The sequence below is a fragment of the Chenopodium album genome, chromosome 20, assembly GCF_948465745.1.
Source record: "Chenopodium album chromosome 20, dcCheAlbu1.1, whole genome shotgun sequence".
Classification (NCBI taxonomy): domain Eukaryota; kingdom Viridiplantae; phylum Streptophyta; class Magnoliopsida; order Caryophyllales; family Amaranthaceae; genus Chenopodium; species Chenopodium album.
Window position 1 is genome coordinate 3,594,148 of NC_137853.1, and position 111,567 is coordinate 3,705,714.

A 111,567-nucleotide genomic window follows, 5' to 3' on the forward strand; every position below is an offset into this window, starting at 1 on the left:
TGGAAGCACCATAGAACATATCTTCAAAAGCTTTCATATATTCAAATCAAAGATGGAAGCTAGTACGAACATTTTCTTTATGATAATGATTTGACAGAATAACAGCTTTCAGTAAAAAAAAGACACAAGATAAGGTTCACACATATTCTAGTTCCTAGTACCATTGGATTAGAAGAGTTATACTGAACTATCCTAACAAGCAGAATCAATGAGGAATAACGAAGAATTCTCAACTACCATGATAAACAGTTAATTTATGACTATCGCATTCCCATCTGAATAAAAAGAATCAATTCGAAAATCTTCATACCTCTGGTTGGTCAAAGCAGCCTTTCTGAGCAGGTTGGGTTAAGCCGTACAACCAGAGATACTTATCCATCTTTTCCTTCCTCCAGATTCACTTTCAACCAGTGAGTTTTGAAAGAAGAAAGACATTAGGCCTGAAACAGAATATGCTGTAAGAATGGAGGATTACGATCAGCTCTTTACGCATCTGTGCCATATCTAAAACTTTCATTGGACAGTCAGCTTACTACTGGGGAGAGAGAATATAGCCCGCCATTTAGCTATGGAGTTCACCAAATCAATGAAAAGAGTTACATAGAGAGAAGAAAGGGGGAAGAGGAAGAACAGACTGTATGTCCAGAAAACTGAAATGAAATAGTAACATGACTACATGAGCCCCATCAAAATCAAATTTGTCTCATAATTATAGGCCAACATAACATATGTGGCAAGAGAAGAATGAATATGACCAAACAGTTGGCAGGTATGGTATGATGGGATTTAGCAAATTAAACTCCAGTCAACTTCATCCACCCTGAACTTCAGAAAGAGAGACCAACAGCATACATACAGAAGACGTGTATATTCTTCCATCAAAAATACAGGAAATCCAACAATCAGCTTTCTTACCCAAGACAACACAAGTGTATAAAGAACCTTCTTTCCTTGTCTCACCCATCTCCAGCCTGTTCTCTGATAATCAACCCAATGAAGCTTTTCTTTGATTGGTAATAAGAATAATATAAATAAGACAACAAGGGCGCATCAGTGTGCCAAGCCACCAGTAACATACACTGGGAGGGCTAGAGCAATATTTATCATGCCCTCAAAGACCTCTGAGGCTCTGACAATGATGAAGCTTCAGATACCTCTCAGAGTCACAGACCATCACCAAGAATAACTATTATTTGATCTTAGATTATTTTGGAAACAACAATCCTTCCTTTTTTATCAAAGCAATAACAAGAATGAAACCACAAAAAAAAATCTTTATTATGCATCAGATCCTTGGTAATTGTACACAGACTTGACCATGACATAACACATGGACTTTCACATCAATGCGAAAAATCCACGAGCATGTTTTTTCATCACATCACCAAAACAACATTACAGAGGATTCCTGTTTACATCTTTGTATATCAGATAACGTGTCCTGGATTTCCCAAGGGCAGCATACCTGAAAGGATTGAGATATTTCAGTTTTTTAAACTGATTGATATCAGAACATCTGCTGAAATGATAAGATTTTAAACTCACCATTGAGGCACAAATGGTGCCATCCATATAGCATCGCCTGCTTGAACAGGGTGCCTATTACAAGATAACCAATATAATGTCACACACTTTTCAAGAAGAGGAAGAAGTTGAGAAAATAATAAATTCATCAAGGGCTATGTGGGGTCAATGCTCAAAGTTTACAAGATAAATAAGTTTATCATGTGTTGGAATTTATAAATATGGTGCAGGAAGTTTTAAATAAGCTGTGTGCCAAGCCGCCAAGTCCATCTTTTATTTTTTGGGGTGATTGTTCTTAAAAAGTCTTACCAGGGTTATGAAAGCAACATTTTCCCTTTATCATATGATTTCCAAGATTAAAGCTTTAGCTTTATCGTGCAAAACATACTAAATTTAGCTTAGTAGGAATATGTTGATTTTCCAGGAAATGTTTATCATGGAAATGATTGTATAAGAGAAATTATATGTATCAGAATTAGTACCCTAACATTAAAAGCTTATAGGATCCATAAGTAATTTAAGCAATTTCGAATATACTTCCTTGCCTGATGATGCAAGTAGAGGTATACATTATACAGATATTGAAACTAGAATGAAGAGTGGAAGCCTTAAACCTAAAGGATGGGCCCGAATGCATATATATCATATATGGAATAGCAATATGCTTACCAACTGTCACCCAATCTGTAAATGCCCTGACCTTCGAGAAGTATTAAGCCATGTTGGTTGTAATGAACCTCCTGTGGAAGGGGTTAAATCAAAAGTCCAAATACTTGTAGAACACCATGCTACCATAATATAAACCCACTGTGACTAGAAATATTGGAACAGATAGTAACCTATTATGATGATAACACAAAGCTGTGAACAAAGATAAACAAAGCAGCACAAGGGAAGCAAAAACAAAGAAACCAATAGTAGCTCATTTTACTAGGGAAATTAACGCTGCTTAACTGGTCCAGAATGATGTTAAAGCCATGTCACCCATCACAATACTCAAGTGAGAGAAGCTTTCATTAAAATCTTTCTTTTTTTTTACAAAGAAAGCTTATATTAGAGAGACAAAACAATACATAAGTATAATAGAATAAAAGGCAAAAAAGAGCAACAGGTTACCTTCACATTGAGATATTCACCAGGCTGAAAATCCATGATCTGCATACATACATAATAACAAACTAACGTCAATTTAAAAGCTGTCTTTAAACTATATATGGGTGTTAGGCCATTAAAACATTGAACACTTATAGACGATAAATAAAAAGCCTTTACTTGAGTAGTATATCTAGTCCAATTTCACAAAGGAGCAAAAAAGAGCAAGCTTGTTTTACTCTATTTGTCCATCCAATTTATAATCCCACAAACATTTATAATATTGATTGAGGATTGCATAAATTATTGTGCATACTCTGTGTGATTAGTTAGCCTAAGTGTATAGAGACTTCAAAAATACACATTCAATGTATAATAGTATGAAGTGAGAAGTATAGTTTCTGGATCCAAGAAAGCAGTCAATATATGTTATATTAGTCCCTACCACTGCAGAAAGTGAATTATATAAGACACAAACAAATGTAAAATGAATTATTACACTAAGTTCATAAACAATAGGGACAACGGACAACAGGATAAAGATAAGACAAACCCAAACTTTAAAAAATTAAACTTTGTACAAAACAAGTATAACAGCGATCATTAAACAAAACAAAAGGGATGAAGGGATGAAAGGATGCAGATAAGACAAACAACTAATTAACCCAAATACTTTAACGAATAAACGAGTTTAACTGCTTTAAATGCTTGTATTACTGGAACGTCTTGGCTTACATGGATATTGAAATCATAGGCCATTGAAGTCGGAAGAAGTTTTCTGAGCTGGAAAATCTGGCCACAAGAAAAACATATATTCAACAAAAAAGAAATTTAGGAAGGATTTGCCAAAGCATCTTACCTTGTCTTTGTCTAATCTCCATACAAGTTTCCCACCTTTGAATACATTACACAATGAAAAGAAATAATGATTGATGTAAGGCCCAAGCAACAGACTGAACTTCAAGCAGTCCTAACGTGTGGGGACTAGGGAGCCTATGGTTCCACAAGGTCCTTTCCACTCCCTCAAAAATGTAAACTTTTAAAAAGAGCTTGAAGGCAATAATCCATATTTAACAACGAAAGAGGCTAAACGGCAGGAAAGCATTAATTTCACTCGATCATATACTCCCACCGCTCCATAAAGTTGTCCCAGTTTCCATCTAATTCCATTCCATGAAGTTCTTCCCTCTTATACATATTATTTTGCCCCAATCTAGCTTTATGTGGGATTAAATATCTTATTGCATACGACACTATATCTCTCCTGAGTCCTGACTCCTGACTCCTAAAAAAGTAACCACAAGGATTCACTTACATTACTTTACACATATTTTTCATGGTATATGGATCTAGTATAGCAAGCAGGGACCACAATTGAAATCGTTTTAAGGTATCTAACTAAAAATTTTGATAAATATTCTATAAAAATATTTGGAATAAAAATCTAAAATTAAACATTGTTACCTATACTTTAGATGATCCTTTACTGTTCAAATGCCAAAACAAAAAAAAATAATAATAATAATAAAACACTAAAAGAAACATGTGTAAATTGATCAGTGACAAACGAAGACTATACACCACAGAAGTAAAGCATACCTCTCCAGGAGTTTCAAGCAGTGGCTGCTTATCTGTTGAGCCAATTGTAAGCTCAGGAACATGATTGCCCAGATAAGAATGCCTTCAAAGATAACAAATTTAACTCTTTTAATTCTTTCAAAAGGAACATCATGATCACAAGAGGATGGCAACTACTTATTAATTGTATCATCAATTTGATAACAGATTCACAGAAATGAACTACTTTTTAATCACTTATTAGATCATCTCTGGGTATGATGTAGGAGGGGCTATACAAAATCGTACTATTCCACTATTTGAAAACATGCTACAAACATAAAGCTTATCCATATACTTGAGATAAGCCACATTTCATCTCAGAAACAAAAATTCAACAAAAAGATCAATTCAATACCACAAATAGGTACTCAATCAAACAAAGTGAATTCAGCTTTCACACCACTTTCTCACATTTATCAATAAAATTAATTACAATCTTCTACTTTGTATTGATTAATAATCTATCATGATAATTGTTGATAATGTAATAATTGAAAAGATTCAAGACCACTAATACTACTGCATTAATATGAAGTTTTCTAGTTAAACTTGGCAGTAGTAATAATTTAAGGGATAACAAACATAACACCAGTAGAAAAAATAAAAAAATAAATAAAAGTAACAATCATGATAAACTACGGAGTAAATATGTATTAATCCTAATCAAAAATCAATTCAGCTTAACAAAGACAAGTCCACTTCAACAAAATTATTGAAAAGAACACATCCACGATGTAATATATTACTTTAATTTACTGAGCTAGAAATTGTCTATTAGCAAACACAGCTGTGTCAAGAAAACTACAAATGAGGTAACAATGCCATAAAAATAAAAGAAAGAAAATAGGATAAACCTTCGTTCAAAAACAACAAGACTAGCAGGCGTATCACTAGCAATTAAATGCTGAAAATTTGGAGGAAGATAAGCAAATGAATCCACCTACATCACAGAAATTATACATATCAATAAAAATAAATAAATAAAATAAAATAAAAACAAAAAAAAGGTTTGCGTCATATTTAAGAAGTCAATTATATGAAAATTAAAGAACCCCCCTGGGCTGCCAAAAACACCAACAGAAATGCAAAGGTATGCAAGGTACACTACTTTATCACACATTCACACAGCTTCTCTCATGTATTTAAAGGCATGTAACTTCACACTTTACCACTAAACAGAAAAATTAGCCAGTCGGTTGGTTAATAAGATGAGAAGCAAGACATGCATATACCACAATGCCAACGAGAGAGGAGCCAAGCTAATCCACTTCATCGTATATATAAAGTGAAAAGGCTTCTTGAGTTAAAATTTTCACTATCCTCAAATCACCCCTCTCAAGTTGCAAAATTACATTTCCTATTCACAATTACAATTACAAATAAAAATTAAGAATATTATTTTTTTAAAAAAAAAAACAAGTCCTATCATAAGTTCATAACCACCCTATAATAACTGCTCCCTTTCTTCAACATAAATCTACATATTCAATTATTCGCACTCCACATAAAAATTGAAACTGCTTTCTTTTTTTTTTTTTTTTTTTTTTTTTTTTTTGGAAAAACTCCCCCTAATTTGCTCATTAATAGTTATTTTGTTCTTCTTTCTTTCTCATGCTTTTAGTAAATATTGCATCCATATTCTCATTTTCACAACTCCTAATTTTTTTTTTTTTTTGAAACACAACTACTAATATACATGGCTGGTGATTCTAGGATGATGGCAAACGTTGGTTAATTTCTTTCTTCTTTTTTTTCTAATTTCTTATATTGTACACGCGTAGCGTGCCTCTTAGCTTGTACCTATAATACCAATCAAGATGTTGAGGTTCCAAAAATATCCAGAAACCTAGTAATGTAATAAAAAATGAGCTCTCGTTACAAAGCTACAGAGTAAAGATAGTAGAGGCATAACCAACAAGGCAGCATAAGGCTATAACCTGAAAGAAGACCTCAAATTTCCAGAAATCGACGCCAAAAGTGTAAGCAGAAGCATGGAGAGATTTAAGTAAGCAATTGTAAACATATAGGCAAGTTAAAGAGCCACCAGACTCCCTTGTGGGCCATGGCTACACCCCTCCTATAATGGATTCGAGAAGAGGGCCAGGGAAAACATATAAGCCCAACACATCCCATAAACTAAACCCTTCAAGTGTTTAAAAACTTTCCATACTTGAGAATTTCTCCTAAATTTCGGGGGGGGGGGGGGGGGGGGAGCATGAAAGTGAAAGGATAAAACCTCTTACCACTAAGCTATAACTGCTGTCAGAGCCATTAGTCAAAGTGACAGCTCCATCAACCACAAAAATAAACCTATCACCACAGACAAAGATAGTTGAAATTTAAATTTTTAAACCAAAGAAGTCCTACAATGGTAACAGAGAATCAGTAAAAACACAAAATAGACGAAAGGAACCAAATGCAGAGGTGAATTCTCATTCCTTTCAAATTCTGCAGGAAAGGCAACATTATCATTACCTCTCAACATCAACAGGAGGGGGTGCTGATCTTGAATTGTCTGCACACAATGAGATGACGGGAGAATTATATAAAACAAAAACCAAATATCTCCACCTAATACACCAGAGTAGCCCTTTACACAAAGCTACTGAATTTCCAAGATTTAGAAAGCATGTCTCAAGTCCATACAAAAGCTCCTTCCGCATCAAAGAGTTTTTATCAGTATATAAATTTGTCCATACTACGTACAAGAGAAGATAAGGACCCTTTCCATTACCTTGCATCTTGGCAATGTACATGACAAAGTGTGAGCCCATTGCTGGTGTGATCAAATGTATTCCCAGAGTATTTTTCCTTTAGCAGCAGTAAACAAATAAAATCACCATGATTTACAACACTAAGAGTTGAAGGTGACCAAATTGTACAAAAGAAAAATAGAATTTATACTAACCACTCAGGTAGAGGGCTCAACACATGGCTTTCAGGCGTTATCAACGCATAATCTCTTTTGTATACACTTCGAGTAAACCCAGGTAAATCTGCATGCAAGACATATGAGGCACAAGAATTAAATAGGGATACACCTAGAGATATATCTAATGATATCATACTATCATTTAAAGACATTAATGAACTGTGGAACGTTATAACCTTGACGGCAAAACACAGACTGCAAAGTGCAAACTTTATGAGCCCAAGTAGCCAAATTATCCTAACAATTACCTTTAAACCATTTGCAATCATAAAAAAATTAAAAAAAGAAAAACTAAAAAATGGATTGGGCTAAAGAGGACACAATTCACAAGGAAGGGCGGAAGGCCTTAAAGTTGGCATATTTCAAAACATGCACACCATTGGCATTACACCATGATTACTCAAGCAAAGAAGCCACAGCAAGCAAAATAACCGAATTAAGGTACAAAAATACAGCTCTAAAAATCTACAATTATCAAATTCAAACATATTTCTGTATTATATGTTACCTCAGTTCTTCACAAACACATACTTGTTCTATCCAAATAATCCAATAAATATCTGCCTTACGACAAACGATTATTTGACTCGCTCTAAAGTTTAAACCATAAACACCCTCATCCAACATCTCATCAATTCATCAAACACATGTATTTACCAAATCATCATATTAAAAACAACATCAGCAACAAATAATAGCAGCTTTCGCCAACAAATGACGAACGCGATATCCAAATAACTATTCACTGCCATAATCGCTATTCACCAAACCAATGATCATGAGCATGACTAATTAACTAAACGGTACTCATTTATACAATTTTCATTTCAAATAATTCATCTCCGCAAACAAAACAACAAGTCTAGAATAAATCAAATCAGCAAAGTCAGAAACAAATAAATAATCGATACACAAAACCCTAATTCGTAACCAAACAATTCTTACAAAATTAAAAACCAAATAACTAACCTTCGAGATGAACCGGTGCGAGCGTAGGGTTAGTAACTTTCCAATACAAAGCTTTGGAATTTTCGCCATTAATGGCGGAAGTTGGAGCAGAGCAAAACCCTTGTTCGGAAACAACTACTTCGAAAAAACCTGCTCAAAATTACCATAAAATGTTTCAGTTTCAATCAAAAAAAACTTAATAAAACCAGAGAAAATAAGGAAATATTGATCAATGTCACCAACTTGAAGAAATGGAGAGGAGGAAGAAGACGAAGAAGAGGTTTGTTAATGGCGGAAAACGCTGCATTATTGAAGAAAATTGATTAATGGCGGTTCGAATTTTTTTGCTTTTTCTGTAAGATGATGAAATGAGGGGAGACTGATATAGTGAAGTTCTTAGTAAGAAGATTTTGTCTGTTATGCGTTACGGGTATTATATGTATTTAATTATTTATACAATTGCATTATTTTTTGTGCTATAGTTTTTAAATATATTTGCTTTAACGCTAATCACTTGCCACTTGCTCCTTTATCAGAGAGTGGATAGAAGGTATTGTAAAAAACAAGATTAGGAAAAAATTAATTAGAAAAATCTTATCTTTTTGAGTTAATGATGTTGTATAAAATTGTCTAGGTACAAGAACTTGTTGATTTGTAAGATCAAAAAAAAAATTAATACTTGCTTTTTATTTTGCCTGTATTCTTGTTTTGTTTGAACTTTGATGGTATAACTTAAAATTATGGATTACACTTTATCAACCAATTACTTACTCGTATTACTTAAAGCATATCAGCCATAACAACCTTAAAAACAGAGGGAGGAAAATCCTCAAACCCAATAGATTGCCCACTAACCCAGGGTTGCAGGTGAGCAAGGTCATGTGCCCCCCCCCCCCCCCCTCTTTCTGATGCATTCCAATGAAATAGAAGAAAAACAACTAGCAAGGTGGTTGATGTCTTATTATCGGTTAAAATAAACATCTAGGTACTTGTGTCAGCAATATTTATATATAAGTAATGACTGGTGAGAGATACTGAGATACTTATTTATTTGCTATTAAGAATTGACCCACACAAATCTAGTATATCAAGTTACAAAAGTACTCAAATCAGGTACGTATTAGGATATGCAACCAGTTGCATGAAGCTCTACATGTGTTTTACATGTAATCAAGAGTACTCAAATAAGTTTTTCGAAATATTAATAATATTAACTAAGGTCGTGTTCAAATAATTTCAATTTAGTGAAAATAAGTAATTATAATGAAAAAAATATAATTAGCTAATTAATTTAAGTTTAGCAAAAAAAAAATTATTTTAGTATAAATTAATTTTATTTCAACAAAAATAAGGTGGAGTGAAAACCTAAATGAATTTCGAGAATCATCCATTAAACCTAATATATATTGAGCTATCATGAGGGAAAAAAAGTTGTCAATAGATGTGAAAATATGCCAGGTTGAAAACTGACGTAAGTTAAGAATACGATAATACTTTAACTATATATATGCATCGAATTATAAATTATTTCTCACAATACCGTCCACACAAACTCGATTTTAAGGTTTAGTATTTGCCGATATAAAACCGCTAACATTGTTGACAATTCTAGCTGACATAGAACCGCTAATGGCATCATAGGTACTATATAAAACGCTAATATTATTAGAGGTTCTATGCATAAAACTCATGATACCATTAGCAGTTCCATATATACGGGCATAGTTGAAAGCTAATGTAAACAAGGTGGCTTAGACTTGTTAATGGTGTTAGAGGTTATATGCATAAACTGATAAACCCGTTATTTCTATATATAAAACCGCCAACTAGTGGCAGATTTTGGCTGAAAATATTAGAGAGGTCGTGATTTGAATCTTTTCCCCTCGCTCAAAACAAACAACTATGCCCCAATAGTTTACAAGCTAAGTAAGGTAATTTAAACTCATTAACTAATTAGTTACAATAATTTATCGGGGGTCGGACTCTAAATGACCGCGATGGAAGATCCCTCTGCCACGAACATTGCTAGCGATTTTATATTGGCAAATATCAAACCTTGGAAGTTGGAACCGATCGACTTCATTGCATAAATAATCTTTAAAAATGATTGATACGAAGAATTAGTTTGGATTCTAGCACTATTTAGGGAGATCGCTCCCAAAATGAGATTTTCTTTTTTTTTAAAAAAAAAAAAAAAAAATTCCCAAGAGAGAGTAAAGAAAAGAGAGGGAAAGTTAAGATAAAAGGCATAGGCGCGCCTTAGAGTTGGGGTTTAGCAGGGGTTTTGTAGAACCCTAGATATCACTTTCAGCAGATTAACTGTTACACTGTGCGATTGTTCACGCTGATTTCAGCGATTGAACTCTGAATTCGGCGATTTAACTTGCAATCTCCTCAAAAATGGCGGATTTGCTCACTTCTTCGTTGTCGCAGAGTTTCCGCACTGTTCCTCCGGCAGCAGTTCCAGCAATGTTAGACTGTATTTCAACTTCTACTGGTGTTTCACATTCAAACCTATTTGATTCGCTTCTTCCAGATTTCTCCAATCTCATTAAGGTTTGATTTTCTTGTTCATTTTGCAATTTTCAGTTTTTGGTGTTGTAATTTTAAATTTCTAATTCACTTGGTTTTGCTATTTTCTGTGTGTTTTTGTTGTGATTAGGTGATTATTGAGGATAATAAGAAGTTAGATTCTGAGGAATGTGCATTTATTGTATCCTACTTGCGTGGGCTCTCTCATCTTATGAAGAAAATGGGTAAGTGCTGAATTTTAAAATTTTTTCTACTGGGAATTACCTTTTTTTTTTTTTTTTTTTTTTTGAGTTTTGCTTCGGTAGTGATTTCGCTTAAGTACGGTCACATTTTGAGATTTCTGGGATGCTCAAGTATGTTTACTTTTGTGATGCTATTGAGAAGTATAGATGTATTTTAACACGTGCTCGAGTTTACTAAATTACTAGAATAATGTCCCCTTTAGCTACCAATGGGGCTATAATTAGAATTTAGTAATTAATTAATTACAAGGGGTGTATCTTGTTGTGGAATTTTTTCAGTCCGAAGAAAATCTTTGTAGGCGGCATACATTTTAAAGTGTAGGATGTGGTTTACTTAGGGTTTGGTGTACTGTATGTGTCTGGTCTATGTTGTGTATTATCTGCTAAGCATTAAGGATAAGGGTCATGATTAATATGTTGCTCATTTCGAACTGCAGTGTTTAAATATTGTTTGCTAAATCTTTAAATAAGGTCATAAGTTTGTGACAATTTGGAAGAGGTGGTACCTTTGTCATTATATTGCCGGGGAAAGGGGAGGTATGCATTCTGAAAGGTGATCGATGAGTATTCGTCATCTTTAACTACAACTGTCCAGTTTTATGTTTAAAGCCTTGATGAAAAGAGAACTCAGGCTTATGGCCAATTTTATGTTCCAACAAATAGACCACAAATAACAAGGGGAAGAGAAGCTGGAATGTTCCCTTGTCTCATGCCTTCCCCAAACCCTCTCCTCAGCTAGAAAAACCCATGTAATGATCATTCAAAGAAATAGAACACATTTTAGAAGTGACTATAGTCATGATCCAAGAAATATCCTTCCAGAAAGTTCAAATACTTTAAAGCAAATGGCATCTCTTCTACATAATACCATATAATAGAATATAAAATAATTTTTATCATATTCTTAGGAGAGCCTGTTTCATCTAGGTGATTTTAGAAGATGTCAAGGGAGGCCAAAGATGACTTAGGTGGGAGGAGTTGAGAATGATTTGAGAAAATTGGGTTTACAAGAGCATATAGCACTTGATTGAAGGGAAAGGAGTAAGAAGATATTTGTTGATGACCACTAGAGATACAATCATGGCTCATGCAACAGGCCCCATTTGATTGGATTAAGGCTTTTGTTGTGAGTACAACCCTTATATACAACAATCAATACAACAACAACAATAATCAAATCCTTAATCCCAAAGGCGGGGTCGGCTACATGAACCAACAATTTATTTACATGAGCCAACAATCAATGTAACTGAATAATTTAATTCTATATATTTAAATCAATATTGCGTTGCAGATTTTTTTTTTTTTTTTGAAAACCTCGTTGCAGATTTATTTAATAACAAATAAGTTATGTTGGAATTGGTCTTTTTTTTTTCATGGATAAGGTATGAATGGCTGATAACAACTACGCTAAATCGTTGTGGCAGGAGTGAATGCTGTTGCTCTGCATTGTTTTATGTGGGATGGTTTCATCCCAATGATGAAGATGTTTCAGCTGTATGAGAAAGAAATGCTACATGAGGTAAGCTTGTGCAAGGAAATTTGCAAATTTCCTTTATGGAGTATCATGGCTGTCAATTAATTAATGTGCGGCATATTTCTATTTGGTTTTAGATTGTAGATTTTGTGCTTGAAGTTGTGAGTGAAACCAATAACTGGGAACTAATTGAGGCCTCACTGGTTCCAATTCTCCTGCGATCAGTTGGGTTTTCCATGGACATGTGTCAAAACGAAGATAAATCTGTCATTGTATGGAGCAGGTGTTCCATCTTTCAGAACTCAAGAGACTTGGAGAAACCGGTTAGCATATGTGATAATGCTCCAGTTCTTCCTTTGACTCTGTCATGCTACATTTTGAGCCGTCTACTGGATGCTGCAGCAGAGAATTACCAGGCTGTGAAAGGCTCCTCCATATCAGGGAACATCCCATCAGAAACATTTTGTGGTAATCTGTTATGGGATCTATGCAATTTGACTATCCAAATGCTTTCACAGAGTCTTGATCATAGATCTTGCACCACTAGTCTTCTGCTCCCATCCATTTTTAAAGCATTTTCTTCGAAGTGCGCATATGAAGTTTGCATTCAAGGTGAAATCTGCTGTATATCCAGGTGCAGTATTATAGAATGCATCCTTTTTATATCTCTAAATTCAAGTAATTATTTTAGTTTGTAAGAAATGTCTTTTTTGGTGTTCTAGGCAACATTTCTTCATGAATCTATGGAAGTGTTCCCGAGTTCTTTTTGCCATGGGGCTTGCAGAAAGGAGAGATGCATATGGTATAATCTCTCTGTATCTGTCTTATTTTTCTTCTGTTGATCAGTCTCAAGTGGAAATGGATGATCATAGAGCTGAAGAATTTGACATAAGAGCTGAAAAGGAAGTTTGGAATGAAATTAAAAGAGGCTTGGTACTGTGTCCTCTTTTCTTAATTGATTCATTAGTATATAACTATATACTAAAATATATAATGCCCACTAAAGTTTGAACTTAATATATTCATCTTAATTAAAAATTGACCTATTTCATACTGCATAATCTTGTTTCTTTATTGATTGATATTTTATATTTTTGATGTGGGGTGTCCAGGTTGAAAAGGAAGGCTTGATAAGGAAGCAATCTTTATACATACTGAAGAGAGTAATGCTTATAAATGATGGGGAGCAGCTTAACCCTGTTGTTACAGAGAAAAAGTCACGCCATAGAGCTCCAGTTCCTCATGGCATGACAAAAAGGGATGTCTGGGCTGAAGAGGAAGCCAAATCACTAGGCATTGGGCAAATATGCCTCTCAGCTGATGAATATTTGAGTGAAAAGCAGAAGTGGGAGGCATTCATACTTCTTTATGAGATGCTTGATGAATATGGCACTCACTTGGTTGAGGCTGCATGGAATCATCAGGTCTATATACAAAGTACCCTCCCCCCACCACCACCACCACCACCACTCCCTGCCCCAAATAGTTGGATAGAGCATGTTGTATACTGTTATCACATATCCATGTTAACTAATACTGTCAATATCCTAGGCAGGATAAACTGAACCTGAAGTTTTATATCCTAAATATACTTTGAAATCTCTTTTGCAATAATTTCCCTTCATTTGCCATTGCTTATCTTAATCATCAATGATACCTGTAGAATTATATTACTTGAGGGCATGGCTGACTTTGTCTATATCTCGTCTTTTGTACTTGGCTGATTATTGAGTTTTAGGGTGTAGTGGCTTAGTTTCTCTCTTCTTATTCTGCATGAGGGATACCCCTTGGTATTCATATGATATTCAGTTTATAACATGTGAAGATTAATAGACTGTTACAGAATCCATTTTACTCTTTTACAGATTATGATGCTACTCCAATCATGTGTTTACCATGAAAGTGTTAAGGATTCTGAAGCCTCCAATCACCAAATTAATATGCTTGGTGGCAACTTTGACTGGCTGGCTATTTTATGGGAACGGGGACTTTTTCATGATAATCCGCATGGTATAGATGTATTACTTAACATCAATCTGCAGTTAAATTTATTGCACTTTGAAGTATATCCTATGCCTGAGATTCTTGCCCTTTTCACATAGTTCATCTTCCCTCTATAATTGATTGCCTTTTATTTTTGTGCTTCAGTTAGGTGCATGATTATGAAGTCTTTTTTGGATATTGAATGGCAGAATCAGGACAACTGCAGAGCTTTGTTTCCAGAGAAATTTATACTTGGTGCCTTTATGCAAGGGCTAAATGATCCAGTTCACCACAAAGATTTTGGTTTGCATATTTCAATTATTCTGCCTTATCCAGTCGTACCTGTAGTATTAAATCTGCAATATATTTGAAGCATTTGTGTTCCTTTATTCTACTTAGGTGACTAAAAAATGATCTTTTATGATGTAGGCTTTCTTCAGAGTTCACCCTTTCTACCATCTTAAAAAGTTTACTGCTTGTATATTGATTTCTCTTACCACTTTCAAATATTGGTAGTCTGCCTTTGAGCAGTAATTAGGAAGTATATTCTCTTGTTGGTTGATCCATGTCCCTAAAACTAGGGATTTCAGGTTTTACCTCAAATAATTTCTCTTTTTGCTGATACTAGGAGACTGTAAAGGTCTGGGCATGCTATAATCATATGCATCCATAATTGTCATTAGCTGTCTTCTCATAAAATATACTTTGTATATAGTTATAGCTTATAGGTTGTTCAAAATTGAAATATTAGGTCGCAGAATAAAAGACTATTACTTTGTCGATGCCTTCTTTTTTTATATTTGCCTGATAGTGGTGGTGCAGCCAACCTTTCCTAAATATTGTAAAAAATTAACATTGCCAACCTTTTATTTCTTGTTGCTTTTATACCGAATACATGTCAGAATTGTTGGTTGAACTGTTTCAAGAATTGTTTAGAAATGCTAATCCTCTTTATAAATGGTTAGTTTATATACTTTGCGTAGGTCTGAAAGGTTTCCACTCTTCCAAAACGATTGAAGGTGCCTCCAAGTTCTTGTACCATTATTGTAAATTTTTACATGGGAGGTACGTGCTAGTATATGTTATTATTATGGTTAGCACTAAGCTGTGCACTTCTGTTGTTTCTTTATAAGTATTCTGCCATAAGATGATATGTTTTGGGGATGACAATATAGTAGATGCTTCATAAATCTCTAACCCTTAAGATTAAACTTTATTCAGGCGTTAGATTCAATCAATCAATCATTCAATCAATCAAAGCCTTAATCCCATAAGTGGGGTCGGCTAACATGAATCAAATTTGATTATTTCGTGTAGTCATCGACATAAATCTTCCTCCATCGCTTACGATTTATGCTTCATCCTCATGCAAATCCATATAATTCATATCCTTCCTAACCATGGTTTGAAAATGTGGCCGCACCATCACGATTTGGGCGATTCGTAACGGATTTCATTTTCACCGAACCGAGTTTTAATGTTTTGGTGCGGATTTTTGAAATACAACGCATTTTCGGACCGAATCGTCCAATTCGACCGATATACTCATGAATCACCCGTGATAACTCCCGAATCAGGGCTTTTTCAGATATATTGTGAGATTCTTAAGTAGTTTTCCGGCGGGCTTCTGAGTTCTCCATTAACTTCGATTGTTTTGCAGCATAAAGATATTTTTATTGAAAAACCATGTGGTTGGGAGGGGATTGCATGACAGCTGGAAAGGTTACCCTTTTATTTTTCTTTGAAATTTAACCCCACCAGCTGATTACTAAGTAACAGGTGGCTCCCCTATATCTTCTTCTTCTCTTTTATTTTTCCCACCTGACCCAACCCTTTTTTCCCTTTTCAATTACTACTAGTCTACCACACACAATAGGGGGGTTTTTAAAATGTACTCCATTAACAATTTTTATTAGTCTATAAAGAATATAAAATTTCCAAATATTATGAGAAAAATCATAATACTTTTATTCATAATAAACTTAAAAAAAGTTTGTGTTAAAACCGTGACGCGATACGCGACAAATGCATCAATTCTGTTATTGAATTACGCGACCGTTTCCGCAATCGCGACCGAAACCCCATTTTCGAACCATGTTCCTAACTCCTTCCAACCAAGTTAATGTCGGAAGTTTACAACACTGGTTTTCTCACCCTTTTTCCTTTGGTCATGTTGTTTAATGAATATTGTTGCTTTTGGGAAGAATGCCAATCGCCGAGTAGAAGAATGCTCATATTCATCCCTTTCCAAGTTATATTTATTGTCCTCGGTCTATCAGCACTTTTTTCTTTAGCTTTGTGTGGTTTGGCAGTGATTTTTTCATGGAGCTTCTAATTCAAGATTGGTTCTTATGACTTGCTAATTTGCTATTCTTTTAGCTTACATTTTGGAAAAGCTCAATACTAACGAGTGCATGCTCAGAGGGTACCTTTAAACATTATTCATTTATCTCACATATGCATTTTGTGATCTGCTAATGATAAGACTGCTACTCACCTTGTTTTGCATCGTAAATAACCAGTGGGATAAGGTGGGTTGTAAATCTTGTAATACTTGAATAGAGATCCTTATGTCTTCTGCCTTAATCTTTGTGGCCTTGTGCTGTTTTTCCTCACTGTTACTTGTTCTTTCTATTTAAAGTTAGTGTAAAAAGGTTTGATTGGTCTTAAAAACTTGTCATGCCATGTTCCAGTGCACATGAGTATATCGGTATATGGGGGTGGTGGGGACATAATTTTTCATTTATGGATTGTCAGAATGTGATGTTTCTCAAATTTAAGGTAAAATGATCAACTCATGGAGTGACAGTCTTGATACTTCAGCAAGATAATGTATTGGACTATTGGTATAAGTTTTGGTGCTATATTGATATTATATGACTCCTTTAAATGGTTTTTTTTTTTTTTTTTTTTTTTTTTGAAGAAATGACTCCTTTTAAGTGTCTAATAGGGAACAGATTTTGTTTTTACGCGAGTTAGCATCTGTAGCAAGACAGCAGTCTCTTGGCCGAGCTGGTTTAATGAGCCTATCAGAATGCATCTTTTCTGCAAGCAAATCGTCAAAAAAATTCTCAGCTGTGGAGCATGTGGGTACTGGTGCTTCCAGACAATGGATAAATGCCTTGCCTGATTTAAATGGCTTGGAGTCTTCAAGAACTCAACATTGTGCCGATAAAGCTGACTTAATTGACAGTCTTAGGTTTATTGTTGAAAATAGTAAACAGCACTTCAATCCTAATTACCGTTTCAGAAGTATGCAATTTTTTTGTTGCTGACCTATTAATATATTATTCCATGATGCTGTTATTGCCTTTGACCTAGAAGTTTTTATTCCAGTTTGCGAGAGAGTACTAGAAGCTGCTGTTTCAGTTGTTTGTTCTGACGAGCTTTCCCTTGAGACAATTTTGCACTTCATAGCAGCTTTACCACGCGAATTTACTGATACTGGGGGTAAGAAACTACTTCTGTTATGCTTTCTATGAGTTGAAGTTTCAACCTTTTCCCTCCTTGTTGATTTGGTCAATGATTTGTTCTTCTGATTTTGTATCTTACAGCCCCATTTCTTGCTTACACTTTTTAATTATAGATGTTTTAAATTAAAAATAACACTTCACTTTATTCCTTTTTAGGGTATATGGCCCGTCTTGTTGTATTCATTCACACTCTACTTTTCCCCGCTGACTTACAACTTTATTCTTGATTGTTGCTTCTTGAAGGTTCTTTAAGGATCGAATTAAAGAAATGGTTTATAAGCAATCACAAGCTGAATAATGCAACAGATTGCTCTAGTGAGAAAATGCAAATTGTGCAAAGTCTGTGGGACTTTTTGGAAAGTTTTTCCTCTCATAACAAAATTTCTGATGTCGAGTTTCGTTATGATGATGAAGACTTGGTTGCATGGTTCACCGAAGCGGAAAGATGGGCTAGAGTTCTGTTTCTTTACGTGGAGGAAGAATACCAGTTAGAACCTCTTTTTAAGGTATTGTGCTTTTTTTTTTTTTTTTTTGGTACAGTTTATTAATTTTTCCTTTTCTTTGTTTCACTCTTTTAACCTTGAGTATTCTGATAATGGTGATTCTGCTCTAATTTGATCTAACTTCTCTTATTTTCTAAATGTCTTAATTTAACGTGGCAGTTTATTGAAGAAAAGGGTGTCAGCACCAGTCAACAAGACAGCTTGGGGGAGATGATACCTGTGAAGTATCTCATATTGCTCTTGAGCCTGGTTCATGAGCTAGAATTTATGCAGATAGGCTCTGATGAGTACACCAAAAGGTCCAAAACACAACTTAAATTTGAGCTGAATGGCACTGCTGATAAGAATTGTCATATTGCTGAAAAGTTTGCCAATGTTTTCCTGGTCATATTGGTAATAGATAATTTATTATTTGCTGGCTAAAAGAGTTTGTAGCTTTTGAGTTTATACTTTATAAGTCAATACTAATATTGGATGACTCTGTCTGGTTTACAGAAGGACTTGATTTCATTTGCTGAATCGTCTTCTTCAATATTCTGGTCTCATGTTGGGGTTGATGGTAGATTACCTGGTTCCGTAACTGGAAAGCTAGGAGGCCCTAGTCGGAGGCGACTATCATCTCCTATCACAACTGCTGTCTTGCAAGCTGTATTTTTCTTTCTTTCTGTTTACTTTTAGCGTATAAATTTGTATGCTCTTGCTGCCCAGGCCGGGAACAATATAGTATGTTTAGTAGAATGTTAACCTTTTATTGACTGGATTTTGGTCACTAGACCCTTATCTGGCAAGTATCTTTGATTATGTGTGCCTGTCTGTGTTACTGTTCACCTTTAACACAGCATTATGATTACTCTTCATGTATCCCAAAGTTTCTGCTTTGATTAATGCACTGTACTAAAAAAAAAGGAAAGGATATGTGATTGTAAAGGATAGCCGTAGTTGTAATTTTCAGGAAAAAAAGTAATAAGTGATTAGTCTGGTTCATTTTGTTACCGAGTATAAATGTAATTTAGTTCCAGTCTTCTGAAAGCTAGAGCTAGATAGGGAGCTTTTTTGGAAATTTTACTACGACTTTGTATCCTAATTAAAGTAAGGACGTAAGGTTGCTTTTGTATACTCCTTCGTTTGGAGCCATTCTTTATTTCCACAGACCCATTCCTGATTTGAAGGTATCAATTTGACTTACTAAAGTCAAAGAAAGTGATGATGATTTAAGAACTGAAGTACTGAGTAGGCTAAGCGCCAGAAATATTCTTTTTGAGGAGAAAATTTCATATTTGTTTTGATTACCTTTTTTGTTTGTTTTGTTATTGTATGAGGTCAAACCATCAAGATTTGTTAAGTAGTGCTCTCACAGGGTTTATATATTAGACCTTACTTGTTCAGGAGTAGGATCTTGTTGGCTGTTCTGTTTGTTTATGTTATGCTCGTAGGTTTTTTGAATCGTAATCTCAACTTGATGCCCTAATGGTTATTACAAATCTTGTCTGTAATTTGATCATAAATGTGGCAGTGTATGACTATTATATTCTCTGTTCTAAAGTATATGGTGATTATGTGTACACTCTTTCAAGCTATAAGACGTGGATTTTGGTGAATGCTCAGCATCTGATTCCTTTTCCTGATGTGTTGATAGATTGTGTCAGTGAGAACTGTTGCAACTGTCTCATCATGGTGTGCACATATCAAAGATGATGCTGGACTAAATCTTGCTTTCACTTTCGTGTGGAAATTCTTGTATTTGGTGGTTTCGTCAGCTTTCGGTGATTGTGAGGTATGATAAAAATTCTGAACGTGATTTAATTAATACTATGTATTCAATTGTGATATCCAAAAGTTAGAAGTATCTCCAGCTGCCGTTCCTAAGTTTCTATAATATATAGGTTGTTCAATAAACCCATTTACAATCTTTCTCAATGATGCATGTTCTGTTTTCCTTTTTTGTGACCAAAATCTGAAACAGCAGCCCCTTAACTTACTATTCCTGGAGTCACTGATTCCCACCTAGAAATCTTTCACATAAAAAAGTGTAGTCACAAATTTCCTAGGTGGATATGTTTAGTGGGATGGATTACCAAAGTCCTTTATGATGGGTACCCCTGTGCATTCACTCTCTTTCTATCTCTCCTTTCTTCCATGTTCCACCATCCTGTTTCATGTTTTCACTCTCAACGTATCATTCTGTCTTTCACCCTCTCATGGTTTCATTCTGTCCCATTTTAAACACTGTTGGTAGGGGTAGTTAGCCTCCTTGATGGGTATTAAAACTGCTAGTGGGCTAGTGACCCTGCTTGAGGCCGTTGAGGGATCAATTCCTCATAAAGTCTCAAGCCACTGAATTATCAGATATAAATCTGAATGATGATCAACAGAATTCTAAATTAGGAAATAGAAAAAAATTAAGCTGCAAGCAACATAGAGGATAACAAATGTAAGATGTTGGTTGACTCAGAGATATTATTTTGGAGCTCTGAAATGGATTTGGGAGATAGAGAAGGAAGAATGCAATAGGGAGAGAGAACTAGGCTGAAGATCATTTGAATGTCTTCGGCAATCAGGGCAGGTTAGGAAGCTTTGCAGGAAAACAATGTGGATGAAAATCGCTACTGCCAAGGCTATCTGTTTCTCTGAAAAACCAATGCTACAGCTAACTGGGAGTTATTGAGGTGGAGGAAATGGAGATGGAGATAAGGCAATAGCTGCGTGGTTTTAACTTGTAAAAACCCTAACTTAACAAAGACTTAGTGGTTAAGGGGGGGCTTGTTCTTGTGTCATGGGGGGAGCTGGGTGTTTTATGGGCAGATGCCATTTTGGTTTAGTTTAAAGTATTAAATAATGTAAGGGCATACTTGACATCCTCAATTCTGTGTGGGATCTTATTTTACTTGAAACAATAACATTCAGATAGATCTATTTAATAAGGTGTATAATTGGGGGACTCTCAGCAGAAATCGTCCTAATAAATGTTGCATGTTCCATCATATATACTTTTTGATTGTGATTCTATTCACTACCTTTAATGTCTTCAAGCAGACTAGTGCAGAGATTAATTTGGCTGCATATGAAGCTCTGAGTTTTGCCCTAAAAGCTTCTGCTCCAGTGATTTCTTCTACAACTGTCTATAATATTCAAGACATGAATAGCACCTTAGATCCAGTGGCAAAGAATAGGCCACTTCTTGATTCCCTGGTCCTGACATTTCTCAATCACATAAATGGTTTACTTGCTATTCAGCAATTAGCCCGAACGAGGAGGGCTATATTAATGAAATGGAAGGTATTCCCCTTTTGTATGCTGTACTTTCCTTTCCAGTTTCTTTACCTCTGTGACTGGTGTATGTAAATTTATTGTCACGAACTAATGCTTGAAAATCTTTTATTATAGCGATAATTGCAATATTTGCTGTCAAGAAGTCAAACCATTGTTGAATTAAAGGATTAAATTCCTAACCATTTGTTAATTAATTTTTTTGAAAGTTCAACTATGTATTTTTCCCTAGAGTAGCTAAACTGAATTAGTTTAGGGTAGGATATTTATTTTTCTGCGTAGGGTCATGGACATGAACTTTGTACTTCAGGCAACTTCAGCAAGTAAAGACAATAGCTACTTGTCATCTTGATGCTTCTTTGATGTTATGCAAAGGAGATTGCATCTATAAATTTTTGTGTCTAGATTGGTAATTCTTATATCCCCCTTTTCTTTTATTTATACCATGTAACAGAGGCTTTGGCTAGAATATGGTTGGGGGACACTTTTTGCATTAGACATTACAGGCTCATGGCAAGTCAAAGTGCCTTTTTTCACTTTAATGCAGCTTTTATAATGGTTTTCTTATCAGTATTTGTTACCAACCTGTATTGTTTGCATCAGCTCTTGATATATTTCTTGATGACTGAGAGATACTAATTTGCAGAATTAATCCTTTTTTTTCCCCCCTCTTTTCCCCATTTGTTTTAGTGGCTGTGTCTAGAAGCTCTGTTATCTATTCCACACCATGCTTTTCAAAATGGAGTCCAGTATGGACATGATAATACTTTCTTCTCAAATGACGCGGTCAGCTTTATCTTTGCTGACCTTGTTGAGAGGTAAGTAATTATTTCCCATGCTGTTTACAAAGAGATTACTAGTGAGGCAGAGATGCAAATCCATACTAGCTTTTGTTCTTTTAACATTTTTGTCTATGATGTGATCTTTGGGGATTTGACTTATCAACTTTAACTCAAATGAATTCGCAGCCTGGAGACTGCTGGAGAAGATTCTGTTTTGTCCATGCTGAGATCAGTCAGAATGGTTTTAGATCTATTAACTTCGAGTAGTTCATTTGTCTCTGGCTGTAGTGGGGTTGATGCACAGGTATGGGTGTCATTTATATATTCTTTGTGCCAAATTTTAAGTCTCAGTTCCTTGTATATTTTTTTGTTGGCTTGTGGAAAAGAGACTGATGTGGATGTAGATAGGTGTTTTACCTTTCAAAGACTTCTTAATCTGGGTCTGGTTAGGTGTCATGTCTTCAGTCTTGTGTATGTGATTGCGGTACATTGGGTTGTGAAATATGATATCACAATTTCCAGGAGTAAATAACATACTATCCTGGTCGTTTTGTCTCCAGATGATATGGCAATTGGTTAGTTCCTCATGGATACTGCACACTAGCTGTAATAAGCGGAGGGTTGCACCGATTGCAGCGCTTCTCTCTGCTGTCCTGCATGAATCTGTTTTCAGATTAGAGGAAATGCATGTGACTGATATAGGACCTGGCCCTTTGAAGTGGGTATGTTTTACTTTCTCTCACCTTGGCCAGTAACAGTTCAAATTCTTACGTCTGTTGTATGCAATGAAAACAGCGGACATGTATTCATGATGTACTTGACCCCTTTCTTGTAGTTTTGCGAAAAGGTTTTTGAAGAAGGCATAAAAAGTCCTCGTACCATTCGCCTTGCAGCTCTTCACTTGACTGGGTTATGGCTCTTAAATCCTGTGGTCATTAAGTATTACATGAAAGAGCTAAAGCTTTTGACTCTATATGGATCTAGTGAGTTGGGTGCTATTGTATTCACCTTATTGCAGGGTTCCTTGTCCTCATGATGCTATTAAAATAAAAAACACCTTTGAAACTTTCTAATGGGAGATATTCTTTTTGTCTAGTTGCTTTTGATGAAGATTTTGAAGGGGAACTAACAGAGAATGGTGATGCAAGAACTGAAGTGTCATTGTTGGCAAAAATTCCAGATGGTGAGATTGCAAAAGTATGTTAACCTTTTTTATTCCCAGTATCTCAGGCTATGTTTGGCTAACTTTTTTCTGCTGATGTGATTTCATCTGAATTTATAGTACCTTCATTTGTTATTAGTTGCACAAAAGGGGTATTATTTGTGAGACAAAAAATTATTCATTTTTTGCAACTAATAAGAAACAAAGGTAGTACATAATAATTTTTGAACTTATTTTTCAATCTGATCTGTATCTATCCTCTCTGATCTGATCTAGTCTTGCCTAATGTGATCTTATCTAAACCTACAAAAAGTAATAAAAAAAGATATTACTCCCTCTATTCTTAAATTATTGTCTTCTTAGGCTTCGACATGCATATCACGAGTATATAATAGGGGATTGCTAGTTTTTAGAAAAAAGTGCAAATGAATAAAAAATTTGATCAAGGAAGGCAAAAAATCAGTCTGGCCTAAAAATTGATTTTTTTTATTTTTTTATTTTTAAATACATATAATCGCATGTTATGGCATCTGTAAATGTAATATTGACGACTGACTTTGTGCCCAGGCTTATATTAATACAGAGCTTTATGCTCGAGTTTCTGTTGCTGTGCTCTTTTACAAGCTGGCAGATGTAACTAAGATGGCTGGGTCTGGAAGCGAAACTGATAAGAGCTGTTCTGCCATTGAGTCTGGAAAAATGTTTTTGTTGGAGCTTCTTGACTCCGCGGTAATGTTTCTTTGTTAGTATTGATTATTTTATTTATTTATTTAGGTATATCCTAGATTATTAATATTTCAATATTATTTTTGTCATTTGTTGTAATGTTTAGCAAGTTATGCTGGGCCATAGCATTGGATATTGGAAAATTCATTTGATGTCGTCCATTTTTACAAGCATATCTGTGGATAACAAGTTCTACTTTCAAATTTACATTTCCTTTATAATTTATATTGTGATGTAGAAACCAAATGCTTAACCTGTGTTTTGGATGCCTGGAATGTGAGTTTTCAAAGTAGCAATTCTAGAGTCGAAGCCAATATCATATTTGCTGTATGTTTGTATTTATATTATAGTATGGTTATCTTATCTTTTGCTAGTTTGATCTATCTAATCAGCACCTCAAAGGAGTGTTCTCCATTTTGGCCTAGGTTTTATACAGAGAATTAGAGTGGATTAGCTTTCATACTTTCTTTAATTGAGATTGAAGCTGCCACATTATAGTAGTATTCTAATTGTGTTCAATCAAATTTGGAGGAAAAATTCATTTCTAGAATAGTTATTAGATCAGATATTATCCTTCTGTAGTCAGGGTCGTTGATGCTGAAAAAGATTCGAGACTGTTTGGTTCATTGTTTCATATGTGAGAAAGCCTAAAGAATCAAGAAAGCGAAACTAATTAGTAATTATTTTGTTTGGTTTATATAGAACTGCTATCAGATCAGATATTATCCTTCCATGATCAGGGTCCTTGATGATGGTGGTTTTGACCTTCGTGGTGAATAGGCTGGTGAGTGGTGCTATTAATCTCATAGGTAGATTTCTTGGTGGTTCCCCTCAACCATCTGTAGGAGAATTTAAATCCTTGTGGTAAGGATGGAAATCAAATTTAGGGTAAATGCATCTTCAAAATAAATGAAACAAAAAGGTTCGCTTTCCTTTTCATAACAACCTGAAACCAAATGGCTCCCATCTCACTCTTCTCATGATTGGAGATGTAGCAATTAAAGTTTTAGTCCAGTTTTGTGCATGATCATCCTATTGTGCAAAGGGGATACTTCTTCACAAGGACATTTGCAAGGAAATTTGATTACAGTAGCTTTTCATTCAGTAAAACTATAATGTGTTTGTTCGTATTGAAATGCTTTGTGTTACTTGTAAGTAATTTTTCTTAAATGATCTCTTTAGTTTAAAGATGCATTTTTATTGCACCTAGGCCTACTTCACATGGATGCATTATCCTCTGCATAGCTTCTTGGGGGTGAAGATTACTTTCTGTTTTCCTTCTTTAATTCAAGAAAGATTAACTCATCACTTAAAATTGAAGGAACTCTTATTTGTCAATGCAATAACAATATTTTTGTAAGTAACTTAAAGAATATCTATGTAGAATATTTTATATACATTCATACAAAACTCAGTGAATCACCTCTGTTATTCGTGCATCCCAGCTTCAAGTCTTGATTCCCAGGGTTAAAGTAATATAGATATTAGATCAGCTGCACATCAAAGTGCCTTTTTATGATATTTATGAGTTGAGCTTTTCTTAGTTCCTTGTTTTCCTTTACTTTAATTTGGGGTCAGATATGACACTTTTTTGGGATTCCCTCCAAGGGTTAAGTAAGTATGTTTATTATTGTTGTGTGCTTTATATACTATTCATCGCCTTTTCTTTTCTCCTCGGATATTAATGTTCTTTCCATGCATGCTCTCTTGATCTCTCTGTGATAGGTATTGTTGCAGAAATGATTTTTTCTTATAATCATTACATAATCATGTATATGAATTTTTTTTTTTTTAAATTTAAATTTAAATTTTAATTTTTATTTTAATTTGATGATAATCATTTTTGTAGGTTAATGACAAGGATCTTGCAAAAGAACTGTATAAGAAGCATAGTGCGGTGAGTAGTACACCTCTCCAGGTTAAACTGGATTATGTGTATGATTAATTTCAGTTCAAAGTAATATGCCAGAGGTAGGTTTTGGACATGAAATTGATAGTTAAATGGAGCACAGCAGGAACTTGTTGCTAAGAATTTAGGAAATTTAAAATTGCATGTGAATTCGTAATGACTAATGAGTAAACAAGTGCAAGAGAAGGGAAACAACAATGTTACAATTCTATTGCTAATTAGGGCCACTTTGAGTTCCTCTTAAAACTCAGTTCCCCAAAGCAGCCCCCTTTAACTGTTGTACTTACTGGTTTTACTTGAAGTCTTCTCTTTTTGTTCTAGGCTGCACTAAAAGCCTATATATACACAAAAGAACTTGCTTAAGTTATAGCCCTAAATTTTAAAGATTGCTTCTTAATAACATAAACTCTAGTATGAGGAAACAAAAGAGTATTTAAAATTATTTAAAATGTTATTCTCAGTTTATTCATATAATCAAAAGTGTAAAAATAAATTGTTTAATGGAATGTAAAGTAAATGGATTCAGTTATATATATTTAAAGAGTGACGCTTGACAGTGGGAAAAGTTAGTTGGCTATGGTGGGTATGGTAAATATAAGTTAACAATGGTGGTCCCTTTCCACTTATGAAGTGTGTCAAGTCTGTCAACTATTTTGAAACGGCCTAAAGAGGGAATTGTGTCAATTATTCGAAAAAGGAGGGAGTAATGCAACATAAATTCTAGGGATGAACCCCATGACTGTAAGTAGTTAGAGAGATCGTGGGTGATAGGTAAAAGAACAGTCATCACATCAACACATGTTTCTAAAATTAACTCATGACGATGGAAATTAAGTATAAGTATTTGCTCATGTTAACCTAATCTCGTAATTGAGATTTAGTAGGAATGTAAATGATGTTAAAAACGTACATTAAATCCACTTATGAATCCTAGAAATAAATTTTTATCATCAGTCCTCATGCTCCATGATTGCCTTTGCACCAACTCAGGAACTGTAGGTTTGATTGTTCTTACTGAGGAACCTTGTGATGCTTGATGACTTGCTATTGATTTTCGTGTCTTCTTATTTTTCACTTAATCGTAACTCATTTTGCATTGAAGCTCAATAACCATAAATTAATTTAGTCCATGTCGCTTTCCTCCACTTGCTGATGTGGCTCTCTTTGTGTTGAACAGACTCATCGTCGAAAAGTCCGGGCTTGGCAAATGTTATGTATTCTATCAAGATTTATTGATCAGGATATTGTTTTGCAAGTCATACAGAGCTTGTCCATATCATTGTATGTAAGTAACTATCTTTGTTAGATGAAATGCTACATTATGTGCACTCTGGAAATCAGTCTACCATTAATGAGATAGAAGCAGCTGACTTTTTCATTCTATGGTATGGATATGATGCAGAGCTCAACCTAAGAACCCTAAATGCTTTTTTTGTAAAGGAATAAACTTGATAGAAATAATCTGGTAATCATATGAAGTAGGCTTTGAAGTAGGTTTGTATTTTTTATTTGAATTGGAGAGAATAAGGGCTTCGGGAAGGAAAGGTTGTGCTCTCTTCAACTTTTTTTTTGACTCGTCTGCAATTTATTTGTAAGAACTTAATGCACTATATTTGTATGAACTTATCTGAGAATAAGTTGCTAGACAAGTCAAGGTGTAAAGATAATCTCCTTGGTTTTGAAAAGCCCAAATGCAATATATAATGTGAGCTAAAGCACACACCTTATTAGAATGCCCACGAAATATAATGTGTTGGCCCAGAAAAAACCCTCATCGACACCAGCTACATTTCATCCACCTCTTGGACCAACTAGAATACATAAATTATATTTCTGTATGTTTGACAATGGTTTTGCCTTTTGCTGGCCATGCACAAATTTCTAGAGAACTTTACATCTATACAGAAACTTAACGTCCAAAATATTATCCACTAGAATTTAAGCATTTTATTTACATTTTTACTTGCTGATTGAAGATGTAAATCAGACAGACGTATATAAATTATTCTTGTATCCAAGATTGATATGCTTACTCCGTAAGAGCACATTATGCATTTGTAGGTCTTTCTGCTTGATCTATAAATACTGCTGTCTTCCCTTTCATATTCGTCTCCTGTTTTTTATTTTTTTAAGGAGGAGGGGGGCGGGGTGGTGGAGTGGGAAACTGACTATTAAATCTTATAAGTGCTTATGATAGTCACATTTTGTTGCAGAGAAACAACTTGCCGTCAGTTCGGCAGTACTTGGAAACTTTTGCAATACATGTTTACCTTACTTTTCCATTCTTGGTATGTTATATCTATTTGATTATTTTATTTTGTTTAAGTTTTTTGTTGATATAGTTTATATTGTTCTATTTGATAGTAAATCCATAGAATAGAAGTATATATTGTGGACTTTTGAATTTAAATAAAATTTCCTTTGTTCCATTCAATCACAACATTCTCTTTGGGAAGTTGCATATTAATTGCAACATTATTTATTTAGCTAAAATTATCTCCACTCTCCTCTGCACTTAGGTACAACTTTATAATCTTTATGACTCTATCTATCTCCTATCCTAAAATACTGTGCATCACCTAGCGTCGTGATTAAATAAATTAATAAAGTTGTATTTAGTATTTAGAAGTACAAGACCAAGGCCCCGTTCTCTTCACCTTAAACAAATAATATTAAGTTCAGTAAAAATAAGTTAAGTTCAATAAAATCAAGTAAAATTAAGTTCAGTTCAGTAAAAATAATTTTATTTCAGTAAAAATAAGTTCAGTGTAGTAAAATTCAGTTTTCTTAAAGAAGAGTTATAATAGAAAATCAGTAAAAATAATTTTAGTTCAGCAAAAATAATTTCAATTCAGTAAAAATAATTTAAGTTCAGCAAATATAATTTTGTTTCAGTAAAAATAATTCGGTGAAGAGAACGGGGCCTAATGCTTCATTTTTTTTTAGTTGCATCACTTTGCAAACTGCATACTCCTTGGCAATTTTCGAAGATGAGAGAGATAGAGAGAATAAAAAAGATGGACACATGTGAAATGAGAGAGATAGAGAGAATTAATTTACTAAAATGAAAAGTGATGTAACTAATTTGAAACTTCCGTTTTAGGAAAGTGATGCAACTAAATAGAACAGAGGAAGTATGAATTTTTTAAGATAACCAAAATTCAATTATGGGAGTGATCAAGTTACGTTATAAACATTTTGTAATAAACGTAGATAGACAATGTTGGTTTCAAGGGCAAATTTAATTTGTTGGCTTAAATTTGTAGGCAGTTGGAGCAAAATCTACTTATGAGATTACTTTCTTTATGAAAAAAAAAAAAAATTTCACCGAGTGTTTTCTTCTATACATGATGAATCATGGATTTGACATTTTAATGCGTGATTACAGCTTATTGTACAGTAATTGTGTTTGGTGTGTAGCGTTGTATTTAAAATATTCTTCTACAGGAGGACCTCTGCTCATCCACTGCTTTATCTGGGGATATTGTTGTATTATTTTTTGTCATTGATAAGAGTAAAAGAATATCGATCTCTGAACTGTTTTGTTACTAAAATCACAGGTACAGCAGCATTTAGCTCCTATATTATGTGATTACAATATGAAGACTCAGGTTTGTATCTGTTTTTCTCTTTCATTTTATTTCCAGTGAGAAATTTATCCGTTTGAAGCTTACAACATGACTGATAATGACTGATTGTATAATTCTGTATGTTGTTGATATATACTGTTTATAATGCTGTTTCTTGCAGATCAATTTTGTCTAATAATCATTTAAAAATGTTTTAAGGCTTTTTAATTGCTAAACAAATTTATTATGAAGAAAATTTGTGGAACATTAAAAGTTCAAAGTTGTAATAGTCACATGAATGGCCTCATATCTCATTTGTTTTTGTTGTTTTTGATAAGAAAATTGTAAACAGTGTCAACACTTATCCTTGATTTCATTTAACTAGTAATCGAGGACGTGTAAAAGTGTGCATTTTGTTAAAAAATTTATATAAATAAGAGAGAGAGAGAGAGAGAGGGGAGGACTTTATTTGTATGGCTACTTGACAAACGATTGGACTGGTTAAAGTTGGAGGGCATAGTTGACGACTTGACAATCAGATGTCTTAGAAAGATCAATATAGTTCTGTTTTGTACTGGATGCAGTGCACTGCATGTATGATGTGATTGCTTTTGATTAGCGATTTGCAATGTGTGAAGATGTGTTGTATCTATAAATTCATTCCCGGGATAGCTCTGGCTGTTTGAAGGCGAGTAATGTTTGACCTTAGCCCTCTTTATGTGTATGGGTCTTGTTGTCTTCATATTATTGCAAGTGAATGCATCATGTTGTGTATTGGGCTGCTCTCTTACTCTTTCTTCTCCTTAGCATGTTGTCCTGTTGTGATTTCTAACTGTTTATCCATTCTTTCACTATTCTCCTTTTTCTGTGAAAAGTGATTGGGTTAAATTATTATTTTTTGTACTATTGGATATCAGTTGGTTCTGGATATAGGCAACTAAACTTTAGAATTGGATGCAGGCACTGTCCTCATATGTATATATAGCAGCTAATGTCATGATCCATGCAAAGGCAGAAGCTCAATCTAAGCATTTGGATGAATTGCTTCCACCTTTAATTCCATTGTTGACATCCCACCACCACACATTACGTGGTTTTACTCAGGTTTTCCTGTGCTGCACTTGTCTGACTTCTTTCCTTTCTGGTAGATGTTTGTTGTGAATTGTAAAGTTCTTGAATATCTGAGTCATTTTTTATATATAACTTTAAATTTTCAGTTGCTAGTATATCAAGTTTTCTGTAAGCTACTGCCGGAAATAGATTCTAGCTGGTCTGGATCAATCGTTTTGGAGAAAAGGTGCTTCAGAAATTTGAAGTCATACTTGGAATTAAATCCTGACTGTGCGAGGTACTGCAATCTTTAATTTTTCAGTTTTTGGTTTTAAAATGCATGTCTTTGTGTCACCGTAAGGAAAATAAAGAAGAAGATTTTTTTTTTTTGGATATTGAGCATTTTTCATCATAAATTGATGAGGTTGAAGAATATTCCAACATTGTTCCACATCCTTGTTTCTAGTTTATGTATTGGCTGGTATAAACTGCAACTTAATGCTGCTTATTTTTGCTCTTCTTCCCAAAACCCGTATTGATCAGAATAACAATAATTGTAGCCTATAATTTTTCCCTTTGTGGTCCTTGTATCCCTGGTTATTTGACTATCTAGCTGGAGGCTTTTCATCCACTGCACTCTTTTTTCTGCAAGACCAATGAAATTGTGTATCTTCACAGCTACCTTGAGGTTGAATGTTGTAGGAACTTTTTGATTTAATTTGTCATCTTTTCTTGATCAATTGCAAAGTGTGAAGAGGCTTGTTATAGTTGTGTACTTTTTTTTTGTTTTGTTTATTATTATTTTTTTCACTGTCACTAATTTGATTTCTTCGACTTATTTTCTTCCATAACCTCGTCAAACTTTCATTAATGTTTAACATCAGTAGGGGGGAATAATCTATTCAGTATAAAGATACTGTAATTTTATATTCAGCATGGGTCACATCTCACATGTTCAAATTTTATGACATTATGCATCACCGAAAGGCTTGGATCTCACGATTCTATCTTCTCTTAAAATGACAAGCAATTGCAAAGCCATGTAGTACCCTGATTTCTTGTCAAAAAGTGACTTCACTGAACTGAACTTGTAAAATTCGTCCTGTGCACCTTTCTATTTTAGCGGTGTTTGACACTTTCCTTTAAGTGCTCATTTTCTTCCAGTCTAAGATATTCTTCTGTTTATCATATATATCATTTGTTTGAGTTTAGAATTATAAGTACAGAGTTTGGGATGTTGGTCGTTTTTTCTCATGTGTTTTTCATCGATAATTAGTTGTTCTGTTATTAAGCGTATCTGTTGTTTTGGGGCATTCTGATGGCCAGTATTGTTTCTTGCAGATTGCGAGCCTCATTGGAAGGGTATCTTGACGCTTTTAATCCTATTGAGTCTATTACTCCTGCAGGAATCTTCTCCAGCCGTGTTGAGGTTAGATGTTCTGCTATTAAGGGAGGACAATATTAGTTAGATCTTTCCACTTCATTCAGCTGCACCCAACAGGCCAATACTTGCTTCTGTTTTACTTGTTATTTGATGTCCATCATAATGTATCCTCCAAATATTTAGAGTGGAATGACAGGATATGGGAACTATTATGTGGGGATGCCACTGGGTTCTCTGATGTACTATGGTTGTACAATGTTATTTACTACTCCCTCCATTTTTAAATACTTGCTCCACTTTCCATTTTCGGCCGTTTTTAAATACTTGCTCCATTACCTTATTTGGAAAACTTTTGCAATATTAATCAATTCTCTCACCTAGTGGATCCAACATACATCATATTTTATTAATTTTATATTCTCTCTCTTTCAATTCTCTCCACTACTTTTGCTTTATACAATTTTTTCATTCTTCCACCCACCCCACTACCTCCATATTATATTACTTTCTCCAATTTCTCCTAAAACCCCGCGCACGGAGAAATGGAGCAAGTATTTAAAAATGGAGGGAGTAGTTTCTTGAAGACATTGGTCCTAATCTGCTTCATGTTACCTTGTGATGCTACTCAAGGAGCTCAAGTTGCAATTTTTAAGCTGATTAGTATTTTTTTTTTTTTTTTTGGGGTGTGTTTGGCCTTAGTGAATTTGTTTGGTTATTAAGGGGCTAATTATAGCTTCTCACTAGTATTGGGCTTTGGTTTAATATTGATTCCAAAGCTGGTTAATTGGATTGGAGATTAGGTGCCTTTGCATTAATAACCAGCCGATTTCAGCATTTCCTATTTGTTTTAGTCATAGCTAGGCTTAAAAACATGCAACCTCCCCCTTCTTTATCATATATCACATACTCTGTTAGTAACTAAATTGAATAAGCCTACATGAGTGCCTCTTTTTGCGTTCTTTTTTCCTTATTGTTGGATTGACATGAGAAGATAAATGTTTGGAACAAAAGAGAGACTTTTGTATTGGCACTTGGGTTTGTTCCAAACCACTATAGGAACACACCCTCATTTCTCATAAAACTAATATCACTCCTCAACATCAACCGTGGCAGAAAATAGGGGGAATGAAGAAAATAAATAGAAAAAGAACCATTGGTGTGATTACATTCAAGACAGATCTTCAAATCTTCATATTACTTTACTTAAAGCCCTAACACACTTCAAATCTTCATAGTCTATATTTCATTTTGCACGGTCCTCAAAAAGTACCTTTAGTCATTTGTATTTTTAACTATGTATTAACAATAAACCACACATTGAGACGAATCTAGCATTTATTTACATATTATGTTTTTTTGTATTTGGTAAAGTTTTCAAAATCTGACCCATGAAATTAGAAATGAGGACTATGATATAGGATGAAGGGAATGTTATTTCATTTGCAGATCATTCATTTTATGGCTGCATGCTTAAAGTTGTGTTTTCTGATGAGCATTTCTGCTTCAGGATAATTAAGGGTGATTAATTGAACTGAGAGAACTATAAAGCTGCAGTGTTAGAGAAGTTTCTTGATGGTTTTTGGACAATATTGTCTGCTGATATCCCATTTGTTGTATTATGTAGGATATGGATTTTGAATGTGTTCCAACGTGCCTAATAGATCGAGTGATGAACTTTTTAAATGTAAGTTGTTCTCTTCTAGACACTTTCTGCTTTCTGGCCTTGTCTCATCATGCTGCAATGCATAGGATGTCAGAGAAGAACTCAGAAATTCAATGGCAAAGGATGAATCTACTCTCAAGAATGAGACTTTAATGATCGCAGAAGATCGAGACTGTATGTCTCATTCAGGAAATGCAGGACAAGAAATATTGATTGCTTCACCCTTAAGTAATACTCCATTGGATTTTCAGAAGAAGTTCACATTGTCTAAACACGATTTGCTTAATGATGGTAAGATTTCAAAGATGATTATTAGTTTCTTTGGCATAGTATTCATGATAAAACTGAGACTATGAAAAAAAAGGGAGGTTACCATTGGTGTGTAGCAAAAGTTAGGGGTTACCGTTGAGAATTTCCCAAAAAAAAAACTCATAAAGTATTACTCAGTGCCATAATTTCTGTTAAATTGGATTTAAGTGGAGGAATCAAACTGTCAAAGCATTAGCAACACCAATATAAGTTTTGTATTATATGTCTTCTCTGATGTGATGTCTTATACTCATATACGAAGTATGAAGGCAGATGGTCTCATTATGCAAGCTTTTTCTAGATGGGATCTTGTCTGAAGTTTGTATCCCTCCTACTTCTAGGGAGTTGACCTCCACATGTCCTCTATTTCTAAATCCTTCGAGGAATTAGTGCCTAAGGTCTGGATGGAGGGAGAAATGAGCATAAAAGGGAGGACCATCACCTTCCTACCTTTAAATAATTAACCCAACTTGGAGCAAATGTTTAGCATGATCTGCACCTTAATTATGGTGGAGGGCAACAAATTTGCTGACTTCTTTAAGTTTGTTTCTTTGGTGCTTCAATTCCCTCTACATGCCTTTAACTTTGTTTTCCACAAAATAGTGTTACTTAAAAAGCTAGAAGCCCCCCTCATACCTTATTCCTCTGCTGTAGATAATTTTCACAATTGTTACCAACTTTTAATGGCATGCAAAAAATACTAGCTCTCCTGCTGATGTCAGTGGATTATCGTAACAATTTTTTCCCCTGAACTCTGTCTTTTATTAGCAGAATTGGAAAAGGAGGACCAACTTCTTGAGCAAATATTGCAGTCAAGAACCATATCTATGGAAAAGGTCAAGGCAAACCGACAGCAAATCATTCTTGTTGCATCTCTCATTGATCGTATACCAAACCTTGCTGGGTTGGCAAGAACTTGTGAGGTGTGTGGACTTTAGAATTACTTTTTGGCACTTTTTATTCTGTTTTCTATTTTCTTCATTTTGTGCATCTTATCCTTTCTTTGTATCCCCTCTTGAGCTTCACGTATAATAATAAAGCTTGTTCATCGTCTATCAATGGGTTTGATTTTGTGTCTAGCAGGTATTCAAAGCAAATAGTTTGGCAATAGCAGATGTTAATGTGCTACAAGATAAACAGTTTCAGATGATAAGGTTTGATTAAGAACTCTCTTTCTTCTGTTTGACATCTCCTCAAATTTGTATTTAACTTAATTATCTATCACTCAGAATTAGAAAAACCTCGATGGAATGATGTATGAAACAATTTTAGTGAAGATCGTTTATAAACATTAATAAATAGTGGAGATTCTCGCCATTATGTAAATCCGATTTCTGGAGAGCAGTTATAGGATGTTCCATGGTCAGAAAATTTCTTTGGTTAATTATGAGATGGAGTGGTGTATTTAGCTTCAATACGGACTCACTGTCATGGGGTGTTTCCTGGCGTGTCCCTTTCTAATGTATTGCAAGTTTTTTTTTTTTTTTTTTTTTTTTTTTTTTTTTTTTTTTTTTTTTTTTTTTTTTTTTTTTAGTTTTAAAGAGAACTTAAGTTTATTATCACTACAAACTGAAATTCTCATAGGTGTTTCAGCAAAAGAACACTTTAAACATGATTGACTAACAATGAGCTAGCTACGTCCATGAACAAGCGAGAGGGGAGCTGGATGAGTTTGCTAATCCTTTTTGTATTCTAAAGTATGGTACATCTGTAGCTTCTTGAGAAACCCTGTACTTATACATTCTGCAGTTCAAAGACCCAATTTATTCCTGTAGCCTAATGTGTGTTTTATACACTGTATTCCCCAACGGTGAGAAACTACCTGCCACTTCTTTTCTTTCTTTTTCTTTAATTTTTTTTTTTGGGCATTGTAGGTAACTATTGAAAAACCAACTCTTTGCCATGGTTGGGTCATGTTGGGGGGTTCCTTGCTACAATGCTGGATTATGTATAGATTTTTCAATGAGTTTGGTAATTGGTATATGTATAAGGGTGGGAGGTTCTTTGTCTGCCTATATGTAGAATTGTGGATGAATTGGATGAAGAGATCAATCTGCAAAACAAGGAGTCTATAACTTCTCTTTCTGGAGCCATGTGCCTAGTATCCCTTTTAGTTTATATCCTGGCAATTTCCTTAGAGCATCTTTTTCAGCTGTGTGATATACGGAGTAATTGGAATTGCGCTCTTGTGCTTTAATAGTCTGTCCTGTAACTTTTTTTTTTTTTTTTTTTTTTTTTTGAAAGAAAGTCTGTCCTGTAACTTCGTATATCATGATTGATTACATTTTCCCTGTTAAAGCTTAAATGAGTATATGCAAATGACTGTATAATTTTTAAATGCCATGTTTTCCAGTCCCCTTGCATTCTTGCAAGAATTGCTCCATGGTTCTAGGGACTACGGAGAGGAATTGTGAGTAAACTCACTAAATTCTGTTTGGGAAACATATTTTTAGCAATTGTCATGGATAGATGAGCATTCGACCTCTTCCATGAGAAAGGATTGGCTTAGAACATAAGCTTCCCAAATTTGAGTGTGACTGTTGGAAATAATTTCAATATATTAGTGTTTTTATTTATTAATTTATCTGTTTTTTTTGGCTGAAACTGGTTTCAGAGATCTTGCATTTTTTTTAATTCTTAAAGCTGTCCTCGTGTTATGATAGCTTTCTGGCATGTAATTAATTATAATTTTAATTAATATATGTTACATTGCCAGTGTCACAGCAGAGAAGTGGGTTCCCACCATAGAGGTCCCAGTGAATAGTGTCAAAAACTTTCTGGAGAAAAAAAAGCGAGAGGGTTTTGCAATTTTGGGATTGGAACAAACTGCAAATAGTGTACCCCTGGACAAGTACAGCTTCCCCCAACGAACGGTTAGTTACTGTTACATTATTCAGAGTTAGGTCCCGTTCACCTCACCTTATTTTTGCTGAACTGAAATTAATTTTACTGAACTTAAATTATTTTTGTTGAAGTGGAAATTAAATTTGCTAAACTGAAATTATTTTTATTGATTCTCTACTATATAATTTTTTTAGAGTTACTGATTGCTGAATTGAAATTAATTTTGCTAATTGAAATTGATTTTATTGAACTTAACTTATTTTCAGTTTTTTTTACTGAAGTGAACTTATTTTTACCGAACTGAAATTATCTTTATGAACTGAAATTACCTTTACTAAGTATTATTTTTTAAAGGTGAACTAAACAGGGCCTTACGTGAAGATTTCAACGCTTGCTTATTATGCAACTAATCAGAATGTGCAAGACTCGGCAATCCTGACCTAACTAATCAGAATGTGAAAGACTTGGCAATCCTGACCTAACATGTGACCCGAAACTGACCCGTACCCGGCCCGAAAGTGGAGTTGACCCAATCTTGACCCTATACCCAAAATGACCCCATCCAATTATACCTGATCTGATGTTGTCTCGATACATAAAGTTGACCCAATCTGATTTTAACTGAATTGCTTGTCCCAAAAGGGCCTGATATTCGAAATGTCCAAAACTTACCTAACACCAAAATAAAATTTTCTGGTGTTATAAATGACTCAAACTATTTCATCCCCAACTGTAACTAAACTCATAAGCCAAATAAAATCATTGATTTGAGCTTGATTCACAATATCAACACAAAATGAATGACCCGAACATACTCAACCTGAAATTGGCATGACGTGAATTTGGCCCGATACTTGAACCAAAATCTGAATTGACACGACCTGAACCCGATCCAAATGTTAGCAGACCCGAAATGACTCGACCCAAAATTAACAAGACCTGTACCCCTTTGCCAAGTCAATGTGAACTCAATGGACATTACAACTTTTTGTTTCTTTTGATTTCTATATTTTTGTATTTATCATTAATTGTATTCGCTCTATAATGATCACATTAGTTGTTTTGAAATGATGTGTACTTGTTCTTTTCCTTTTCAGGTCCTTGTTCTTGGCCGTGAAAAGGAGGGTATACCTGCTGATATAATCCATGTTTTGGATACTTGCGTTGAAATCCCACAGTTAGGGGTAGTTAGGTCCCTCAATGTTCATGTTAGTGGCGCCATTGCTATCTGGGAATATACTCGTCAGCAGAGATCTAGATAAATCTGTCATTCTGCATCTACTGAAATTTAATTCAAGATCGGTGCATATTCATCTTCATGTTGTTAAATTTTATGATTTGTGTTCTCTGTAATGCTTCAATTATAGATACGTAGTATTTTTTTTGTAGAACATCTTACCAAGGTTATATCCCTTCAGGCCATTCCTTGGTAGTTTTACTTTCTTTTTGATGTAAACATAGAGTAGTCAAAGGGACTTAAGATTTGCTCCAATGTCATGTGACATTGTTAGTAGGTCAAATGATAGGAGTCTTATGAATCAAATAGTATAGACTAAATCATTCTTTTGTTATCCCTGTTCCCCCTTTTCATCTTTTTATGACTTTTCACATTATCTTGTCATCCAATACCGAATGGTTTTTCAGTGACGTCCCATCATGATTCATTTGAACTCAGATTGTTGCTTCTGGTGTGGAATGTATTTGACAATGCTTTATTTATGCATTCTTGATGATATCACTGGCCTTTTTCTTAAATTTTAAGAAGGGCACCCGAGTTCTTAAAATCATTTATTATTTACATGGTTCACTTTTGTGTACCACAATATGACAATTATTAGGCAGGAGGATAGTGGTTAAGAAATGAGGAAGGTGTGGGTGGATTATTTAAGTATATTACCGTTGCTCTTCAACAGCTCTTTGAGATGGGCTGCATAGCATCCCTTAATTTGGTTGCCTCTATTTTTGTAAGATCTTGCTCTTGGATGTATAGAAGAGTGCAGTAAGGGGAAGAGAGGAGGTGGGTGAGGAATGAGGAATGCATGGATGGTGCTAATAAATTTAACTACTTGCATCAGAAATAGATGATTTTGTTGCATGCAAGCATGTGAATCTTCCCTGCTTACCTAATTAATAAGACTGATCAAGAAGGCATTTTCTCCACCTGATACAACTATAAAATACTGGTGCTGTGATTGGTCTTTAGTGGATTTCACCCTATTAATACTTTTGGTGGAATGCTCTCTCTTTGAACTTTGACAAAAAGTACCATACATTATGCGCTGCTATTTGCCAGTACTTGTAGATATGGAAATGCGACTAAGTCTAGCTGTATTCTTTCTAATTAGTTGTAGTTACATGTTTAATCACTTCATTGTGCATGCTGAAGTCTTCATGGTTCTCATGGAGGGTGATTCCTTTGTCTCAAGGACTAGTTACCAGGGCAGCTCCAGGTAACAATAAACTTTGGATTTTATAGTGCCTTTTCCCTCATATCATGCTGCATATACCTATTCATTCTCTTAGTTTTCCCTGTGTTCTTTTCTCGGAACTTGTGCACTTCTTTGCAGGAATTACGATGACATTAAAGTACACAAAGAAATGATAGATAAACAGCATGATGTTTTATTGGAGTCCCTGCTGGATTCTGGTTCATACACCAAGCTCTACAGCTACAGTCATTTGCTCAATGGGTTTGCCATCCATGTCACATCCAAAAAGGTAAATCCATTTTAGGAAAATGTTTTGAATTCCTGGGTTAATACCGAATATGAACTGCTAATGGTGCCTCAATTATTCGTCTGCACCTCTGAGTCTCTAACTGTTTATTGTTCTTTAAGCTGTCAATTGTTTACACTTGCAGGCTGTTGAATCTCTTCGTAATGCAACAGGAGTAAGGGCTATTCATGAAGATATGAAGATGGAGAAGCTTACCACTCATACACCTGATTATCTAGGAATTCCTACTGGTGTTTGGCCATCTTTAGGTGGTGCGAGGAGTTCTGGTGAAGGCATGGTTATAGGCTTGATTGACACTGGAATTAATCCTAACCACCCAAGTTTTTCCAATCTGCCATCATTGAGAACTAAGGGTTCTATGGATGATTATAGTACCAGGTTTAAAGGGAAATGTTCCTCTGGTGAGAGGTTTCCCTTTACTGCTTGCAACGGCAAGATAGTTGGGGCGCAGTATTTTGCCCGTGCTGCCATTGCCGCTGGTGACTTTAATGCTACACGTGATTATGCCTCCCCTTATGATGCTGATGGTCATGGAAGGCAAGTCACATAACACGAACATGCCAGTATCTTTAGAGCTTGAGTGGTAATTTAGCATTAATTTGGGCCTTAGATCATCATAAAATTGCATCATAACAAGTGCTTTAATGACAGTTGCTCCATAATTTACTTAGTAATCCATCTGAATTTAATTATGTTATTTTGATGACTATCTATATCTGATAGCCATACAGCGTCAACAGCTGCTGGTAACTATGAAACACCGGTTATTGTCAATGGCTTCAACTATGGGAATGCGAGTGGCATGGCTCCAGGAGCTAGGTGAGACATTCGAACATGATAAGACAACTTACTGACCTATGTACCTGTTGCAGAAAATTATTAAATCTATCAGTTGAGGAATTTTCTTGTATCTTAGGATACATTCACTGATTTAATTGCTAATGCATTATCCTTATTTTGGTTAGCATTGCTGTCTACAAGGCTCTTTATACATTTGGAGGCTATATGTCAGATGTTGTAGCAGCTGTTGATCAGGTTTGGAATTTTTTTATTTAAATTTGATGCTATATATGCTGCTGTCTATTTGTTCGTTTAGTTGATCTTGTTTCCTGTCTAGGCTGTGGAAGATGGAGTCGATGTACTAAGCCTCTCCGTTGGACCTTCTAGTGTTCCACCTGGGCCTTCTGCCTTCCTTAATGTTCTAGAAATGGAACTATTGTTTGCTTCAAAAGCTGGTGTTGTTGTGATTCAAGCTGCTGGTAATGGTGGTCCTTCTTCTAGTTCAATTCTATCTTTTAGCCCATGGATTACGACAGTTGCTGCCTCCATCATTGATCGCAAATACAACTCCTCCATCGTGTTGGGCAACGGACACAGCTTATCTGGAATGGGCCTTGCACGTAAATAAGACTCGCAAATTCATGTCATCTACTATTTTTCTATTGATTTAGCTAGACTTCATTTCTCTAACAATAATTTCCTAAGAAGATTATATATTTTACAGCTCCAACACCAGGAGAAGTTCTTTTTCCCATTGCTTCTGCAGCTGATGTCAGTCGCCACAATGCTAGCATTGGTCTCCTTGAAAGCTGCCAAACTCCCGATGCTTTTATCCCATCTCTGGTTCGCGGGAAACTTGTTATTTGCACATATACTTTTGATTTTGAATTTGACTCCGCAAGTATAATTAGAGTTGCTGAAACAATCCGTACTGCCGGGGCTGCTGGATTTATAATGACAATGGACCCTGATGTTGGTTCTGAGGAAATCAAGGGAACTACAGTTACTCTTGGAGTGCCTGGAATTGTCCTAAACAACTTACAAGCTTCTACGGTACGGTTAACTGTCATAAATTCTTCTCTATATTTAGATAGCATTGGACTTCAGGATGAATTGATATCTTTTGTACACATTTCTGAAAGAGAGCATTTATGACTTGTTAAATTGTGCAACCTAGTATGCAGTGTATGTGAATCTTTTTGTGTTCAACTTTATTGCAGGCCCTTTGGCAGTACTACAACTCAAGGACATATAGAGGTAGAACAGGCAGAGTGCTTGCTTTCGGTGCAACAGCCAGAATTTTGGATGGCAGACAGGCAATATACACTGGGCAAGCGCCAATTGTCGCTTCCTACTCATCAAGAGGACCTGATGTAAACAACGCACTTCTACAAACAGCTGATGTTCTGAAACCAACTATAATGGCTCCAGGTTCTTCTATCTGGGCTGCCTGGAGTCCAGACAGTGAGGGTGATCATTATGCAAAAGGTACTTTTTCTGTAGTTAATTTCTATTCTTATGTAAATTATCAACCTTTTCGTTTTTGTTTATCAGTGGACCGGTGTAGAACTAGTATGTGATTGTCAACCTTTTCGTTTTCTATTCTCATGTTTGTGGTTGTTTGTTGCAACCAGGGCAAAATTTTGCACTTGTATCAGGTACAAGCATGGCCACTCCTCATGTAGCTGGTATTGCTGCATTAATCAAGCACAGACACCCTAACTGGAAGCCATCTGCTATAATCTCAGCAATGATGACAACAACAGATATATCAGATAAAGCTGGCAATCCCATCATGGCACAAAAGACCAACCAGATAGCACCAGGCACTCCTTTCGATTATGGAGCTGGATCCATCAACCCTACTCGTGCTGTTGACCCTGGGATTGTATTCATTGCCAAATTTAAGAATTACGTACAGTTTCTTTGTGCTGTGCCAGGGGTTGATGATGAGTCTGTGAGGCGGGCAGTTGGTGTTGGGTGCCCACCTAAGAAAGGAGGTTGGTGCTCGGATCTGAATACTCCTACTATAACAATCTCAAATTTAGTGGGTTCAAGGAAAGTAGTCAGGGTGGTATCAAATGTAGGGGAAGAATCTGAGACATACACTGTCACTGTGAGGCCACCGATGGGTGTGAGAGTCAAGGTTTCGCCTAAAAGCTTTACTGTTAGTCACAATGCTACACGGCAGCTCAAGATTGTGCTTGAAGCAACAGATGCAACTAATAACTACAGCTTTGGTGAGATGTTACTGCGAGGAGACAAAGGCCATCTAGCTCGAGTTCCAATCACCGTGCTTGTAAGCAGTGTACTTGGTAACGGGTCTTAATTCTAAGTCCTCGTTATTAGCTCATTATTTACGCGATTTATATAATCATAGAACTAGAATAAGAAAACTAGGCTCTTAGTTTTTCCTTTCAATCATATAGAGAATTTCATTTTGCCTCAAGGACTTGGTATTTTGGTTGCTCTTTAAATTTTGAGTAATTTTTTAGCTAATCATTCGTTAAAGCCCACTTGGTGCTCGATCTTGTATCTTAAATTTCTTGTATACACATTTCTGGGAAAGAAGTTAGCAAAATGACATATTTCTATTTGAACAAGAACGTGATCTAACGATTACATTACTCGTTACATTTGGGTGCACCAGCTACTGTCTTTGCAATTCTTATGATAAAATTTTAATTATGCAACATTCAGAAGTCTCTTTGTTTTTGTTTTTTCTAATTTTATTTTAGGGGGAAAGATTGGTACAAGTAATTTCCAATTTTTCATTTTTTTTAATTATTCAATTAAATTAAAGAAAAAAAAAATGTAAATAATTACCCACAAAACACCAAATTTTAATTTTATCACCTACTTTTTTTTTTTTGGTTTATTTTTCATAACCACTCTCTAAAATGCAAAATGTTTGATTTCACTACCTCTAAACATTTAGTTCCAATTTTCTAAATTAAAACGATTTTTTTTTTGCAAAAATTGTTATACCGCGTATTGAGGTTTTGGGGGTTATTTTGACCCTTTGGGTTTAATTTTTGAGGTCAAATTTAAAAAAAATTATTGAAAATGCCTCGTTTTGCATGTTAAAAATTAGTTCTATTTGCATAAAACTTTTAAAATAAGGTATTTCATATACTTTTTTAGGTTTGTGACCTTAAATTGGATCCATAGGGCCTAAGTAACCCCAAAATCCTAAACCAAGTTTAGGCACAAAAATCGATAATTTTTAGTTAAGGGGTAATGAAATACTCCATATAAATTTTCTTAATTTTAACGGTGGTTATTTAAATTAAATTTAAAAAAAAAAAAAAAAAAGGTGGTGAAATCAAATTTTGGTGTTTAGAAGGGTGTTACAATTTCTCCTTAAATTAATGCGGGAGTATAATCTTTTGTTTTTTCAAGAATGATAACAAGCATTGGATTGACCCTAGAAAATACTTTAGAGTATCTTAAGTATTTAGTTTAAATGACAGATAAATGGCGCAGTTTAAACATCAGTTTGAATCATTAATGGCAATTGGCAAACCATTTTGTCATTTCCTGTTGCAGAAGAAACTGAATGCTCCTAAATTCAGCACAGAATGATACAAGTATTAATAAAGTGCTAACCAAGTCTTTCTGAATACAATATTGGATGAGGCCTATCCTTAACATACAAACAAAACCATATTCAGATTAAAAATCTGATAAACTAGATGGGCTAATCTTTTTTGGAAGTAGTATTGCTCTCGTCTTGCCATGTTGCTTGCCATTGCTTGTCATACAAAGTCGTCTCTTCTAGTAGCTTCTTTAAGTTATCTAGATCTTCGTTCTTACGAATGAACAACACACCAAGAACAGCAACAAATAATAAGGTTTTACAGAAGAAGTTACCCATTTGATCGACAAGACCTACACCAGTCAAGCTATCGACAAAATAGGCCATGAAGAAACCAATCATAGCAGCACGGCCTGCCAAACCCAAAAGAAAAAGAGAAATTGATTAGTTGAACGATAAAAGTAAGGCACAATATGTGTGCATTATGTGTGGAAACAAACCATTAAGAAGCTCGGCTTCAGGAAGGTGGAATCTTTTGATCCATGCCCACCATGGAATGATTGAGGTGTCAAAAATAACAGGTTCATCATTAGTGGTTGATTCTGGGTAGGTTTGGAGCCACTTCCTCCTCCTCGCTTCTGCAAATCATCAATCGAGAACCCAATTGATTACAAATCATGTCAATAATAAGAAGATAGTTGATGTCTTATTCAATGTCATAGGAAAATATAGTTCCAAAGATCACAACAGCAAAATCATTGGAGTAGACGGAGTAGGATATTAGCACGAAATGAGTCAGATAAGTAGATGACCAAACACCATTGAAACTAGAACACAAATTGCAAAATGCACACTGCCAAAAACAAATAGCTCACAGAGAGCAAAATCGGGCAAGCCAGAACATGATTTCTCACTATGGATGATCAATTGATCATGACACACGAAACCTCTGACCATCAAGCACCGAGTAGAAAAGCTCGATGAAAAAAAGATCACTTTCGAAAACTTGTTACCATCGGACCTTGGATGAACTCAGAATGACTTGCATGTAACAAATTTTAACATCTTAGTTTCATTCTGAAATTACATCTAACAACCAAGTATAATGAGAAGTTGAGAACAATGCATTTTCATCATTTTAAATCTAACAAATCTAGCTTAATTCTTAACTCCAGTTGAAACTTCAAGCTCACAAGCAGATAAACACCTATTTCAGTGCAATGGCAAACTGGCAGTAAAAACCAACTACTATCAAAATATGCATCTAAACATGCAAAACTACTGTGATAGCATCAATGCAGCAATTTGGTTCCTCTTCTAAACTCCACCGATAAAAACTTACACTTCTTGTAAATGTACATGCTACAATCAATACAAAAAAATCCACCAAAACCCTTTAAATTAAAATCTCAATCAAGAAATGAAATATTATAGAGCCTACTCAGTTAATCCTTTAAATTCAACAAAAAAAACTGATCAATGTTAGAGACAAAATCAAGGATAAAATCACCAAATAAACCAACAAAATTTGAAATTAGAAATTCACAAACTGAAAAAAAGAATGTAAATTAAAATTTTAGAGTATATACCAGCATCAATAACAGCATCCCAATCTGTAGTAATTCCATCTTTCTGAAACTGCTTCAAATCCCAACTCCCATTAACCCATCTGGGGTCTACAAATTTCTTCACAACTTCTTCAGAAGCTTTAATTTCTGTAACATCCTCTGCATTTTTCTCAATTTTTTTGGGGGTTGAATCTACAGAATCAGACCCAGTTCCTTTAACTTCAGATGGGGTTTCTAGAACCTTCTCTTCAGTAACAACAGCAGAAGAAGCTACAACCCCAGCTCCATTATCAGAAGCAGAAACTCTAATTGGAGAAATTGAGAGGTGGGTTTTTCTGGGAAGAGGAAGAAGATAAGGTTTGTGGGTAAGATTGAGATTATGGTGGGGTTTTGAACAAGGAAGAGGAGAGAGAGTGGGAGTTGAAGATGAAGATAGTAAGGCCATTTTCATTATTTTTTAGGATTGAATAATGAATTTAAAGAGGAAGAAGAAGAAGATGAGAGTGTTGTAGTTTGAAGATGGTGGGAGTATGGGTTCATTGAGAAGAATTCATGGTGAGTTTGAGAGAAAAACAAATCACTTTTTGGTTTTAGGGGCTCACCTTCAATCTTTTGGTTAACTTGTTTGTCTTCTTGCTACTACTACATACAAGTGATACAACTGATACAAGTAGTTTTTTAAAGCTTTTATTATTTATTTAATTTTTTCTAATGACAAAGAGAAGGACCCTACTGAATCGGTACTCATATGTAATGGTTTAATTCTGTCTACTTTTGTAGGTCATGCTTATGCGGGCGGGGGGTGGTGAAGGAAAAGAGAATGCTCATCCCTAAAAAGTTTTAGTGAGATTTGATCACATGACCTTGCTTATTTAGTGACTTATTGACTCATTTTTATTACGAAGTAGTTGGTTATTGATTGATTGCTCATTAAGTTCTCTACTCCTTATTTTTAAGTTGATGAATGCAATTAGGTTGTATCTTTTTTGATAGGCTTGTTCAATAAATAATACGTATTGAGTTTGATCTCATGAATTTGAGGTTAAATTAAGAGATATACGTAGTACAAACTCATAAGAGCTTATAGAGTTATAGTCTCTAATCAATATTGTCAAAAAAAATAAGATTGTAGTAATAATAATTTTACAAATATTTGAATATAAATGAAAGAAAAGCTCAAAATATTTTGAATAAAAAATTGGTTACAAATGATATCTATCAATCAATAAAATGTGCAAAATCAACGATTTGATTTGTTGCTTAATCCTATAAGTGACATTAATTGGAGCTTTAATTTTGCAATAATAGTACCCCTTCACCCTCCGGCACCATATATAGAGTATAGACCCACTTTTTGGGTTAAATGGTGCAAAAACTAGGGATAGAAAGAGTACTATCCGAAAATTGTGAAGTACGAAGTATTTCAGTAATAAGAATTAGATTTGATTTTTAATTTTGTGACAAGTATTTGACATTACTTGAACGTTCGGGGAAAAATTGACCACAAATATCCAGATTATGTTATTCCATGTAATCTAATCAAATCAAACAAGTTATTATGGTAGGTATATTGTGAGAAACTCTCTTGTCGAATATGATTGTAGTCGAAATCAAATTACTTATCTAAAAGATAATGCTATATGCATACTTCAATTATACTAATTATCTTAAGAAACTTGTTTACTTGACATTTATAATCACTACATATATTAATATTATTCACTAATCTACTATGATGTTAAAGGATTGAAACAAGAAAACAAGTGTAACTGATGTGCAAGAATATAATTAGGCTGTAATGTCGCCCACTTTTCTTGTTACATTTACTCATTGACTTCTTGTGAACTTAAAAGGAGGACTACAAACAAGCAACCATTACTTCTGCATGAAAAACTCATCATGCTTCAAAAAAATTCAACCTTAGTAGTTCTATATATAACAAGCTCTAAATATTTACCAATCCCTCAAACCTCCTTAACTCTGTAAGCAAAAAATCGAGCCACGAAAATTCACACCAAAGAAAAATGGATAAGAGATTGGTACAAGTATGTCAAGCAGGAAACATAGAGGCATTTTATGCATTACTTGATGATGAGCCAAACATACTTAATTTCATAGATGATGTACCATTTACTAGGACTCCTTTACACTTAGCTGTCTTAGCTCGAAAGCCTTACTTTGCTAGGGAAATCGCGAGCTTAAGGCCATCTTTCATCACGAAAATTGATCGTTTTGGGTGTAGTCCAATCCACTTAGCAGCAGAAACTGGTCAAGTTGAGATGGTTAGGAACTTACTAGAAAAGTTAGCTCCTACAAAAAAAGAGCTTACTAAGGGTAAAGAAAACAGAACACCCCTGCATGTTGCAGTGGTTTCAGGGAAGGTTGAAGTTGTTAAGTTTCTAGTCAAGTATTATCCTAGCTGCATCATGGACACGACAACACGAAACGAAACCGCCCTTCACCTTGCAGTGAAGAACAAGCAGTTGGGTGCTTTCTTGGTCTTGCTTGAGCAGCTCAAATTGGTTATTCAATCTCAAGGGAACATACCATTGATGGGTTCAGTTTATGGCTCTTCATTTGATAACAGTAAGGTAACTAGTGATTTCTTGAACTGTAAGGATGATGAAGGCAACACTATATTGCATTTGGCTATCATGTTGAAACAGCAACAGGTAAAGTTTTCTAATAATTCTATCTTTGTGAAAGCTAGGTTAATTACCTCCTGTCATAAAAAGGCTAGGGTAAAAAATGTTTAAGGTATACCTAGGCTAGCTATGTTACTTACATGTCTGACACTGGTACGTGTCCAAGTGTCTGACTCGGCTATAGTTAACATGATTATGAAGTAGATTTGAACTAAATCAGATGTCTAAGTACCCGATCTATTTCCAAGTGTTGAGGGTCTGACACAGGTATTTAAGGTAAAATGAAGAGTCTGAGTAACATATATAGTACCTAGTAACTAATTTAAGTAAAAATAGAAAGTGTCATCCTATCCAGTCTGATCTATACTTGTTATAAGTCTTTGTGACAATAATTTAACGTCATCCTATGAAGTATGAACAAGAAACAACCACCGCAGTACCGCACAAGATATAAAAGACACATGTTTAATACATGTTTGATATAAAAGACACATGTTTGATATGTGTAACCATAAAATTAAGTGCAGGTATAAAATATATTTTCTGAAATGATACAAGTGTAACAACACAATAAAAAAACACAGATATAGGCATTAAAATATTTTCTACGAGTAAAATTTATATGTCAGTCAGTGTTATTGATTTTAGCTTATTAGGTTAACGCATTTCTTGTAAAATGCGTTCTAAAAATCGAATAAATCTAATGTTCCCGTTGGCATCTTCATCTGTATTATAAGGATCGCTAAATTTGTAATACTACTCAATTCACATGAGACATGACTACTACTAATATATTTGTAACTTAAAAACTGAATATGCTACATAATTTTTTTTTGAGATTCTTTCTAGGCAACCTAATCACTTTGGCTTTATATATCTCTCATAGTACTTTTTTATTTTATCAATTATTTATATCACGTACTTACTAAAGACAATAAAGAGTACTGTCATATTATTTATGATCTAGTAGCTTTTATGATCCAATATTTTAGTCAGAAATCTCTTAAAACTACCAACTATTTGAACTTGAATTGCAGATGGTTGAAGCATTGTTGAACACTTGCACCAATTCAGCTGGAAATCTACAATTAGATGTTAACACCTTAAATGGCAAAAACTTCACTGCCCTTGACATTTTATTGCAATTTCCTATAGAGCAAAGGGATGCTAAAATTGAAGAAACTCTTCGTCGGATTGGAGCTAAGGCGTAAAGACGCCCCTTTTACGTACCACTCCGCCTATAAAAGTGTAAAATTACCCGACCTCAAATAAAAGCAAAGCACCCGCACGATTGCAACAAATAATAATACTTTAGTTTCTCGCTACTCAAGTCCAGGCCAAATGATCATGGTGATAATATAACTAGTAATGCGACATCTAAATTTGGATAAAAGAAGTGACGTTTTATCATAAATATGCATTCCATTATTTTAGAAGTATCGGTTTGGTGAGATTATATATGAATATTGTATTAAGGAGATTTTATCTTAAGCGTGCATGCATCACCATATAAGTTGCATTTGTATTTTGAACTAAGCCAATCGATATTATATCACCTTTTAATGAAGATGTGACAAGCAATATGCTATCATTGATTCATAAATGGAGTGTTAATGTAGATGGGTATACATATTAATATAAGTTGTTGAATTATTGTAATGTACTCTATCAATTTGTTTATAGAGTTCGTAAAGGTTTCAATATTTAGTTTATAATATCTAACAACCATCTACTATATAACAATGTGAGAATTAAGAAATGATAATCAATAAAGTCAAGGTATGCGTAAAAACGTACAGTGGACCTATGTTCGTGGACTCACTAACACGCAATTACGTATTTACGTAGATAAACATATTGGAACTTATGTATCTGAATAATAATCACCCCAACTAATATAAATTGCTTGTTATGAAGGTCAAAGGACTAAAAATATAATCCTTTTCTTTATTAATAATAGATTGCCTTTGTTTAAATTTTCTCATCCTATTTAACTTATTCTATAGAAAATTAAGTTGAAGTTATAATATATTTTTTAGTGGAAATTAAAACCAAAGTTTGGCATAGGCAATGTTACCCAACCTAGGGATGTCAATTCGGATGATCGGATCGGGTTTGATATGGTCGGATCGAGTCGGATAAATTTTTAAGTGTCTTCAAGGCATAAGCTAATAAGGCACAAAATATGGACGCTAAAACTTCCTTGTCTTAAAAAGCACCTATGTATATGGTCAAACAAGGTAACGTATTGACTCAACTCTAATTTTAACTTTTTAAGGGTATTTCGAAGAGATAAAGCATGAACATGAGCCTAAAATGACATGGTTGTATGACCAAAAGGTAGACAGGCCAATTAAAATGTAATTAGTAGGAGTATAATGGGCCAATGCATAACTTCGATGGTTTTGACTAGGGGCCTGTTTATATTTACTTAATTTCAGTTCAGTTCAGTTCAGTTCAGCTCCAATCAGTTCAGTTCAATTCAGTTCAGTTCCAATCAGTTCAGTTCAGTTCACTTCAGTTCAGCTCTTAATTTCCCTCTCGCATAAAATATTCATTTCAGCTCAGTTCAGTTCAGTTCAGTTCCAATCAGTTCAGTTCAGTTCAGTTCAGCTCCAATCAGTTCAGTTCAGCTCAATTCAGTAAATATGAACAGGCCCTAGAGCTATCGATTTTTAGTATTCAAGTTGGGTTTAGGTCGGGTCAAATTAGGTCTCGGGTTAAATCAGGATCAGGTTATGTCGGGTCAATCTAGCTTCAGGCCAGGTTCAGGTCGGGTCAATTATAACGGGTCATAAACCTTTTCGGATAAAGGTCGGGTTCAATTGGAGTTAAAATCAGATCGAGTTCAATTTCAGGTTCGGGTTGTATTGAGTGTGTTTGGATGGGTTAACAAGATGGTACATTCAGGTTCGGGTTAGTGTTGCATTGAGTCGGGTTTTGGTTCAAGTTCACTTCTAATAAATATCGATGTGGCCAAGTTGAACTATATAATTACATCTTCCATAATTTGATCTAGCATCATCAAGATTTTATTAAACCTATATACGAGTAATAAAGAACAAAAGGTATATAAGCTGAACAAAATAATTTATTAAATCGGATTGAGGGTTTACAAAATTATACCAGTATATAATTTACGCTGAATAAAAGGTATATAAAACTTTGTTAAACCTTCCATGACTCGAGTTCAGTATATAATCCACACTTTTTGAGTAAATTTTGAGGTTTCGGCGCCCGGCGGCAAAAAGTGTTGCTACCCTAGGGGAATTATCTCAGGGTCATATAATGTTATTTGAAAACATAAATGATCATTATATGTTGTCATAAACGTACGTGGATGGTAGGCTTGAGTTTACGAAATCACTGCAAGTTGTGAACGGGTAAAATGACCGTTTAAGGGCATATTGGTGGTTCCACCGACCCAATTGGACTCCCAGAGGATATTAGGGATCATGGTATACATCTCGGCAATTTTTATTTCCAGGCAAAAAAAGGTCAAAAATTACAAAATTGAAAGCTATAATCCACGCTTTTTGAGGAAATTTTGAGGTTTCGGGCCCGGTGACGGAAAGCCTTGAGACCTTAATGGATACATCTCAAGTTCATATATCGCCGTTTGAAACCATATGTGATCATTATATGTTTTCATAAACGTCCGTGGTAGTCTTGAATTTACGAAATCTCTACAAGTTGTCAACAGATAAAATGACCGTTTAAGGGCATATTGGATGATTCCACCGACCCAATTGGACTCCCGGAGGATATTAGAGACTAATGGTAAACATCTTTGTAATTTTTATTTCCGGGCGAAAAAGGTCAAAAAAATTACAAAATAGAAGGCTATAATCTACGCAATTTGAGGAAATTTCAAGGTTTTGGGCCCGTTGGCGAAAGTATTAAGACCCTGGGGGATATATCTTGGTGTCATATAATACCTTTTGAAACCATATATGATCATTATAGGTTGTCATAAACGTACGTGATAGTATAGGTTGGAGTTTACGAAATCACTACAAGTTGTGAACAGGTAAATTGACCGTTTTAGGGCATATTGGATGGTTCCACCAACCCAATTGGACTCCCGGAAGATGTTAGGGACCATGGTAAACATTTCGACAATTTTTAATTCCGGGCGAAAAAAGGTCAAAAAATTACAAAATTGAAGGCTATATCCACACTTTTTAAGGAAATTTTGAGGGTTCGGGGCCTGATGACGAAAAGCTTTGAGACACTAAGGGATACATCTCGGGGTCATATAATGCCATTTGAAACCATATATGATCATTATATGTTGTTATAAACGTCCGTGGTAGGCTTGAGTTTATGAATCACTATAAGTTGTGAACGGGTATATTGACCGTTTTAGGGCACGCATATTGGGTGGTTGCACAGACCCTATTGGATTTCCGGAGGGTATTAGGGACTGTGGTAAACATCTCGGCAATTTTTTTTCCGGGCAAAAAAAAAGGTCAAAAAATTACAAAATTGAAGGTTATAATCCACGTTTTTTCAGGAAATTTTGAGGGTTCGAGGCCCGGCGGCGAAAAGCCTTGAGATCCTTATGGATACATCACGGGGTCATATATTGTCGTTTGAAACCATATATGATAATTATATGTTGTCATAAACGTCCGTTGTAGACTTGAGTTTACGAAATCACTACAAGTTGTGAACGGGTAAAATGACCGTTTAAGAGCATATTAGATGGTTCCACCGACTCAATTGGACTCCCGGGAGGTATTAGGGACCATGGTAAATATTTCGCTAGTTTTTAATTTTGGGCGAAAAAGGTCAAAAAATTACAAAATTGAAGGCTATAATCCATGGTTTTTGAGGAAATTTTTAGGTTTTGGGGCCCGTCGACGGAAAGCCTTGAGACCCTAAGGGATACATCTGGGGGTCATATATTGCCGTTTGAAACCATATATGATCATTATATGTTGTCGTAAACGTCCGTGGTAGACTTGAGTTTACGAAATCACTACAAGTTGTGAATGGGTAAATTGACCGTTTAAGGGCATATTGGGTGGTTCTACCAATCCAATTGGACTCCCGGAGGATATTAGGGACCATTGTATGCATTTCGGCAATTTTTATATCTGGGCAAAAAATAGGTCAAAAAATTACAAAATTGAAGGCTATAATCCATGGTTTTTGAGGAAATTTTGAGGTTTCGGGGCCCGGTGGTGAAAAGCCTTGAGACCCTAATGGATACATCTCGGGGTCATATATTGCCTTTTGAAACCATATATGGTCATTATATGTTGTCATAAACGTCTGTGGTAGGCTTGAGTTTACGAAATCACTACAAGTTGTGAATGGGTAAATTGACCGTTTAAGGGCATATTGGGTGGTTCTACCAACCCAATTGGACTCCCGGAGGGTATTAGGGTCCATTGTATGCATTTCGGCAATTGTTATATCCGGGCAAAAAATAGGTCACAAAATTACAAAATTGAAAGCTATAATCCACGCTTTTTGAGGTTTCGGAGCCCGGTAGCGAAAAGCCTTGACACCCTAATGGATACATCTCGGGGTAATATATTGCCGCTTGAAACCCTATATGATGATTATATGTTGTCATAAATGTTCGTTGTAGTCTTGAATTTACAAAATCTCTGCAAGTTGTGAACGGGAAAAATGACCGTATAAGGGCATATTGGATGGTTACACCGACCCAATTGGAATCCCGGAGGGTATTAAGGACCATAGTAAAAATCTCGTTAATTTTTATTTCCAGTCGAAAAAAGGTCAAAAAATTACAAAATTAAAGGCTATAATCCATGTTTTCTGAAGAAATTGGTGGCAAAATGTGGCAAAATTGAAAGCTTTAATCCACCCCATTGTTCGATTACAGGCTGGGTTCAGATCATTGTCGGTTAAGGTTGGGTCCTCGGGTTAGGTCAGTTTTTGACGGCTTTAGGGTCTCAACACTTTTCGCCACCAAGGCCCGAAACCTCAAAATTTACTTAAAAACTGTGGATTATATAGCATTTAATTTTGTAATTTTTTGACCTTTTATCTGCCGAAAATAAAAACTGACGAGATGTTTACCATGGTCCTTAATACCCTTCGAAAGTTTATTTGGGTGGGTGGAACCATCCAATTTGCCTTTAAATGGTCATTTTACCCATTTTCATACATGCCTCTTGTATTGGCTATAAGCTCTCACGGGGCCTTTACGTTGCCGGATAATGCTCATATATGGGTCCACACAATATTATATGATCCCGGGATTCTTCTCGTAGTTTTTCGTGAAATTCCAACATCAGCTCCCAGCACCTCCTAAATCGCTCCGATTTTGTGTATTATACTTTTGACCACCAAATTCTCCCAATATCCCTTTGCAAAGCATGGAAAACACCTCGATACATAATCTTATAAGGTTTGAAAATGTTCTTCAAAAGCAATATCAAAGGCTATAATACACAAAATCAAGCCATTTTCAAAGATTGTGTTATGCATGTTTCACATCAACCCATAAAATAAGCCCAAACCACAAAACGAAAACAATTCGTTACAAAAAAAAAACGGTTTATCTTTAGCCTTTAACCTCCAAAAATGGGTCGGATCTTTTAACAATGGCTTCTTCCTCTTTCACTTTCTCTCTCCTCTTTCTCTCTCTCTAATCTCTATCTTCTTCTTCCTCGCAATTCTCTCTCCTCTACTCAAGCTCAATGGCAGCATCAATGGCAGCATCAATGGCGTCTTCTCACTCTTTACTTACCACCCGATTATGCTCACCTTCTCCCCCACTTCACTCCAAACCAACTACTACTACCACCGCCTCATTTCGCGCTTCCTCTCTCAGAGCTTCTCTTTCCTCCAATTTTCTCTCTCCTTATGTCGGAGGTAGCGTTTCCGGTGACTTTTCCGGCCATAAACTCCGGCGACCTCATTCTCTTACGTCGTCCAACTCTCGCCCTAAGCGCGGCGTTGTTACTATGGTATGGTTTTTAACTTTCTTTCTCGTTTCTTTATCTCCATGTCTGATAATTTTAGGGTTTCTATATGATTCAGTTCGATTTTACGTTTTTGAGTTGTTAATTTTAGTAATATTGGGAGGTTGTGTGATTGCAATTTGGTTATTTTTCAGATTATTGGTGTTTTTTATTAGGAAAGCTGAAATTTAGGGTGTAGCTGTAATAATGGTCAAATGTATATGCCATTTGATCATAAATTCATAACAGATGATGTGTATTTGGAGAAATTGATTTAGAGCATGATCGTAATTGTGGTGGTTGATTCTATGTTTTTGGAACTGTTATGAGAGTCAAATTTGATATATTAGTAGTAAACTGGCAATGATATGAAGTGAGCTACAAGTTGATGAATCGACTTATAGTTTTACAAATGTGAGTGGTAAAGTGATAGTGGATGAAACAATTGAACTTGAAAGGATGTCGTTGTAGTAATTGTGCGTAAATAGTGTTCTAAAATGGCTCAAATCACCAGCTAAGTAGTTTCGGAATACCCAAACCATTAGAAAGAAATGTCGATCCACCAACCCAGACTCTTCCCGGGGTCTTCTTTATATTAGAAAACCTCTTTATCTATTTCATCTTGAGGATTACCTTCGCATTTCTTAGAGGTTGTATGTTAGGACCCTTGACTTGTTTCGGACAATTTCTTATTAGTTGACTTAGCTAAAACAGAACAAGTATTGATTCATGATATGCAAGAATGAAGTAGACTGGTTTGTTTATGGGAACATATATACCTCTATGCTTAGGTTCGCTTAGGCTGAAATGGTCTTTTGTTGTTGACAAGGGGTATTAATAGCCTCTGCTTGGATTCAAAAGTCTGAATAGACATCGTACATTGGCTGCTTTATGGCGATGAAAGAAGAGGCATGTGCATATATTGTGAATTCTGAGTGTAGTTCTTTTCTTTCTCATGTTGCTTGTGACAAATGGTATCTCTCTTTGCAAAACTTATGAAGGAGACTTCACTGGGTACATAGAACCCCCCCCCCCCCCCCTTTTTTTTTTCCTTCGCGTCATTGAATTCTTTCCTCACTTACCAGTGTGGATATAGTGCATTGTGTCAAGAAAGTCCAAGAAGTGCTTATCACGCTTAATTAGTTAAGATATGTGTCAAGAAAAGTCAAGAACCGCGTAGTTCTTTTTTTCCCAATCAATTATCTTGCTATGCTCCATTTTCTTTGCGAACAGTTTCTTATAACGATTCATGTTATCAACCCCAAATCATTTTGGGACTGAGGCTTTCTTGTTGTTGTTGTTGTTATAGGATAAAACAGGTTTTAATTTATATCCTTTATACAATAGAATATTGTCTGAATGGTTTGCTGTAGTTGCATAATGTATTTTGACAAATATCAGGTCATACCTTTCTCTAGAGGAAGTGCTTGGGAGCAGCCACCACCAGATTTGGCTTCTTACTTGTACAAGAACCGCATAGTTTATTTAGGCATGTCTCTTGTGCCCTCTGTGACTGAGCTAATACTTGCAGAATTCTTGTATCTTCAATATGAGGATGAGGAAAAGCCAATATATCTTTACATCAATTCTACTGGAACAACAAAGGTGATTTTTGTGCTGCTTCCTTCTTGTATGTTAATTGGATTATGTGATCGATCATGAATTTCTTCTACACATTGCTCTTCAAATTGTATAGTTGACATTGGTTTTTATCTGTCTGCCTTGTTGAGACAAAAGATTTTATACCATATGTCTTGATTTTATTCTAAGTTTATAGAATTTTCAGGTATCTAAGCCAAAAATGTGAATAAAACTTGTGAAATGAAATGCAATAAGAATTTTAGACAATCATAATGATAGTTGATCACTATGATTAAATCATTGATGATCAGTGGTGATACTATGACTGTGAGATAGTATACCTTTGTGACGAGGGCATAGATATGTTATTGTAGACTTCTGTGGTTGTGAAACTTGTCACTTGAGATAAAGGGGCAAAAGTTCAATGACAATCTGCTCAGACCTTTGCCAGTGGAAAGATCTGTTAAGATATATTATTCTAATGGTTAAGATCTGTTCTCCATTGACAAGTTCCTTTTCTAATGGTGATCTTTAGCAGTTTTGTAATGTCTTGCTTGTGCTTGTAGAAGATTAGTTCCAGTAGCAATATTCTCGATGCTACTCATTTGTACCAAATTTGTGGAGGTTGTTGCGGATTTCCTATATTACTTGTTTATATTGTCTTTTGAATTTTTTTAGTGCCATCCGTTTTCAATTTGTCATCTAATGTTAGGTCTTTTGTTGCTGATATTGATGGTTATCTCACCTTTTCTCCTTTAGGGTGGTGAGAAGCTGGGATATGAAACAGAGGCTTTTGCTATATACGATGTTATGAGGTTATATTCTACTGTGTTTTTTTTTTTTTTATTAAAACCTTTGCTCCTGAATATATGAAATTCCAATTTTGTTTATTTAACTATTCAAGTGCTATCTGATTTTTTCTTGTTCATCTGTTAATGTTGGTATTTGATCTCTTTCAGGTATGTCAAGCCACCTATTTTTACTCTATGCGTTGGCAATGCCTGGGGAGAGGCAGCCTTACTTCTAGCTGCTGGTGCAAAGGGAAATCGTGCTGCCCTGCCATCCTCTACTATTATGATGAAACAGGTCATTATTTAGCTTGTCATTGATGATTTCTCTTCTCCGTACCTTTTCCCACTTAATTGCTCTCAAGATGCATATATTCTTCAGATGGTTTTATAAACCCTTGTGTGCAATTTCTGCAGCCAATTGCAAGGTTCCAAGGTCAAGCAAGTGATGTTGAACTTGCCAGGAAAGAAGTAACGAATGTGAAGACAGAATTGGTAATGACTTACATAATTCATATCTTGGCATTGTATTATTATGAATAATACATTATATTGAGATGGTATTTCACGAAAGGGCAATTAAGCTGTGCGAATGTTTTCATTATTTTACCCAATTACTTGGTACTGGTTTATATATGCAATCATTTAATACTATTAAAAATGAAGCATGTTTGTGTATAAAATCACATTATTAAAGATCTAGCCACGTGTACTGCAATGTTGAATGTTTGTGAAAGAAGTTTTATGAGCTAATTTTAATGGATATTTTTGTTTGATGTTAAATATTTAAATGTTTTATAAGGTTGTTTATAATCTTACATTGATCTCCAAGTTTTTTAACAAGAAATGTTATTACTTCGTATTTAAATTACCCCATGTATGAGATTGGAAAGTTGATTTATCAAAGGTTTATATATGCTATATTCACCCTTTGTATTTATTGCTGAGTTTAATCACATCTTCAAAAGAACTAAAGTCTCCTATAATGGTTTGAGTTTTCTCCAACATTGAGTTTACTACTTTACTGCACATTTATTTTATTCCCAGGTCTATTTTGCCTTTATAAAGCAAAATAAAGTACCATAGTCATTTGTTGGCTGCATAGTAGCTAGATTATTTGTAATGATCAATGGTACTATGCAACAGTAAACAGACCTTTAAAAATGTCCAGATCCTTGTAATCGATTGCTTTTGTGAATTTAGTTTACCATGTGCTTATAACCCCCCCTCCCCCCCCCCCAAAAAAAAAAAAAAAAAAATAAATAAATAAATAAATAAATAAAACACACACACACACACAGATTCCCAGTTCGTGTCCTAAGAGAGGGGAAAAGTTTTGGCTTTAGGTGCATGTTTTGGCCTTCCACCTAAGTAAGGATCTTAAAACCAATCTATATATGGTTTGTGTTTGGGTTAAGGGGTTTTAACCGGTATACATTCAAATCTGACACCACTCAAGACAAATGCCAACTCTAGCAATTTTGTTCTATTTTGTAGCAAAATTTGATGTTTCACTTTACTGAATCTTGTGATAATAATCAAGTACATCTACTATGGTAAGTTCAGTTCACATTGTAATAGAAGGTACTGACTTGAAGAAAAAAAAAAAAAAAGCAGGACCTCCTGAGTTCTAATACCAAATGTAGAAAATTTTGGCCTTTTTCTTTAATCAATGAAATTCTCCTCCCCTTGCCCCTCCCTGAGCATGGGAATGTAGGTAGGTTTGGGCCTGTGGGGGTTCTCATAAATCTTGTGGGTTTCCTCATGCTCTTTCTGCCTTTTGTTTTACTGTGGAAGGAGGGTATTTCATCCTGTGACCTTCATGGCCTTCTCTTTTTTACAAGAAAAAGCGGGGGGGGGGGGGGGGGGGGGGGGTAGTCCAAGTACTTATTTGAAAAAAGTGCCAATTTGGCCCTGTTCACTCTATTTAAAATCATATACATTAAAATCAGCCATAATCTGTAACAATCAGTTTTATCCAGTCCGAATTAAATAGGTTTCAGTTTAATCAGTCAAAGTAATTTCAGTTCAGAAAATTTTAGGTAAACCGAACAGGACCTTAGTTGTTTCTTCTGTATTAATTTGTTCACTTGTACTTGGGAGTACTTTCTAGGAATTAGCAATGCAAAATGCTCCATAGCTGTTGATTATTTCTAATACTTTTCAATTTTTCATTCAACTTGAGATCTTGAGATTTTGATGTTACAATTGAGGGTAACATATGTTGTTTGCCTTAAAGGTTAAGCTGTTTTCAAGACATATTGGAAAACCTCCTGAAGTGATTGAAGCTGACATCCGACGTCCAAAATATTTTAGCCCGAGTGAAGCTGTTGAGTATGGTATCATCGATAAGGTATACCTATGTACAGGAACTGCTGTTTCTTTTATCCTAAAGATTTCTACTCCATTTTCCTTGAAAAGGAAACCGAACATCACATGCAATTAATTTTTTTAACTTCGTAGGTTATCTACAATGAAAGAAGCAAAGAGGACAAGGGAGTCATTGCAGACCTGAAGAAAGCCCAGTTCATTTAGATATTAGAAATACCTTTGCTGGTGGCCATAACTATGATTCAGGTAAACTTTCACTAGTTCCTCCAAAGATTCAGAATTTCAGATCTTTAGTTTGTTGTAGATCTTGGTTGAACATCTTGAAGGTGTTTCTTTCTTGTATTTTTGGGTGTATGTTTTCTTGTTGATCAATCTATCGAAGTATTTTCCTAATTATTAGTAACTTAGTTGAAGAATATATTGTAACATAGATGCTGAAATTCACATGACAAGATGAAGTAAAAAATGGAAAATTGTAGATGTTCTTTTAGAAGACACATATATCCAATTATATTGGTAAAGCAGTCTCCAGTTCTCCACTATACTGATATCATATTTCTTAGTGCAAAATCAGCACCTATGTGTGATATATCAGCAGCCAAGTAGTTCATGTGGCTTATTTATTTGTTTTTATTGTGATTTGTGTGTGTTTTCTTCTTATTGTTTGAGTTTAGTAAGCAACAAGCTTATAATGTACACCCCTCCATCTTGAAATGTTCATATACATTTGGGAACAGATATAATGAGGAGACATTTATTGTGTTGTATACTTGTATCTATGTCATTTTATGCTATTGGCTGGTGTTTGCATCTAAATATATGAAACACTAGCTACTTTTCCAATCATTAATGTTAGTTCTAATAGTTTTTAAATGTATTTCTTGAACTACTAAAAAATATTTGGAAGGTTGTGACCTTATAATACAACAGATGCTGGTTAGAAGCTAGTATAGTTAGCATAGTGTCTGACAGACATAGCCCTTTAATCTAAAGGAGGCAAGGAGTCATTATTATTTGGCTTTGGATTTGGACTACTGTAGTACCCCTCATCAAGCTATTTGTACATTTTCTTATAATGAACTATATGGTTGGTGCATTGTGGGTCAAAGGATTAACAGGGCATAGCCTTTCTGTTATTGCACGGGTATAGTTTGGGTACATCCAACTCCCTTGCCTTGCCATAGGTGGGGGTCTTTTCAAAGGCATTGAGTAACGATGGTGTATTTTTATCTTAGAGTTGAAGACTGCATGACAAGCCATAGGGAGGATCCTTGTTCAATGGTTTAATTTGATTTGGTTCAGTTTGGGTTTCCATTACCTAGTATTGTTGCTGATTTGGAAAAGGAGATTAATGTCTTAAATCTGTGTAAAAAACCTCCAGTTGTTTGAGAGAAAATCTGAAAAAGGGAACATGTTAGGTGGCAGAACATAGTATTGCCACTATTGTTTTATATACGAATTCCCGAGTAAAATTACACTTTTTTATTCTTCACTTGCCAGTGACGTTTGATTTTGTCACATTTTTGGTAATTAATTTTAGTTAAGTACATCGTACCTATTTAAGGCAGCTGGTAGAATTAGCCAGCTTACTGAATAGAAGATTATAAGTGCTTTTTGGTGCTATTGCTATGATTAAGTGGTTCTAATGACTAACTAATGAGAAAACTCAAATGCTCTCCCTGGTCCACCCATTATAGATCTTTACCTTTTGAAATTTCTGTCTTCCCATTAAGATGAGCTGATCTCATGGGTACTGTGGAGTTGAGCCCATTGGAATTTTCTTAAAAACTGCTATCTTAATTTGCCAAGTGGCAGCTTCTGCTCGTTTTCGAAAAGGAAGGCAGCTTTGTATCGTCTTTATTGCTATCCACTTTGTGTATATAATATACATCTTGGTCTATGAATTTAGAACAGACACCTGGATTTATCTAAGTATAATGCTCCACATGATGAAAATTCGTTTTAATTAAGATTGATAGTGACACCTCTTCTGCGCGTGTCCATTCTGTGCAACTTGCTGGAAGGCTCACAGCAACCTTGAGAAAGTGATTTGAATCCCTGTCACCTTAAGGTTTACAGAAAGAGCTTTTACTGTGTCTTACTCCCACGTCGTGAATATACCATGTAACCTTTTGCTAGTGGTTAGAGCCTTTTCTGGAATGATCATGTAAAATTCCCATTTTCAAAATTTGCTTAATTGCTTCACAACAGAAACTGTCTCTGTATGCTCCCCCTTGGACTTCTGTTCTCCACCAAATGGAATCATATTGATGACTAATTTCAGAAAGATAAGAATATCGCTGCATGTATGTGCCCCTAGACTATATGTCTTACTCACACGTCACAAATTTGTGACATAAACCTTTTGCTGTTGATTAGGGCCTTTTTCTGGATGGATCATGCAATAATTCTCATTTTCATAATTTGTTTTGCAACAGAAAATGTTTTGTTCCCTTTTCAACTTCTGTCCACCAGATTGCATTATCTTATGTTTATTACCAGCACAATTACATTAGAACTGCATGAATTTGCCTCTCCTTCTCAGGATAGGTGAGTATATTCATCTTGCTGAGGAAACCCTCAATTGAATGTTGTTCATGTAAGCTCATAAAATTATGTGCAGGAACCCTGGGAGCCTGTTTGGACTATCAAGTACCCTCTTTTTTCCCGGAGGACATGCCGTACGTTTAGTACTCTTACATTCTATTCTGATGATGTACTACACATTTAAACAGAATTTTGATTTTTTGATGATAATAGGTGTATGCTTGACGAGGGAAGGGGCGAACATGTATATTTGGCTGTTTGTAAGGAAGGTGCTGCCAAGTTAAGATCATGTATATTTTCTGTTGTCAGGATTACACAAGATTAGGTTGATGAAAATGCCCACAGGATTCGATTATATTGACAAAGTTAAAGCCTCGCAACTTTTCACTATCCTATAATTCTAAACAGATAGTAAATTTTCCATTATCTTAAGATTCAAAACAGATGGTCTTTTTGTCATTTGCACATTTAGCAATGCAGGTTATCTTTGTGTAGATCAAGTTGTCATGTTTACAAAATACAAATTACACTATTAACATGACAATAACCTTCTAATAAGTCCCTAATCTTATAAGACTCCAACAAGTAGATAACCCGATACAAGCTATAGTGCCCCAAACATCATGCGGATTTATGTCATGGGGGTTTTGCAACTAGTGCCATTCACCTGAAAACTGTTCTTTCTGTCCATCCAATTGCCTATCATGTCAAGTAACTTCAATGAATTATGAAAAGCAGGTTTCACAAATTCTATGTTCTATTGGGTAACAAGGTTTTTCATGGATTAACACATACTCTTTGGAAGAAAATTCATTGGCAGAAATTGTAGCATATCATTCTTCTCAAACGTCTAGTCTTATGATAGCAAAGGTAGATATGTTTGTGTGGTGGTTAGGATTAATATGAAGTTAGATTATAAATTCATAAAGGCCGAATTACTCACAAATACGTAAGGATGATGATTGCACAATTGAGGGTATATCTGTCGAGTTATGTTATTTATATTTACATTATTCTATAATTACCTATAAAAATATATGGTTGGTTTTAATATCCACATGGCTATCCAAGATGGATTTGTACCTAACTCTAATTTGACTTGACAACGTAATTATGGGTTTTCCGTTCACTAAAAAATTTTATTTTTTTGAATGTTAACTATGTTACCTAGAACCATTCATGATAGGGGAAAAAAAAAAAAAAAGAGAAAAAAAGACACATTTTTAGGTGTAATTGATTATTCAACCCTAATTATAAACTATAATATTAATCTTTTTATTGCTAAGTTGTGATACCTTTGTACTTCTACATTGTATTTGGCTAATTTTGATGATGGGAAAATGGTTCCGAGGATAATACTAAATGTGTCTAAATTCACAAAATCACTAGGTAGCATAATTTGAAATCAAGATTGAATGCAAGATGACATGAGTTTTTCATGGATTTATTTGTGTCTGTGTATTTTGAGATAATGACGACTTAAGAAAGTTATGAATTCATTTTAAATAAACACTAGATATGGGTTTCGGCGATTCTCAAACCATTACCATAACCTTATTTGTGTTAACCATACGCCTTGCAAGCTAGTTGGAATAGAGGAATTTAGCACTCTACTAAACGAAGTAGAAATTGGACTATTAAAAAGGTCAATTTTGATACTCATATATAAGCAAACAAAACATTGTTGGAAGCCCTTTGCATTAAGGAGGAAATTTTCTAACTAAATTGAAAGAGAAACTTGTTTCAACAAGGCTCTAATCGCTCATCGTATAAGTGGAAGCTATCATGAGCTTTTTTAACTATTCTAGTTATTTAGTTAATGGGTTTTGGGAAAACTTGTCTATCGGATGTAAACGTTATTTGTCATGCAGATTATTGGTGGAGGGCTTGTTGGCCTTGTTCCCCACTTTTGCTTTCTTTTCAACAATAAACTAACAAGTAATCTCGACTTTCATAAATGGAGTATAAGGTAACTAGATTAGAAGATTAGTTGATTAAAATTAGTCTTATGAGATGGTAATCAAGGACCTCACAAATTTATTTACAGTCATTACTTTAAGTAATTCTCTAAATCAAATAATAAAGCCTAGCTACTCCCATGATATAAATGTGAATGTGATTTGTCTCATATTTCCTCCGTTTTCATAAGTACAAATACAAACTAATCATGATTACACTATGATATACGGGGTCGTTTGGTTGGATTACTTGGAATGGGTGGGAATGGAGTTAGAATCCATTCCATCTAGTTTTTTGTTTGGTTGAAGTTTTTAGTAATAGAATCTCATACCCAAGGGATTCTAACTCTCCCCCATACCCATGGAATCTCATACTCACCCCGGCCTTCCCCTAAGATTCACAATCCATTCTATTAATAAAGGATAGAACCCATTCCAACAATAAAACCAAATAACTTTGTACTATTATGGGTTTAAGAATCCATACCTTTCAAGTATGAGATTTCATACCAATCCATTCCAACTTGATGAGCCAAACACTACTCCCGTACATGTTTTTCAAACAATATTATAGGTTTGATCCTAAAGTACTTGTAATGGAATGCACTTGTGACTTATTTGAATGAAAAAAATTGACACACAAGTAAAATTTTATCTTTCATGATAATTTGCTTATGGATCCAAATGGTAAGCAATAATTTCGAGTAGATCCTTAATAAGTCTTGGAATAATTTATATGAATTGGGTGAGTCTAGCCCGACAAGAAGCAAAATTCGTTGATAAAAGTATAGACTATGGTGGCAACCAATCTCAACGAGTCATTCCTCAATAATATCCGATATTTTTGTTAATATAGTGGCATTCTTGATATTATATGCCTTTTAATTTGTTACTCACTTATGCAAATGCATTATTTACTTAAAAATTACTTTTACAAGATGATACATTATAATTTTTATATTATTTATAGAAATGTAGTGACCTTTTTTTTTTTTTTTTTTTGAGGGAAAATAATTGTGAAGTTATTAAGACTTGACTTAACTACAAAATTCTAATGTCACTATTATTTGTCAAAAAAAAAGTCATAGGAAAATATCTAGAGATTTTAATTCTCATGTGTCCTAAGCTCCTAACTTAGTTGTGACAAAATTGAACACTTGAGTGCTAAAAAAATAAAAGTGTTGTACTTGTTTAATTTTTTAGGACTATCATTCATAGCATCTTTCTTAACTAAAATGATAAACCTAAGTGCACTAAAAAGTAATAAATTAAATTCAAATTAATAAGGAACTTTAGTTTTAATGTAGACTTGCTTAATTAGTGATTGGTTCATTGTTAAACTGTACATAATCTCTAAATAACTCTACTGTCTCTGTCACAATAGTGGAAGTCAAATTTTTAGAATTTAAATTTTTTTAAATTAAATTTTAATTTTTTGTTTCTATTCAAAATTATGTGCTATAAATATCTAGGGTTTCTAGCTTCATTTCTCACCATTTCTACAACTATCTGTTTTATATAAGCTTCTTGCATTTTTAGCTTGTTGTGTTTTCATTTCTACTAATCCTTGAAAAAATGGGGTTTAGCCTTAATTACAAAAATATTATACTTCCTTTGATAATGATGTTGTTATTTGTACTTGGCTATGGTCAAGATTATATTTGCTCTAGAGCAACCTATTTTGGTAGTCCGAATTGTCAAGGGAATCCAAGTATGCCTTTTTGTTTCTCTATGTTTTAGTAGCATGCATGGTGTCTTAACTTGCATATTAGAGTTATGTACGTTTTTTGGCTTACAGCTTATTAGGTCCTTATTAACTTTTTACAAGTACGGAAAAAAGTAAATTATCGATTATTTGATTACTTTTGTGAAAATGATGGGATGACGTTAAATTTTAAGTAGTTTTCTGTAATATTATTACCACATTTATAATTAAAAAATAACCATATTATTATATTTGATCTCATCTATTATAGCAAATGCTTATGTATAAATGTGATATAACAAATTAGTGACTAACTATTTCAATGTATGCTAAATTAAAGGGTAAATATTTAGGTAGATTTTAGGGTTACATATAAACATTAAATGTATAATCTAAAATTGTTCAAGTTTGGAAATTCTTTTATGAAACACAAGTGGACCGATGTAATTAATATTTTACTTTTTATATGAACTTATATATGTAGATGCTAATATGCTATATATGTTTATCAATACTTAAAAAGATCTTCTATAGGCTAATCTAACCAATCACTCTTTGAAGTCCATACATATCTATTACTTAAGAATCTTCAAACTAATGTTTTTTTTGTAGGACTAATTAATAAATTAAATTTCTTTTCCTGAGTAAATATAATATGGACTTTGTGCTTATGTTTAACTGTTCATTTTATAATTGTATACCATTAATATTATGAACTTAATTGCATCTAATCAGCTGGAGCATGTGGATACGGAGAATATGGGAGAACTGCTAATGATGGTTATGTAGCTGGTGTCCATAGACCTTATAAAAACGGCACTGGATGTGGTGCTTGCTACCAGGTACTCCCTCCGTTTCATAATGTTCATCGTGTATTTGACTTTTTTTACAGTTTTCAATGATGCATATATTTGAACAATAATATCCCTATTTTAATAATTACTAGGTAAGGTGCAAGACAGGAGAATGCACGGAAGATGGGGTGGTGGTGGTCGCCACAGATTTTGGGGTGGGCGACTGGACCGATTTCCTATTTCCGGCCAAGGCCTATGCTAAGATGGCCCAGCCCGGGTTAGAAGCCGAGCTGCTCGCATACGGCGTCGTTAACATCGAATACCGTCGAGTCCCTTGCACCTTCAGTGGTTCAAACCTCATAATTAACATACATGAAGGCACAAGATACCCTCACTACTTGGCCATTATAATCACATATAATCCTAGTCTATATGACGTTGTGGGTGCTCAAGTTTGGCAGGTTTGTTTCTTCCTCCCTTTTATCCTACACTCGGGATAATTGTAAATTTTAGCTCTCAAATCAACACGTATACGTGGGAGGGGACATATAAAACATCATAATAAGAATCATTCTCAAAATTATTGAGTGTCTAAAATAATTTACGACATTATATGTTAAATATTTATACTACCTCCATTTCTTGTTATGTGCAATAAAGGGGTATTAATTATTTGTGAAACATAAAATATTCCTTTGTTACACATAATAAGAAACGGAGGTAGTATTAAAATATAAAAATATTGGAGGTAATTGAATCAAATTACATGGTTGTTTTAGACAGCCTAATATCACATGCTAAAAAGGGTCTGAATCGAGCCTTAAGGATTCAGACGCCGCACAGACAATCTGCACTTGTTTCGTGATATTAAGGTTAAATTACCTAATTACATAATGATGTGTATCGATGGATACTTGAATTATGAAAATCTTAATATAGAGAAATATTTTGGGCACACTTTAAAGTCATTTGTTTATTGGGCTTCTTAATATTGTTTAAAATTTGTAAATGCAGGAGGAAACCCAAGAATGGAGGCCCATGAGAAAGCCATTTGGAGCAGTTTGGGACCTTGAAAATCCACCAAGAGTAGAAGGAGGTTACAAAATTAGATACTTTGTTGTTGCCAGCAACACTAATCATGCCACGTGGGTGGAATCACCTACTCTTATTCCTGCTAATTGCGAGAAAGGAGCTAGTTTTGAGCTTGCCATTAAACTCTAATTGTAACTATTAGCCAATTTTATTGGTCATTACCACTTTGATTTCTCTTTATTTACCTCATTAGTGATTGAATAAGATTATGGACCGTGTACTTGAATTACAATTGTGTTGATAAATTCCAGTATTATTATGCTTAAAAAGCTGTGTTTGAATCCATGTTATTTCTTTACTAAAGTGACTTGATACGCTCACGAACGAACTACTTGCAAACAACCTTAATCAAAATCGTTTGTTAATAGCAAGCTTGAATAAATATCTTAAATTCATCAAAGTAAACGAGCCAAACTCGAAAAAATCATGACCGACTTGCAATTATTAGAAAACAACTTGTTCTAACCTGGGGAAGGGGGAATCTCTATCATTTTAAAAATTATTGTAACATTTCCTATATCTTTACAGGAAATTTGAACTTAAAAAATGAAGATTTAATTGTATTGTCAAATGTATCATGCATGCATGAAAAATTATTCCCCGCAATAACTTCCTATACAAAGACAAAAACTTGAATTAAATAAAAAAAATGGATGCATAAAAACCCTAATGACATGCCGAACCCTTTTTTAAGAACATCTGAATATAAACATTATGGAATAGACTTAGGGCCTATTCTCATTAACTGAACTCAGCTGATCTGAACTGAACTGAAATGAATATTTTATAAGAGAAGGAAATTAGGAGCTGAACTGAACTGAGCTGAAGTGAATTCAACTGAACTGAACTGAATTTCAACGTAAAAGAACAGGCTCTTAGTATCATGCTAGATATCTTCATGTTAAAGCTAGGGAATTTCTCCTACAGCAGTATCAGTATATATAGCAAGATAAAATATTAGTCATTATTCTCTAATTCTTTGTATTAGTCACGTCCAATGTCATTGAGAAGGCTATATATATTTGTTTCTATCAACGTTGAACAATATGTAATACACATGTCTAGACAGGGCGCAACCACCGGCCTGGTTTTCTTTCTAACAACTATATATATGGTTTTCATCATGCACACCTCTAAATGCAACAAGGAAACTTTCTTAATTTATTTATTACTTCCTAATTAACATAATAAAACTTATTTCAATCTCCAATATATCCTAACATTATCACATTGATTAAACCCTGAAAGTTGAATAGCATACAAATCATCACAATTTGTTCATGATTAATTATATATATATATATATATATATATATATATATATATATATATATATATATAGGGGAAGGCTCTTGTGAGAATTTTTCTTATGTGAGAATTTTTCATATGTGAGAACACTCTTTATGTTCTAAATTTTTACTCGTATGTTCTAAATTTTAAATCTGATGTTCTAAACTTTTCCTTAGGTGTTCTAAATTAAATCAAATGTTCTAATTAAGTACTCACATGTTCTAAACCATAAATTAGTTAAGTTTGATGTCATAAATTTTAAATAACTTATTCCAAAATTTTAACTTATATGTTCTAAATTTTAAAACGTGTGTTCTAAGATTTTTAATTATATGTTCCAGATTTTAAAGCGTATGTTCTTTTTTTTTTTACACGTATGTTCTAAATTCTTTACTCACACTTTCTATATTTTATATCAGTTTGTTCTAAATATTTATTCACATGTTCATAATTTTAAGTCAGATGTTCTAAATTTTACTCATATGTTTAAAATTTCATAACGCAAATTTTTTAAATTTTTAATCACTTGTTCTAATTCTAAAATTAGATGTTCTAAACATATTAATCACACAAATATTCTAATTTATTACTCATATGTTCAGAATTTTAATTTGAGTCACATGTTCTAAATTTTAACTCGCATGTTCTAAATTTTTACTCACATGTTCTAAAATTTTACTCATATGTTCTAAATTTTAAATCAGTTCTCATATAAGTATGAATTCTCACATATGGACCTATTCTCACCGGATCCCTCCCCTATATATATATATATATATATATATATATATATATATATATATATATATATATATATATATATATATATATATATATTATAAAAGTGATTCAAACCCGTGACCTTTGTGTCATGCTGGCTCCAATACCACCATATTAATGGACCATCTCAACCAAAAACTTAGCTTAAGCTGATGGTAATATTTATGTTTTATACTCTATCAGTATGCTATTCAAATTTTAATATTTATGCTTAACTAGATGTGTACACATACTATAATCACCAACCCCACTTTAATATTGGAATTAGCAAGGTGTATTATATGTTTATATAGTGGATGATTCCATTAATTAATTAACAACCATATACCATTAATTAAATTTGACTCCTTGAATACTAACTCGAGGAATTATATTAATTAAGTTATTAAGTCAAAGTATTATTTGTCAGCCTCTCTATTAATACATGTAGCAAACCTCAAAATTAGTGGCACACCATTGCCTTCCTATATCTTTAGTGGATCAAAAAGGTAATATGTCAAAATCATCAACCCTCCTTATAAATATGTGAAGCTTAATTATAAACTTCTCATTCAACATTAAGGTAATTACTTAGTTTAACTAAGAAACTTTCACCCTATCTATTAATTATATTCTTTGGCTTATTTCATCATTTTATGAGAAAAATGGCCGTAACCCTTAGCCAAAATTATGCTATTTTAATTGTTATGGCAATAGTATTACCAACATTATGCCAATCCACAGATGAACAAGAAATGTGTAAAGCAACCTACTATGGTAGCTCGTATTGTAAATCGTTTCCAGGTAAGTTATACATTATTGTTCTAATTTATGATAAATCATAAATGACTCATTTGTCTATCCAGAATTAATAGTCACATATGTTTGAACTACGTATTAGCAGTGTGACAAATATATATATTTTGGATGGAATGAGTATTATGTTTTTGCGATTTATTTTTATTTATGTCGTTTTTATGTGCAAATAGTTGGAGCATGTGGATATGGTCCCTATGGTAAAACTGCTAACGGAGGCTATGTAGCAGCTGTGTCTAAACTCTTTAGAAATGGAACCGGTTGTGGTGCTTGTTATCAGGTACTTATGTATTGTTACTCTAAATTAAACCTAAAACTAACGGACAATTTTTATTGTCACCCATTACTACTTTTAATGTGGTATTGAGTAATGATATAAATTAAATTTGGGAAGATAAAAAAAATACATATACAATTCGTGATTGATATTAAGTTTTACTATACACATTAATGAGTTTTCCATACCAAACTATACGCATACATTCTATTTCATATAAAAGCAATAGTGTTACTGCACGTCTACCATACATGTTGGTTATATTATGGTTAAGTATGCATCGGATGTACTTACGAAGCTGTAATAATTTTAATTTGATTACGGTGCAGGTAAAATGCAAGGCAACGGAGTGCAACGAAGAGGGTGTAAAGGTGGTAGCTACGGACCATGCATTCACCTACGACGCAGATTTTATCCTAAGTGCCAAAGTTTACGCCAAAATGGCTAAGCCGGGAAAAGAGATGGATTTGCTAGATTGTGAATACGTAAATATTGAATACGAAAGAGTTCCATGCAAATATCCTGGCAAAAATGTCATGGTTAAGGTCCATGAACATAGCTTTTTCCCACATTACTTGGCCTTGGTCCTCTTGAATCAAGGTGGAATGTATGATATCACCGCGGTTGAGATTTATGAGGTATGCCTCACCATCATATACTTTGTACGACATATATATAGTAAGATCGATCGTTTGCTCATGTACTCTATGTAGCTCGTCTAAATGAATAAATGAGCTAAAAAATAGTCCTGGTGGTACAATAAATATGGACTTATGGAGTAATACTCCGTTTATATGTACTTATTTCCTATGACGTATATTTTTGTACTTAATTGATTGCACTAGCTAACCTATACATCTATCTATCTAGGAGGATACCCAAGAATGGAAGCCATGTAGAAGGGCATACGGCGCGGTTTGGGACATGCACAATCCTCCGAAAGGGGAGCTCACAATGAGGTTCTACGCTTGCGGAAGTGGTACAACTGAAGGCAAATGGATGGTTGCTTCTAATGTTGTTCCTGCTTACTGGAAAGCTGGTCTTACCGTTGAAACTAATGTTCAACTTTCTTAAATTTATTATTTTCTCAACTAAAAATCCTTAATTACTTAATAAATTTCAATTTGATCCGCAATATATATCGAGTGCTTGTATAATACGATTATACGAAGTACTTCGTATTAGAAGTACGTACTACCCTCGTATTACAATATTATTTTTAATTTATAGATTATGTAATAGTGATTAGAGTTTATCATAATGAATAAAGTCGAGACCATGTACTATGTACTTATTATTGATTGAATTATTGTCTCGAGTTTGAGGGAGATTGTTGTACTTTACATCATCAAAAAATTTAATAGATATCGTATTGTGTTCTATTGATCATATTTGGTATGAGTAAATTTTTTGTATTTTTTTATTTTTTTTATTTAAGTATGAAAAGCAATATATTTGGAAATCCTCCACACGAGGAGAATTCCTAATGCAGTAAGCAATATATTGGACCTGATTGGATGTTACTAGCTACACACAGATACACCTGATTGCAAGAGTATATTTAAACTTGAGAAAACTTGTTGAGCCTAATTGAAACTGATGGAAAAATATCAGACCTTATTAGAACTTGTTTATTTGAGCTAATTAGACTCGAAATGTGTTTTTATGGTAAAAAGAATGCACCATTTTATGATTGCAACAATTTTGACTGACCAAGTGACCATTTAAACTATCAATCATAAAAACTTATACGGTAAAATTTAAATTTTTGAGATTATTCTTAAATTACATAATATAAATTCTACGTAGGTCTTAGAAATTATAACTCAAATTTCTAGTTCTTTTATTGGACTACATTATCTTATCATAAATGGCTTAACTTCACTATTAGTATGCTTACAGAGTTACTCAGTTACCGCGTATTTGTCATAGCCCATATATTATTTTTAACTGAACTTATCTAAACTTATTTTAACTAAATTTAATTTATACAAGCTTAGTTTTAAAAACAAGTAGAGCAAACCTAGCTATATTTTAATTTAACTTTGTAAGTGAGTTTTTTTTTTTTTTTTTTTTTTTTTTTTTTTTTTTTTTTTTTGAGCTACAAGTGAGATTTGTATTATTATGAATTGCAATTATAACATACGGAGTAATTATCATCAAGCTCATAAACACATATCTAGGGATGAAGTTACATCTATAAATCTTTTGATTGAAATTACTTCACAAAAAATATATATCAATAGAGTATAATACCAATCATGAAGTTCTAACCATCAACTTAGACTTTTCGTTGGATTGGGTCACATTTAAAATCTCTACCCTCCTTGTGATGAGATACTTAGCGCATCTTATAATTAAGAATCTCCATGTTGCGTTCACTCTTCAAGTCCAAAGAGCTTTCATATGAGGGGAATGACATACTATAAAACCAAGTCTAGTCGGATCAACTATATCCATCAGCTTAACTCACTTTTTGGTTGAGTTTGTTTTTGATCAATAATATATACTAATGCATTACCTGCTTATCAGCCAGCAATATATATAATGTCACATACGGAGTATGATTATAATTAATATAATGGGGCTCATATTTCACGATTTATTTTCTATTATCAATAACACAAATTCTGATCATTCATATGCACCCGATGAACACTATTTGTTATATCTTCTTACACTAGACTCGGATCACTATTGCATGAATCACTCATTTTGTGGTTAAAGCTAAGGCAACGATTTAATGTTTATTTTTGGGTCATCCCTAAAATAATAACTTAAGCGAATACATGACATAGATTATAATTGTGCACCCGGTACACGCAAATTATTCTCATTTGGGGAAGTGGCCTGGTAACGCGTCACAAGCTCCAAGTACAAATCCCTGCTGGTAATTAATCATTGGCTTCGTCATAGTTTATGATTAACCAATGTAATTATAAAAGCATACACTAATTAGTTTATAATGCTATGTTGTTTATTTATACTTGTCATTCTATATATAATTGACACACAATCTAACAACCAAGTACCAATTATATATAAAGTCAAAAATTACATTGTTGTACGTACATTTGTCCAAAACCCTAAGCTTTCTAGTAAGTGCAAAGCAGCTTAAGCACCTTATTAATTTAGTGGAGGATTATAGTGGCAAATCCTTGATTAATTTACCAATGTACCATTACCTAATTCTATTCCTATAAATAGGAATTTGTAGCTAATGCCTTAATTAGCTATCCCATATCATTACTTATTAGAAATTGGCTCTTCTTTTAAATTAATTACTTACCATACCTTAAATATTTGTTTTTAGGGTATCTTAATACTTAAATAATGGGGTATTCTCCACTTAAGTATGGTTGTTATGTTTTTGTATTTACATTTGTTCTCTCCTTGCCAACATTGTGCTACTCTCAAGAATCGTCAAAAGCTACTTACTACGGCAGCCCTGATTGTAAAGGGACCCCAAGTATGCATGCACACTTACTATTATTCTTTATTCTTGACTTTGTCTATTTATAGTATTGTACATCTATTATGTATAAGAAGGTTGTTTAGTTGGCTAATAACCCGAAATTCTGTATTTATATCTTGTGAGTTGTGACTTTGAGGTATTTGGTCGTAAATAGATTTTTTGAGATTGAGGATTACTCACGTGATCCTAATTACTCTTCCTCAATTTAAGGGTCTGATGGTATGGACGTATGGTATCCTAAACTGAATAGGCGATTATTGTGATTCTAGGTGTGACGAGTTAAGTCCAATAGGGTCATTCAAAAGTCTTGAATAATACTTTTGCATATTCGTGCATTATAGCTAATAAGTTATGTAAATTATAACAATAATTAACTTGTATCCTGTATTTTGATTGAATGACTAGCTGGTGCATGTGGCTACGGTGAATATGGAAGAACTGTGAATGATGGTGACGTAGCTGCTGTTCCCAGACGACTCTTTAGAAATGGAGCTGGATGTGGTGCATGTTATAAGGTATGTATATATATTCATATATTAACATTACTATTTATTACATGAATTAATTAACATGCATATAATAATTATGGATACGGTACATATAAAAAAACCAAGCGTATGCTGCGTCGTATGCATGCATATATTATGCATGTACATAATTTTTGTTTTTGAGCAAAATGCATGTACATAATAAATATGTAAGATAATAGATTAATTTGTTCCCGGTTCACCCTTTGGGCTAATCCAGATTCAAGGATCAGTTCTGGGTGGTTACGTAAGATGCATGACTAAGCTAATTTATTTTCTATGGGTGTAAAAATACAGATAAAGTGCAAAGAAGCAGAATGCAATGACGACGGAGTTGAAGTAGTGGTGACGGACCACGGTGAAAGTCATGAATCCGATTTCATTATGAGCGGCCAAGCATTCGCAAAGATGGCCGAGTCCGGCATGGAGGCTAAACTCAAGGCATATGGTCACGTTAACATTGAATACCAACGAGTTCCATGCCGATACCCTGGCAACAATCTCATGCTTAAAGTTCATGAGCATGCTCATTATCCTAACTACCTTGCCATGATTTTCTACTATCAGGCTGGAATTTACGACATTACTGCCGTCGAAATCTTTGAGGTATGTTTTATAAATGATCTCATAATAATTTATTGAATAACAAACTACATGTGTGACTTTTTATGAGCTACACAAATACCAGAGGCGGGGCTACAGTCCTACGGATGCTAATACTGAAAGCAGCCAAGTGCAATTTTGTTAATTTGGCCCTAAAATCATTTTATGTTACTAAATTGACAAATCGGGCCTTTTATAGTAGTTTCACGTAGGGGTCATGTACGATCAACCACCATGCACATGCTTAGAACCATAGGTGGGAAAGGTTAGGCTATGCAAGCCCACATGTTGGACTATCAAGCCTCATGCTTCAATGAGATGTGTTGGATGAAAAGGGTCATGAAAAAGTAATTTTGTATCAGGTTCATACCGATCTTTCACAAAAGGGGCTCATGCACAACCGACCCATATGATTCAATGAGCCCAATTATGTTTGTGGGTCCACAAACATAAATTATTTGATTGGTTAAAATTAAGCAAGCCAACATGTGGACTATTTTTCGTGTTTGCACCAAATTTTGTTAACAAAGTTCATGCATGGTCCATGGCCTACTGGTTGGGAATTCATGTCGTGTCAGTTTTTACGATAGACTCCTTTAGTCGTGTTAGAATTAATTTTTGTCAGCCCAGCCCATACTCACCTCTAGCCATAACTTACTCGAAAATGTATGTTTTATAAGACTAATTATATGTGATTAACCTTTGAATTTGTGTAGGAGGCAAATCTACAATGGAGGGGATGTAGGAGGGCATATGGTGCAGTTTGGGACATGGAAAATCCACCAAGAGGTGGACTAACAGTTAGATTCTTTGCAAGTGCAAGTGTTACTGCTGAAGCAAAATGGGTTGTTGTTGCTAATGTCATCCCACTTACTTGGCAAGCTGGTGTTGTTTATGACACTTCTATTCAACTTTCTTAAACTTACAAATTATTGTTATGAAAACCATTCAAGGTTGCATTATTATTATATGTATGTTACCTTAATTAGTCCCAACTTTTCCAGCACTTTTTATCACTTAGTAGTTAGTAGTTAGTACTTTAATTTCTTTTTTTTTTTGGGTGGAAATTTCATTTCCTTATTTATTAGATGATTTCCAATAATAAAATAAAAGTTGGGACTATATCTATGTACTACTATGTATTGTCTCGTGTAATAATAAAAATATATTCCTAGCTATTACTATGTTTAATTGCTTTTTAATGCTCGCTCCCTTGTCGATATTATATGTTTTGAATTGAAAAGTGATATTAGAGAAATCTAAAGCAGAAAAATCGATGAAGTATGTCACCAATATTTAAATGAAAACATATTTAGTCATTATTAAAAAATTTAATTGTAAAGCGAGACAGAGTGAAAATGGTGACATTATAATATGAATCATATGATCATATGACAACTAAATTTAATTACATGGAAATAGTATGTATATATTTAAGGTTGGCTTGATAAAGATAACCTTGAGAATTTAGCTACCTTCTATAATTATGCCGATTTCATTCATTTTTCAAAGTCCAAGAATAAAGAAAACTCAATTATCATGCCTTGCATTTGGAGATACAAGTTTAATGATCAAGGACCAAACTAAGCAAACTAAACTTAGAAGTTAAGGCATGATCATCATTTAATTTAGTGCAAAAAGTACTTTAAATTAGAGCATGCTTGCAAAAAGCACTACAACCTATAGTCAATAGTCCTATAGTTAAGGAGCAAACTTTCTTTAGGAAGCTATCTTCTTCAAATTTACTAAAGTATGCCTATCAAATACTCCGTATTTAATTGGCTTGCTGTTATAATCAATTCGGTTTAGTTCATACCAAAAAGTATTCAAATAATGAGTTATTCATTAAGTTTATGTTAATTTGGGCTCGTCGTATTTGAGTATGTTGATAATTAGACTATTATGAATTAAGTAATCACTAGTTTTAGTATGATCAAACTTTTTTTTACTTAGGATAAAATCAAGTTATCATGTAATTTGAGTACAATTCAAGTCTGATTGCTTTGAGCATGTATTTTTTTTCCTTACGAGTTGCGCAACCCTATTATAACATGCTTGTTTTCTCTCTTTGCTTTAGAATTGCCACATATGTGTTTCTTCTTCAATACTCATTTAATCAATCAATTAATCTAAGATGACTAAAACAAACTAAAGATACATCATAATTCATAAAATATAGCACATTATTACATCCAAATGTCGAACAATATTAAAAAGCTCAAATCAAAACTCCTTATATAGCTAACTTAGAGGAGAAAATTAAAAGAAAATACAATTTCTAGTAATAACTAGAATCAAACCCCTCACTCATAACTAAATTCAAATTAAAGAAGCCAATTGTGGCATTTAAATAAAATCATAAACATTTAATTAATTTGTTTCTTAATTAAGTAGGATTACTCCACAAAATCATACATGCATGATCTTAATTAATTAAGAATCAATAGTCCAACATATATAATTAAACATGGATAAAGTAGTCCTTAATTATCCAGCTGATTAAGTTGAATAGAAGTGTCATAAGCAACACCAGCTTGCCAATAGATAGGAATGACTTTTGGCACCAACACCCATCTTGCTCTCTTAGTTGCACTTCCATCTAAGAAGAACCTCACTGTTAGAGGACCCCTTGGTGGATTTGCTATGTCCCAAACTGCTCCATACGCTCTCCGGCATCTCTTCCATTCTAGGGCTTGTTCCTGTACAATTTTTAAGCACAACATCAAATTAAATATACATGTACGTAGATAGATAAGAGATTTCACATTGATTTCTCAATATAAGTGTCAAAACTATTATGCGGAAGCCTATATGCAACTAGTCACATCTTTATTTTTTTCATTACAACAAAACTGTATGTACTCACTAGTGATTTATTATATAATTGAATGGTGATGGATTGCACATATTTGTTTAATTATCACGGGTGACTTAATATTAATACAAGATTCATGAACTACATACCATTTCTTAATATTAAACCTCTTACAAATTATGGTTTAATTTCAATATTGAGTTACTTCTCCACTCAATCAATAACCAAATTCAATTTAATTGTTTTCCTATTGGACATCATAATTATTTCTAGGGTTTAAAGATTAGCCTAGAACCATGCATGAAGTTAAAGGTGAAAATTACAAAAATATACATTTATCTATTAAAAAAAATACATATATAAATAAATAAAAGGTTATTGTATATACCTCAAACATTTCAACAGCAGTGATATCAGCATCTCCAGCTTGGTACAAGAACTGAAATGACAAATAAGAAGGAAATCGGCTATGTTCCGCAACCTTAAGAGCTAGAGATTTGCCAGGAAATTGGCAAGCAACTCTTTGGTATTCAATAGGAACTCTACCATCATCCCTTAACTCCTTCTCATAATTAGGCATTGCCATTTTGTTGAATGCATTACTGCTTAAGATGAAGTCGGTTTCGCCGTCTGATACACCGTAGTCTGTCACCATCACCACCACTCCATCTTCATTGCATACTGCCTCTTTGCACTTAACCTATGTATATATATATATATATATATATATATATGTTCATGCAAAACCAATTATAATAAATCTTAATATAGTTAAGGTTATAAAAATAGTAAGATTATTATATATATACCTTGTAGCAAGCACCACAACTAGCTCCACCCTTGTAGAGTTTAGAAGAAGTAACCACAGCTACATCTCCATTGTTGATAACTCGTCCATATTCACCATATCCACACCCTCCCCCTATTTTTCAAACAAATTGAATTAAATTAAATCAAATTTCCAAATCTTGTATGTAACAAAGTTATAATTTACCAATTATTACTACGTACGTACACATAAACAAATTGTAACAAAATTTAATTATGATAAACAAAGTACAACTGTACGAGTGTATGATCTAAAAATTCATGCATAAAACTCGTTAATTATTGAACATAATATAAACGTACTTGGGGTTCCAAGACCATCAATAGCATGATAATAAGTTGCCTTGGAATGAAAGATGGGCTCTTCTAAGCAACAAATTAATGCAGGCAGGAGTAATAGCACAACAACAACACTATCATACGTGTAATTTTTAATTATGGAACCCATATATCTATCTTTTCTTAAACTTTTTTTTTTTTTCAAACAATAAAAAAGTTTGAATTTGGGAATTTCTGAGGTAGTAACTTTAGAATATGATACCAATATATATAATGCGTTAGGCTATATAGAACACGAGTAGTTGAGTTAGGTAGTTGAGCTTTTTCTAGGAGTGTTTTCATTAGGGAAGATGAATTTTTTGAAGGGACAAGCACAATGATCACATTTGCCTTCCCACTATTGAACTAATTATGTTTATTTTGCTTAATTCTATTAAAGAAATTCAATGATTATATTTGAAATCTAAGACTAATCATGTTTAATTATTGCTTTTTCTAGCTTTTGACCTTGAGATTTTTAATAAGTATTCCGTAATTGTTTTTTTACCACATATATGACTATGATTGAATTCATAGGTGGCAAGCAAGTTGCATTATAGGATTAGATCAAATCATGCATACTTAAATGGAAAGTCAATCCATTCAGTATAAGTTCATTTTGGTCTAATTTAGGTTAAGTGTATTTTAGTAATAATCTATTGATTTTCTTTTAGCTATGTTGTCGTTAATTTTCAAATCAGATCAATACTTTAACTAAGTAATCTAGCTCGATGTATGCATTGGATCTTGATCCACTTATTTGATAACAAATCAATTACTATGTGACTATGTCTTAACTCGATCATATAGGATTAAATAAGTTATCTCTTACAAATTTAAGCAACATCGATCCGAGTGTGATGCCCTAGGCAAGGTACCAATTCAACTATGGAAGGCAATGGACTATGCCCAAGGCCAATCAAGATATGTCTATAACAAGTGATTGTACCATGTTAGCGAACCCTCTTTACTCTTGGTCATATATAAACAATTTTGTACAAAAAGAAAGTTAAGCACGCTCACATGCCAACTTATCCAAAACCTCCTTTGGAGGTGGGGTCAAGACGATCCACATAACTCCCACTTGTAAATTGTGAATTGTAGGCTTAATTACACTATAATCCCCCTTAATAATTTAAGCTACAATCTGGATAATAAAAACAAAAACATTCCTCGTACTAAAGAGTATATCTCATTGATTAGCTTCTATCTATATAAGTAATTGACATATGTGACAATGGCCTACACATTTCACGGTAACTCTCCACACTTGCTAATTTGCTATAGAAAAACTTTTGACGCGATTTGATAACTGTAGCACAAAAGAATATAGTATAGTTTTTTATTTAATTTTATTTTCCACAAATATTGATGAAAGTTCGATTTCTGAGTACGTTATTTTAAATTTTACGTTAACCAGTTTCTAACAACCAAAATTTTTGAAGTAAAGATCGCAATATAGACAATGAGGGTAATCGCTAACAAACGAGTAGAACAATTTCTTAAAATGATGCAAAATGAAAAGGGGGTTATATCAAGAAGTAAGTCAGTAACCACATAGTTTGTGTCTAACGCGTTGTTTCTTTGTCCAATTGTCCATATGCTTGTACCTTGTGAGCAAATGAACATAAAAATAGTCTTAAATCTCCTAATTATTCCGATACATAATAATTTCCTTCTATACAGTTAAGTTCAATAAATTGGAGAACGGAGTAACAATCAACAGTTCGAGCACACACAACAAATAATTGGTCCTACCACCTAGTGTTTGTGTTCTTCTAGTGTCTTACAGAGCATTTTGGCTTCAATTTCTCAAATCTAACAGTACACCATTTCACTATATAGGTACTATGTTCAAGTGGATTTTACGCGGTTTTAACTAATTTAGGAAATTGCATTCAATCCTTAAATTGTCAAGTTCAATCAGCTTTAATTTTTGTGCCTCTTCATTCCCACAAAAGGAAATCAAAAAAGTGAAAAACTCTACTGCTATAGCAAAAAGATTGGACAGAACTTGTGAAGGGTGATTCTTATGCATTCTGAAATGGATGTGTTTCGTATAAGTTGACATTTGTGGTTAGTTCTTCTGGCTTCAATTGCTTTTTTGCTCCTCAGTACTAGTAATAATTCGGATACGCGTTTATCAACTCGCACTACTAGTATTGTTTGTCTAAACAAAGTTATCACGTTTCCTAAAATAGTAATCCATAATAAGTGTATTATATCATCCTTCAAAGTAAAGTAAGGGCTAAGACAACGTGAGTATGTGACAACTAATTCCGAACAAAAGGTGGTGCAACATTGATATCATTATGGACTATAGATTTAAGAATACACAAAACTTCAACTAATGAATGCTACGGCAAATGCACTAATCAACTTAAAGTAAAATTACAATTTTGCCCCTGCCGTATACACATGACAATGGATTTAGATTGAGTGCTGCCTTTAACAGTTGCCAGCCTTGAGGTAGACTCCAGAACTCAATTATGTTAATCCCATTAGCAAAAAAGAAAAGTAATTACAACTTACAAATGATGATAGCAACTAATTAATTACAGCCGCCTCTTCTAAGGCTCTAATCTTGAATAAATAAAAATAAAAAAAATTAACAGCTACTAACACAGAAGATGCTTCTACTCTCTAACTTTATTGAGACTGAAACATGTGAACAAAACTGATTTCAACAATCTCCCATGAAAGAAAGACAACATATCTCAGTCAAGGTGAACAGCAGGAAGAACCTTTTTTCGGTCTTTCGCCATACTACAAATCCTGTGACGCGATCCTCTGTAGTTTCCTGCAACGGAAGAAACACAGGTAAATTGATTTTCATACAAAACTAACTGAACAACTATCAATATTATCCATAAAGGCAAGGCTCGAAACAAAAAAGTGCAAGTTGGGGTTATTAGTTTGGAAAACTAACACCAAGAATTAACATCTTTAAGTTTCACTAGGTAACTACTGAAACATAAGCGCGCACCCACATATACACACACAGAGAAAACATTACTAGCCGTATATAAGTGGCAGCCCAAAAGATAAAATAAAGGCAGCAGTATATAAGACTGACTGACACTTCAAAGGAAGATTTAAAGCGATCTGATTATGCGCCTATATATTGTCCAGCCTAAATTTTAAAAGGACCTCTGAGGGAGATAAATCGCCAACAAAGCAAAATACTTTGAAGTTTGTATGTTAGAAAACAGTCTCCTTCGCATGACACATTCATTAACACCAGATACCACCAGGGCAACCAAAAACCTGATGTTTGTGAAAGGTCTTCTAGACTGTCCTGCTACCGCTCATTCACTCAAACAAGTCACTGCCCACCCACCCACACCCCGACAACAACACGCTTTTTCCCCCAAAATCCTCTCACATTCCGTACCCCAAATGCATAAAATCCAGACCTTCCATCGGATCAGAAATGAAGCGAAACAAACCAAGTTGATTCAATAATAACACAATGCTAATTTTACATCTTCAATCACTTTATTACTAAAACTCAGGTACTAGCTAGTGCAGAGCCTGTACACATCTTCAATTCAAATTCGGTGACTTAATGAGAAAAGTGTATATTTTCATCCAAAACTGAATATCCAATGTAAATACGGATATACCAATGTCAAAGACCAAGTCCTTTTCCTAATCACAATCTCCATTGAATTGCAAGAACTTTCCACTTCTTAACCCAGCCAAATCGAAAACAATTTAGAAGAAATTCTGATATCATAATACAATAACAACCAATTTCCAATGTCCTTCCATTCTACAAGCATAAGCATAAACCAACATAAGCCTTATTAAACACAAAAAGATGCTCGATCCAATCCTTCAATTAAGTCTACAATGCACCTAAACAATAATTGCGTAGCTGACAGACCTCCAAAGAAGCAGAGAGATCCAAAACCTAATAACTTAAGCAAAGTAACAAACATCCTCAAATGACATGGATAAAACTACACATGCAACAGTTCCTATATTTCAATCTTAAGTAAAACAAATAAGCTGATTTCATCCTGCATATAGGTGTACGTCATAAAATGAACAAACCCTGCAGTAATTACTGAAAATCTTGGCCACTCATGGCAATAACCTACCTATGGACTTGTTACTTTCAAGGATGTACATAACGCAAATTGACTGTCCTGGACCCTCCTCCCCACCCACCCAAAACCCCAACTCCACTGAATGAAAATTTTTTTAATCATTTCAAAATGCAAAACATGAATCCTTCAAATCTGGCCCAATTCATTTAAACAATAGCCATGATATGTGGTTACACCCTCCATAAAATAACAGATGAAAACAGAGTGCGAAAGTCAGAATGAATAATACTTGCTTATCTTCACTTAAAATCATAGAATTGTCATAAAATAACAAAATGAAAGTCAAAATCAGATATATACAGAAAAGAAATTTATGAATAAATTGGAAACAATGTCAAAAGTAAAGATCTTCAGTTTAATCAAGCAAAAAGGGTACCACACACATAAGAAGATACAAATACTCAGGCTAATGCAGGGACACAGCATACATGAATGAAATGTATAAAGATGGCACTGTAATTGTCTAGAAACTTGTGACTTTCACTGTATAAGGTAGCAGCATTCCCAAAATGGATAGTAAAAAACTTAGCCATTATCTTTAAGAGAGCTTACATGAAAGGCAAGTTGCACAAGTTCATAAGTTTGTCAATACATCCGACCAGTGCAATCTGCTGAGCCACAGTGGCAACTCTTCTTCCTGACATTACCTTTAGAGTCAAGAACCTGGTCTATAGTATAGTTATAGTGGTAAGAAAGTTCTTGGAAGGGAGGTATATTCTCAGAAGCAAACAGCATTATGTGAGGAATCCTCATGTCCTCGTGATCATAAAGGACATTTTGTGCAACAAGGTTCGGAGAACAGCTATGATTAATAAACCTTCCAATATTCCCAAATTTTGCTGCATCAATGGTAAAACCAATATTTTCTACTACAGCACTAAATTTAGATGGCATGTCAGGCATAAGAGCTGAAAGCCCATCACGAAGAGTGGGATCATTGTAGTTTCTCCCAATATCAAAAAGATATTCATCTTCGTCAATTCTTTGTTCGGCTTCCTTCTCATCAAGGATCTCTCCTACATACTCACATACAAAGCTGCCTGATGGAATGGAAGATAATGATCTCACACCCCACCCCCTGGATTCAGTCTTAAAGACCTCAAGAGGAAGTTTAATACCATGTTGGCTAACTCTATTGTGACAAGTTGGAGGACACTTGCATGAGGGCCCGCATTCATATATCAAGGGTTTTTCTTCAACAAGTGCTCCACTGTAATTGTATGGGATCTCACCTCCATTCCTGAGGGCACAAGCACAATACTCTGAATCTGAACACCCATCCTTACAATCACAACCCTTGGGAGGTAAGGGCCGACACCAATCAGGATACATAACTGATGTGATATAGGTAAATGGCAAGGGTTTCTCATCATCTATTGTATTGACAACAAAAATTGGGGTCTCTTCTTTACCTTTAGAAATATCTTCCACTTGAGCTTTCTGTGCCTTAGAAGTCTTTGATTTCTTTACTTTCTCGAGTTTCTTCCAAGTGAGCTCTGGCTGATGTGGAATTCTTCTCAACTCAAACTTATAGATCAACTTTCCATGAGGTCCACGTTCCTGCCAACATCTTTCAGCAGTGTATAGCCCATCATAAATATAAGTCGGAATTGTGACCCGTTTCCCACGGATTGTTTTCCTCTCTTTGAATCCTCGAACAACCCTCACCGGATTCTTCTTATCAACACTATTCTTAAGCGCTAAATTTCCTCCTAGGAGCTTCTGGTCTTCAAGCTGCTTGCACCCGCCAGCTATGTTCCCTCCTTGACCGACATATATCAATTCATCAGGGTTGTCCACAACATTATCATAGCGACCAGAAGCCACAACACTTATTGCAACTAATTTGCTATCTAGCTTGACAAAGTCTATACCACTTTGGAGTGGCTTATGAAGCCCAATAATATCAAGCTCCACACGATAGGTGAAAAGGTCACCTACTTCAACTCCAGGGACATGCCCCAACGTTTTTTTAGCACTAGTATATTTTCCATGATCCTTAAAAATCTTCAAAGCAGCACTTATCTGAATACTAGCATCCACTCGGCCCTTTGCCTTATTTTCATCGGCTTGCACTAACTTTCTGAGAACACCATGAAATAAGCGTAATGTATCTCGTACTTTACGGCGAGCATCACTTGTATCGGATAAACAATTACTGTTGTTTCTCATAACACAGCCATGCTTCATCCCCTCTTTCATCTTTACCCCAGCCACTGATTGGGAGGCTTCAACTCCCTCTTTCCCCTCTCTCGGAGGGTTAGGCACAGACTTTGGGCCTTGCACCATACTCGTGCCCCTTTCATTCTCAACACCTGTATTTCTACCTTCTACCACTTTGGTGTTGCTACAAGATAATCGAGTAGAGCTTTTCTTCTTATTTCTTTTCTTGATGGAAAAAGTTTTCTGTTTTCCATTACCATCTGATTGTTTCGATCCCTTTCCTTGTTCACAATTGCTTTCCTCACATAAATCGCTTTGTCCCTTATTCTTAGATAGTTTACTTAACAAAGGTGATTGCATATTCATGTGAACACTAGCACCTTTTTGTGAATCAAAAGGGTCTTCAAGTACATCCCCACTATTTCCTAAAACAGCATCTTCTTGTATCTTGTCCTGGAAAGCATTATCGTCCGGCTGTTCTCCAAATTGATTTACATTATTCACAGCAGCTTCATGAATGTCTGATACTGTTTCACACTCTCCTAAATGTAGGTCCTGAGTTTCATCAAGTCTAGGCGTTTTACGCCTACGGATATCACGGACAGGAGAAACTCTTTTTCGAGATGGACATCTTTGTTCCTTGCGCCCATGATTTGGAGAGATTGGGTGACGTGGAAGTAAACATGGCTGAACCAAAGCTGCTTCATCCATTACTTCATGCTTAACAGCACTTGGTAGTTTAGGGTTCATAACTGGCATCTCCAGCAACTCTTCATATCCATCCTCTACCCTTTCAAGTTTCACTAGACTGAATGCAGGCAATTCGGCTGCATTTGGGCAAACAGGTACGTCGTGACTCTCAGATTCTTCTGAAACCAACCGCCTTTCCACTTCACAAAGTTCTCTGCCGTTTCTCCAACCATCACCCTCAATTTGCTCACAATTATTAAGCATTCTATTCTGTGCAGTAATCGTCCCATAACCATTGGGAAAATCACAATGGCCAAGGATTTTTTCCATTCCAAATTCTGGCGGGGATATCAGCAGAGAATTATCTAAGATATCCAACAGCATGTCCTCGTCAATTATTGGGTTCATTTTCACTCCTGCTGAAATCTATCAAAAAAAAAATTAAAATCAGTCCAGGGATGAAAAGCCAACCTTACAAATAGAAAAACGATATGAATCCAACGAGAAAAACAGAATGGTGTTAAGATTGTTTTAATGCATTGAGTCAATAAAATTTTACAATTAACCAGACTAGTAATATAGATGGACTTAATAACAAAAGTCTTCAACCCTTTCCTCTTTGACAAGAATATGGAGACTAACAACTGAGCAAGTACAAATTTTAGCAAAACTTTTGCTAAAGAGCTCATTCTCCACAACAACAAGACACAAGCTAGACCCAACAAAAGTGGCTCAGTGCTAAAATATTTTCAGCCTATTTAAAAGTTGAAGCATATATAACTAACCCAGTTAATTGAAAAGATCCAATTTATGTCAAAAAATTCCTAAACATTTATCATTGACAAAATCACAACAAACACCAATGACAAGACCTCTTTGTAGCACCGATACAACGATAACATCCCTATAACGGTCACATAAGGGAGAAATCTTTGGTGAGAACTAGATGAACACAACCTAAGAGATTATCTTCCCAAAACAACATAAAAACATACTAGGAATATGCTTATAAAGATGTTAACTTAATAAGTAAAAGTAGTAGAGGACTAGGCATCTTCTAAAGGGAACAATTACAAGATAACGAGGTAATCGTAATACGAAACACACGAAAAATTCATAAAACTAGCAAAAACCCCCAGAGATTGGCACCAAAAAGAGATTAGAGAAGCAACACAAACTACTTTCCCACAATATATACATTAAAAGTGGAAAAAAATACCAAAAAAACAGACAAACAAGCTTAAATCATAGACATATAACACAATGCAATATTTCAATATTTTAACAAACAGCCATTCCTACCTATTTATGATAATTATTCTACAATGAAAAAAAAAAAAGGCAATTAATCAATCAAAAAAACCCAAACCATTCTTTTGTTTTTAGCAAACTTCAACTATAAAACGAAAATAAAAGATAGCAAATTAACCCCAAAATAGTATTGCAATAGACTTCTATTCTACTCCAAATAAAAATATGAAATCAAAGATTAAAATTTTTTTTTAAAAAAAAAAAAAAAAAAAAAAAAAAAAAAAAAAAAACGAAATTGCATGTAATTAAAAAGTAATTGCATGTAACAAGATAACCAAATTAGAAAAGGGTAGCAAAAATTACCGAGCAATCGAAAAATAGGCAAACAGATTGTATCGAATTCCTGTACAAACTTGGTATAAATTAATGGGAAATTGAAAAGAAAAAAAACCCTATTTACATACAAAAAGATGAAAAGGGTGTGTTTAAGGGAGAAAAAGAAACCCCAAAAATGGTGAGAAGAATCTAGAAGATTCGAAGATTTAAGCGTGCTTCAAATTAAAATAAAAAATGACGACAATTAAGTGTCACTCGATATTAGGAAGAAACATTACCCAGTTGAAGGGAGCAGAACTATAAAGATGTTCAGACCTCAGATTAACTGCTTTTATTTTGAGCACGGCCATGTTTCCCAAAAAAAAAAAAAAAAAAAAAAAAAAAAAAAAAAAAAAAAAAAAAAAATTGTTTACGGCCAAAATTGAAGTTATACAAGTCAGCTCAGACTCTACGTATTTTCTCTCAAAAAAAAAAAAAGACTCTACTTATTTACCCCATAATTAACTTCTATTAAAAAAATCATTGTAGTATTTGTATGTAAAAAATATAAACAGGTTGACTATGGGTTAACTAAACTATGCTACCTCAACATGTTTAGCCTATATAATATGAGTATATATACATACATATATACGGAGTATATAAATAGGTAATAGGTTAAACGGCCTGAACTCACGTTATCTCAACTTACATGACCTAATTAGTTATTTGATTTAGGCAGATACTTTCAACTTGTAATGGCTAACCTTAACCAGCTTGTTGTTTAAGTTTTAAGATATATTTAACTTAACACAATCATTTAAACATCCTTGGAATTTCATATAAAAATCCATTTAGGGCATGTTCTCATTGACTTAAATGAGCTGAACTCAACTGAACTTATTAGAGCTGAAATGAACTGAACTAATTTGAACTGCATAGAAATGAACATTTTATAAGAGAAGGAAATTAGGAGCTGAACTGAACTTATTAGAGCTAAACTGAACTGAAAATAATCGTATGAGAACAAGCCCTTATTTTAGTTAGTTTAAATTGAGTCATCAAGTCAGGCTAGAAATTTTGTCAATCCAACCATAAGGTTGTGCTTTTTTAACTTCAAAATCGTTTTTAAAAGTAACCATGTTATACACTAGGGTTTTTTTTTTTTTTTTTTTTGGTGTAGTGTATGGGACGAGATACAAATCATATCAAGGACCAATATTTCCCCGACATGGCCAGATACCAAAACTTCTCATTAGGTCATTCATCCCAAACTATCACAGTCAACCACGCTTAAATTGTGGTATGAGCATCAGCACTATTCCAAATCTTTGGAGTATTACGTTCCTCAAATAATCATCGTAAATAAATATCAATAACATGTTTTGTTATATAAAATTTATTGAATATTGTACCCTACCTTATGAATATTACTTTTTACGTTCACTTAAGTATCCTATTTTTTTTTTCATTCTTCAACCCCTTAACGGCATGAGTTGTCTCTTATTACTTCATGGGATGCAAAGGCATGGGTCATTGGGAAACGGGTGCATTGTGGACTAGAGGGTTAGTTGGGGTTACTAGGAGCAATCTTACCTCTGTTGAGCATTATGTTGGAATAGGGTATATTTGTAGCAAACACCCGAATTGTGGTTACATAATGGGACATTTGAAAGGCCCAAATGGATTCGGAATGGACCGAAACTTGGGGTCCATAATATCTCACACTAATGAAGATGATGTCTTAGACGAATTTCTAAGGTAACGTCCTAAATGCATAGTTAGTGCAGTAAGTGGTTTGATGCTCTCTCTGAAAGGTTCTAAAATGCTCCAGATGCATCTGAGAAGAGTATTTTAGCATCGCTGACTCTAGAATGCCCATGGAACATGTTGTACATGCTTAAAATGTTTACATAATGTCTACATATGTATGTACGTCACGTAAAATATGTATAATGTTCAAAGGTGTCGTAGTTTATAACCCTTCATTTGATGAGGTTATGGACCTTTCTAGAAAGATTACATAAGTGGATGGTGTCTATAAATAGGCATCAATGATCATTTGCACATTCAAGTTAAGGGTTAAATTTCAACATTTTCAAACCTTGTATCTCTTTCAACTCAATTTTTAGCAACAGCACTTGTGAGTGGCACACAAATACACAATGTTTTCCTTATCTCCTTTCACAATTGTATATTCATCCACTATGAAAAATACCTAAACCAATCACTATTCAGACAAAATATCGAATATCACCGGTCACCGAATTCATCCCTTGCAAATTAAAGTAGTAAAACTATTAACAACAAAAACATTCACTTAATTTATTCTAGGTTTAGATCAAATGAAAAATATAATTAATATTTTACTCGTTAATTCAATTTATGACAACTAGAAATGATTTAGTACAATGTGGAAAATTATTAAATTATGAAAAAAAGTGTTAAAGTAAGAATAAATTCATTTTCCAAGTTTTCATTTGCACTGTTGTCTTCAGTGGTTTCTCTAATGGTAAAGTTGGGTTCTTTTATTATAGAACTATTCGGCACCCTAAAGGCCAATGCGTATAAGGAGTTATAGCCGGCCAAGGTCAAACCCCGTGCATATAGATTCTATTTTACGTAAGGCAACTGTTTTTTTCACTATATCCATGCATCACAAATTTATTTTGGTGTTGTCAAAAAGTTTGTAATAATACCTATCTTTTCAATATATGTTTTAAATAGTATTGTCAATTTTTTCCACTAAACTGTAGCCTCTATTGTCAATTTTGAAGAGGCTTCCATCGGATTTACTGGTGGAAAGCCCCAATCTTTATCTTTTCTTAAGGATTTTGTTTCTTAGGTTACAATAATGTGTCATTCGAAAGAAAGAGTTCAAAAAACAATATTTTATTTGTGTTTAATTTGGTCTCTGGTTGTGCGGCGGGGCTGCGATTGATTAAACTCTGATGCTGGTTACGGAATCAGCACAAGAATTTACTTTCTCACAAAATTGTGAAGCGACGACGGATCCGCTTAAGTTATATGAGACAACAAATCGAGAATGTGATGAATTGTTATAATTATGTATTTTGATTTTTAGCCCTTCCCCAATTAATTCTTGTTTAGTTTTGTTAAATATGTTTTCATGCACTATTGTTATTTGTCAATTGTGGATATCGTATGAGTTTGATTAATGAAATCGAGTGTCCTTTAATACTTTAAAAAAAAAAAAACTATATTTTAGATAGATAAGTTTCATAATAATGATAAAATATCGCACTTAAATTGATAAAATCTAATATATATATATATATAAAGGGGAGTTTATTCCCGAGTTTTTAGAGAGCCACTTAGGATTTAATTTTCTTAGCGCGCCAAGTAGGATTATAAAGTTTAGTTGTAGCCAATTAAATAAGAAATTATTAATTTATTTTACAATTAAATAATTCAAATTTCACGTAAGCAAAATTGACAAATGATATTTTTAAGTTTAAATAAATTAAATTTAGAATATTATCTTTTGATATTAAGAATTTTATCTAAATATGCAACAAATTTTAGCACATAAATACAAAAAAAATATATATTTTATAAAATTCAAACAAACCGTGCATCGCACGGGCTTCATCTAGTTGTTTATCTAAATATAACCTTCAAATGATAAAATCAATTACATACTACTAAAAGCGAATCTAGAGGGCAATGTATTATTAAAAAAATTCAGGACAAAATTACTTTCTAATAAAAATCATTGCTATATAAAAATAAGGTTATAATTACCTATAACTTTTTATTTTATATAAAATCTAAAGTAAACTTCCTAAAACATCAACTTGCACAATATTACTATATTATTTAACTAGGTTAGGTACCGTGCCATACACAGTGATATTCAACAGCTATTTTAAATTATTGCTTTTAAAAATTTGTTATGAAAGAGTTTATTATTAGCTTAAATAAACATTTTAAAATACGCATATATTTAATATTTATATATGACATATTTCACCAATACATTTATATCATTTTCTTGTTGTTAACCAAATGAAAATGTTAACAATATGTATTTAGCCCATACATAGATCTCCTTTTTACCCACTATTATTCATTTTCTCATACAGTATATTTTTTCAATAACCAGCTGGTAAAAATATTTATTCATATCTTTCCTAGCAAGCTTTTCACACATAATTATATACAAAAATCATTTTCAAAAAAATCTTTGTTGTAAAAATGGTGGAGTTGTACATAATAATATGTATGTAACAATTTATGTTAAGAATTTGATTTGATTCTATTCATGATGTATTTGATTTTTTTTTTTAAAAAAAAAGGACACACCAAAAAATGACATTTGGTGTGTCTTTTAGTATATATATATAGTTTAGTCCCCGTGCATTGCCTAAGTAGCTATTATTTGTTTAAATAATTGTCCAATTTTATATTTCAAAAAAAGTTTAATCATAATCTCATTAATTAATTTTGAAAGAAGTATTGTATTTATTTAGTTTGGAATAGTTCTTAAAAAAAAAAAAAAAAAAAAAAAAAGAAGGATGATGTCAAAAAGAGTTTAGGCGGGAAAATTTTTAATAAAAAAGTGACATGTGTCTTTATGATGTCAGCAAGTTTTGTTTTAGTACTGTAATAGTTAATAGATTATATTGCTTGCTTGATTGATGCGTTTTATTACAGGATTGATCGATTCAATATTTTATATAATTATTTTTTATTATAATTATTCAAGGTCCGTGTATTGCACGAGATTTAACCTAGAAGTACGGTACTTTTTTTTTCACCTAGCTTATCACTTGTGAGTTGTGACTTCTTCATTGGGCTTCCTTCATTGGTCCACAAAATAAAATGGCCCAAACCCAGTAAACCGGAATTTTTAATACTGTATTTTTAATTTTATCCAAGGAACCGAAAAATTGAAGGGACCCACATATCGTCTTCTTTATGTAAGCGCGGGAAAATTAGCTCACTTTAATTGAAACCCTAACGACCGATTTTCTCTCTCTTCCAAAACACACAAATTCGAAAAATTTCTCTCTTCAAAGCTCTGAGCTTCATCAATGGCGGACGAAGAGCTAGACCCATTAGCTTTTATCACCGAAAATTGTCAGTATTCATCTTCCCAAGAGGAGCTTCTCTCCCACACCAAGTTTGCCCGAGAAGACGAGACATTTCCCGACGAAGATGAGTCACCGGCGGTGGAGAGTTCCGGTGTAAATCGCCGGAAAGTGGACGGTGCAGATGATTCTGGGGTGAAGGGTGGTGGTGAATTAGCGGCTGGTGTTACGAATCCTGGAACGCCCAAAAATCTAGGGTTTCGAGGAGAGAGAAAGGGGGAAACATCGGGGACAAAATTAGAGGGGGTTTGTGGAGGAGAGAGAGAAATTGAGGCGCAATTGAAGGGAGGAGAGAGAGAAATTGAGCCTCAATTGAAGAAATATAAGGTTAGTCCGTTGGTTCATTGTAGTGGGAAAATGGTTATTGAAGGAGAAAATGATGGGGAGGAAGTAGTTGTGTTTAGTGGTGATTTGAAGGTGGAGAAGGTGAGCTCTTTACGGCCCGTTGTTCCGGAAAGTGTGGGATGTACTGAGAAATTGAGTTGTGAGGATGATGATGTTCATGTTGAGGGTGAGGAGAGGGCAGGGAGTGGAGTAATGAAGAAGCTGGAATATAATATGGAAACTGAGGTGATCAATGTTGTGGAAGAGGAAGGAATTGCAGGAATAGATAATGTCGGTAAGGAAGGCGGTGATCACGAGCAAGGTAGTGGGAAAGTAGAGGATGGTGAGAAGCAGGGAGATGGTGTGGAGACGAGGGAGGAGGGAGAGGAGGATGGAATGAGGCGAGGGAAGAGGGAGTTGCCTCGTTCGATGTTTGGGTTAGTTTGGGGTGAGGGAACTGGGGATTTGGTTGGGAATGAAGATGTGAAAGACGATTCAAAGGAAGCTAATTTAGAGGGAGAGAAGGATGGGGAGCCCAAGGGTGATAAAGAAGAAGTTTGTGGTGAGGGAAATGGGGATTTAATTGGGAATGAAGATGTGAAAGACGATTCGAAGGAAGCTAATTTAGAGGGAGAGAAGGATGGGGAGTCCAAGGGTGAAAAAGAAGAAGAAGTTTGTGGTGAGGGAAATGGGGACGCCAATGAAAATGTAGTGGTTGAAAATAGTAATGTGGAAAAGGATTCGAAAGAGGCTAATGTAAAGGGAAATAAAGAAGAGAAGTCCAAGAGTGGTGAAGAAGAAGCAATGAGATGCATTTTGGATGTTTTGAGAATGCTTGTGAGTGATAAGTGTTCCAATGATGATGGTGAGGTTGATATTTTGGAGACCGCCAAGCGATGTGGAATGACATTTCCTCGTTCGAGATTCCTCCCGGAGGTGGAGAAGGATGAGTAGTTTGAAGTAGTGATGAAGATTGAAGGTGATATCTTGAAAACTTTTTTAGGAACTAGAAGGAAGTTTTTGATCCATAAAGTTGGTAAATTTAGTATCTTTTGTATTAGTGTAGGCTTTGGAGATGTACTAAATGTTTTGTTACTTGAATTAAAGTGTTTCTGATCTGTAAATATGTGAAATCTATGTCCACTTATTTCTTGTGAATTTGTGATGAGAAAATGATGTTTCTTGTTTATTGCTTCAACTTTTGTTTCCACTAGTTTAGATAAGAGATTGAAGCCAATTAATCTTTATTAAGGGATTACAGTCTTTGTAACATTTAGTGTTCCATATTTCCAGTTGCTTTCAGAAGTTTCTTTACTTCTCTTACATGGTCAAATTATCCTTTCTCTGAAATAAATGTTATAATAATCTAAACTTGGACCAAGTAACACACAAGAACAAGTCATTTTATGTTACCACAAGATTAAATTATGGGATTCCATCATTAATGTGACTTTTTCATTTTTTTTTTGGGTCAATTTTCTTACATATTCAATATTCCCACATCCTAACTCCTAATGTATTTGCCACATTTTGTCTTTTGGGTGTTTCAATTTACTTGCCCCGGATCTTTTCAAGGAAAAATTCTCTCTTTTTTTTTAACCAAGAGTTGAGTCTCACACTCATCCACATATTATTTCCTCTCTACTATTTACGCTTGCGTAAAATTTCTACGTAAATAAAATAGGACAAGTAAATTAGGAAAAAGGAAATAGTCTAAGTAGTACTCCATACGTTTATACTAGGGAGTAAATAATATGAAAGGGCATTTCCCAATAAATGAGCCTCCAAACTTTGTTCCTAAGCCAAACCCAAGGATGGTCAAAACTTGAGTAAACAAAGAGGAAGAAAAGTGAGACTAAAACATGGGGAGCATACATAATAAAGATTGAACACTAGACACCTTCAGAGGAAAAAAAAAGTATTTGGTGAGAACTAGTGAAAATTTGACCAAGTTTTGCTAGTTACAACTGACTCAATCTATCTACTACTTCACTCGGAAATTGACACCCGATTGGTCAAGGCTCCCGACTAAAATGAAATGAGGAGTCAGGTATACACGATCTTACCTCCTATGTAATCCCTGTATCTAAGAAAGCCAAGCAAATGCAAAGCCTTTTTCACTATAGTAACTCTCCATATATCCAAATATATGGATGAGGATGACATTTGTTTACAGGCATCTAAGAAAACTCAATTCGGTTTTCCTCACTAACCGGGAGGCTATGTACTTCCCCCCACAATATAGTTTACCCAAAAGGATGCCATATGTTAGCTTATAAGGGACTAAACTGCATACAGTACCCCAGAATCTTTACCATCTCTTCTGCATTATGGCTATATATGCTACAAGCTTTCATCATCAACCTATACAAAAAGAGAAACCCGCATATTCCCCTTACCAATCCAAGTTCAAAATAGGCACTTTGGGGGAGGGGGATGAGGGGTCATAACAAAACTATTAAACAGCATCCAAAGAAAATTTGTTCTATGGATTCAGATGGCATTGTCCACTGCCTATGGATGGAAGCAGTTGCTCGGTATTTGTCAAGGGCGGAAATGAGATAGGGGTATAGAACTACTGCTAGCTTGTTGGGATGCAAAACTAGAGGTAGGGCAGAGGAGCTCAGCCTCAGCTTGCGGGTATGATCCATTGGATGGAACATCGAGCAGCAGATCCTGGTCAGAGCTTTCATCTTCGAATTGGTAGGAATCAAGCATGAGGGAGCTACCATTGGTTGGGAAGGTGAAGAGGTTCTTTGGAGCTGGAGTGAGGCACGAGCCTTCATATCGTAAGGGTTGCTTGCTTTTGCAATCAACTTTCAGGACCACTCGTTTGGGGATTTTCGTTGCACCATTTGTTTCTGGAGAAAGAGAAACAACATAGCACTATCAGCTTAGTATAATTTTGTTTCTGGAGAAAGACAAAATTATTGTAATCAGGACATCTCGAACAATCATCAGTTTCTTAGAAAAGTATAGGTCATCTTCACAAGTCAAATTAAGATTTTACAAAAATAGACATTGTTTCAATCTCAATCGTATGAAGTATTAGAAATTTTTTTCCAATAGTACATTGTAAAATCTCATCTTGGATACCATCTCTGACTTATACTGTTAGCCGAACATCTAAGACTTCAATGCTTCATCTATATTTCTTAATAATAATCTCAGCACCAAATAAGTTCAAAAATCTTTGACTGCAAATCTAAAAATGAATAAAGATACCAAAAGTATCCAGGGAGTTAAGACCTAATTTTCAACTCAAAAAGGCAAGAAAAGTGACTAACCTGGCCAGCGATGAGGTTGGCTCTCCCGCAATCTCTTAGCATTGGGAATGTTACCAGAAAAGCAGGATTTAGCTTCTGATATGCGGACAGATTCTCCTGTACTCTCTTTAGTTCTCTTATCCTGCAATCAAACAGACGAGTAGGTCATTCATGTCAACGTGTGAAATAAGGGGCAAACTTGACGAGAAAGCTGATAAATTGAGAGAATTAGGTCAAACCTTAAGTGAATTACGATACTCCACCCAATTGCACTTGGTCATATTAGACAAAGCTAGTCTCTTAAGGACCTTACAGTCTTCAGTTTGTATTCCTGAACAGGAAGTATCAAATACTCCATCCGCAAGCAGCTTCTGAAAAGAAGATATATTCTCCTTGAAGTGCGTACTAGTAAGTATGCTTTCAAGACTGCATGAACAACAAAAGGAATAATAAGTCTTTGAATCTTCATAGAATGAAAAACTTCAAAAGTGTTGGATCTTCTTAACAACATACATAAATCATCAAGGATCATCAAGGACGACACTAACCTATCAGAAACAGATGAGGTATCGACAGTAGGCAGATACTTGAGCAAATCCTGCTGTTCCTTATCCGTTAAGTGACCCCAAAAGACATCGGAATTGACAATTTCCTGCAGAAAAACATGGATGATCCTCATTTAATATACAAAGTTGTATCGCTTCCATGTTAGAGTAATGTAGAACAAAACAGTTTCAGGGCCTAGGTTTTGAATAGAGAAAAGAAAACTTTTTTTTTTTATTTGAGAGGAGAAAAGAAAGAAAATAACAGGTTTTAAAGAAAAACATGATACAAACAAACCCACACTTGAGCACAACTGATTGCATTCATGGGCAACGACAGTGAGTTGAGTTCTATAAAACGGATAAATTTCAGTAGTTGGTCTGTGAGCAGAATTCTCAACCAAGATGCAAGTTTAAAAGACAAATTCGGGGGGGGGGGGGGGGGGCGTGGGGGCGATTGAGTAAACACCTTCACGGCTTTAACAGTAGTATTGGGCATCAGCTGTAATTATTCTGTAACATGTAAGAATGAAACTCACAGTCAAGTCAATGTCGCACAACAGAGAATCATGATTCCACAGAAGTTGGATGCTCTCATGATTGTATTTTTCCCTGCAAAACAAATAACAGTGGAAAAGTTAAAGTGAGTCGCTTTTAAATATTCTTTGTGAATTGCAGCTGCCTTTTGCAGAGGATACCCTTAAAATTGATAACTGATCTTATTCGTGATATAGATAAAGCCTAACAACTTGAATACAAATATCATACGAATACATTTTAGGCCTTATTTGCACCTTACAGGATGAAAATCCTGTCAGTTATATCGTCACTTCAGGACAATGTCTAGATAACTCATGTGAATAAGGTTTACCTCTTAACTTGCTCTAGCGGCAGAATGTGGCCATTTAGCCTCTTGACTTTTTCCACCCCCAAGCAGGAGCTACCCACACTCTTGCTGTCATTAAACAACAGCATAGATGCAGGCTTTGAGTAGCCCTCATCTGCTCTGCAAAGCTTATTTTCAACTGACAGAGAACTAGCTTCGGATTCCTCTTCTCGTGCAATGGAGCTTGGGTGTCTAATAAGAACACTTCCATGACCTATTTCAACTGATACCATTGGGGCCTCACTCTCATAGAGCAAGTCATCCTCAGAGGAAACTGAAATGTGAGAAGCCTGTTGTTCATGTAAGATGGTATACAAGTCCTTTGTCAGCTTCTCTACTGAAGATTGCTTTGCACGGGTTACACATGTTCTTTTCCTTGATGGAACCAGCGCATCCCACACAATGGATTGTGCTGGACCTGGAAAAGGACAAAAGTAAGACTAAAATATACAACTCATATAAGGACAGCATGTTAAGTGTTCTATTCACAACCATTCCAGCAGTTAAATTCATCAGCAGCAAAGCTTGATAGTCCAACAACAGAACATCACACTATTATCCCTCCAAGTTCATGTATATTATACTGATGAATGGTGATTTACATGCGATTCACATACGATAACTCAGCAAACTGTACATGCTAGATATGAACAATCAAGTCCTACAGAGTACAGCACCAATGAAGTAACAATATTTCCTTCTAGATGTTCATTTTAGCAAGTAGTTTTGAGAATGATGTTAAGCACCAACCCACCCCAATCACAGATATAGCCTCATGGACTTCCACTCACAATCATCACAGGTATAGCCTCATGGACTTCCACTCACAATCATATTGCTCGCTGGTATAATAAAATAGGTATCATCTAATGCAACCCTCCAAATCTCCAATCAAATCAAGATACACAAGGGTTCAATGGATACACCTATTGTCTAGCATCATCCTTCACTCGTGTCAATTTTAGAGTGCAGGTTAGCCTCTGACCTGTCAATTCACTAGCCTCCGCACTGCCAAACTGAGCACAGCTTTCAGAATTTGATATGGCAGAGCCAGAACTTGATCTATTACTCGTATCCTCATCAATATTCTTCTGAAATCCCTGGCTGTAATCAAGGATAAATTCCCCATCAGCTGAATTTTCGTAATTATATTTCCTTTTGCTTATCTTATCATCCCTTCTCTTAAGAGACATGGTCTTCACTCTGCCCACTCTATGATCCTCATAATCATCAGGATCAACTCTGGAATGTAAAGGGGTATAATTTGCAAGAGTTCCCTTTGTTCTCCATCGAGATCCACAAGCATTGCAAAGAACAGGCTTCTCGGGGGGACCATTACGCCAAAGTGGGGTGCCTGCATTAGTAGAATGATGTCAATAAACTTTATTTAAACAAATGGCTTCAGTAACAAGAATGGCTTAGGAGCCGCCTTAGAATACTCTGCACATCAAGCTTACGGAAGCCTACAGCAATAACTACCACTTTCAAATGTTCAGCAATAACAAATCTTTGCAGGCAAATAATCTTTTGGGGGGGGGGGGGGGGGTGAAGGTTTCCAAAATCATAAACTTCCAGCCTTGATATACCAGAGTGCTTCCCAAATTTAACTATCTCAAGACCTACAGACTTCATAACAAATGTGCTCACATTTCTAATATCAAACTCAAAGAGATGCAACCTATAGGATCTTGCATAAATGTCAACACCCAGCATGCACATATTTTTTTAAGAAAAATTATATTTAGAAATGATATATAAGTTCAACATTTGCAATGTTCATTGTATTGAATAAGCAAACCAATATACAAGAATCGACTTTAAGACTTTCAAATTGAAAAGGCAAGAGCTAGAAAATCAAGTCAGGTTGCATTGGCCAAAAAGGGTAGCAACAATTGTCTGGCATAACATATAACTTGCGGAAAAAGCTGAATGCATTAGACCACAATGCACAGACCAGAATGCAGCAGCAGAATTGTACAACAGGACACCTCAAAAGGGAAAAGGAAGCGTGGCAAGGTTTCAATAACAAGAATATGCTCAGGAGACACAGAATTAGTGGAGTAAAAAGAAAAGGTGAGGGGATGTGAAGTAGCTAGAAGCAGAAGTGAGAAGCCAGAAATCCTGCAACAACAACCCATACATAGGGCTTGAGACTTCCATCCTCAAACGTTACGAGAAGTTCATGAACAGTCTGATCAGACAACTGTATGAAGTGGAAGCTCAAATGACTGCATGATTAACTAATAGTGACTGGAAAGCAATGATCATAGCTTCCAAACATGAGCAAGCCACAGGCAACTAAAGGTGCACTAATGAAAGAATACATTATAGCTGACTTCCTAAATTGAATCAAATAAATAGATGAAATGCATTTCCCCAAAACAAGTGTGGAAGTTCTCAGTCATCTAACAGACTTGAATCTTCAATTACACTATTACAGCACCTTAACTAATGATGATTGAGCTATCCTAAGCTCTGATTTCACTCTTACACTAGACTCGAGATAGTGAAGTCTATGATCAAGCCGGAAGAAGCTTGGTGTCATACGAAAACTTTGGCATTGCCTTGAGCAAGGACTAGGATAAAACTATTAATATACAAGACAGTGAAAACCTATACTTCTTGAGGCAATGGAAAAACTAAACAAGAATTTTGCAATAGTTCCATTGACACTCAATCAACAAGTTAAACATAGCTACTCGAAAATGGTGATGGTAAACCAACTGAAAGACACTCTCCACATATAGGAGCAGACAGCTGATTGATACCAATTGACAATTCACTTTGGAAAACACTAACATTAGCAATAGCACTAATTGAATTCATCAATTGTAACTTTCAATTATGAATCAAATGAGTGCGGCGACACGGGTAAAAGAGGATTGAACCAACCCCAATAGGAAGAACTTCAATTTCTGATTGAAGCATTATGAAAATGCTAATAAGAATTGAATTGGTTCAATGGGTATTTAATTGGTTCAATGGGTTTTAGAAAATATCAAAATTTTCCAAAAATCCCAACTCAAACTCCAGTATATATAAACTTTTGAGATGCAATATCTTTACCCAGAAAAGAGTCAAACACCAGCAAGTAATCCCAAAACTAGAAAATGAAAACCCATTCATTTTAAGGTACCCCACAAATTTTTCCCAGATTAAGGGAACCTGCAATTCTGTTACCCTTCAATCTTAAAATTCACAAACAAACACAACACACAGCAATTAAACCCAAAACACATTCATCATTCATTTTAATAACCCAGTTTTAGTACTAGCTCCCTCAAACTTATAAATCTAGAAAAGTCAAATTCCAGAAAACCAAAAAATAATATTGGTGAAACTGCAAAATCTGCAGTTCTAATTATTTATTTTTTAAAATTGAAAAAAATGGGCAATTTATTCAATAATACAATTCAATTAACAAAAACTCACTTGTAACACCACAGTGATAGCAAGGTCCTTGCTTGCCCATATCCTCCTCCTCTTTTTTTTTCCTTACTTTTTAAATTCCAAAAAATAAAAATCAAATGAAAGCTTTTTTTTTTTTTTTAATAACCCACAAATTAAAATTAATAAGATTTTTTTTTCCAGAAAAAAAAAAAAAAAATACAGAATTTATTCTCTACAACACTGAAAAGTGGTCCGTGAGGGTGTTCTTGCCAAAACCCCAGATGGAGAATCAAAATTCAGAGAAACCCAGAACCAATTTTGGTCTTAAAAAGACTGAATTAAATATCATAAATTACAAATCATGAACTAATTTTAAAATATTGATTTTGAAGCTTAAAATCTGTGAAATTCAATTAAAGAGAAAAAATGGAATCTGGTAAATTGAAGAAGAAAGAGAATAGAAGAGAAGAAAGGAAGAAGGGAAGGGGAAAGGCAGGTTGAAAATGGAGGGCATGTATTTGTATATAAGACTTTTTTTTATTAATTTTTAATGTGTTTTTTTTCTTTGTTTGCTGTTTTGTTGTTGTTGTAGTATTGTATGTGAAGTAAATGTTTCATCTTTCCATTTGCTTTTTCTCCATTTTTCCCCTGATTTTTAAATCTTGAAAAAAAAAATTAGAAATTACTACTTTTAATTACTACTCGTACTAATCTCAATTACTTTTTCTTTTCTTCATTTGCTATTTATTTTGTTGAAAATGATTAAAATAAAAATTAATAAAATTGTGATGGTAATTTTTAAAAAAAATTAATAAAGATGATGATGAAATGGGTTAAAGAATATCCTTGTTGACTATGGACTTTTCTTCTATTCTATGCACACCTCACCAAAAACTGATTTATTTTGCAAGAAAGTCCATTATTGGGAGAGAAATGTAAGCAACAATTACCCATCATCACTAAAGCCCAAATCCTTTCAATATGTATAAAATGGGAAACTCGTAAATTTTACGCTGTAATTTAAAAATATATTATAAATTTATAGTTTGATTATATTTCATGAAATTAAAAGACTAATAATTAATAAGATATTCTTATTTGGGGCAATCATTTTGTAAAATATATGATTGTATGGTGTTGATATGTACCTATATGATTTTAGAAAAGTTGTTTTTTCTTTATCATTTGTTTTAATAATATTGATTTTGACCCTTGAAAACAATTCTCACAATCAAACAATATTGCAAATCTCCTATGGTTGGGTTGTTATCGCGAGCATTTGATTAATGAAATCAATCTACACTAACAACAATGTACATATTGTAATGTGTACATATGTATCTGATCACATCATACGCCATTATATTCTGATAACTAATATAGTTTCGAATATATTGTACAAACAATCATGCTCTGTTTTTGTCATCTGGGTATTGTATTGTCAAACAATCGAATAAAAACTATGTAATCCATACAAAAGCATTAAGAAGCATACTAACATCACTTAAAATTTGATTTAACTCCTTACTAATTCAATATATACCACATTTCATTGATACGACTAAACAATCATGGAAGCATATACTTGCACATGAACATGGTATTCTCATCTATTAGCTTTTTAATGTATTCCTCCTCAATAAATTACCATTATTATTGGTTCACTTAAAATATATATGAAGTATATTATTTTTTTAAAGGGAAAATCACAATCCTTCCTCAATGATTCCTAATTAAGATTTGATCTTGGTAGAGTGTAAAGTGTCTTGATTTATTAAAAATTAATTAAAAGTATTTATTAGACAAAAAAATTGGGATTGAGCTAGTGAGCTCATAAGCGAAATAAAATCTAAATCATTATGCATGATAAAATTACATACAAAACTCATTTCGCTCAGGGTTTTGTATTCAAATGGTCGGTAATTCGTTATTGAGCGCGCCAATTGGTTGTTAAAAGTAGTTAACAGATTTTGCCTATAAAATCGTTAAAAAACTGTCAACAAATATCATTAATTAACTTCTATCATCATAATATCTACCTGACAGATTTTTTTTCACGAAATCAGAAAAGACAATCCCAATAGCTAGTTATGAATCAATATACGATCACACGTTCCATGTTCACCTATCATGTCGTTTCACCAAATTACTACCCAGTAGCATCCACAGTTGATAGGCTCACACTTTGTGGATCCAGTCTATTCCATAAACATAATCGTGTCACTTGCATTGAATCTCTCATTACGTTATGAATCTAATCCTAGGTCAACAATTATTTTTAATAACATTGTCTTGAGACATATCTTGAAAATTCTCAAAAACCATGCATATCTTGAATCTAATCCTAGGTCTACAATTATTTTTACTTTCATAAATACTTTTAATTATACGGGTATCAACTAGACTAGTTAGTTAAAATCTTGAAGGAAAAGATACTTATGCCATGTTATGTTCACTTTATTTTAACTTATTTCAGGCTTAATAAGTTCAGATAAGTTTAAATAAAGATAATTTCAGGAAAAATAAATTCAGATAAGTTTTGATAAGGGTTAATCAGGGCTGCCCAAGTTAAATTTATAACTAAAATAAGTTATAATAAAGGCTAATAAATTCAGATAAGATAAGATAAGTTCTGATAAGTAAAAATCAGGTGAATAGAATCCACCCTTAATCTCATATTAGTGAGTATGCTCCACATCAAATATTGCTTTTTTATTAACTTGCCATCAACAATCCTCACACAACCCTGTTAAATTACAATATTATATTTAGGGTCTGTTCACTTCAGCTTAATTTCAGTTCAGTCTAGTAAATGTGAACATGCCCTTAGGGCTTGTTAAGGGCATGTTCATATTTACCGAACTGAGCTTAACTGAACTGAACAGAACTGATTGGAGCTGAACTTAACTGAGCTGAAATGAATATTTTATGAGAGAAGAAAATTAGGAGCTGAACTGAACTGCAATTAAGTAAATATGAACAGGCCCTTAGTACTTAAAATTGTCAATTATTTTTTATTAATTAATTATTCTGTTAATATGGCCACTATTAAATTTGTCATATAAAATAACTAATTTTATAGATTTATTTTTTTTTGTTGTTTTTTGAAGTTAAACTAGACAATGTAAAAAAATTACTATCACAAGAGACATGGGTAAAGATACAAAGAAAGTTTGGTTGGCCCTTTCTTATCTCTAAAAAGAAATTATTGTAATTAAAAAAATTAATAAAAGAACCTTAGTGCTTTAATTTTTTTGGTTTACATGGCTTCTATGATGTCACAATGCCTATAAATCTTGGAATTATATGATATATTTTTTATTTTTAATAAAAAAAAGTCAATGAAATATGAAACTGTAAAACAACATTAGGTAACACCTTAATAGGCCAATAATCTTACCACCACTAATCTTGAAAATAGAAAATGAAACTGCCTAAGCCTTATATAAGTTGGGACCCACTTTATTAATTAATAAATGAAAAATAAATAAATAAATAAAAACAGTATCCATGATTCATAAAAGCGTAGTTAGCATAGTAGTCCTAAAACGTGATGGAAGGAAGGGGAAATACGTGACGCATCTCTACCAATCTAGGGGTCATTCCTCTCTTTGCTACTTTTATTTTTCAGTTTTTTAAAGATAAAGTCATGTTTTACCAATCAATTTTTTTTTTTCGGCTATTTCACCAAATGCCACTGACAAATTTAAAAATTCATCAAATGTCATCGCACTTTTCAGAATTCACCAAATGCCACTCAATTTTTTTAAAAATTCACCGAGTGCCATTAATGACCAACGGCCGTTAACTCCGTTAGTCATTAGGGGTTAATTATGACACATGTCATGATATTATTGGTCCATTTATCTTTATTAATAAAAATTAAAAAAAAGCTGAAAATAATTAGAAAATAATTATAAAAAAAAAACAGAAAATTAAAATAATAAAAAAAAAACCCCAAAATTTTCCCAGCCACCCCTACCACCGCCAAACCCTAGCCCCTCCCCTTATATCGCCGGAAAACGGCCGGCCACCACCTTAACCACCGAAAATCGACCGGCCGGCCCTTTTGCGCCCCACCTGACCCAACGTCGACCCCAAAAACCACCCACACAAACTTCCCCGACCCTATAAAACCTAAAATTAACCCCAGACCCTAGCCCCACCGCGACCTCAACCACCTCGCCACCCCTACCACCAGCCAGACGAGGCCCAGAGCAGCCAGATTTGCCGCGCCGTTCTCCAACTCGGAGCTGCTTTCCAACCCTCCCCTACCCTTTTACCCACCACAACCATTAACGAAATCAAGGTTGTGAAGAGGAGGAGGGCCAAAATTGCCAAGTTAGAAGGGGATAAGGGTCGAAATCGGAGCGTGGGGAAGGGGAGGTAGCCGGAAAAGGGATTGGGGAAGGGAAGGGGGCTGGGATCGGGACAGAGAAAGGATTTTGAGGGTTGAGGACTGGGTTTCGTGGTGGTGGGGAGGGAGTTTCGTGGGAGGGGGGGAGGAACGGCGTCGGCGCTGCGAGGGAGCTTCTAGGTGGTGGGCGCTGCGGGATAGCTTCTTGGGCGGCGTCGGTGCTGTGGGACAACAGAATCCGGTAGCTGGGACGGCGGGAACGGCGGCGGGGAGGGTGGTTGTGGCTGATGGGGGTTTTGGCTGGTCGGGGTTTTTGAAATAATTTTGGGGTTTTTTTTTTTATTATTTTCTGATTTTTTTTTTTTTATATTTTCAATTTTTTTTATGAATTAAGATAAATGGACCAATTATATCATGACATGTGTCATGATTAACCCCTAATGACTAACGGAGTTAACGACCGTTGGTCATTAATGGCACTCGGTGAATTTTTAAAAAACTAAGTGGCATTTGGTGAATTCTGAAAAGTGCGATGGCATTTGATGAATTTTTAAATTTGTCAGTGGCATCTGGTGAAATAGCCGTTTTTTTTTTCTTGGTCAAAAATTAAGTGTTGGTATAAAAAGGGATTAAGAGGTTGTTCTTTTGACCAGAAATAAGTTTAGTCTGATCTGAATTGATTCGATATAATAGTTTGATTAGGCTTTGACCCTATTTCTAAACGAGTACTAATGTATTATAGAAAAAATAGCATTATGTGAGAACTGGTTAGATTAATTTGTTTCAATGTATATTTCTCAAATACATGTTTTTTCATAATTGTTAATAATGATTACTATTGTTTGATTAGAAAAGTTAATAATAAATAAATGAAAAATTAATATTGCAGTCTATATGATTTGATGTTATATGACTTTAGCAAGTTTAAGTTGAATAGACAAGTTTTATGTTTGTTACAGAGTTTTTACTTATAGAACTTTCATACTTGTGCTTAGTGACCTTGGTATTGAAAATTCTCCTAAAAAGTGAAGAAAGCTTTTAGGTTAAAAAAGTTATGTTTTTCTTACCTTATTCTTACATACAAAAGAAAAACGAGTTCTAATAAGTACAATTAAGTTAGAAAATAAATTCGACTTAGAAAATAGTAAATAAATTATGAAAAGTGAAAATCAAGTGGATAAAGTGCAACCATTGACCTATAATAATAATAATAATAATAATAATAATAATAATAATAATAATAATGATGGTATAATTACTCCTTATTAGGGTGAAGAACATGCAACTTTGGAACTAAAAATTTAAAGTTTGGCTAAGAGTTGTCAGGATCAATATTTTCTATTGATGTTTTTACAGATTTGTTAATAATTTGTTATGGTGTAGCAATGACCATAATAGGAACTCCTCAAACTAGTCAAAACTCGTACCCTTAGTGGTTCATTCATATAAATGGAGTTAATGCTAATGAATTTTATACTTGTATCTAATATTGTAAGAATGTCTTATGCAAATGACCATCCATTAGACCATGACATGAAGACAATTGAGACAATGTTTGTTCACCCGTGAACATCTATTTCCCTATAAAATTTCCCAAAAAGTATATGCAAAAAGTGTCTCTATTCTTTCGTTTTCGTTAATTAATTACATTTTACATTTCCTTTTGTTCAATTTTGTAAACTAAACTTTTTATTTTTGTTTGTTCCTTTACTTTATTTATCAACCGGTACCCCATTATATTTTATTTCCTACTACATACTATTTACAAAATTATTCTTGCATGCAATACCCTCTCAATTTATTTATTTTTTACAAAAAGGTCAAAAACCACATTGGCTACATGTTAGTCTTTGTACAATTAAGCTTACAATAATTGATTAATTGTAACTATATATGACCAATATTTGGAACAACAAATGGTACACATGTCTATAAATTGAGTTACATTACTTGCATATCATAAACATTAACATGAGACATTCCATACTAAAATACGAAATCAATTAATTATGTGCACCATATACCAAAAATTGTGGTAAAAGAGAGAGATGCATATTTTAAACGTTACATTACATAAAATAATTTACTTTCTATGTCTAGTGAAGTTATTGTTAATGTTATTAAAATCTTGCAATGGGTGCAAATCAAAGCACTAAAAAGCGTAGAATAATTCTACCATTCGTTGAAAAATAAAAAATACATGGTACAGTAATAATACTATACAATAATTTCCACCATCCAATCAATTGATAAGCACCTTTCTCCATGAAGTTTTATTAGTCGTCAACTTGTCATTTTATCTAAGGATACTCATTGATTGACTTTCATTAGTATGCCGCCACGGTAAGCACAATTACAACAACAAATTATGATTATATTATTCCCTTGCACCAAATTACCAATGAAATCCTAGGATTGTGAATTAAATAAGTGGATTTAATTACACAAGTTTGAATGTAATAATAATAAAAAAAATTTAAAAAAATTAATAAAAAGCCCTTATATATGAAAAGGGTAAAATGGTAAAAGGGATAGACTCAAAATTAAAGAGAACTAACAAAGTGAATAGAGTAAAAAAGAATGGAGGGGATACAATTTAAATCATCTTACTTTTTACCTAGTGAAAATGATTATTAAGAGTCTGTTTTGTTCACTTGAGTTTTACTTATATGAATTAATATAAGCTTTTTTAAACTTATCTAAAATTACTTAAGCTGGTAGACTTTTATTTTTGTCGTATTAAATTTTGGTATTGTATGTAACGATTATTAAAATTATCGAAAGTAAGTTCTTAAACTTATCTTATCCTTTAATCATAATTTATTTCAAAAATAATTGAAATTAATGTGAAAAAAAAAAAGAATATTTTTTGGGATCCCAAAATTAAGTGATAGTATTAATTGCCAAAAGTAGACAATCAAAATAGATTTGTATAGTTGAAAAACAGTGGACCGAATGGGTTTGAACTTTGCAGTACTGAGTTAGAAGGATAAAATGAGTAGTGGACTGAAGTCTAAAGAAAAGCCCATTAATCAAAAGCCCAATCAAATAATTACACGTGAAACACTATTATTGGTTAATGATAATGCCTTAATCTGACCACGATTCAGGACGACTAAACTGCCGCTGTCCACTTTGGGTGGCTTCGCAGCGTCGCGCCGCGCGTTAAACGTGACCTCATTCTCCTCTTTAAAGTCAACACATGACACCAGATTTATGCCTTTTTGCCCCGTAACTACTACTCTTTCCTTTTTATTTACTTATTTTTAAATCATAATTATTAGTAATTCATGAATCTCGAATGATCACTCCGTATTTTAATAAGTGTTTTATTTTGACAAGTAAACTTATCAACGTGTTATTAATACTTGTATCTTTCATTAGCAATAAGTGTAAGACCCTGTTCTTTTCACCTTAAAAAATAATATTAAGTAAAAATAATTTCAGTTCAGTAAAAATAAGTTCAGTTCAGTAAAATTAATTTCAGTTCAGTAAAAATAAGTTCAGTTCAGTAAAATTCAGTTTTCTTAAAGAAGAATTATAATAGATTATCAGTAAAAAAAAATAATTTCAGTTTAGTAAAAATAATTTAATTTCAGTAAAAATAATTTCAGTTCAGTAAAAATAAGTTCAGTTCAGTAAAAATAAGTTCAGTTCAGTAAAAATAAATTCGCAGTGTGTAACTGTGTAGGTTATAAAAATTTAATATTTGAAAATTATACATTATTTAAGACAAATATAAAAAAAATTACACACATAACTATATATGGTTTTTTGTATAAAACATAAAAATTGATCAAAGTGAAGTACATAAATAACATCAAAGTCAAATAAAACAAAAAAAAAAACAGACAAATTAATTAAGAGAGAATACAAAAAAAAAACCAGACAAATTAATTAAGAGAGAAATGTGTAAGAAAAAACATACATTATTTATGTGAAATTAAGAGAGAAATGTGTAAGAAAAAACATACATTATTTATGTGAAATTTTGTTACATTTTTCTTAAAGTGTAGTCCTAATTATTAACTCTATAGTTTTTAATTATACATCACTAATGCATGCCCTACTCTCTTCACCTTAATAAAATACTTGTAATATACTTGTATTCAGTTTAAATAATTTTTAGTTTTTTTTAAGACAAAATAATTTTAGTTTAGTTCAACAATAATAATTATAGTTTAGTAAAAATCAATGCTTTAATTTCAATTTAGTAAGGTTTTTTCAAAAAAAAATTAAAAAAAAAATATATTTAGTAATATAAATCAGCTCAACATAATAAGGTGGACCAAAATATATCTCACTATTATGCATTAAAACTCTTAAAAAGTCAAATGAAAGTCAGTAAACAATTCGGCACACCCTCTTAATTAAAACACTGCATGCTCTCTCCATTATATATTTGATAGTACAAATGATTCACTTCACTTGCAAGATTTGGCATATACCCAAATAAGTGAGTTTTGTACTACAAAGTAATAAATTAATTTCCTGGATAATCTAGTTTAACAGTATATGAATGGTCCATTAGGTGGAAATTGGTCGGTATGACAGAAGCCTCAACCCTATATAAAAATATGTCTTGATAGAATGGATGGACCTAGAAAGATGCTTAAACTAATGAAGTATGTATGAAAGTTAGTTGTGGGGGTGACCAACAAACATTACTTGTTGATTTTATTCATATTGGCATGTGGCCAAGCAAAGTATTAAGTTGAGATCACTAAATCTATTTTGGAGAAAAATTGATAATAATACACTCTTTTCGTATCATAATTAAAATATGTAACGTATGTACTTTGTGTTTCACTTATATCTTCTTTTTATAGCTTGTCTCACAGCAAAACTTTTGAATTTTTATTTTTATGGATTTGGATCATATAGTACAGTAATATCTTTGTTTCAAAAAGTTTTTTTTTTTTTTTTTTTTTTTTTTTTTTTTTTTTAATGGTGATTGTCATACAAAAAAAAAAGTCTAAAAATCATTACGATTGTTTTCATTCTCTCTCACACAACAACTGAAAAACAATAGTGAATACTATTTTTCAAATTTTTAAATATTTTTTTCGCGACATGAATCCAACTAGATACTCTTAATTAAAACTATAAGTGACTAAGAAATTTTAAAGGAGGGATAACTACTTACTAGTTACTAGCACTACTTTATAGGTTCGAAATATGACTCTGAGAGCACTAAACCAATCACCTATGGGAAGAATATGAGACATGTATTGTTGAAAATTCCTCGGCAAAGCACTAATCACTAATCAAATCTATGGGCCTTTTTGGGAATTCCTTAGGATCAAAGGAACCATAAATATAAATTTTGAGGAATGGAGAGGGTAATTCGTTAGGTACATACTCCGTATTATGCATGTATCGTATCGACTTTAATAGATCTGTATAATATTTTTAAGATAGTCGGAAAAATTACAATGATTTGATTTA

At 34.1% G+C, this 111,567-nt stretch overlaps 11 protein-coding genes and 1 pseudogene across 12 annotated transcripts; 7 read left to right on the forward strand and 5 right to left on the reverse strand.

Moving 5' to 3' along the window:
- Positions 1 to 1,254: 1,254 nt before the first annotated feature.
- On the reverse strand, positions 1,255 to 8,514 carry LOC145598211 ((S)-ureidoglycine aminohydrolase-like). Its single transcript, XM_081654533.1, has 13 exons — positions 8,360 to 8,514; positions 8,138 to 8,266; positions 7,145 to 7,232; positions 6,971 to 7,047; positions 6,712 to 6,751; positions 6,480 to 6,546; positions 5,091 to 5,176; positions 4,216 to 4,297; positions 3,352 to 3,408; positions 2,641 to 2,679; positions 2,194 to 2,264; positions 1,546 to 1,599; positions 1,255 to 1,465 (listed from the first exon to the last, which is right to left on the reverse strand). Exons 1-13 carry the CDS (start codon positions 8,421 to 8,423, stop codon positions 1,396 to 1,398), a joined length of 924 nt encoding a protein of 307 aa, XP_081510659.1. The 5' UTR covers positions 8,424 to 8,514; the 3' UTR covers positions 1,255 to 1,395.
- Positions 8,515 to 10,298: 1,784 nt separating this feature from the next.
- LOC145598066 (uncharacterized) lies at positions 10,299 to 38,562 on the forward strand. The gene is made up of 35 exons (XM_081654362.1): positions 10,299 to 10,672; positions 10,779 to 10,872; positions 12,318 to 12,412; positions 12,505 to 13,001; positions 13,090 to 13,300; positions 13,480 to 13,791; positions 14,233 to 14,377; positions 14,516 to 14,653; positions 15,334 to 15,415; positions 17,301 to 17,602; positions 17,687 to 17,800; positions 18,067 to 18,329; positions 18,486 to 18,719; positions 18,822 to 18,974; positions 19,963 to 20,100; positions 21,360 to 21,602; positions 22,284 to 22,411; positions 22,562 to 22,679; positions 22,936 to 23,097; positions 23,211 to 23,358; positions 23,472 to 23,572; positions 24,105 to 24,266; positions 26,113 to 26,160; positions 27,350 to 27,457; positions 28,386 to 28,460; positions 29,733 to 29,783; positions 30,702 to 30,845; positions 30,959 to 31,089; positions 32,133 to 32,220; positions 33,800 to 33,859; positions 33,925 to 34,129; positions 34,916 to 35,070; positions 35,231 to 35,301; positions 36,864 to 37,020; positions 38,089 to 38,562. Exons 1-35 carry the CDS (start codon positions 10,517 to 10,519, stop codon positions 38,251 to 38,253), a joined length of 5,454 nt encoding a protein of 1,817 aa, XP_081510488.1. The 5' UTR covers positions 10,299 to 10,516; the 3' UTR covers positions 38,254 to 38,562.
- Positions 38,563 to 39,053: 491 nt separating this feature from the next.
- On the forward strand, positions 39,054 to 43,012 carry LOC145598851 (subtilisin-like protease SBT2.5). The gene is made up of 9 exons (XM_081655245.1): positions 39,054 to 39,441; positions 39,559 to 39,709; positions 39,852 to 40,264; positions 40,451 to 40,546; positions 40,693 to 40,762; positions 40,845 to 41,127; positions 41,232 to 41,560; positions 41,728 to 41,995; positions 42,142 to 43,012. The coding sequence occupies exons 1-9, from the start codon at positions 39,266 to 39,268 to the stop codon at positions 42,834 to 42,836; spliced, it is 2,481 nt and encodes an 826-aa protein (XP_081511371.1). The 5' UTR covers positions 39,054 to 39,265; the 3' UTR covers positions 42,837 to 43,012.
- Positions 43,013 to 44,018: 1,006 nt separating this feature from the next.
- Positions 44,019 to 46,237, reverse strand: LOC145598964 (light-harvesting complex-like protein 3 isotype 1, chloroplastic). The gene is made up of 3 exons (XM_081655362.1): positions 45,635 to 46,237; positions 44,546 to 44,683; positions 44,019 to 44,458 (listed from the first exon to the last, which is right to left on the reverse strand). Exons 1-3 carry the CDS (start codon positions 46,062 to 46,064, stop codon positions 44,208 to 44,210), a joined length of 819 nt encoding a protein of 272 aa, XP_081511488.1. The 5' UTR covers positions 46,065 to 46,237; the 3' UTR covers positions 44,019 to 44,207.
- A 1,400-nt stretch (positions 46,238 to 47,637) lies between these two features.
- LOC145599195 (uncharacterized) lies at positions 47,638 to 49,469 on the forward strand. The gene is made up of 2 exons (XM_081655601.1): positions 47,638 to 48,285; positions 49,296 to 49,469. Exons 1-2 carry the CDS (start codon positions 47,638 to 47,640, stop codon positions 49,467 to 49,469), a joined length of 822 nt encoding a protein of 273 aa, XP_081511727.1.
- A 5,444-nt stretch (positions 49,470 to 54,913) lies between these two features.
- Positions 54,914 to 62,943, forward strand: LOC145598055 (ATP-dependent Clp protease proteolytic subunit-related protein 4, chloroplastic-like). The gene is made up of 9 exons (XM_081654347.1): positions 54,914 to 55,208; positions 56,604 to 56,807; positions 57,543 to 57,598; positions 57,743 to 57,869; positions 57,989 to 58,066; positions 59,811 to 59,924; positions 60,035 to 60,148; positions 62,526 to 62,583; positions 62,663 to 62,943. The coding sequence occupies exons 1-7, from the start codon at positions 54,939 to 54,941 to the stop codon at positions 60,104 to 60,106; spliced, it is 921 nt and encodes a 306-aa protein (XP_081510473.1). The 5' UTR covers positions 54,914 to 54,938; the 3' UTR covers positions 60,107 to 60,148; positions 62,526 to 62,583; positions 62,663 to 62,943.
- A 2,972-nt stretch (positions 62,944 to 65,915) lies between these two features.
- LOC145599328 (expansin-like B1) lies at positions 65,916 to 68,245 on the forward strand. The gene is made up of 4 exons (XM_081655727.1): positions 65,916 to 66,118; positions 66,848 to 66,954; positions 67,059 to 67,367; positions 67,921 to 68,245. The coding sequence occupies exons 1-4, from the start codon at positions 65,983 to 65,985 to the stop codon at positions 68,125 to 68,127; spliced, it is 759 nt and encodes a 252-aa protein (XP_081511853.1). The 5' UTR covers positions 65,916 to 65,982; the 3' UTR covers positions 68,128 to 68,245.
- Positions 68,246 to 70,712: 2,467 nt separating this feature from the next.
- On the forward strand, positions 70,713 to 72,214 carry LOC145599197 (expansin-like B1). The gene is made up of 4 exons (XM_081655604.1): positions 70,713 to 70,851; positions 71,037 to 71,143; positions 71,470 to 71,778; positions 72,011 to 72,214. The coding sequence occupies exons 1-4, from the start codon at positions 70,713 to 70,715 to the stop codon at positions 72,212 to 72,214; spliced, it is 759 nt and encodes a 252-aa protein (XP_081511730.1).
- A 2,259-nt stretch (positions 72,215 to 74,473) lies between these two features.
- Positions 74,474 to 76,797, forward strand: LOC145599198 (expansin-like B1). Its single transcript, XM_081655605.1, has 4 exons — positions 74,474 to 74,609; positions 75,021 to 75,130; positions 75,440 to 75,748; positions 76,462 to 76,797. Exons 1-4 carry the CDS (start codon positions 74,474 to 74,476, stop codon positions 76,663 to 76,665), a joined length of 759 nt encoding a protein of 252 aa, XP_081511731.1. The 3' UTR covers positions 76,666 to 76,797.
- A 1,132-nt stretch (positions 76,798 to 77,929) lies between these two features.
- LOC145599018 (expansin-like B1) lies at positions 77,930 to 79,861 on the reverse strand. Its single transcript, XM_081655429.1, has 4 exons — positions 79,692 to 79,861; positions 79,370 to 79,482; positions 78,949 to 79,260; positions 77,930 to 78,444 (listed from the first exon to the last, which is right to left on the reverse strand). Exons 1-4 carry the CDS (start codon positions 79,834 to 79,836, stop codon positions 78,229 to 78,231), a joined length of 786 nt encoding a protein of 261 aa, XP_081511555.1. The 5' UTR covers positions 79,837 to 79,861; the 3' UTR covers positions 77,930 to 78,228.
- A 2,263-nt stretch (positions 79,862 to 82,124) lies between these two features.
- On the reverse strand, positions 82,125 to 87,090 carry LOC145598164 (histone-lysine N-methyltransferase, H3 lysine-9 specific SUVH6 pseudogene; annotated as a pseudogene). The gene is made up of 2 exons (XR_014103485.1): positions 84,374 to 87,090; positions 82,125 to 82,506 (listed from the first exon to the last, which is right to left on the reverse strand). The product of XR_014103485.1 is annotated as a histone-lysine N-methyltransferase, H3 lysine-9 specific SUVH6 pseudogene (transcript).
- An 8,886-nt stretch (positions 87,091 to 95,976) lies between these two features.
- LOC145598721 (GATA transcription factor 26-like) lies at positions 95,977 to 102,395 on the reverse strand. Its single transcript, XM_081655107.1, has 8 exons — positions 101,805 to 102,395; positions 99,358 to 99,726; positions 98,358 to 98,790; positions 98,026 to 98,098; positions 97,493 to 97,596; positions 97,184 to 97,370; positions 96,966 to 97,086; positions 95,977 to 96,539 (listed from the first exon to the last, which is right to left on the reverse strand). Exons 1-8 carry the CDS (start codon positions 101,842 to 101,844, stop codon positions 96,223 to 96,225), a joined length of 1,644 nt encoding a protein of 547 aa, XP_081511233.1. The 5' UTR covers positions 101,845 to 102,395; the 3' UTR covers positions 95,977 to 96,222.
- Between the last annotated feature and the right edge of the window lie 9,172 nt (positions 102,396 to 111,567).

Coding starts and splice junctions, on each gene's coding strand:
- LOC145599018 (XM_081655429.1), bottom strand. CDS start 79,836: ATGGGTTCCATAATTAAAAATTACACGTATGATAGTGTTGTTGTTGTG. Junction 79,261..79,369: donor GTTGTGGTGCTTGCTACAAG/GTATATATATAA, acceptor ATATATACATAG/GTTAAGTGCAAAGAGGCAGT. Junction 78,445..78,948: donor CTGCTGTTGAAATGTTTGAG/GTATATACAATA, acceptor AAAATTGTACAG/GAACAAGCCCTAGAATGGAA.
- LOC145599195 (XM_081655601.1), top strand. CDS start 47,638: ATGGATAAGAGATTGGTACAAGTATGTCAAGCAGGAAACATAGAGGCA. Junction 48,286..49,295: donor TCATGTTGAAACAGCAACAG/GTAAAGTTTTCT, acceptor CTTGAATTGCAG/ATGGTTGAAGCATTGTTGAA.
- LOC145598964 (XM_081655362.1), bottom strand. CDS start 46,064: ATGAAAATGGCCTTACTATCTTCATCTTCAACTCCCACTCTCTCTCCT. Junction 44,684..45,634: donor GGATGCTGTTATTGATGCTG/GTATATACTCTA, acceptor GATGATTTGCAG/AAGCGAGGAGGAGGAAGTGG. Junction 44,459..44,545: donor TGAAGCCGAGCTTCTTAATG/GTTTGTTTCCAC, acceptor TGGGTTTGGCAG/GCCGTGCTGCTATGATTGGT.
- LOC145598721 (XM_081655107.1), bottom strand. CDS start 101,844: ATGGGCAAGCAAGGACCTTGCTATCACTGTGGTGTTACAA. Junction 98,791..99,357: donor GGAGGCTAGTGAATTGACAG/GTCAGAGGCTAA, acceptor GTCCTTTTCCAG/GTCCAGCACAATCCATTGTG. Junction 97,087..97,183: donor AGTATCGTAATTCACTTAAG/GTTTGACCTAAT, acceptor GTTTGATTGCAG/GATAAGAGAACTAAAGAGAG.
- LOC145599328 (XM_081655727.1), top strand. CDS start 65,983: ATGGGGTTTAGCCTTAATTACAAAAATATTATACTTCCTTTGATAATG. Junction 66,955..67,058: donor GATGTGGTGCTTGCTACCAG/GTACTCCCTCCG, acceptor AATAATTACTAG/GTAAGGTGCAAGACAGGAGA. Junction 67,368..67,920: donor TGGGTGCTCAAGTTTGGCAG/GTTTGTTTCTTC, acceptor TTGTAAATGCAG/GAGGAAACCCAAGAATGGAG.
- LOC145599197 (XM_081655604.1), top strand. CDS start 70,713: ATGGCCGTAACCCTTAGCCAAAATTATGCTATTTTAATTGTTATGGCA. Junction 70,852..71,036: donor GTATTGTAAATCGTTTCCAG/GTAAGTTATACA, acceptor ATGTGCAAATAG/TTGGAGCATGTGGATATGGT. Junction 71,779..72,010: donor CCGCGGTTGAGATTTATGAG/GTATGCCTCACC, acceptor CTATCTATCTAG/GAGGATACCCAAGAATGGAA.
- LOC145598066 (XM_081654362.1), top strand. CDS start 10,517: ATGGCGGATTTGCTCACTTCTTCGTTGTCGCAGAGTTTCCGCACTGTT. Junction 17,801..18,066: donor CGAATTTACTGATACTGGGG/GTAAGAAACTAC, acceptor TGCTTCTTGAAG/GTTCTTTAAGGATCGAATTA. Junction 26,161..27,349: donor TGTATAAGAAGCATAGTGCG/GTGAGTAGTACA, acceptor TGTGTTGAACAG/ACTCATCGTCGAAAAGTCCG.
- LOC145598851 (XM_081655245.1), top strand. CDS start 39,266: ATGCGCTGCTATTTGCCAGTACTTGTAGATATGGAAATGCGACTAAGT. Junction 40,265..40,450: donor GATGCTGATGGTCATGGAAG/GCAAGTCACATA, acceptor TATATCTGATAG/CCATACAGCGTCAACAGCTG. Junction 40,763..40,844: donor TTGTAGCAGCTGTTGATCAG/GTTTGGAATTTT, acceptor TTTCCTGTCTAG/GCTGTGGAAGATGGAGTCGA.
- LOC145599198 (XM_081655605.1), top strand. CDS start 74,474: ATGGGGTATTCTCCACTTAAGTATGGTTGTTATGTTTTTGTATTTACA. Junction 74,610..75,020: donor TGATTGTAAAGGGACCCCAA/GTATGCATGCAC, acceptor TTGAATGACTAG/CTGGTGCATGTGGCTACGGT. Junction 75,131..75,439: donor GATGTGGTGCATGTTATAAG/GTATGTATATAT, acceptor GTAAAAATACAG/ATAAAGTGCAAAGAAGCAGA.
- LOC145598055 (XM_081654347.1), top strand. CDS start 54,939: ATGGCAGCATCAATGGCAGCATCAATGGCGTCTTCTCACTCTTTACTT. Junction 57,870..57,988: donor CTACTATTATGATGAAACAG/GTCATTATTTAG, acceptor CAATTTCTGCAG/CCAATTGCAAGGTTCCAAGG. Junction 58,067..59,810: donor CGAATGTGAAGACAGAATTG/GTAATGACTTAC, acceptor TTTGCCTTAAAG/GTTAAGCTGTTTTCAAGACA.
- LOC145598211 (XM_081654533.1), bottom strand. CDS start 8,423: ATGCAGCGTTTTCCGCCATTAACAAACCTCTTCTTCGTCTTCTTCCTC. Junction 7,233..8,137: donor CGCACCGGTTCATCTCGAAG/GTTAGTTATTTG, acceptor TCTTGCATGCAG/ATTTACCTGGGTTTACTCGA. Junction 4,298..5,090: donor CTTGTTGTTTTTGAACGAAG/GTTTATCCTATT, acceptor TTATCTTTGAAG/GCATTCTTATCTGGGCAATC.